At 33.7% G+C, this 104,354-nt stretch overlaps 3 protein-coding genes and 1 long non-coding RNA gene across 9 annotated transcripts; 2 read left to right on the top strand and 2 right to left on the bottom strand.

Annotated features, from left to right (window-relative positions):
- Nucleotides 1-3,781: 3,781 nt before the first annotated feature.
- On the bottom strand, nt 3,782-10,500 carry LOC148629770 (uncharacterized). The gene is made up of 2 exons (XR_015917423.1): nt 9,937-10,500; nt 3,782-5,294 (listed from the first exon to the last, which is right to left on the bottom strand). It is a non-coding gene; the product is annotated as an uncharacterized LOC148629770 (long non-coding RNA).
- A 6,134-nt stretch (nt 10,501-16,634) lies between these two features.
- On the top strand, nt 16,635-40,104 carry LOC148629771 (uncharacterized). Of its 2 annotated transcripts, XM_088556943.1 has the most exons (9): nt 16,635-16,772; nt 22,150-22,374; nt 31,269-31,521; nt 32,079-32,368; nt 33,296-33,442; nt 34,422-34,759; nt 35,258-36,538; nt 38,357-38,588; nt 39,040-40,104. In XM_088556943.1, exons 2-9 carry the CDS (start codon nt 22,156-22,158, stop codon nt 39,949-39,951), a joined length of 3,672 nt encoding a protein of 1,223 aa, XP_088413069.1. In that variant the 5' UTR covers nt 16,635-16,772; nt 22,150-22,155; the 3' UTR covers nt 39,952-40,104. The 2 variants fall into 2 exon arrangements, with proteins under 2 accessions (XP_088413069.1, XP_088413059.1); XM_088556933.1 differs by lacking the exon at nt 16,635-16,772 and having other exon boundaries at nt 22,021-22,374.
- Nucleotides 40,105-42,462: 2,358 nt separating this feature from the next.
- LOC148629772 (DNA replication licensing factor mcm2-like) lies at nt 42,463-86,254 on the bottom strand. The gene is made up of 18 exons (XM_088556958.1): nt 86,186-86,254; nt 71,502-71,689; nt 66,334-66,506; nt 59,936-60,018; nt 58,914-59,088; nt 57,831-57,940; nt 55,735-55,844; nt 54,777-54,984; nt 53,180-53,314; nt 50,983-51,174; nt 49,733-50,077; nt 49,256-49,420; nt 47,836-47,910; nt 46,452-46,535; nt 45,966-46,121; nt 45,065-45,247; nt 44,379-44,534; nt 42,463-43,955 (listed from the first exon to the last, which is right to left on the bottom strand). Exons 1-18 carry the CDS (start codon nt 86,189-86,191, stop codon nt 43,845-43,847), a joined length of 2,655 nt encoding a protein of 884 aa, XP_088413084.1. The 5' UTR covers nt 86,192-86,254; the 3' UTR covers nt 42,463-43,844.
- Nucleotides 66,500-75,401, top strand: LOC148629773 (uncharacterized). Of its 5 annotated transcripts, none has more exons than XM_088556960.1 (4): nt 66,500-66,872; nt 67,982-68,050; nt 69,886-69,999; nt 72,799-75,401. In XM_088556960.1, exons 1-3 carry the CDS (start codon nt 66,676-66,678, stop codon nt 69,965-69,967), a joined length of 348 nt encoding a protein of 115 aa, XP_088413086.1. In that variant the 5' UTR covers nt 66,500-66,675; the 3' UTR covers nt 69,968-69,999; nt 72,799-75,401. The 5 variants fall into 5 exon arrangements, 4 of the variants coding, with proteins under 4 accessions (XP_088413086.1, XP_088413085.1, XP_088413088.1 ...); XR_015917478.1 differs by lacking the exon at nt 69,886-69,999 and adding an exon at nt 69,555-69,743 and having other exon boundaries at nt 66,538-66,872; XM_088556959.1 differs by lacking the exon at nt 72,799-75,401 and having other exon boundaries at nt 69,886-71,507.
- Nucleotides 86,255-104,354: the final 18,100 nt, after the last annotated feature.

Raw genomic sequence — 104,354 nt, forward strand, 5'->3', positions numbered from 1 at the left:
AAAATATGTCTATTATACTACTTATGACTTTCTATGTTGTATTCATTTCGCAAACCTATCTATTAACTTATTGAATTCACATGGTAACATTTGTATACACCACCCCTAGTAGCGAGTTGTTATGTAATACTTTCTATTTAAATCGACTTTCTGTGTGTCTACCCTTCCTACTAATGTTTCAAGATAATAAATGGAGTACATGCCAATGATTTCTTTATGATAATATTTAATTGTATAATAAGGTACAAAAAGATTAGGTGCAAGTTATACCAACTTAATAGGAGTTCGTCTTCTTACAAAATATATACATAAAGAGATGACAGACACAATACATATACAATACAAAAGAATAAATATAAAAAAGGAGAAAACAAAAATTAAAACAAAAACTTTATAAAGAAATAGCATTCAAACGTCTATTAGAACTAGTTCTTTACACTGAACAGAACACAAGGCCTTCACTCTCTCTGTCAGCAACCATATTTTGAATTCGACCCCATATCCAAAAGCACTCTTTCGTTTTTTTAAATAGAGATCGCCGCCATGTTTTTTTTTATGTCGACTTCTATTTTTTTTCCTGCTGGTATCCATCTCATGGCGAAACTGCCATTTTTTTCAATCGTACAGCTAGCCTAGCTGGCCGAGTGGTCTAGAGCGCTAGACTTTGTGCCAGCGGTGTTGCCATAGATGTCACAGCCTACCTGGCCGAGTGGTCTAGGGCGCTGGACTTTGTGCAAGCGGTGTTGCCATAGATGTCACAGCCTACCTGGCCGAGTGGTCTAGGGCGCTAGACTTTGTGCAGGCAGTGAAGCCATATATGTCATAGATGGTACGAGTCCCGCAGAGAGAACGATAAAAAGTTGCATGGCAAATTTGACAGTTCTAACATCGTTGGGAATTTTTCAGACCCCTTTATGCTTACGTTATGTACCCTGTATCAATTTCATCCAACAGAGTCGTCACATTCTGAGACGTTCATAATATAGATTTTAAAAAATGTATGTTCGAAACCTGCAAATATATATGTAATATATATATACAACGTCTCAGAATGTGACGACTCCATACGCTACACTGCTCCATCGGACCAAATCGATACAGGGAAGATAACGTAAACTTATAGAAGTGACTGAAAAATTCCCAACGATGTTAGAACTGTCAAATTTGCGATGCAAATTTTTGGTCGTTCCCTCCGCGGGACTCGAACTCGTACTGCTGTGACATCTATGGCAATACCGCCTGCACAAAGTCCAGCGCCCTAGACCACTCGGCCAGCTAGGCTATAAAATATAGCTTTCGCTGGCCGGGTCATTCCTCCTCGTAGGATTAATCTAGGGCTGTAACTTAGTACACGATGTATGGTAATACGGGACAGTTCATTTAGATGTTAATATGTAGGATACAGGATCAAATTAATGATGCATGTCACAACAAATCAATATTATACAAACGTCTCAGAATGTGACGACTCTATTTGCTACACTGCTCCATCGGATCAAATTGATACAGGGAAGATATATAAACGTATAGAAAGGTCTGAAAAAAAAAATTCCTAACGATGTTAGAACTGTCAAATTTGCTATGCAAATTTTTGGTCGTTCCCTCCACGGGACTCGAACTCGTACTGCTGTGACATCTATGGCAACACCGCCTGCACAAAGTCCATCGCAAATTTGAAAGAATTTTTAAATTGAATATTGAAACATTTAACGTTCCATACTCCCGGGATCAATAACTTGTAGATTAGAATATTCAAAGTTGGCAAATATTGTGTTTTTTAACAGTACCAAGTGCCCTTAGTATAAAGACCAACAACAGCTAAAAATTCCGTCAATGATTGCTTAGCCTAGATTGCTATAGTAGGTACCAATACACTACAGGGGTCATACAAGATTCAAATTGCAACACACAAGGACTTTTTTTAAAATGAGTCTGACGTCAATACCATCAATATTTTTCATTCAATTATTGAATTTAGAAAAGAGAGAATCGATTATTCTTTTACATTACCAAAATCTAAGGACCTTCAGTTATTTTCTCTAATAGACATTATATGATTTTGAATTAATTCGTTTTTATCGTTTGCATAAAAGATCAATGCTAACGTCGCCATTCACATTTTGTTATTTAATTTTTTTTTTTTTTTTTTTTTTTTTTTTAAAGATTCGTCCAATACAAAGAAGCCTTTAACAAGGAATATTATGTATCACTAACGGTGCCAAATGTACTTTGTTCGATTAATCTTCAAGATTTAAATGCTTACAGGTAAATGAAACTAGAGGCCCTAAAGAGCCTTAATCGCCCATCTGGAGAGTTGTATTATTTGGAAAAAAAGTTCATCAAATAGTTTCTGCTACCCGCTGAGTCATTTGAGCAACACAAAAATGTAAATCATTTGTAATGAGCATTGCATGAGGCCAACATTCCTAAAAACGGTAACAAAAAACATTGGCACTTGAGATTTCAGAGAGACTGATCTTTCAAAAAAAAACACCAAAAAAACAAAAAGAAACATAAAAAGAAACAATAACTCCTACAAGAGATAACCAATGTTTTACAAAAATATTTCCATAGTTAGATTACATCATGCGGAATACTTTAACACAAATCAGAATTTGTCTAAACCAAATGGTTTTTGAAAAATTTCCAAAAAAGATGATGTTTCCCCCTTACTGCCTCTTTTAGTAATGACAGCCGTGTTTGTAAATGGATCAAAATCTCTGCACAATACCATTATAAACATAAAAGTTTGGTCACAAATAGTCGCAAGTTATGACGCCATAATGTTTTAAAGTATTATGAGACCACAACTTACGATTACTCTAGCAATGCTACAGGTGGTCTGACAAGCTATTTTCTTACTTATTGCCATCCTAACAATATGGAGGAACGGAATACCAACCTCTTACATTGTAGGAGTAACTTAGTTACCCATAGATACCCCAAAGAATATTCATATTTACTTTTGTTCCAATCGGTCTGGTAGTTTCTGAGGAGATTTTTTTTTAAATAATTTTAAAAAAATAGCCACAAAAAAAACGAAAGAAATCTATTTCAGGGGGCATAACTCCATATAACCCGTTTGTTTTTTTCCCCTAAAATCTGACTGATGATAGGTCATATCCATTTTATCTTTTGATAATTAACTTCTTTAAACTAACTGCTATACTTTTTAAGTTAATAAACGAAAAATGCACAAGAATGGTATGAAAGTCCTAAACAGGTTGTAAGATTTACTTGAAATTAGCAGAAAGATCAAACTTAAGAGCTTAAGAAGTCTTAGCTTTCTTCTATATGTTACAGTTTTTTTTTTAAATAAAGGCAAAAACCGGCGAGAGACCCTTATTGTCTATTTTAGTAACAGCAGCTATGCGTGATAACAGATTTAAAGTTCCAAGAAGAATTTCCTGAGGAACATCCTAATAACTTTTGTTGTAATTGGTCCAGTAATGTCAGAGGAGAAAATTACTTTTTGAAAAAAAAATAATGACGACGACTGACACCAGGTGATGGTAATAGCTTGCATGACCCTTCGGACCACTTAGAAATGAAGAAAGGACATTCAATGGTATTAGGAAAGAAACAAACTTTTTTGTTGAAATTCTTTTAGAAAACATCGATCGTAGTTTTCTCAAATTAACCTATACAAGTCATTACCGTTGGCTCTGTGATATTAATCGATACAATAAGATAATACAGGCATTTTTCTTATTTATTGAATTATCGTGGGGTTTCTTCTTGGAAGTATAGTGCATACAAAGAAATAAGTAATACAAAAGAAGAAATTATGTATGATGTAATTAACACAGATATGGCTTGCCATTAAAATCAAAATTCACATTGATAACTTTAAGACACGTTTTATCAAAGTTATGAACAATAGTCTGCATCTGCATCATCCGACGACTACTGTCAACTACCCGTCGGCGAAGCGCAAACATATAATACATTAAAATTACAATTCTCGTTGAATAAAAAGTTATAATAAAAAAGTGTAAAAAATGAACTCATGTTCAAACATTTACAAAATAACAAGAACAGCTTTTACGACACACAAGTGTTACTACAGTGGATTGAAATGAAAACTTCAATTTCTAAGACAAACAAATGTCCGTTGCTATGCATAGGATATAATTGAACACGGATATGTATGTATCAACCTCAAAATTGACCTATAAAAATGTACAGTCTATTGTAAAATTTGTATTAATATATTGTATGTTAAAGAAATACTGATTTAGAACCTGACACATGAGTCCATGCAAGCACGGTCAATGAGACTTGGTACACCAGTAAAATTATAGACATATGGTTTAAAGACATATGAAAGTTCATGTCCCATACCAATATGACTGTATTGTCACACAAAGCACGTTTGAAATCAGACAAAACCTTTACTGCTTCTATATATGAAATCTCAATTAATTTTAATGAATGATTTTATCAATAACCTTGTTAGCCTTAAACTTTATAAAGTTTTTCATAAATGATAAACTTGTGCATAGTATATAAATGTCATGTGTATATGAATTTTAAAGATAACCATTACGGTATCCAGACCCTAATTCTTTCCTGTTTCTTAAGCCGAATGTAGAGTAGCATTTATAAATATTTCTTTCATCATTAATTTACCATGTATCTGCTCTAAAATGACTTAAGTCTTAATATGAATTACACATTTATCCAGACTAAGATTCCCCCAAAATGATTCAAAAAATTGGCGTTCCCTGAAATGATAATCGTTTAGTTATGTTTATTACATCCTTCATGGAATGTAGCCATGATACACTAACACAGAACATAGTCCCCCCGTTACAGTGTAGCCATGATACACTAACACAGAACATAGTCCCCCCGTTACAATGTAGCCATGATATACTAACACAGAGCATAGTCCCCCCGTTACAAGCGAGAGATATGACCATGAACAATTTCATAACTAATGTCTTGGTAAATTTGTGAATGTATAATAAAAGCTGTTACAACTTTACAAAACATGTTTTATACAGCAAATACTTAAAAAAATAGGTATATTTGAAACTGTAGTTGAATTAGAAACAATTCATAAATGATAAGACTAATATGTCCAAACAATAGTTGGTAGGCTAGCAAATACAATCAACAAAAATGTGTTGTTTACTAGTGAGGTCAATGAACTAATATCTGGTAATGATACAGTCTTAACACCAACTGGAAAATGACCCGACAACATCGTCTGAATTGATTCTCAATCAATAAGGAAGACACAGATATAATGTTAACATTGTTGCAAAGATGGTGGTCCTCTGTAAGACCTAAAAACAAGCAAACAAAGTGTAAGCAACTTCTTTAGAACGTTAGCAAAGAACTGTCGAAGATTCATGTTGATTTTTTTATTGAAGTTGTGAGAGAGTTTTGAGACCACATCAGTATTGAAATCGCGAGGTCTCTCATCAAACTAGTCCGTGGACTTAATTTATGTTGATAAACCAGCCGTGGTCCATCATGACTACGAGAAGATAGCACATAACTTTGAAGTATATTAGAATACATTCTCAGATTATGTGTGTTAAACTTATGCATTTAACAATATTAATTGAACTGACTCAAAACAGTTCAGTTATGTTCATGAATGGTTGATAATATATCATTGGTGTGTTCCCGTTCTGCCCACTTTTGAAATTTACAGGTAAAAATATTGTGGGCAGAATGGGAATGCAGATGTAATGACACTAATTAGAGAACAATAGATAATTACCTATAGTCTGTTTTACTGTTTGTTGGCAATTCAGTGTGATTTTTTCTAGTCTTTTTAATGGCTATGTTTAGTATAACTGTTTTGTTTTTTTGGAATAAGTTCATTGAAATAAGTATACACTCTGTATTGTGGTCTAAGTGCAATTCAATGTGTTTTTTCTTGTCTTTCTTAATGGCTATGTTTGGTATAACTGTTTTGTTTTTGGAAATGTCAGCTCATTAAAATAAGTATACACTCTGTATTGTGGTCTCATGTGCAACTCAATGTGTTTTTCTTGTCATTTTAAATGGCTATGTTTGGTATAACTGTTTTGTTTTTTTTTTTGGAAATGTCGGTTAAAATAACTATATACTCTGTATTGTGGTCTCATGTGCTTTTACTCCATAATTTTGTATTAAGTATCTGCTTCCTGTTGTCCACTGATCAATTTAATTCAAGTCAAAAGAGAAAAAGAAACTTTGTGGAAATATATATAATTTATTCAACAACATTAAACTTGAAATAAGCACTGATAAAGCACATACATTTATGATTAATTAAATTAGGCTCTGGTAGTTGGTAATCTTGGTGTGACTTTACGTCTAGCCCTGTATAGTGTAGATTTGCAAGAATTTAAAGTTTGTAGATATATCTGCTTGAATAAAGACGGGCATGTATAGAAAGTTCCGTCACAGTATAAGGTGTTGGCATTTGCCAAGTTAATCAAATTTTCTGATGTTGCAAACGGTACATCTCCAATATGTCCTATCTCCACGGTTGTTTTTTACACTGTATATGTAGCCATTATAATTATGCTAAATTCTGAGACCCATACTTATTTCTGATAAATTGTACTTGTATTTGTGCGTGTGCCATCCTACTGCATTGGTTTACTAATACTGCTCGGGAAGGGTGCTACATAATATATAGAGGTGCTTAGCTTGGAGTGTTTATATGAAAGCTAGCTTTGACATCAAGTCAGTGTCATGATGGTCTTTGATCTTGCTGCATTTGGTGATAAGTGCTTAGCCTATGTAGGAATTATAATTCCAAGCTTGCGTATTAATTTCGTCATTAATTTACTTTTAAAACTGAATATGAATAAATAGATAAATTTATTTTTTAATCACATAAATAATAAAATTAATGTTTAACTTAATTGGGTAGTGTAAATTTTTTATAAAATTAAATAGCTATTTACAAGATTACTGCACAAAAAAAAAAATAGCATTTCATTTTTGTAATAAACATAAAATATCTTATTATAAAAGAGGAAAATATTTATGCATCTTTTGAAATTATAAAAAGAAAATTACAACTGCATGTAAAACAAAAAAAGATATTTTGTTATAAAAGAAAAAAATATTTATGCATCTATGTACAAATTTGAAATTATAAAAAAGATAATTAGAACTGCATGTAATATTAAAAACAGACTATAATTACTAAAACAACAACTTGTACCTGATTGTTTATTTATGACAAGTGGGCAGAATGAGAATATAATTTTTAAAAAGTGGGCAGAACGGGAACAAACCATATGATTATACTGTCAAGAAATATCTTGACTTGTTGTCCGAATCGCACCTGGTTTACAAAAAAAAACTTTTACTAACATATTTCTTTACCAGAATTATTTCTAAAAACTAATTAGACTTGACATTGCAATCAGAGTAAAACACTTCATGCATGGGTCTGTCTATCGTGTGCAAACACACAAACATTTCATTTTTTTTCTTCAAAATATATCAGTTGATTGGAAAAGGATACCTCCGTCGATTTCTTGTCACAATGAACAACGAGGATACTAGGCGTATTGTTTTTAATTTGTATCTGGAATATTTTAAAAATATTCTGCAAACGAGTTTCTATTATCTTGCATGTTTTCTTCTTATTCAAGTAAAAGAGCGAGCCATTATCCATTACATTATCCTTGCACGAGAACAGGGTTATAGATTCAAATCAAGGACTGTAGTCTTCAAAGTCGCTAATCGTCATATATCCTCGGTCACCGATTTTGGCTTACTTTCAACATCCGAAATGGCACGAATGCGATATGCTCAAAATTCAGGTGACTTCCGATAAAATCTGGGATCCCTTGATATGATTACTCTTTCGTAACCGTAACCCAAATTGTTTCAATTACTCGGAACCAGATTAAACAACTGGCAATGGTTATTTATAGATATTGGGGTCCTGAAAATTTGTATAATTATCACACACACACACACACACACACACACACACAAAAACAAATGCTAACAGATCATTTCATGTAAACTTTCCGTTCTCATAAAAGCAAAAAAGAAAAAAAAACACACACACACATACACAAACATAGACATGTATTTGATTTTTTGAAGAGGTACGTTGTAGCGATATCTTTGGGTCGCTTATAATGTTGACCAGGGAACCAGACTAGTATACAGATTAAACAACTGTCAATGAATATTCATAGATATTGGGGGCGTGCTATTGTATATAACCTATATAGTCTTGTAACGAGCCCCTGTGCCTGAATCGGAAACTGGGTAATGTTCAATGCTCACCGATCAATTCATGTGAACTTCCTGTTCAAGAAACACACGTAAAACACACGTGTATGATATTTAAGAGGTACATTTTTATCTCGTATGAAGCTAGAACTATGACGCCGTGGCGGTAAACACGGCGAAGATCTGCAGCATTATGTGGCGTATAACTATATGTTTTTGCAAATCATATGCGAATATTAAGAACTGAAATTACGATTGCAAGAAGTCGCTATCAATATTAGCGTATTAAAAAGATTGATTGAATAACTGTTTTAATTGAATAAAAAAAAAGAATTGCATTTATTTTTGGCAGAGTGTTTTAATCTGTTCATAATGATCAGTGAATACAATAAGTGTACTTAAAATAGCTATTTATTAAAGACGGTACCGAGACTCTTTGCACAGTGGTTCGTTTTATTTGAATTAAATCAAAGTGTCATGTTTTTTTCCAAAGTTGAATATTCAATAACAAAGGTTCGACTCAACAAGGAAGTTCAGAGCGTTCGAAAATAGAAGTGTTTGTATAATTCAATGAATATGCTCAACAAGTACTTATGTATTTGATGTATTGCTATTTGCTAGATGTTCAGGCTTTTCGACGTTAATGCGAAGACTGATTTTAACTATTTAACTAGTCTGGGTTTTTTAATTGACATATGTAGCACCCTACCAATTTATTAGCGAAACGGGGGCGGGAGGGGATTTTTTTTAATTGATTTCAAATTTAAGCAAAATATGTTTTTATTTTTACTTGTCATATTTACAGAAACGCTTCAATGGCACCCCATTACTTAAAAATGATCATTTTAAATAAAAGTTTTAACTTTAGCTTCTGCTGAAAAAGAAAAAATCGTTCATGCACGTTTTTTTTAATGATTAGTAACTCCCCATTTCCCTAGAGGAGAAAATGCTTTGTGCGTAATTTACTAGATTGTATATCTTTATTTCTCAAAAACCGGTTTATCGTTTACTGATTCCGGGCGTAAGTTCAAGTTTTTGTATGTAGGTATTTTTGTATTTGGGTCGATGCGACTGCTTAAGGTCAAATTCAAAATATTTAGAACATGGTGCCTCCAGTCCTTGTATTGCGCATGTTAGAATATTCGGTGCAAGATTTGTTCAATGTCATATCGAAATCTTCCATTTTTTAAAAGGGCAAGTGTCAGCTAAGCTTTGCAATAAATGAAGTGATTTTTTTTCTACCGAATCGTAAATTATGTGCTGACAAATCATCAAAATATTCTTATTTCAATTAATAAGACATTCTATATTTTACAAAAGGAAGACAAGATGATTATAGTCATAAGTTTATAGATTCTACGACCAACCAATATTTCCAAAGTTTTTTTTTTTCATGAAAATCGATTTGTGAACACTCCGTGAAATCTTAGTTGAAACTCATTGGAATAACATGCGTTGTTATGTAAATCAATACTACGCGTGTGACATGATTCAAATAATTTATTTGAGTTTAAATGAACTACAGACCAATTAAACTGACAAAAACCAGGAGGAACCCTTATAATAAAATAATTGTTTTTATAAGATAAAAGCATCATATGACAAACTCAGGTTTGTTTCTCGTATTTTTTCACATCTATTGTTTTGACTAGTCAAAATACGCATTCTTTTGTGTTGAGATTTTCAAAATATGACTTAATAAAGGAAATCACAGAACGACCTTACCTGAAATATTAAAATGTCATGATGACATACAAGTATGTTCTGTTCGTCACGAATACATAAATCAGGAAAACAACTTTTTGAAAGAAGTCATGCACTATTTTTTCCCTTTAAATCTCAATACATCGTTAAAAATTAAGAATGATTGTAAAGTAAAAGATCAATAAACATCAATTAATCCCCCATGCCGTTTCGATTCAACGCCAATGAACATAAAAAAACTTAATACACTGCTTTAACAATTATACATTGAACATGAGAGCCAATGTTGAAAATTATTCACTTTAAAACACAACTGTAAAAACAAAATACATTGTACTGGGATTTAAATTTGATAAAGTGAAAAAAAAACTTTGATTAAAGGTCTAAGGAATCGGCCATTCAACTTTTTTTGTCCACATTCATTACAGTACCAACTTACATAAAAGCATATTTTTGGTATTGAAGAATCTGAAATTGGCATTCAACATGGGAACAATTCAGCATTGTAAAATGAAATATAAATAAAACACAAATTGCTCATGTCGATGCATAAATATTCGACTTACAAACTTCACAGTATATAAAATCAAGTTCAATATTTACCAGAAATAAAAGGTTAATTTCTTTAAGCAGCTTTCGGCGCCAGGGAAAGTCACTATGATTATATAGTCATTTTTATGTCTTGCCCCTTGTGGGAATAAGACACCACCCTTCCTTTCAGGAACTATGTAACGAACAAATGAAAACAAATTAGAACTCCATCCAATGATATTATCAAGTTATCATGGGATGTGTGGTTCAAGAGAAAAAAAACGTTTAAAAAGAAACGTGTTATAATTGGTGATACTAGAGAGATAATATACAAAATATTTTTCCATGTGTTCCAATAATCACAAACAAAAAGGGAAAGAAAAGGTTTGGTCCAATTAAAGAGACATTCGGATCAAATCTTAGTATATAATTAAGACAGCGTGAAAATGTTGATTTGAATTTAAGTATACTATTAGACCAGGAAGGAACACACCTTAAATGGTGCGATAAACTACACTTTCAGAGTCTAGTCAGCAGATTGTTGTGTAGCCATGTGTTATTTGTAGTATGGTTGGTGAAAATTGTGTATAAAGACATACGTTTTTCGTTGTTCAAATATCTAACCTGTTTAAATACACACAATAATTAAAATGTGTAAACAAAGAAATTCCCCGCACCGCTTCGAATTGTTTAAAATGTTCAACCAAAAGTTGGCGGAATCGCGGACAATGGTAACATTCAATCGTTCACATCTACATATGATGCCTAACTTTCCAATAACATTTAAAACAAGTACTATCTTTAAAAAAAAAGAGCCGACGCAGTAACATTTTGTTCTTTTTTACCTCTAAGTTTCTACATTTCTTTCAAGAAAATAACACAATGCATGCAATTTTTAAGGTTCCGATAAAGTTTTTTTTTCGAACGCAATTCCAAATTTTCGATACAGATTTTTCGAACGCCACTAAGTTATCAGTATTTGGCGAATCGGGAAAAAGAACTGCGATCAGGTGACTTGCGTTTCCATAGAAGAGCGTCCTTAAGGTCAAAGGATAAAAAGTGAAGCTATACCGACTACGTCGGAAAAAAATCCTTGAGCTGTGTCTATGAAATCTTAACATGTAAATTACATCATGCACATCTATATAATGATATCCAACCTTCCAATAATAAATTCCATTAAAATCTCATGAGAGGTTTATGGTGAATTTAATACTTTATTTCTCAATACCGCAATTACATATGTAAAGAGGATGAATAATTATTGTTTGTTTGTTTGTTTGTTGGGGTTTAACGTCCGAGCAGCAATATTTCAGCTATATTCAGACGATGAACATGAAATGAAAACAAAGGACGGGACACAAGGATAATAGGGTCGACAAATTTTGATTGCCACTGAAGAAGGGGGATGGTTAAGGTCGGGCAATTTAGCCTCCTGTGGCGGAGCGCAAAGGTTCCTACTCCTATCGAATACCACAGCAGGGTTCTTTAACGTGCGAGGAACGTGGCATCTTTCCCAACACGGTGCACCACTATGGTTTGCGGTCAGGTTTTCCGTATTATAGCCTGACAACCCCAGCATGTAACACGCCAGGGGTACCCCATTCCACCACCTGGGGCACACATCCCAGTTGCTCTGTGGGCAGAGCACCCTAGCCCCCAGCTAGGGTTCTGAGCACTATTAAGTCGCCTTGTACGACAAGCTTAGCCCTGCTGCAGGTCTATTCTTTACAAAATTTATGCAAGAAATATAAAAACATGATTCATATTTTGCATTCTGATTCATTTTCGGAGAGATTATTTTTTCTACAATTGGTCTAATCACCAACTAAACCAGCTCTTTCCAAAGCGGTGCTTATCGCAAATACTACAAATGTAAAAGCTACACATTATCGGCTTTGGTGCTTTGATAAAATCGTTGTTTATCTCTTTTTTTTAAGAACCTGGAACTGATAATGTTTTACAAAGAAGATACAAATTAAAGTCATTTTTGTGTTTAGACTTGCCCGTTTACAATAGAAAAAAAACAGTATTTGTGAAAAGTTCAGATGAAAAAAAAACGAATTTGTTACTTTGAACTAGAAATTCTTTAATTTTACAAGAATTATGTTAATATATGAATCATTTGCTAATGAGAAAACATTTAAAATACAGTAATTAAGAGCTTTTTGTAAATTTTGTAAAGTCGAATTTCAGCTTTGGACAAATTGATCAATTAGACTTTGCTTTACAAAATTGAGTTGTTAAACCAAGCATTACTAACAACCCATATCTATGACAACCCACAACTGTCATGGCTTTTACAAAGTTAGCCATGAAATGTTGATACCACAGTAGAATTTTCTGAACCTTAAGTAGTGTAAAATAGAGGGTAGTTTTACTGGCATTCCAAGTTTTTGCTTTGTCTTTAAATGCTATGATAATTTACAGAATTTCAATGTATCTTTTTGATGACCTCATTATCTACTTATCCCCAGATTTTACCTAATATAGCAAAATAGGTTGTACAAATTCATCAAAGACATTTGATTACCAGTCAATAGATAAATTATGTAGTCTTTTCGTACATTGCGCTAATTCCATTTTTGCTTTAATTTGCTTTGCCTTTGAGAAGCTCCCTTATTTGCAAGATGTTAATCTAAGATGGTTAAATCAATTCAATATCGTCATACTAGTCCTTGAAACAAAGGTTCTTTGGAAGTCTGCCGTCGGAAAATATAAGTACTTTACTTTTATATACATTCACCTTCAGTTTCCATCTACTACAGTATTCTTTAAGTTTCCATCTACTGCAATATTCATACACGGCATCTAAAAGCAAATGAAAGTTTTCTTTTGATTCTGCCGTAAGTACAGTATCATCAGCATATAAAAGAGTAAACATTTTTTTAAAGGGTATCTAATTCTTCTTCAATACCTTCACTATGTGGGCAGGCTAACAGAGACAACAAGACAGACTTAAAGCGTTGTTTGTGATAGATATAATTATCGTCCTTATTTTGTCCTTACTTCCGTTTTGTCTAAAATTGCTTTGTCTCATTGCTCGTTATCCTTTTATTCGATTTTACGTGTTTTATCAGATGTTTCATATGTCATATGGTTTCATGTTTTTTTCATGCACCTATATAAGTTAACTATTACAACACTCGTGTTGCATTCGTGCACTGAATTCATGTATGACACCATTTGTATAACGCTTTGTTGCGATTTTCATTGAACAGTGAGTACTTAAAAATTGCATATACATTACTTAACCAGGGTTTTCCAGTTCGATTAAAATGCATATTAGAAGACGCAGGCATACAATTGCATGAAGATCAGACATTTTAATCTTCATGGGAGACTTAATGTCAAGTTTACATACAGTGACTTTAAAATGATAAAACACGGAGTGTGAATTCTACTTGCGTAGGGTTGATTAAGTGCTTACATGTCACAAAGTAAGTGAAACTGATATGCTTGAAAATAAAACTGAAAGCCACACTTTTATCTGAAAAGTTAAACAATTTGTGCAGGTTTAAAACATATTGTATTTTAGGAACATTGGATATTGCAGATCATTGAGAATATGCAAGTCATCTTTTGATGGGATACTGCTAAATAGATTTTCGAAACGAGGCTAAGTCTACTGTTTTTTTTTAAGTCATTCTAAGTTTGGAATAAATCAACTGAACAGCAATCAGTCATCTAAAATAATCCACTGTAAATACTAGACAGACACTTGCCCCCTTAAGTACTACCACACTGAGTCAGTGTTGTAGAAATTAGGTGGGCAAAGCAATGTCTGAAACGGGTGATTATGCTGGTTATCCACGGTAAAACTACAATGATCCAAAATTCTATCGGCCTGGCAAAAGCATTACATTACCCGTCCTTGGTCGAAACATGTCAACCAATAAAATTTTAAGGGTAAGCTAAATAACAAATATTTTTATTGAAAGATATAATATTTCCTTTAGTTTCAACAGTTATATTCAGAGTTTAAATGGTGTAATTGTTCAATGCTTGGTCATCTAAATTCGGTACAATTTAAATAGACGAAGTCCTTAGATAGTTAAGTTATTTGTTATGACCAGAGGGAATTGACCTTGTCACGGAAAAGTAGTTCTTTTTTGCGTTTTAGAAACAAAATAAAACACATTATATTTACACTTGTAATTTGATCGAACATTTGTACATACCTTAATGTATTTTTTGTGTTATATTTTTTTAATTTTGTGCAACTAGTAAGACAATACACTCCTGCAGTTGAAATTATGGTGTTTTCCTTCAAACAAATACTCGATTTTACTTGAATTAAATATTGTTTTGGTTTAATTGAAATCCATTAAATAAAAAGAATGAAAGAAATAGAGCTGCAGTAAAATGCATCTAAAAGGGGACGTTGAACTACTGCACAGTTAAGCAGTTATATAAATAATGCATATGCCATTCACAGGGTATACTTAATGTTTGTGAAGTCGTACATTTGTAATATTTCAACTCATTTTCGGTGTATTTAACTAATACATGAAAAGAAGTGTCCAAAGAAGCTGTTTCTTTTAATGGTTTGTAACAGTATTTAATATTTTATGAACATATCGTATATGAATCAGGTTATATTTAATCCTTTTAGTTTATTTCATTTCGCCGAAATATTCATGCCATTTAAAATGCAAATTCACGATCGAACTAGGAAGTGTAACCTATTACATCCTAGGGTATTGAAGCTTAACATCTTTTGTTCTTGGTATATGATCGGATCACTACGCGTTAATATTAATATGTTGGTGATACGGCCTGGTAGGCTTATAGTCTATTGAAATCAAATGTTCCTGCGTGGAGTATACAGACGAATTAGTGTGTTTTAGATTTAAGACGGAAGATGGTGCCGGTTGATTTGTCATTGATCAAAATGACCTTCATGTAGTGTTTGTCTATGATAACATCGTCATTTGACATGCATGGTGACTTAAAACGTTGTTCGTGATGGATATAATTATCAATTTTGTCCTTACTTCCGTTTTGTGTAAAATCGACAAAAAAGACAAAAAAAAAACAACTACAAAAAAAAAACAAACAAAAAACAAAATCAAAAACAAAAACAAAACAAAACAAAAAAAACAATACTAAGAAGAAGAATATTATAAAGTTTGTAAGAGAATAAGTTTTTTTTCTTTACTAATTTTCTTAACCCTAGTGTTTGTTTCAAAACCATTACCTAAGTCAACAAATACACCCGACTTAGACCAGGACATACATCATACCATTGCGAAACTCTAGAATTGAACATTAGTTAGCTGTCTGCAATGACCTACAATTTTCGATGTTTGAGTTTTACTGTATTTAGAACAGTTATATTACTGGATGTTAACTTAAAGGGGAAACGTATTATAAAGCTACCCTAGTACCGAGTCCCTTTTTTAAAAAATGACAAATTGCCCTCTGATTGTGTTTTGTTTTGTTGTCTGTGTTGTTTATGTGTATGTGGACCGTCTTCGTTCCCCGTTTTCAAGTTTTGGTCATGTTTTTGGGATTATGATGTGTATGAATTTTTCTTTTGTTTTGATACTTGTTTTTTTTTTAATATTTTGAGATAAGATCACAGGAACTCATTTCTCGATCAACATTTCAAACGTAATAAATCAGGGAACAAAGATCACGCAACGAAAACAACTCGCAGCACACGGTAACCGATAAAAACCACCCAGAAAACAAACGTAAATGATAAAACTTGAATGCACTCATTTTTTTTTGTAGTATTGATAAGATACCAGTACTAAAAGAATCCTCTAGAAATACCCGCCGTGTTTTTCATGAAAATTGTTCATTTTACCGCGGTACGCTATCTATCAGGAAACGGTAATATGGTTGGCATAGAAGGTTGAAGAAAAATATTTAAAAAAAATAAAAAATAAACAATTCTGTTTAAATGGTAGAAAATGACTCCCAGATTTGATCGAATGACAAGCTCGTGGTGACGGTCGTAGAATTTTGGGAAGTGATGAAGAAGCATTATATACTGCTACAAGACGTTTTTACACGATACATGAAATAATAAAATAGAAAGAAACAATATTTAAGTCCAGTGTTCAACGCGCTCTTTGTCAAGCGGCTAAAAACCACTATAGTTGGTTTTTTTTTTATTCCCTTTCGTTTACAATTACGAAAATAAATATTCTGAACAAAAAATCTATTGGACAAAGGATATAATTACAGCGTTCTATAGGCCGATTTGCAATTGATAATGCATTTGATTAAATTCAAATAAAATTCGATTACAGGAGTTTCATTGACGTGGACCATTAATTGAGTTTCACACGTAACTGCTTTCCTAGCCATTGAAGGTAAATCATTTTGTGGTACATTTTTAAATTATTTTGTATATCTGCTTTGCTTTAAATTTCACGCAGTTTATTATCACAATTCAAGGGACCGTGGTACATGCAGTCAATTTGTTTAAGTCATGTATTTATGATAAAACAGAACTAATTAAATACAGAAAAAGTTCAACTTGTATGAGTTGAAAAACTATACATTTGGTTCAATTGAATTGTGACCTTGGCACCAACCATTTTTATACTCTTTATAAGACACAAGATTTGATATTATAGAAAAAAGTCTGAATTTCAACATTCCAAATTTAAATAAAACATTTGTTAGTTTTGATTTGTTATATTCTTATAGTAGTAAGGCACTACACTATTACACTTTGTTGTCTGCAAATGTGAGAACTTAACTAAAGCATAAGCAGGAGAAGCTCTAATTAAAATATTACTTCATAAATTGTATGGATTGAGGTAAATATGACTGACTTTCAAAATCAAGACGTACGAAAATCAGAACGGAGTCCCGAACCGATAAGAATTTAAGAAATATCGAACTTTGTAACATCTCACGCAACATCTCATAAGTCTGACACATAGTAGCCTAGGATAGACATGTAACGTGGCTTAAAATAACATATTTTTTCCTGCCAAACATTTCAGAAATTGATAAGCTTCATTCTTATGCAGAAATATATCGGTCTTTCCCCTCCCTCACAGTGTATGGATCAATAAATGGATAAGCAGAAATATTTGACCTCGCACGTCAGTAAGATGAGACGGTTCTTCAAAGAAATCGTGACTTCCTGGTTTTAAATAAGTATACACAGTTTTAATGGATATGATTATTTTGTATACCATTTCAACAGCACAGCTTCAACAAATGGTGACATTTGTACCGTGTATCACATTATCGTACCATTGAGAAACAGTTAAATATACCCTTGAATTAAATACTCCAAACCAGCCAGGACTATCTAATAAACCACTTCGTTTGAAATTTACATAATGTTCAATCTTGATGACTTCTCTTTTTATACTTTCCTGATGAAACATTTGTTATTTTCAGATATTATGCAATCTTCTTTGCATCTGATGTGATGCACAACACGAAAGACTTCAGTTTATTTATGCATATATGTATAGATATGGATAGGGGGACAACTGTTTCTATATTGGGTAAATAGTCTATAATTCAAGCTCGTGATGAGTGAACAAGCTTCTAGTTGTTGATTGGTTTGTTCAAGTACTAGTCTAGTACACCTGGGTTGGCGTGCGTTTTTCGCTTCCTCGGCCTGTAGTACTTAATTATACCATTTTTCCAATATTTCATTCTAAATAACATATTGTCAGAGGCCCCGAAAAAACGCTGAATTAAACAAATGCTGCACACTCTTTGCAGATAGAAAATAACAACACCTCCTGTACAGAAACTAAGCATAGATAGCAGATTAATTTCTTTTGCTAAATCAGAACCAATACCAGAACATTCCTTTAGTACACAAGGTAAAGGTGGCATTGCTATCATGGATTTCTTATAAAGTTTTTATTTGAAAATATTATATTAACACATACAGTACTAGTGTATTAAAGATCTTATAAATGAGGTATTGATATACAGCTATTTCTATTTTAATACATATAGTTAAATAATTGTATTTTCTACTGCATTTATATGTTGTAGACTATTTTTGTTATAAAAAGTTATATAAAGTTAGTAAAAAATTTAGTTCAAAGTATTTGTTCGTAAAAAAAACGTGTCCTAAGGATATTACCAGTAAAAAAGTGGTGTCTCGTCAAAAGCATTACACCAAAAAAAGTATTTGTCCTACTGCTATTTGCACTGGTCGTATGTAGTCCCTACCTGAGGAAGAAATTGAAAAGTTCATCAAGGGGCTCAAGATGAAAAAAGCCTACGGTCCAGACAAGATACAAAATGAACATTTAATTCATGTAGACAAAATTGTTATAAAAACAGTGGCTTTCTGTTTAGATTCATAGTGAACAAATCCAACGTCCCCAAGCAATGGAAGAAAAGCTTGATAGTGTCCATCTACAAAGGCGGAAACAAAGTTAAATCGTCTCCTGATAGCTACAGACTAGTTTGTCTACAATCGTGCCTATTGAAAGTCTCTGATAGCTACAGACCAGTTTGTCTACAATCGCGCCTGTTGAAAGTCTTTGAGAGATTGTTGTCTCGCCTACAATCCCATATCCTTACACCCGATATTTTTTAATTTCCTAATCCTCTTCAGCAGAGATTTCAGAGCGGCTTTGGATGCCTGACAGCTTCCTTTATATTTCATGAAAACATATTTCATAATATTGAATTACGCAGTAGTGTTTATTGTGCATTCTTAGATAATCAGAAAGCATTTGATACAGTCTGGCGCAAAGCATGTATAATTAAGTTGTTTAAACTGAAGGTAAGAGGCAAAGCCTGGTTTATTATTGATGACTTACACTCCAATACTATAAGTGCTGTAATTAATCAATGTGAATCTAGATATATTAATGTTCGCGAAGGGGTGCGACAAGGTGGAGTGATATCTAGTTTACTTTATTTAGTATTCATTAATGATTTGCTTATTCAGCTTGAAAACTGCAATCTGAAAACGGGGGTCGAGGATGTACCCTTGTGTGCCCCATGTCTTGTAGGTGATAATGTTTGCTTGGCTACTTCACCAGCGAAACTTCAGCAAATGCTTGACATATGTGCAAACTACACGAGCAAATGGCGATTCCAGTTTAGTGCATCTAAATCTTACATCATGTGTTTCTGCAAAAGAAGTTTTAAGCCAAACTTCCAATGGTCAATAAACGAGCAATATATCCGATAACTGACCAACATACCTATCTCGGCATTAATGTAAACGATAATTTGAAATTCTCTATCAGAATAAATACTGCAGTTAGGAAAGGCCGAAATGCATTCTTTGCAATTGCCAGTATTCGAACGGAAAGTGTTAACCCCGAGCGATATTAAATTTTATAATTCAGTAGTTATACCAACTTGTCGTATGGTTGTGAATTATGGACTGATTTAAAGAATCAAGAAGTTTGTTTTTGTTTGTGTTGGGGTTTAACGTCCGAGCAGCAATATCTCAGCTATATTCAGACGATGAACATGAAATGGATGATAAAATGAACATGAAATGATGATGAAATGAAAAGGGATGGGACACAAGGACAAAGGGGTCGACACACTTTGATTGCAAAGTGGAAATAGGGAGAGGTGGGTAGGGTCGGGCAATTTAGCCCCCTGTGGCTGAGCCTATGGTTCCTACTCCGGGGGAATACCACAGTAGGGTTCTTTAACGTGCGAGGAATGTGGCATCTTTCCCAACACGGTGCACCACTATGGTTTGCGGTCAGGTTTTCCGTATTATAGCCAGATAACCCCAGCATGTAACACGCCAGGGATACCTCATTCCACCACCTGGGTCACACATCCCAGTTGCTCTGTGGGCAGAGCGCCCTAGCCCCCGGCTAGGGTTCTGAGCACTCTTTAGTCGTCTTTTACGACAAGCTTAGCGCTGCTGCAGGCCTATTTTTTTTAACACCCGGACCTGCACGGGGCTAAAGAATCAAGAAACTTTACAGCTCAACCATCTCTAACACTTTATTGTGAAGGACATTCAAAGGTTTCACCCTTGGACAAGATCTGACATGTGTGAGAGTATGTTAGGCCTCAACACTATAATAAGTGAAGTCGAAAAGCGTAAACTTTATTTATTTGGAAAATTGTGCAGAATGCTACCAGACCGTCTCCCGCAGAAAATTTTCTTAATTCGTCTCTTTATTTGCCTTCAAAATGTTTCAAGTAAGAAGTGGTTTTATCCTAGATGTTCTCCATATTATGTAAAAATAATATCTATCAGTACTTGGTGAATTATTTAAAATCTATTGGCTTCTTATGAAAACTGCAGTGAAAGAAAATTGTAATTTCATCTGCAAACTAGGTTCAAAGTGAATCATGGCATACCCGTGTAACCGATGAAACTGACTTTTTAAGGTTTTATCAATAACACAGAACCTGACTTTACAAGGTTTATCAATAACACACTTGCATAACTGTTGCTGATATATGGAATTGGCCTTCTACCGTCTCTGAACTTTGGACTTCGTTCTTGATTGCTAAGATAATCGTCACAGTTCCCACCATTAACATCAAAGAATGCAAACTATGCCACCAATTATTTTCGGACGTAATGATGGTCCTGTGTGTGCTATCTTATAACTTATTTATGTTTTCTTTGACCTAATTATAGAAAACTTTCCACCTCATTTATATGTTAAACTAAGTTATAACGACTAAAACTTTCTGTACTTGATTCTTCTCAGGAAAAGACCTTCTACAAGTCTTGATGATTTTGTCTACCACGGACTTGACTTTTTATGAGCCACTCGGTGGGTGTTTCTAGAAAAGCAGAGGACGCTTATCCTACCGGTGCACCTGCTCCATGCTCCCTGTCTTTAGTGGAGTCCGAGTTGGTCATTTACTTTTGTTACTTTGTATGTATTATTTTCCATGTCTGGTCTTTGTCCCTGAATTTCATTCTTTTGAATTCCGCTAGAATCTTGGTTCCCTTGATTACTCTTTGACTCGTAATTATTCTTACATAATGCATTTTTTATACTGTTCTTTCACTGGGTTATATATTTTTGTACTGTTCTTTCACTGGGTTATATATTTTTGTGTGTTTTTGTAATCTCTACCTAGAGGAAATAAAGTATAGAGGATGATGGTCATGATGAGTACACCAAGTATAGAGGATGATGGTCATGATGAGTACACCAAGTATAGAGGATGATGGTCATGATGAGTACACCAAGTTTGGCTTGTGTTTTTCTCTTCCCCTGCCTGTACTACTGAAATATACCATTTTTTTCTCTCAAATATTTCATTCTAAATAACAAATCGTCACACTTTGTAAACAGAAAATAACAACCTCCTGTACATTAAAGAAAGTTAGCCATCAATCAAAAGCATGAAAGCGTGTATTTTAAAAGGAGATATATCTGATATATCTATGTGGATTTACCTTATACAATAGAAATAAACCGATTCAAAAGCTATTACGTTTAGCGAGCTTTGTTCCATGTAGGAAGCGATTTCAATACCAAGTTACCTGCAGAAGTGTGTATTCTTTTGTTTAAATTCTAAAGAAATGTTCCACCAGTCCCGTTAAATAAATGCCTGAATAATAAAATATTTGCAGTAGTCAATTGTAAACAATTATGTTTGAAACTTGATCTTGAACTCCTATAGCGATCCACTATGCATAAAGATTTAAACAGTCTAACCGGAACTTTTAAAACTCCACCATTATGAGATAGAAGATGGACGAGTTTTTAGTAATATAAACTTATATGATAGCTTCCTATTATAACACAGGGAATAATGGACGAAAGAAAGACGTACAGACCCAATCCTGATCAAAAGTCATTCACAAAATTTGGCAAGGAGGATATTGAAAATGCCGATGATTTTGGAGACATATTTGATATTGCAGAGGAAATGGGTGTTGACTTGACTGGTCTTGATGAACTTGAAGACATGAAAACTCGACTTCTGCTCTTTTACAGAAAAGCTGAAGGTGAACCAAACTACAAGGACGTGGTAAGTTTAATTTTGTTTCCAGCTTTGATTATCATATTTAACTGAATTACGAAAGTTTTCAACATACTTTAAGTACGTAATCGGATATACCTTTGAAATGAATGTCCACTTAAATATCTCTTTATACGCTACTGCTGAACCCTGAGGACATAACGTAGATACAACACTCTGTTTTTGCGTTGCGCTATGGTTCCTTGAAAAATGTGTAATTTGTTGAGTACTTGACCTATCGTGTTGTATTCCAAGTATTTTAAATATGATTCAATTAAAACATGACAGTATTGTGACCTTGATATTAAGGTAATAACATAAGTGTGCATCCACATTTCCATTATGTGTGCTTATGTGATTCAGAAATTAATGTGATCGCCTGGTACACAGATCATTTATGAAGCTCCCAGAATACCCTTATTTACTCCATTCAGAAAAAAAGAAATAAGTTGGTGATGCACCGAGTACTCTAAACTAAGACTGATATGTCTGAAATATATAAAGTACCATGAGAATGTGGTACACTAAGAATATTTAAGAGCTTAACGTGACATTATGAAGTGCTTAAAGTATCCTGACACTATTGTTCACTCAGAATAAGATAAGTGAGTGTTGCACTCAATACTTCCTAACATTGATGTGCATTTACAGTACATACATGTATTATCATATTATGAGAGGATGTTCATTCTTTTAACCATCTGAATAAAGTATGCAGTCATGCACGTAGATGTCTCTTAACTCATTGATATTGTGAAGTTACGACTTATTTGGTCTATATTCAGCACACCAGATTGCTGTTAGTATTCAGAGTATCCTGACATTGTTTTGGACATGGAGTACATTTGGCTTGTTATATGCTTACTATGCAAAGTCCTGATATATTGTGTATTAAAAATACTCTGATATTGGTATGCATTCAGACTTTAAGAGGTCGACGGGCATTCGGAGTACAACGAGATAGTGGTGCACTCGGCGTACCTTTGGTATTTGAGTGGTCATGCATATAACAATCTCTTCCGCAGACCAAAAGCCACTTCCGATTTACAATGTATCACTCCGCTACTTTTTAAGTAGTAATCTTTGAAAAAAGCGAATTTACCCTCTACGCAGGGCATTGATACATATATTAAGATTCTGATGGTCAAGTTAAGTTCGATTACCTTTTTTGATTTCTTGTCATGGTTCGCGACAAATCAGCTGTAGTCAAGGGGTAACACAGCTAATCACAGGAAAATCAACTTAAGAATCCAAGGCGCAATTAAGTAGTTCAAAGTTGAATACCATAACATACAAATATCAAGAAATTTGAATGTTTAGAGTAATTGTACAAATGGTAATATATAGGTAGTTATGCAGTTTATGAGTTATGGATTCGTTCGGATTGGATTTCAGCGTAGACAGCTGTTGAAATTACACCTATGGCAGTACAAATGTACAACAATATAACTAACAAGCCAGCAATTAAATTGGCAGTTACTCAAAAAGTTCACATGAGGTGCAGCCAGATATTTATATCTTCTGTGACTTTGTCAAGTATTTTCCTTACTGTTTCTCCGTCTCAGTCTAAGAAGTATTCCTTCACGTCTATGAGGTTGACTTTATAACTGATTTGATCCAAAACTTTCGAATTAAAAAAAACTTCGTTGACAGTGACCGATGCGTGAACAACATCTTGTGAAGAGCTCCAAAAAACATAGAATTTTGTAGATCACAGATATTCCCTATCCCCCAAATTGATTCTACAACACTAAAAACGATGTAGCTTATACCTGATTACATAATAATAGAAATATCGAGGTATAATCCAGCTTTTTTCCTATCAAAACATAACATCCATTATCCTCGATCGGCGCCATTTCCGAATTTGTAACCAATGTAAACAATATGAAACTGATTGATTTTCAACACGTATTGCTGTCAGTTCTGCTGATGGCAACACTCATCGTAGATCTCAATCACCAACACATCAAATCAGAGTACCTCAATGGGAAATATGACAATATACAAGGAAATACTTACCTGAAGTTAATACACTGTAGCGTTACAATGACAGTCAAATCCAGAAAATTACAAACACTATCCAGTGTCAGACCTCTTCAACACTCACTTGTATACCTCAGCATGTTACTCATAATAAGATCAGCAGATGTGGAATGCAATCCAGGCCCACGAACACCAAAGTACCCATGTCAAGTCTGTTCAAAAGCTGTCACTTGGAAGCAAAGGGGAGTAGCCTGTGATGACTGTTCTAAATGGTACCATGCCGAATGCATGGGCATAACAACTCCAATATATGAAGCCCTTGCCTGTTCCAATATATCATGGCAATGTGTAAATTGTGGAATGCCCAACTTTGCCTCACAGTATTTGTTAAACTGACATGCCAGGGGAATAGAACTACCATTATAGGATGCCTATATAGACCACCAAATAGAGACATTGACTATATTGATAATATGTGTTCTGCAATCTAATCAACGTATCAACATCACAAAAACTCAGTTATGTGGCTAGGAGGAGATCTGAACCTACCAGACATAGAATGGAACACATCAACTATCAATGGACACCAAAACTCATCCCAGATAAACACCAGATTTACAGATATGACAAACGAATGCTGCTTGGAACGGATTGTAGATTTTCCAACTAGAGGAACATCAATATTGGATTTATTCTTAACAAATAGACCAACCCTGTTAAACCGATGTGAACCATTACCTGGGATAAGGGACCATGATACAGTCTTTATCAACTCCAAAATAGCAACAAGAAATCCAAAACCGACAAAACGAAAGATCTATTTATGGAAACAAGCAGATATAGATGGGCTAAGAACAGCAACAATTGAAATAGTAAAGCAATTCAAAGAACAGTTTAATGTCAGAAGCCAGGTAGCAGATATGTGGAACTTCACACAGACAGAACTACTTAGGATACAAGAGGAACACGTACCATCAAAAATGACATCATCAAGGTTCCACCAATCATGGATCAACAGAGACGTTAAAAGAGTAACATCGCAAAAGAAAAAGGCATTTAAAAAAGCCAGAAGAACAAAATCAGAGAAAGACTTCAAAAGATATAAGAAGCTGAAGAAAACATCACAGAAAGAATGCAAGAACGCCTATGCCAATTATGTCCATGATATCATAAGCCCTGACATCAAAGGAAATCCAAAGAAGTTTTACAGTTTCATCAAAAGCAAAAAATGTGACAACATAGGAGTATCACCACTGAGAAACAAAGATGGTCTAACTTACTCTGACAACAGTACCAAGGCAAATATACTCAATAATCAATTTTCCTCTGTTTTCAACTCCAATGAAGATAAATCCATCATTAAGACAATGAAAAGTGATCCATATCCATCAATGACCAACATTACAGTCACAGAAAAAGGAGTACTTAAACTACTATCAGACCTCAATATTTACAAAGCAACTGGATCAGACAATATCTCAACCCGATTATTAAAGACACTAGCACCAGAGCTGACACCACTATTCACCATCTTCTTCCAAGCCTCACACTTGACCAGGGCAAGATACCAACTGACTGGAAGAATGCCAATGTAGTTCCAATATTCAAGAAGGGGGACCGTAGCCAAGCATCCAACTACAGACCGGTTTCACTAACAGCAATACTCTGTAAAACACCCTGTACCATCTGGGATCCTCACACGCAGGAAAACATCAGCAAACTAGAAGCAGTAGAGCGAAGAACAGCACGATTTGTTATGAATGACTACAACAGGACCAGCAGTGTAATATCAATGCTGCAGAATCTTAAATGGGAGCCCCTACAACAACGGAGAGCGAGATGTAAAGCCATCATGATGTACCGTATAGTACATGGTCTGGTTGCCATACCACCAGGTGCACATCTAACATCACGCACAACCAACACCAGACGGAACCACCAGTTCAGCTATCTCGTCCCATTCGCAAGAACAGACGTATTTAGATACTCATTCTTTCCGGACACTATAAGATTGTGGAACGGGCTACCAGACACATTGATATCCAGCAGCTCTCTTGATACTTTCAAGTCAGGAGTGCAGTCCGTCCAAGTCAGATAAACAGCTATCATCGTTTTTAATCGCACTGTATATATGGATCACACACAGCACTGTACAAATTTGCACACAGATGTTTTTCTCGCATCGACCACTGTATATAGAAGTACGACGATACTCCAGTGGAGGACTGTACTTAAACGGAAAAGAAAGAAAGAACATCGTTTAGCTAGATCTTCGCAATATGTATGGCGTATCGTCTTTTAACCAATCCTAGTTTCGGGGATTTTATACATCTTGTGTTTCTTTGTACGTGTAATTTTGGTTATTTTGTGTTCTTTGTTGTGTGCGTGTCTATTTTCCCTGTCTAGTCATTATCGATAGAATATATTCTTTTTATTTCCGCTCGAATCTTGGTCCCCTTGATTGCTCTTTCGAATTAAAAAAACGCATGTATTTAGATAGTTCTTCATACCAAATAGGCATGTAAAATTGTATCTAAATGGTCTATCGGGGAATCATTTTTTCCTCGGATATCAACTATATTTTCAGAAACGCCAAACCTCTCTCAGCTACACTGTGTGTATGTGTGTGTTGTTTCATTTTTTGTCCAGTATATATGTATGTATGTATGTATGTATGTATGTACTAAAGAATGACTGAAATTTGATGATGACAAAGCGGATTTTCCTACTCATGTTAGGTGAAATATTCACCATTAAATGCATGTATGTAGATCTCATGCGGGTTATTATAGAAGTTTATAGGGTAGTATGGTTTTAAAATTTGAAGAGAATTATTGATAATATTGTTTTTATTCGATTTGAATGCAACTAGCTGATCCATTTTGAATATAACTTTGGTGAGGAAAAAAAATCATTAAAATAGTAATGAATACGAAGAACAAGAAAGTGTTAATTTTTTTTTTCATTATCTGTTAAACAATATTTGAAATAAGAAAATCTTTTATTTCTGGTCTATGATATTTTTTTTACAAATTTTATGTTTTGTAATATTACATTGACTATAAACAACTAATCACAATTGATTCTTCCATGTAGTTTTATCTGTATCTTAATAATCTTAATATATGTTATAATTATTTGTATGTATACTTGTAATTTGTAAAGTGCAACATACACGGGTCTTAACCAATCATTGTAATTGTATTTGCACCAATGAAATATTTTGTATTTAACTAGTTTATATGATCCGCATTCAATATCTACCTCCGAATGTGTAAAGTTTCAATACTGAAATACTGAAATACATTAAAATCTTTGTTTTTTTCACGTCCAATACCTATGTGCATGCATCCAATTCAAAATATTGATAACTATATATAACTATTTGTGTACGTTTGTCATGGGAAATCAAAGATCTCCGGTCAGTCTATTTAAAGTAACTGACCATATCCTTGGGTTGACATTGAAACCAGTCATTGTGCTTGGATGTGGTCATCTAAAATTAATAAGACGTATTTTATTTGATAAAACATGTGTTAAAATGTTGTTTCAATGTATTAGGACCGTTCCATGTTTGTCCAGCCTTCTCGGTGTGATTTAGTTCACGCATGGGATTTGTTTGCACATACTGCATAAAATGTAAAAAAAAAAGTTTTGAAGTCGGAATTTCCAAATTGGTATTTTTGACGGGATGTTAAGAAATGTATTACCTTATCGGCTTATAACAAATTAAGATTTTTTACTACACTGGTTAAGCAAGGACAAGAGTTCTGAAAGCGAGGTCATCTGGAAAAAATTAATAAGAAGTTATATTTATAGCATAGTATTCCGAGTTAGACAAATAAACTTTCGAACGTGCAGCGTGAGAAGTTTATTTGGCTAACGAGGAAGGCGTTGCTATAAATGATTTGTAACATGAATGACACGCCCATGACAGTCCGTGCAGAAAAAAATAACGTTTGGCGGGAAAACCTAATAACCCGCACAGTAGGCAGTATGGCAGACGCATTCTCTCTACCAGATTGAAACAATTCAGAAAAAGGTTTCAAATGTCCTTAATCCGCCTCAAGATTCCACCGAAACTGCAGTGGCGCCCATTTTCGAGGAAAATGCTAGCGTTGAAGCGACTAGTGAAAATTCGAGCGTGTTGGCCATCTCACCGATAAAACGTCAACGGACCACACCAGAAATCCTTAAAGACGTTACAAATACTAAAGGGGTAGTTCAATTTTCAAATTGCAACTTCAACTTTCACTAACTTTTAGCTCTGTATTTGAGCAAAATTTCATTTCGATACATTATGTTCAACTTGGGGGTTGTTTTTTTTGCTAATATGTTTCAAAAGTAAAGAAATGTGTATTTTTTTCGGTTCTATCTTTAAATTAATGAGTAGACATTATATTTTTTGTTCTCTGTCTGGCAAAGAAAACCTGCAGAGATTTAAAGATTTGTATTTTATTATATGAAACCTAATAAAATTGACATTTGTATGTGTGCTTTTTTGTAGGCGTAATCTTTTCCCAAAGAGGCGGAGCTTACCCATGCAATATTGGTTTTAGTGTTTTGGTTATTTCATGGCTGTTTCCTCATTGCATTATATAGGCCCATGTGACCTTTCATGCAATATTATTTGGTTGCTTCAATTTAGAGCATACATTTTGGTACATGCTTGTCGTCTCTATGTTATTCCATAAAAAGATCAAAGGAAAAAAGAAGATTCATGTTACAAATATGTATAGACGGGGGGATTTTTAATATATATATATATATATATTTCTTGAATATTGTTTTGCATGCTATTGTTCCGGTGACATTTAAAGTTGATACAGTCAATAATCAAATGAGAGTAACTAATATGTCATACGCTTTTGATCTTGGGAAAAAATATCGTCTGACTATGCGTATATTTTTTTAAATACCGATATCTTAAAAACCACTGATTTAAAATTTGAAATTATTAATCTGGCAAGTTTACTTTTTGAAAAATTATCTCATAAACTGCAAAATCCATGAAGAATTTGATTTATTACTTACTTGACTATCGTTAAAAGTTCGTTAAACTTTTTGCATGTATTCGACGGGGTCGATTTGCCACTGTCGCCTTATGTTTATGCAAAAAAAATCTACACAACTTTTTATATTGTGCTTTATATTCCAAATGTAAAGATCGTGACAAGTTTTATGACAATGGGTCACACTAACTCTGGATTTGTGTGCCTTCATCGTTAATTTGTTTTACAGTTTTATCAAATTGACTGGCCTACCAATAGAAATAAATTAAAATTGCTGCATTTCTGAAGAAAACAAGTACATTCCACCACAGTGTGGATTCTAATACTCCATATGATACCCAGAATTTACTATGATAATAGTTTCTTATATCGGTATGTGTAGATATTGCATACATGAGATATCTCACACGTGATGGTTAGTGAAGATATTGAATACCTGGGGTATCTTTTGTCAGAGACACCATCTGACACGAGTCAACGAAAGGCGAAATACAAGGAAGAGAAAACATAAAAAAAAACACGCACACAAAACAGAAAGACAATGGTATATGATAATGAAAGACTTAAAATCAAAGCTGTTATCACTATATTCTGCATGTGACAAAGATGCTTTGTTAATCCACCATTTCTGCATATGTCCCCAACGTACAGAGTTGAAATTGCTGTTTTCGTATCATGCTGCGCTCGGCGAAGCTCTTATATTTACTTACTATCTTGATTTTTTAACTTATTATCTTGAATCTTAAATATTCAAGTTATTATCTCGAATTTTCAACTGATTATCTTGAATATTCAAATTATTCTGTTTTATTCAAGTTGAATTCTTTTTTTTTAATAAAAAAAAAGAGTGACAGCTATAGGCTTCCGTACAGAAGTAATGCACAATTTTAAAGTATTCTTTTTGTGTTGTTCTCCTTGAATATTCAAGTTTTTATTCTGTTTTATTCAAGTTGAATTCTTTTTTTTTTTCAATAAAAAAGAGTGACAGCTATAGGCTTCCGTACAGAAGTAATGCACAATTTTGAAGTATTCTTTTTGTGTTGTTTTCCTTATTTTGAGAATTTACACAATTTTAAGACGCCACATTACGATTTTATATGTACATGTAATAAACTAATATAATTACTTTTCTTTTTATGATAAGTGTAAGTAATGTTTTAAGCATATCAAAATTTTTCTTCAGCTATTATGGTACTCCAGAAAAATGTTTTGGTGAATAATGATTGTATGGATGGGGACACAAAATTACAAATTTTTGTTCGCATGAAAGAAGGACATTAATTGTATTTTTTTTACTGTTCCAAATAAGAGGCGGACAGAGGAATTTTTCAAAATTATTGGATCAAACAATAGTATTAGGATAAAGTCAGTGACAAAAAAAATGGTCTAATAAATGATAAGAATATTCTTGAATTTTGTCCATTAAAAAGATCATTTACCTTATTTTCAACCATGTGTTAACACTGTAACTAGAATATATGAGAGCAAAATACCTCTGCTCCCAACGACAGTACAATCAAAGGTCAGTCTGAAATTGAATCTCACGACATTGCAAACTTTATAAAGATTTTCTAGTGCCTCTGTTAAGTAGTTAGTTGCTGGGGGAAATGTAACGAAAAAAAGGTGCGTACGGGCAAATAGACGATACCATGATTCCTATATACAATGCATACTTCCCGCGGTCAAAAAGGAAAATCTTATTCTTGGTCCCTTATATTTATATTAGTTTGTTTCGGTATTTTTAATTACATTGTATTTGAAATCACCCCTGTAAAAGAAACCTATTGGAACAAAATAATGTCACAGTGGTATTAAATATTGAGCTGTTGGTTTTTTTCATTAATTTTAGTAATCCTTAACCGGCATAGAACAATTTTCCTTTATATTGGATTAACATCTTTGTAGATTGGTAACACCTTGAACACCTTGAGAGTTGAAAGCAGAAAGAAAAGAGAGAAATTAACAAAGCTTCTAACAGAAACAAAAGAAAAACTAGGGCCAGTGGGGATCAATAACTCTGGACAGAAGATACAACGACGAGGAAGTGCCGTTATCAAAGGTTTTCTGAAATCTGAAGGAACCATACAGAATTTAGACGTGGATATTGACAAGAAATTAGACTCTCTTAGAAACGACACATGTACAGTTGTCGTTTCTGGTAGGTTCTTTAAGGCATTCTTAACCCGGTCGGGTTATTGTCTCCTTGACACATACACCATTCCTATTCTTGTTATATTTTTATCATTTCACTTGAATAGATGTATTTAAATTGTAACTTTAATCATCTATAACATTTAGATGTGAGGCTTGATATAGGGAGAGGCGTTGAATTACATTTGATGATGTCGTAATGATTTATTATCATGTCTTTAAAAGTTTAATATGGATCAACATGTATCAACCAACTCGGATGTAAGCGTTTTGAGTTTGTCAAAATTATAAAGAATCATACGTTCAAGTAATGACAGTCCAGATACTCAATTGTCTATTCCCGTGATTTCCATTTTTCCTTTAAATTTAAACAGGTTTTTTTCGGGAAAAGGGGTTGGGGCTGTCCGTCCGACCCCCCTTTTTGGTCTGCCTATATTAATATTTTGTCTGTACAGGACGCACGAACAATGTAAAATTTACCATTTTTAGCTGCAGTTTTACTATAAAATGCACAAATGTACTCTCACATTCGTAGTAGATATATTATGCTTCGCTTGTTTGTAGGTGAAACATCAGCTGGAAAGTCTAGCATTTTGAATTTAATGTTTGGAGAAGAGGTGGTGCCTACGTTTTTTGGAAGTTGCACCTCTGTCATTACAAGAATAAAATACTGTAAAGAAAGACGTGCAAAAATTTATTACAGGGATGGCACAAAGAAACAATTCAGGCACATTCCACCAAACGAAATTTGTAAAGTATTGAAACCGTACTTGTTTGTGGAAGACGAAAGAGACCGAGACAAAAACACGAATATAAAAGAAGTTAAAATCGAATGTCCTGCAAAACTCTTGGAGGTAATATTACTAAGAAACCCCAAACGTTTATCGGGATACACAAGTAGTTTAACTTATCATGATAAAAATAAATCGTGATGATAATTATTATAACTACGTAATTTTTATGAACTCAGTAGCTGTTGCAGAACTTTGTTACAAAATTCTATTGTCATTTATTAAATGTCTTTATCTTCACCCTAAGCCACCATACCATGTAATACCTAAAACTGTACTTGAAAGCCAGCTATATTCGTTGACACCCCGTGCAGGTCCGGGTGTTAAAAGAATAGGCCTGCAACAGCGCTAAGCTTGTCGTAAAAGGCGACTAAATAGTGCTCAGAACCCTAGCCGGGGGCTAGGGCGCTCTGCCCACAGAGCAACTGGGATGTGTGCCCCAGGTGGTGGAATGGGGTACCCCTGGCGTGTGACATGCTGGGGTTGTCAGGCTATATTACGGAAAACCTGACTGCAAACCATAGTGGTGCACCGTGTTGGGAAAGATGCCACGTTCCTCGCACGTTAAAGAACCCTACTGTGGTATTCTCCCGGAGTAGGAACCATAGCGCTCCGCCACAGGAGGCCAAATTGCCCGACCCTACCCACCTCTCCCTATTTTCAGTGGCAATCAAAATTTGACCTCATTGTCCTTGTGTCCCGTCCCTTTTTTCATTTCATCATCATTTCATGTTCATTTTATCATCCACTTCATGTTCATCGTCTGAATATAGCTGAAGTATTGCTGATCGGACGTTAAACCCCAACAAACAAACAAACAAACAAATATTCGTTGACAATCTAACCGTGCAAAGGCCGTACACACGTACTGTATGCGTGCATACAAAAATGATCTTGAACTGAAGTTCAAATATCGAAAATATAAATGAAAAACACACATGATAAATTGTGTTCTTTTTTTTAATATATAAAGTGCTCTTTATATTTCAGTGTGGTCTTGTAATGGTTGATTCTCCTGGAATAGGGGAAAATGATGCTATGGATAAAGTTATCGTCCAATTTGTAGCAGAAAATCAAATAAATGCTTTCTTGTATATCATAAAAACAGATAATGGTGGAGGAGTAGACGAAGACAGGGTATTCTTTCTATATTAGAAATACAGTGTATTTTTTGAAGTATTTTTTTTCTTTAGAATTGTATGTTATATTTTCAAATCATAATTGAAATTCAATGTTTTTAATGCAAGTTTTATATAGACGAAATATTTTAAGTACTTCTCTGTCTGGTAGAGATCTTATTGCTATCCAGCTATTTAAACCTGATAACCTTCAAGAACATATCCATCAAAATGTTTATAAAATTTATCTTTTTAAAAAATTGATAGGTCAATTTAGTTGAAAAGCACTATGGAAAAATGGCGGGAAATTTTCCCGCACTTTTTCCTCGTGTATGCAGTCCAAAAAATATCAACGTCCCTGATGCTTAAGTTGTTTCCTAGATGTATTATATATATTCGATACAAAAAATGCAAAATTGAGAATTATGAATTGAATTATGATGTGACACGTATTGTCTGAATCTTAGACAGAATGGTACTTTAATGCAAATAGCACAGAAGAACTAGCGGATGCTTATTTTGCTACCTTCGGTCACAGAGCCATTAGTATGCTGCACATTTTGATTCATTTTGGTCACATAGCCCTTAGTATGCTGCACATTTTGATTTTTTGGGTCAAACGTCCCTTAGTATGCTGCACATTTTGATTTTTTTGGTCAAACGTCCCTTAGTATGCTGCACATTTTGATTCCTTGGATCACATAGCCCTTAGTATGCTGCACATTTTGATTCCTTGGGTCACAAAGCCCTTAATATGCTGCACATTTTGATTCCTTGGGTCACATAGCCCTTAGTGTTCTGCACATTTTGATTCCTTGGGTCACATATATAGCCCTTAGTATGCTGCACATTTTTAGGCACAGGTAGTTTTTCTGTGGTGTTTCCTGGGAAATCACTAGAAAATATAAGTTCTCAAATACATCTTGAATTTATTGTTTACAACATGCATACAGTATAACATACTGGAATAAGCTGCTTTACTAAATGTTGTTTTTCAGCTCCTAGGGCTTCTCAAGGTTATACTTGAACAAGAAAAGATGAAGGCAGAAAGAGGGCTTCTTCCCTTTGATTCTCAATGTGCTATGTTCGTGTGCAATTTTTGGGACTTGATTGATGAAGACCAGCAAGAAACGGTCTTCAACCATGTTCACAACCGTCTTGTGTCTATTTGGCCTGACATGACCAGATCACAGCAGTCAACATTTTCTGCATATAAAGCACAGTTGAATTGCGACATTGACCCTGATTTTATAATTGATAATTACAAAGAGTTGCTGAACAACTTGAAAGAACTATATACGAAAGCCATGCACAAACGTGTCATTTCAACATACAAGTAGGTACACCTCATATCATGGGGCGGATCCAGGGGTTCAGGATAGGGGAAGGGTGTAAATAGAATTTTAAAAAATGAGGTGGTAGAATTTGTGAAAAAAAAATCAAGCTTTCATTCTAAAAAAAAAGCCCATTGAATCGCCCCCTCTGGGTCTGCTGTCCAAATGATAATTTGGTAGTGTGTACTGACCTTTTATGCCTACATTGACTCCGGTCTGGTCCTGAAGGACCTAGTTAACCTACACGGGACTGAAACGTCATATGTACACAATGACACATTGCTAAAATAAATAAAATTTGTTGCATCGAGTCATTCATGAAAGTAATTGTTGAATTGACTTTTTAAATTCATATACATTTCACATTGCATACCCCCCCCCCTTGCAACATACATAATGAGAGAAATAGTGATATCATGACTGAAATTATATAAACAGTAAAATATGTTTTGTAATTGCTCCTCTTGGATACAAAAAAATCAGATTTTTTCTGTTTCTAGGTGGTTAGAGACCCTTCTGAAGAGAAGTGTTCACCATTTGAAAACTATAGTCTACAGGATTGACAATTCAGAAAAAGATCTGGAAACAAAAATGAAAAGCGTATGGGAAAAGTTACAAACCTTAAAACTTAGGTCAGAGGTAGTTATTAACGATTTGAGGAGGGAAATTGAAGAAGAATCGGAAACAATTTGCGAGGAGTTTAGAAAATACTTACAGGAACCTAAAACAAGAATTGCAATTACCATGTGGATTGATAGTGAATTACCGGAAGTAAACTCGGCAAAATGGGAGGATATTAAAGAATTCCTAGAATCAAGGACTCTAGAGAGAATCTCAAAAGAACTTGAGAATTGGGAAGGTGACAATGGCAAAATTTCTGCTGTAAAAAAGATCGTTGAAACATCTATTCAAATTCAGCTCAATGTTCTACAGAACGAATTGAATGATATTGAGGGTGATATGCAATCGGATACGACAAGTGTTGCGTCGGATGACTCGTTCGAAACGAAAACAGCACGACGATTTTCATTGCCAATTAATAACGTTCAAGTATTAATAGGAAGACAGGCACTTCCGGTAAAATTAATGAATCGTGTGTTATCACCATTTGGGAAGCACGGGAAAAGGGCAATAAACGTCATAGGAGATGCCATCGGAAGAGCAAAGATAAATACATATGCACAAAATCCAATTGCATATGCAAAGAGAAGGTCTGAAAAGACCCTTGATCGATTTCTTGAAACAAAGAATGAAGACCTATTATTGAATGTCATTAGCGAGTTTATGAATGAACCTAGAGAATTTCTCGCTGAGGTAGAGAGGAGAATTCCTGCAATGGTCAAAACAAACCAAGACAACATGGATCATATTGGAAAATGTAGACAAGAGGGAGATACTCATAGAGAGATGTATGAACAACTGATGGAAGGCATGGAAAAACTAAAACGCGTCGTAACCGATTATGGAGAAGGTTTTATTTTTGTCAATGATTTTGGTGTCGATGATATACAAATAGTGTCTGACAACGACGATACTGGTATTCCAGAAGGAGACAACATAGATCGTCGTCGGTCCAAGGTTTTTGATGTGTCCACCATGTTGGAAAGTATGGAATTATCAGTTAAACATCGGACGACGAAAGCCATACATAGAGGGTTATGGTCAGCTCAACAGAACGGAATAATGAAAAGAAAGGACAGAGCAGAGGAAACAGTTACAATTCGTATTTACTTACAAACTGCACGGATCGAGAATACAGACTCAGAGGTTGCAAAACTGAGGTAAGAAGAAATGTCCTGGTTTTAACCCTTGAATAAATCATTATATAATACATCCAAACAATCATGTTCTGGGTCGTTTTACCCTATTTTCATTTATTTACCTGTATGAATGAATATTCAACAAAAAGTTCTAGTGAACATTGTTCTAAACATAGGTTATATGTAAAAGAAACCATTAAAATGTGTATCACTATCCGCACGCTGCCAACTAATTTGTAACATGTAATGCCGTCCGCGAGAGACTGGAATGGTATTCAAGCTAAAGAAATCTCAGTCAATTTATTATTATACTTTCTAAAATGCCCAATTGAAGGGCGAGGACTTCATGGATATACAAAGTACATGTGTTACGAACTGACCGAAATATCTTCTATCGGAATTCTGTGTAACATGAGAAAGATATAGTAGTTTACTTTGATATACATGCAATTATAATAAAACATTGGGACAATTTTTTCAATGAACATTATTTAACAATATAGAATATGCTTCTAGTCACTGTATCTTTTAGTTTAAACCGCATTGAATACATGTATATACATTTAATTACATGCGCGCCACAAATATTTAGGATATAAAACATTCCAATTAGGACTCACAAACATTATATAAATACGTCAATGAAAATAAATAAATAATATAAATTCTGTGATGTTGGTGATAAGATGAAATGAACACATGGTCATACTTAGTATGAAGGCAGATCAACCAAAATCGCTTACATCGTGTGCCTCATGTTTATAACGCCACATACTAAATTTGAAGTCAATCCTTTCATTGAGAGCTGAAAATTTTATGATGAAAATTGTCTCCATCATACTTTATTGTAAAAATGGGTAAGTGCCAAGAAACAGTTGATTTCGGACATTAACCCGTTACCGTAATTGCTAACAATGCATGTCCCATCTATATAGAGCCACATACAAAATTATAAATCAATATGTCCTGTGGGAGCCAAAATTTTTGTAACGAACATTAGACCAACGGACGGACAAGGTAATTTCAATATAAATGTATCACGCACTCGTTGAGTGGGGGTATAACAGTTCCGCGTTTGATTATAAGTCAGTAGTTTGCTTATGTTAGTCGACTTGTTTGAACAAAGAAACGAATGCAGCAGGGCATGACCATTTTCTCCAGTACAAGAAGAGACAAATATTCATTTGTTACAAAAAGGCCCCAAAAGGTCAAAAGGTTCCATACGATGAAAAAGGGAGATTTGGATTGATTAATTGGATTATGACCGGCCCTAAGAGTTTTGGAAAAAAGGGGAAATTGTTCTCTTGAGTAGAAATGTCTGGGTCTCTACGAAATTTTTCCATATCACTATAAAAAGATTTGATTTGATATGGATAAACACGTCTGTATTTGGGCCATCCTTCAGACTGGATTAAACCCAAGTTAAAAGACGAAACAAAAATCAAACAGTTTTTTACTAGATCCACGACGGATTTATTATAAAAAATATTCTTATATATCTCCTGTAGTTAAATATTTTAATTTTATTATATTTAGGTTTTATAAGACAAATGTCTAATAATGAAATTATAATTTTTTTACCATTTTCATTGTGGTCAGAATTTTATGTAATGTCATTTAATCACAATTCAAAATCAGGTCTTTATCAAAGTCGAATGCAGTACCAATGCTTATCCCACTTGTTTACAAGGTTCGACCTCTGTGGTCGTATTAAGATATTCCCCATGAAACGTTTTATTTCAATCTGATTGCATTTTATTTCTTGCTGGTATATATGAATCTTATAAATTGTGTATGAGACGTATGGTACAACGCTAAATATATTATTGTCCATTACAGATTACTGAAAAATGAAAATGTAGCTGAATTATTGGGAATACAAAATACGTCTCATACAACACCAGCTTTTGTGTTTGAAGGATGCCTTAAACCCCTCAAAGGATATTTGGGCAACAGACTTTTAAATCTCAGAGAGGAAGTTCCTAGAATTCTACAAGAAATTATCTTGGGTCTGGAGTATATTCACCGTAAAAAGATGGTTCATATGGAACTTAGTCAAAACACAATTACGGTTGGTAGGATTTTTTACTTAATCTATATCCGGTCCATAAAAATAATGTTAAAATAAAACTTTGGTACATGTAACTATTAGTAACTGCTTTTCTGAATTATTCATATAAAAGGATAAATGCGTGTTCCATAATACTGACACTGATTTCAATAATGAATAAAAAGCGAATTTTATGTAACAAGATAATCTTCACATTTATAAGTGTTACTATGTTTTCAGCTTTGACATTTTTTGATTACTAATATCATCTGTATATCATTTTTTTTTAAATCTGGTAATTCAAACCTTTTTTTCTATAATAACCAGACTGAAGCTAATAAAACTTATGAAACAAGTAGCTTGACACTTGTATCAGTCTGACTGCAATTTTTGATTCAGCTCAAAAGAACTGTAATGCAATGTACCTTAAACATGTAATACCATTTATCTTTAAACATTTTTAAATTTAAAGGTTGATGATTCTGGTACTGTTAAACTATGTGGTGCCTGTCAGCCAAAACCAGCGCCTTTCCCAGACGATCCAAGGGCCGTTCTGACGGGCGATTTTGTTTATTTGAGTCCAGAAGTACTGCAAGGAGGGTCGTATATATCAGTAGCTGACATATATGCGTTTGGACTACTTGTGTACGAGATTTTTGTTGGTATTCCAGCCTTCAAAGAACAGCGGAACTGGCCTTTAGCGAAGTTTTCGTCTGAATGTCACCCTTACGAATTTAATGGTTGTCCATATTCAGTTGAAAACTTGATGGACGTAACAAAACACGTGATACGAGATTGTCTTGATGTGGTAGTGGAAAAGAGACCTTCAATAGAACAATTGCTTCAATCAGTGACGGAAATTAACAAAGAGCCGCGATTAAGTGAAATGAACTCGGTTAAAAGAAATTATCGGCGACAATCCACCGAGGCAAGTTTAGGTTATGACCATTTGCTATATTCAACGGAAACAGGTTCACTTACTGATGCAACTGATGGTGGTAGACAAAGCAGCTCCCCACGAACAACGAGAGAGTTGTTCGATAAAACTAAGAACCCGCATATTGGAAAAATTCCTAAACAAAACCCTCAGTACAAGTCTTTACAAGTCGAAAACACAAGAAGACAATTATCGCAGAAGCCAAAAACAAATATACCGCCAGCTTTAACTGAAAGCTCTAAACCCTCAGAACCCATCTATGTTGAAAAGACTTCAGTAAGAATGACCAAGTCTTTAGAAGGGACAAGAAGCTCACCAAAAATGAATAGACCTGGTTTAAAGGGAAATGTGATGTTTCGATTGCAACAGTCTTTAGATATAGCAGATGAGGCAGATGACAAAGTCTCTGATGGTAGACAATCACCAAGCAAGCTTAGACAATCATGATGTTCATCTGTAAAACATTTATTGCTTTGATTTCTGTTCAGTAAGAATAACTTACTAAGGTCTATCTCTTCAGAAGTAAATAGAAAGAACAACATTATTTTTTAATGTAATTTATGCTCGTTTAACATTCGTAAATAAAACATTCAGTAACAACGCAGTCTTTGAAAAATAGAACCTTTATAATATGAACGAATGGTATTCAACTGATCCATTTGTGGACTCTAAACAATTGATTGGTATTACTTCCCCACTGTCTAGTGTAAAACATTTCGCCAATGTAATTAAAATTGGACCTATCAATTGGTCTATTCAGCCACAGCATGTAATCTCGGCAAAATGTTTTACACTAGAATGACATTTTGCTTTATTAATTTTTGCAAGATCCAATAGTGTGCTATTTTTAGCCACTCAACAAATGCCCTTCACAGCAACTGGTTCTTCAATATTAAAGTGTATGGAAGGAAACATTTTAAAAACATGTATTACTCAAGGCTAGCTCAAAAGCGCTTTAGTGGTTTCATATGAAAGGCCCTGAAAATTTCACTTGGTTGTAACCAGGGTGTCAGAGATTTTGAAAGATATTACAAGTAGCAGAAACGTTGAAAAAGGCAACAACTCCTACATGGCTTAACGGATCGAAACGAAAATTTGACTGCAGATGGATCTCATCATGCTGAACACTTACCTGATAACATAATTTAGCTAAATCCAACGGTTTTGGAGATATACGCGAAAAACTACTGGCCCTTATGTTCTATTTTTAGTAACAGCGGCCATGTTTTTCGACGAATCCAAAATCCCCACACGTTCCATGCAGGATACTCCAAGGAACATTCGTCCCCAGTTTGGTTGTAATTGGTAAAGTAGTTTCTGTGAAGAAGTTTTGTATCATTTTTAAAGACAACGGACGCCAAGTGATGGCATTTGGACAGGTGAGCTAAAAAGTGAATGCAGAAGTAAATCGTTGATGACATCAATAAAGTAAAGCTGACAACACTATGACCAAACGTCGATTAATCGTGAATTTCTTCATAGTGTATTGTCTCTTAGGAAAACGGGAGAAATAGTTCATTAATATTTTTGGTTTAACTCATATTAGAACTTGTCATTCTTTAGCAGTTCACTGTGGTTGACTCATCAATCTTCACTGACAGATTCCTCAATTTCCGCAAAATATTCTTGTTTTTACCTGAATAATGTGGAGTTCAGTAGAAAAAAAAACTTCCCATGGTAAGAAACAGTAAGGCAATGTCGATTATATATTACTTCACCAAGAAGATAAGGGCCACTTTGAGAGAGGTTTAAACATTGAACTTTAATAAAATATCAGATTCTCCCATTTAATTTGGTCTACCATGTAATAAAAATCATACCTGATTGGGATTAGGATTTAAACTATGCAAACATAGAAAACAATGTTATTTTTTGTTCACTTTAGTTCCAAGTCTCCCATCAGATATATTTATTTCTGCAAGTAACATTTGATACAAGTGTAAATACCAAGATATCAGGTTCACTATGGTTATTGGATGTTTAATGGTTCAACCTTGTCTATGGGACCAGGTTACCCATCTATACATCTAACTACATACTACTAGTATAATATTAAGGTTCAACCTTGTCTATGGGACCAGGTTACCCATCTATACATCTAACTACATACTACTAGTATAATATTAAGGTTCAACCTTGTCTATGGGACCAGGTTACCCATCTATACATCTAACTACATACTACTAGTATAATATTAAGGTTCAACCCTGTCTATGGGACCAGGTTACCCATCTACACATCTAACTATATACTACTAGTATAATATTAAGGTTCAACCCTGTCTATGGAACCAGGTTACCCATCTAACTACATACTACTAGTATAATATTAAGGTTCAACCCTGTCTATGGGACCAGGTTACCCATCTAACTACATACTACTAGTATATTAATGTTCAACCCTGTGTATGGAACCAGGTTACCCATCTAACTACATACTACTAGTATAATATTAAGGTTCAACCCTGTCTATGGGACCAGGTTACCCATCTAACTACATACTACTAGTATATTAATGTTCAACCCTGTCTATGGAACCAGGTTACCCATCTATACATCTAACTACATACTAGTAGTGTAATATTAATGTATCATATTCCCAAAATCAATCTAAGGAATCCCCAATCCAATATCCATATACTTGTACAATATACCAATATGTCTGACTACTTCAAGAACATAAACCCCATTTAAAGCAGAAAAAGAAAAATGAGCGGGAAAACTCTAGGACAGTAACAATGAAAAAAATGCTCAGACCTCTAAACCAATCAGAACTCCAAAACCAAACACACCTCCAATAACTCATCTACAATTAAATTGCCACACCTGAATGCTTCCAAAATTACCTGTCCACTACTGCAATATAATTGATCAGCAGATCATTCCCTGAGGATGAAAGTCAAATATCAATACACTAACAGGGTAAAAGGTATTAACCTGCTCTAAGAATAATGAAATATTATTCTTAAATTTATTTTATTGTCTAAATGAAATGCTTATAAATACAAATGTATGTTCATATAACAAAGTGAAATATAAAGTTGAAAATGCAAGAAATGCACCCTGGCACACAAGTTCTATCAAAATCCCTTGGGAAAACATCCAATATTTTGCCTACATAACAAATTTTGAAAAAAATTCCAAATTCCAAGGGAGATTACTCTCATAAAATTAACAAGTCATCATTGATTCATGTCAATAACCCCCTGTACATGGTCATGATAGCTTCTAAAAAAACTTCTAATTCAAAAGCAAATAACTGTCATAATAATAGTTGGTTGATTCATGGTAGAGACCTTGGATATCAATTAAATATGTATAGACCTGTAAACATGAGAGTGTAAAACAATGTGATGGATGGATAACCAGCATTTCTTACTCACAAAAATACCTTGAAATAGGGGACAAAAATATCAGCAGTAATTTACATCTAAAATATGACAAGAGACACTACAACTCAAATACAAGGCAATAAAACAAACTACAGATATATATATTTTATTACTAGACAGTTACATCACCTTAAAAATTTAACAAGTCATTAATTGGTTGTCAGAAGTAACAGAAAATGGTCCCCATTCATAAAAAAATTCTAATCCCAGAAGACAGAACCATGTTGCATAGTTCCTGCTTAGTATAAAAATTCCATTCTCTTAGAAATATTGAAACAACATTGTAAGTTTGTAACAATAATGTATGTTACAAGTTTGTAAAAATTCAATATTATGATACACTAGAAAATACACAACTTCATATCATAATGTTTGATCATTTTGTATGATTGTTACATTCACTTTTCACCAATAACTTGACCCTAAACAATGATAATCATAGCACTGGCATCAAATCAAATTTACAAAAAGTGTACTTCAAAACCATACACAGTAACCATTCTGTCATAAGAAATTATTTATCATCCTATATAGTGTTATATTTTTATGAAACAGAATATCCCTTTCACAATACTATTGTCAATAACAAAATTGAAGACATAAATACAGCTGCACTTCATAAGCTGAAGAAAACAGAACTTTACTCATATAGAACACATCAGTGGTAACAACTTTCAAAGATAACGTGACTAAACAAAAGATGGCTAACTACAGAAAATCTATTATCATGGCTTCAGACGACTAAATCATTTTTTGAACACAGCAATTGTAAGAACACATAAAGATGTAGCACTTCAGATGATAAATCATGCAAGTTAACTGTCTTTCAGCATGTTCAGACCAGCACCACTTGAGGAGGCAGAATATAAAACTTGAAAATTTGTTTTCTTTCCACTGAATTCTCCTAACATCTCAACTTCTAGACTATCAGATCAAATTCTCCCTAAGTTCATACTGTTTGGATGATCACCTTCCTTTTCCTGTCCAAATTGAATCTATTTGCCCTGAATATGTCACTTTCATAGAATGAAGTCAAATTGCTGATATTTATCTGTCTAGCCTGTAAAAGAAAAGGAAACATTGATGACTAGCTAAATAGCACCCAAATTTTGATATTGCACCATAATTTTATAATTTCCATCCATCCAGAATAGATAAAATTTAAGTTAAAACATGAAGTTGCACACTTCATTTTTCCAGGTAAACCCTCACTAGTAAAGTTGACATCCGAAAGCAATCAAAATCACTTATAATGTATGCCCCATCTACATAAAGTCACAGATTCTAAATAATGTTGGTGGATGGACTGACAGACAAAGTGATTCCAGTCTACCACACGAACATTGCGTGGGGACTGCGGGTATATTATTTCAAATACCAATCAAAATAGAAGACTCAAGATTACTTATGAAAAATTTCTAAGAAATATAAAAAATAAATCAAGGCTGCAAGTAAATGAATTTGACAAATGCACATTTCTAACCTTATCAGCCAGGTCTTTTTCCGAGATTTCAATGGTTTCCTGGTCCAGACCAAATCTATTTCTCTGGAAGGACATCTGGTCCATTGCAAGCTGTTTCAGAATGAACAGTAACAATTCATTGTTGTCTTTCTTATATGTCAAATATCTGCTGAAAGTCTGAAAAAAAAAAAGAAAAAAAAAAGATTTCAACATCTTTAAACGACACAGTCAAGGGGAAATAACTTTGAATTAAAATGCCACTTGACAATATAAGCTAAATAAATAAATTAAATATCCTATACTTTCTTTCTTTTATATTTTTATCTTTAGGGGATAGCCCATGCTTTTCTTCATTTACAATAACCATTCAAGAATGACACAGATCAACCTCTCATTTCTTGGTTTATTGACATGGGATAACATAGCTGACTATAATAACATACCTAGATACTAAAAATGAGTATAACAGTGAACTTCTGGAAACAGATCTTCCCTTGATTAAATGACCAGGAAGTGAATTGGACTAATGACATGGTTTAAACTTTTCCACAGGTATTTGAATCTATGTTGGATAGAAAATTTTAATCATCATACCAAATGTCCACTTAACTCTCTAAGACATTTCATCAGAAAATGTTAATTTAATAAAAGGAAGACAAACTTTATCCCCTTATTATTGTACTATTTATAAAAGCAATACTACAAACCTTTCTCATTGTCCTAGTAATGCTGAATTTCTGTGTACTGATAAAGCTTTCTAACATAATCCTCATGGCCATGTTGACATCATCTTCATTCACATAATCTCTAACATGCATCTTGGCATGACCTTCAGCTAATCTGATCATTGATTCTATATGTCTAACTGTAATTGGTATACTTCCTGTTGCCTAGAATAAGAATAACAGGGTCATATGAACTTTTCCTTACAAATGTTATATAGAATTAGTACCATGTGTGATGCCTTGGACTGTAACCTAATCTTTCTGATAATACATTCATTTCAATACAATTTAATACTGCTTAAAGTTTCATGAAATCATGTAAGTAATGAAGCAAGTAGGAGTCATTATATGGAGCAGACTGAGACTTTGTTAACAGGGGTAAAATTAGTAAATAACTAAGTTTGATCTATGTGAATTAGGAACTGGTTCTTATAAATAGTGATTAAAGTCACAAAATAAAAAGTCCATCAACCATTTAGAAAATGCAGGAATGGTTCACTTCAAATTTTGAGGACTGCCACTAGTACTGATACAGTGGATATTGGTTATGTGCATACCCTATTAGTCAGAAAATTTTGTGAAACTTAGGACTACACGATAAAATAAGAGACTATCAATCACCTGATTCTAACTGGTTCATGAACCTGAACTGGATTTGGTTCAGAGATTGTACAAAAAATAACCATATGATTTAAGTGGAAATATCATACAACATGAAGTAGAATGAAGATGTTGTATATGTTGTTGTACTAAGCAAACTTACACTTGTAATCTGTAAACCCAAGGTTATTCATTTAACAGGAAGAAAACCTACCAGGGAGAGGTGGACTTAGGAACTTGGAAACCTGGATTTACTCACACTTATACATGTATTTAAACATACCATAGATTCTCTTCTCAGTTCAGAGTACATCTTAGCCACTTTGTCCTGGTCCATTTGATGTAATTTTGGATGAACTTTGTCTTTACAGTAAATTATGTACTTTTTTAACAAATCCTGTGGTATTGGTTCAACAGAGGAGCTGGTATTTAATGCATTCTGAAATGAGATAAGCAAGTAATGCTGGAAAGTAACATTTACAAAATGCCCATCCACGGCTATATCTTATCATCACTTCCTTTCACATGCTTAAAGCAGAAAATAACATTATTTGTTACTTATTGTACAAAAGTCAATATTTGTTGATATTTGCCTTTGATCTGTACATTCATATCTACATGTACTTACCAAAAACTTGACCAAAAAAAAGAAATAATTTGTTCACCTTTCATCTGATCTCCTTGCATATATACAGGTGAATCAATTTAAAACATAGATTAATAAGGCAGAAAAACTCATCCCCTTTGTAAAAAATACAACAAAACTAACCAAATTTTCTTCTGCTTGAGCATCTGTTGCATTAGGGTGGTGCTTTATGTGGCTTCCTGTTACAAATCTGGCCAGTCTCTCATCCTGACAAAAAAAAATCAATGCTATATAGGCTTCTGCCAAAGTATCAAGTGGCTGTGGTAAGTAACTTACATGTGTCTATATACTTCGCAAGTGCTACTGAACTTGTTACTTATATCAAAGACCGAAGTCGAAGTCTCCGAAGTAGCTTATCGTCAAATATTCGCTGCCATTGATTTTGGCTTACTTTCAACACCCCAAATGGCACAAATGCAATACGCTCTAAAATTGGATGACTTCCACTAGAATCTTGGTTCCCTTGATATGATTGCATACTCTTTCGTAACCATGAAGACCCAAATGTTTCCCATCAAAACAACTGGTTACACAGAACCAGCAAATGGCAATGGCTATAAATAAATATGAGGTTTTGATAATGTATATGACCTATATAGTCAATTGTAACAAGCCCCTGTGCTTAAATCGGAAACTGGAAAGTTTTACTGTAAAAGTACTATTGTTCGGGGGGTACAAATTTTCATCGTTTTCGTGGGTAGACTTAAACCATCAAAACCACGAATTTGTGTTTCTTCCCTAATCCACAAAAATTGGTATCAATGAATTAAGGAACTTTTACACTACATAAATTCAAAGCTAACCGATCATTTCATCTTTTAATGTAAACTTCCCGTTCTCATACAAGCAAAAAAACACAGACGTGTATGATATTTTTTTTTTAAAGTACATTTTAGCAATCTTTGGGTGGCTTATTAACAGAACCATATTGAACAACTGTCAATGAATATTCATAGATATCGGGGCACTGCTTATGTATATGACCTATATAGTCTTGTAAAGAGCCCCTGTGCCTGAATTGGAAACTGTGTAATGTTCAATGCTAACCGATCATTTCATGTAAACTTCTTGTTCTCATACAAGCAAGAAACACATATAGAACACATGTACAACACGTGTAGATATTTCAAAGGTACATTTTTATCTCGTATGAAGCTATGGCGGTAAACAAGGCACATATCTGCAGCATAACGTGGAGTATAAATATATAATTGTGCAAATAATATGCGAATATAAAGTACTGAAATTGCAAGTGCAAGAAGTTGCTAACAATAATAGCGATTAGATCCAATTCTTCAACGAATTCCACAGAGTTCATATTCAAGCTTTTAATTTATCAATATTAAATCCAACCTTCCTTTTGAACACTATAGTAAAAGTTCATAGAGATCTGAACACCTTTATTGGTTGTGTGGACACCAGAAAATTAGGGTTTTAGCCACTTTCTGGTTTTATTCCCCAATGGCCCAAACATTTCATTTTAACCACCATGTTGCAATTTTCATACCTGAATTGGATCAACAGTATCTCTTACAACACATAAAACATCAAATCTGGACAAGATAGGTTCTGTCAAGTCAACCTGTAGAAGAAGAATGATACATGTAATTGCTTATCCTTTGATAACAACAATAAGGAACTTTGTGTCCTGCAGCATGTTGAACTTGCGTCACTAGGGGCAAGTGCAGACACAATATTAGATTTTGACACACTCAAGCCTCCGGACTTAAAAATCATCATGGACACAACATTGCACAAAAATTTAAATTCAATTAAAATAAAAAAAAAAGTTCTGCTTTAAGGGTGCCAATCAAGGACATTTGCCTTCCACTCCCGAACAAAAACAACAATAGAGATATCTGAAATGTGATTGAAAAATACAAGAGAAATCTTTTTAAAATAAAAAAAAATTAAATAATAACAACAATGGCAGTGCCATAACATTTTTAAATGACCCCAATCTTTTGTGGTTGTATAGAGATTGTCTTCAAAGTGTATCAATTTCTTGTCACCCAACCATAAAGGTGTTGGTGCAGAAACAGCTGTTGTTAAATATTTTTGATGGCTTTTACATAAACTCGTCAGACAGGTCTAACTATTTTCATTTATAGTTCCGCTGTTATTATATTAATTTTTTTTTAATATCAATACAATTTAGGGAATAGGTATTCTATTGTAAGTTTGATAGTAAGTTCATTCGTTGATTGTCATTAATCAAAGGAAGACCAACTTTATTCATTGAAGTTCACTATATAACCTCAGGGATAATTCTTGGCAGCCCAATGGTTAATTTATGCATAAGAAGTCAATATTGTGCATTAGAAATAACTAAATAAGTCAAAAAAGCAAATCAAATGTTAACAAATGTTTCTAACATTATTGTTTATTGTGAAACTATACACACACTAAATATTGTTCAATACTTGTGCAATAATAAAGTTGTTGATCAGGAACCAGTTGATACTGAAATACATGAGGACTTACCATTCAAGAAAAAAATAGAGCAGCATTTTATACAGAATATGTTTGACCTAAATCTTAAACAACTCTATGAGCATTGCTTTTTATGTATAATTGATAATAAGAGAAAAGTTAAAAGTTAAAAATTTTCTGTGTAATATTTATCACAATTTGAATATTTTATAACTTTAAAAATACAAATCAAGTTAAAAATAAAATGTGTACAGAACAAAACAAAACAAAAAAAAATAAAAATAAAAATAAAATGCATTTTTGTGATAAATTTCCCCTGTCAAATGCTTGAATATTTTTCTTCCAGGAGGCAACCTACTAGGTGCAGCCCTGAACCTACTGGGCACCTATGGTGGCCCTAGCTCCTTCTTTTTGGTTTGGATGGCCAATACAGCCCTTTTTCACAAAATCCCTGTTAATAATAATTCTCTATTGTTTACTTAAATATTACTAACATTTTCAGCAAATGTAAGTGAGGGATCATATCTTCCACCAATGGGATTAGCTGCAGCTATAACACAGCATCGTGCCTGAAGGGAGGTAACTATTCCAGCCTTAGAAATAGATATACTCTGTTGTTCCATGGCTTCGTGTATACTGGTTCTGTCAGCATCATTCATCTAGAAATATGTGCGATTCAATTAAATTAGGTTAGTTTTCAGTATATTGATATAATGTGCTGATATCGTAGAAGTGGTCATTAACGGACACATACCAAAAGCTAAAACTAAAACTTAAACCTTTTTCTTCACCTTTCAGTTTCAAGTACAGATTCAAATATGTTTCTTCTTCACTTTACAGATATGGTTAATCTGACTCGTACTTATTGTAAATCATTAGGTTTTCTCCTGTAGACACATTTGAAATTTTACCACAACTGATAAATCTAAGCACTACTTGGTATCAAACTCAAGGTTTGAAGATGTCTTTACCTTATCAAACTCATCAATAAGACAGAGACCTCTGTCAGCCAAAACCAAAGCACCAGCTTCTAATGTCCATTCCTTTGACACAGGATTTCTCTGAACATATGCTGTCAAACCCACAGCTGAAGCTCCCTGACCTGTTGTGAATACTACTCTAGGAGCTGTCTTTTCTACATATTTGAGGAATTGGGATTTGGCTGTACCTGGGTCTCCACATACCAAAATGTTGACATCTCCTCTAACTTTGTGTTTTCCTCCAGGATTTTTAGGTTCACCACCAAATATAGCAAGGGCAATTGCTCTTTTTATATCTTCATGACCATAAATAGATGGGGCAATACTAGCAAATATCTACAAAATACAGTCATCTCATTAAGGAGTCAAAGCTTTATAAATATGTTAACAACATCTCAGATAATTTGAACATGAGGTTGCACGCCTTGTTGCGCTATGCATACCCCAACTTGCACAGGAAGTTGGTACCATAGAGCAACCAAAAATGCTTACAACATATATCCCATCTACGAGAAGCCCCGCACCAAATTTTAAATCAATCCATCCATTGGGAGCAGAGATAATTGCAACTTAAATTCAGTCAGATGGGCAGACAAGGTGATTCCAATATTCTACTCACTCCTTAAGTGTGGGTATAATATGCAATAATAAAAAAAAAACAGGACATGCCCTTAAATGGGAAATTAAACAATTCAGAATCAATGAGTCTATCTGGTGAAATTTCTGGAAAAAATTTACGGAGACATCACTAGTCTAGAAGTAGAATTTTTACACCAACATTTAACCAGCCTTGGGCTTCAGACTACTGGTTTATCATGAAGGCTGATTCGATGAAAATCCTGTAACTCCTAAAAGAAGTAACTGGAAATTGTTAACACGTTAAAAACAGCTTATGTCAGTCAATATATACAACTTACAAAATTTTATGAAAACATGTGAAAGCATATTTGAGTTATCATCCCCAACCCCATTCTTTAATGAATTAAGTCCCGTAACTACCAAAAGTTAAATCATAAAATTACAAAATCAAAATATCACATAATGGCAATTCCAATAAAGTTTATCTTAAAAGGGCAGGAAACCAAAGATTTTGAATTGCTTTTCTACGACTGGCAATAGATAGTTGACTGAATTTAAATTTGAAGGTTGTGTATGATAAATTTGTATGATAAATTGGAATGACTTTTGATTGTATATTTATTTCTTTAAATAAATATACATCTCAGTAAAATGTTGCTCACCCTTTCCCCAATTCTTTCATCCTTTGACAGCTGAATAACAGCTTTAATATCTTCATCTGTCAGATTAGCAGCAGCCAGCTTGTCATCTTTCTTCGTAATAAAGTTAGCCTGTATAACTGTAGCAAATACAGGGAAACCATTTTGTGTGTTCAGTGATCCATCATAATTATTGTGGTATACACCAGTCAGTTCCTGAAATAATCAAAGTGCTGTTAGTACTAAAGTTTTTTGATTCTTGAGAAATTGTAGCATGAACAAAATTTCAAGGACTACCTGATGTAAAATAAAACTGTGATCATACATTTGCATTGTTACAAATTACCAAGAACAGCTTTTTTCCCCTAATAGGAAAAAACTGACTGTCAATCCATACTACAGCTCCAACCTCGCACACATTTGCAAATTTTGTTCCATTTCACCTTTTTCCTATTTTTTTTTAACTTTCCAATGTTAATGTACATTTACATTTAAAAACTGTATTAATACAGTATTTATCCTACAATGTAATTATACTCAAAACCAATTTCAGCTGAAGAAAATAATTTCCTTGATGAACACAACATTTCCAAAAACTTGACACATTTATCAATTTGAATTTTCCTGCCAAATCTACTTGGTTAAAATCACTGCTTTTCACTTCATGTTTATCAATCACAAACTATTAATGAAAGGATGGAGAATTTGACTGATAAGTGTGTTTAATGGAACATGCTTTCCACATTATATGCTTCTTGACACATAACTGCAAGAACTAAATATCTATCAAAGCTAAAAAGGAGTCCTTCATATCTTCAGGTGATATGAATACTAGATCTCAATTCTATTAGCAGAAATAATAGAATATTATTCAGCTGAATAATCGCAACATATATGTTTACTGGTTATAAAAGAAGTATTGAATGATATAAAAGAAATTACATTTGGACTATATTTTTGTGTAATAATCAAAAATAGTAAGGAAGTTCAAGTGATAGACCGACGGACATAGGTATTCCTGAAGGATCAAAAACCCCAAAACTCAATGACAGTTCATTAACAAAACCCTGGGTAAAATTGCCAATACAGAACAATCTTATGCATTTCAGATATTGCATTGTGTGAATTTCTATACTATGCTTTAAGATTGTGCTTCCATCTTATAGAAAATGCATAAGACACAAATATGCCAAACATGTGCCTTTTTTTAAGGTTATATTATCACCATATTATGGTGATAATATAACCTCAATTAAAAGTTTGTTTTGACAAATTGAATCATGCATGTCACTTTTATAATTCATGATTGGGAAAGCCCTTCTAATTGAAGTACTTGAAAATCCATACAGATGTATTTAACCTGAGGATTTAAAATGTGTGACTCTAACTATGTGTACTAGTATTTACCAGACTACAAGTTAAATTGCCTAATTTTGACCAAAATCAGCGAAAAAAAAAACATCAGTTGAATTTCCAACATAAGTCAAGGGTCAGATGTGTGCATTTATATCGTAGTTGTCAGCAGAGATCTGAGTTGAGCGGTTTGTTTTTTAACAGCATATTATTCCAGTGATGTTGCTTTGCATAGTATTTCCGAGTTAAATTAATAATTTGTATTCTTGTTAAAGTGTACTTTGCAAGTTCAACAATTTTTATTGAATTGTGTGTCAATTGCTCTAAAGCCTTAGATCATCAGGTTTTACGAAATCATAAACATGACAAGCGTGGGCACCCATGTGTGAAATTATTGAGAAATTAGTTTGATGTTAAAGGACTGATAACTCCAGAACACTCGATAATGTCTTTCCAATATAAAAAAGAGTTTTGTTAACGTATCTTCTAGAGTTTGTTTATATATTTTAAAGGTTTCAAAGTTTTTATTAACATTGTTGTATTCATTCATAAAGGATAACGGCACTGAACAATAATCTTTGAGTTTGATCGCCAGCTTTTGTTGATTGCAGTTTACCCAAAATTTTGAATGAAAGCAATCAAAAGTGCACTTAACAAATCTAATGAAATGCATTGTAGATGAACATTTTTCTTGACAAGTCCTTATATAAGACGAAGTGGATGATAAGTCATGGCTGACACTTTGCTGAAAAAAAAAAAATATTGACTTAGAGTCAGGAAAATAGGGTAGTTCAATACAAATTACTTCATCCTCCCTCATAACAAAGCATAAATCATATCAATGTTTGAACTGGCTGCAAATACTCACAAGTTCATCTCCTGGTTTACACATATCGACTAAATCATCAAGAAGAATAGCATCTTTAGATCGAGGCAATCTTCCAGCAGGTACTTTACCAGGGCTCTCTTGTATTGTTATTCTCTGGTAGTTTTTATACAGTGTCTGTAAAACACCAGATGAGCAATTAGGACATACATGTACGTAAAGTTCTATATTCAAACCACACAGACAATTACATATTTCTCTGCATTCAAAAACTTTGGATAGAGAAGAGCCTTACTCGTGAAACGTGAAAGCAATAAACTCAACAGATTAAGAAGAGCTGCATGTCTTGGCCCATAACATAGCATTACAGTTCGATTTTTTTTTTTTTTTTCGAATACCATCCTGAAGATAAAATTGTTATGCTCTTTTAAATGTCATAATCACTGCATGTACATACCAACAAGAGGCTCCAAGAAGCCTGAATTGCTCACCTGGTTAAATTTTGCCTTTCAAGTGCAATAAATTTAACAAGAAGTTGTCCAACAATTTTGACTCAAGAAGACTTTTGTTGGACTTATCATAAGGATCATTTAGCAATTGAAAGTTTCTATCTATCATAGTTTTCAAGATACTGGCTGAGAACTATTTGGAAAAAAAAAACAAAACAAAACAAAATAATTTTTAACCTTTCAAGGGCAATAACTCTTACAAGGAGTCGTCTGACAACTTTGGTCCCTCCATGACTTTTGTAGGCCTTATAATAAGGATCATTTCAGTCATTGAAAGAATTTGGCTAAACCGAACGGTTTTGGAGATATAATATTCTAAAACCTATGTTCTATTGTTAGTAACTGCAGCCATATTTTTCAATGAAACAAAATTCCCCACATCAGTTCTATGCAGGATACCCTAAAGATCATTTACACTTAATTTGGTTCCAATTGGTCGAATAGACCCAGAAGAGATTTTTTTTAAAAAGAAATATCATTAAAATTAGCAAAAACAAAAAAAAAATTCCAAAAAAGGGCAATATCTCCTACATGGCTTTAGAGATTAAAACAAAAATTTTATTATCATGCTGAACAATTTAACCCATGCCAAAATTTAGCTAACCCTAACGGCTTTGGAGATATATGTGAAAAACTACTGCCGGACCCGTTCTATTTTCAGAAACGGCAACCATGTATTTCGACAGATCATGTATCCTTATATCAGTTCTATGCAGAATGCCACAACAAACACTCATACCAAGTTCGGTTCCAATTAGTCAAGTGTCAGAGGAGAGTTGAAAAATTGTTAACGATGACAACAGGCACCAACGATGGCAATTGCTCACATGACCTTTGGTCAGGTGAGCTAACTAGTCCAGTGGAATAACAATTTACAAACCAATGAACATTATTCAGTCAATATAATACCACATTTCAAAAAAAAAAACAAAAAAAAAAAAAACACTTTTCATATATTGTTCAAAGCAAAGAATTTTTCCAACATAACTGATTTCAAAATTTGTCAAATAAACCAAAAAGTCATGTTGTAAAGGTTGTTATAAAATGTAGGTAGTGTAAGTGAATGTAAATCATGTCTAAAGTACAGTATATTCTCATCTGAGTACCATATCTTAACACAACCAACATACTTGTTCCATGTTAATTTCAAAAGGACCAGTTGACTGACATTCAGGGCAGGAACCAGGTTTAATTTCCTGACTCTGTGATTGGTAGAATGGTCCGAGAACAAAGTTACATTTATTACAGTCATATTTGATAACATTGAGCTGAGGCATCACACCAGTAGAACTTGTCACTACTCCACTTGTACGGATAAGTTGGTTTAAATGTAATTGTCTGAAATAAGTCATAATTCAAAATTAAATAATTAACATTCATATAAGCGAGCAAAACAACAACTTTGTCATGGTACTTATGTAATATTTACTGTACTAAAAGTACATGTAGCCTTCAAACCCTCCCCTAATTTTTTTTCCTGTTACAGCACGTACCCAGTATTAACTGCTAAAATTAAATCTTCTGATCATAAAAAGGTTTTTTTCTAATATACAAAGTTCCATAGTTTCAATAGGTTTTTCACCTCAACTAAACTGTAAACCCAAGCTATGTCATTCCAACTAGTCAAGTTTAATATCATAATCATCTGTTAAAGAATATTTATAAAACCAACTGTTGCCTTATCAAAGAAAGTCGTGACAAAATTTTAATAATTTCTTACAAGTAATACATTGAGAATTAGTCAGATGTACATATTTGCAACAAGTTGAGAAAACTTTCATCAACTAATTTCAGGATTATATTATTTATCTCCCCAATTAAATCAGAACTACACATCAGTTTTGATTACAATAATTTTTTTAAAAATTAAAAAAAAAGAGAGAGAGATAAAAAAAAATTCTTCTAACATTGTTACTTGGAAATTAAAATATCTACAGGAAGAGAACTTCCTTTCTCTTGGTGGTGCAAAAGGCTTTTGCAAGAATTATTACAAATGAAGAACAGACACTTTAATTCCTTTCCTGTTGTTTTACTGCTCCATGTTACAGAGTAAGGCATAACAAAAAATGTCAGAAAAGGAGTTCTTACCTGAGAGATCTAAGTTCTTCTATGAGAGGGAGTTCAGCTATTCTGACATGAATAGATTTCACAATCTTATCATAATTTGGGTACATACTCAGCACTACTTCTGTTCCAGCCTGTTGGAAAAAAATGCAAGAAAAAAAGACATATAAAATTGGAATACAACATGCTTTGGTGTGCAATGAACATCAAACAAGGATGAGATACAAGGTACAAGTAAGAAGACCAGAATTAAATACACAGTATAATAAAGAATCAGAACTGTAAGAAAAAAGATCTGCAAATCATGGAAAAAAAATGTATCTCTGATTAAATTATAAGCCACTACCTTGTTGACAATAAATCTAAACATTGAAAAAAAGAAGAGTACTACATTCATACATGTAAGTGTAAAATGCAATCTTGGATGTAACATGTTTACCTTTATTTTGAGATAGAACTTGTGCAAAGTTGAAAAAAATAAATAAATCTATCAACCCATTATGAAGTTATCAATCAAAAGCCTTTAAAAAAGACTCTAGACAAATTAGAAGTGGATGTGTGTAAGTTTTTTCTTCTCATCATTTTTGCATTTTTTTTTTAATACTGATGGTGTATTAGAAGAGAAATGGATGTAACCCCAAATGTTTTTACATGAATGTCAACAACTGAGTGGCCTCAGCTGTTTGCCAAGCCATCCGAGCAGCACAACAAGGTGGATGATTGGTAGATCAGCAACACTATCAAGTCCAAAATATTAATCTCTGTAGTTTCAGACAGGTTGAATATCAGCTAATCAGAGGTTAGATAACCTTATTCAATCGAGCACAACCAAAAATGGATTGTTTGTAGAAACCTTCCATTGATCTTTCCTATCAAGTTTAACAAGAAATCTTTGAGTGATAGCTAAATAGTGATACCCCCGCTATCAATCACAATATCAGGAACATGAAGTCCTAAGTAAACAGGAAGTTGTAGTTAAATTTTTCTGAAAATTGATCCCACCATAAGGCATTACTACAGGAAGAATGTATAAAATGTTCAAGCCGTTGTGATGAGTAGTTGCTGAGAAAAGTGTGAGAAAAATTTCAACTTGCAAAAATATCAAGTAAAAAAATAAACCATGTCCTCTGTAAACAGGAAGTTATTTTCAATTTTTTCCGAAATGAATCCCACTATATGCCAACAGGAAGAATCTGTTAAAATTTCAAGTGGCTGTGATAAGTAGTAGCAGAGAAAACTGCAACTAATATTTTAACTTTCAAAATATGTCAAAAATATCAAAGACCTCGGTAAACACGAAGTTGTTGTCTAATTTTACCAAAAATGTATCAGATTATATTGTATACCTATAGGAGGAATGTGTTAAAATTTCAAGCCACTATGATGAGTAGTTGCCAAGAAAACTGTGATGGAAATATATGTTACAGAAGCACAGAGAAGGGTAAAACAGTATAATCCTAGTCCTCTGGAGTGGAGTGTAATTAAGAAATATAAAGTAATTTCTGAATGAATTTAATTTTTTAAAGAAATTGACAACAAAAGCTCACACAAAGCTTTAATCTGGGTGAGCAAAAATGATGGCAAAAGTTGAAAGCTGTCAGAGATCTTGTTTGCAAACAAACCAAATAAGATAAACTCTTTCCACAATTCAGAATAACAGGGTTGGTATTCAAAGGCGTTAATAATTAAGACTGATTTCATGTTATAACTTATCTTTTTCTTGACATCCTCCATAAAATTACTCATTCAAAATACTCTAATATTACTAATCTAAAAAATGACACATATGTTCCAAATAAAGAACAATATCCCTGAACAGTAAATTGGATTGTAATGAAATCAAAGGTTGATCAAGATTTTACAGTACATCCATTTGTCTGTAACAAAATGTTATTCCTCTGACAATTCTTGGCTAATAGCTTCCATATTTTGAAGAATATATGTTTTGTAGCTGCATATAATACACCAATTTCAATTCAACACAACTCGAAGGAGTTAAAGGACTTGTTCATTTGACATTTCACCAGCAGCAAGGGACATATAGCTTTGTATATTCATCTTGTTCAGTTTATATCAAAATTCTTTCCTGTCATTAAGCAGATTTCAAATTCCCCACTTACTTCATCAAAATTCTGCAGCATTTCAGTAGGTGCCTCAGGAAGGAAATATGCCAACACTTGTTCCACAGACGCTAACATGTTGTAGTCAATTATTAGACTTTCCTTGTTTGCTAAGAATAAAGCATGAAAAGTTAGTCACTGTTGTGAAGAATCTTTTCGAAAAGGTATGTGAAACTTATCCCATTATTCTAGAATTATATATACTAGAAACTTCAATATGTCAGCTGAATCAAAATATATACATTGCTAATTTCACCTTCCATCTTAATACATACAGTTTAATTTTTTAAAGAGAGACAAATGAAAGAAAGAGTACAAAATATGATGAACTTCTTGTAGAGTGTAGAGACAAAGGTTAGCTAACATGAAACTTTCCAGTGGAAATTGGATGCAAAAGATTTCCTGCTCAGTCATTGTGGTGACTATTTTCTGCACTAGGAATGACAGGGCAATGTAGGAAAACAACAGTACAATTATTGGGTCAAGCAGCAGAAAAGTCGTCTTGCTGGATTTATTTGACGAGGGACATCAGTAGCTGGAAACCTATCAATGACGGACAGTGATTGATAACCCCTGTGGACCCCCATTCTATGATGGATGGACTAGGCTGAGGACATCAGAAGCCTTGCAGTAATATCACCATTGCCGTATTTAAGTAACTTAAGTGAGTTAAGAAATCACAAGTCTAATTTTTTGCATTTTAAGAATGGAATTAAGTTTTTTCAAAAGAACTAGTTTCCACACTTATATAATTGTGCCTACTAACAGTCAAATCTAGAGCATATACTTTTACGGTGAATCTATAAGTATATTAGGTGTTCTTTTTTAGAGTTACTCATTTCCTGTTATTGTATGTTGAGGTTTCAGTATTTTTTTCTTTATAATCAACTTAGGTAACTTATCTCTTTTACTCATTGACTCCACATTGATAGTTCACCATACACCATTTAATTCCATTTTAAAACAAAAATCAGCTGTTTTTCAGAATATTACAGAGTAATAAGACATATATGGTTTCCTATTATTTTCTATGTGATTTGAGTTACCATTCTTTCCCCAATTCAAATTAAAATTAATCATTACCTTCAACCATGTTTTTGATTTTCTCTCTGTAAACATTGTGTCCCTTCTGATCGACAAACGTCCGTAGAAAGTTTTTAAATCTGTTCTTAATTTCTGTCTTTGGACCAAGCATGGCAACCCATTCTCTTACAGTATGACCTTTCATATCTTCTAAATTTTCTATACTCTCTATCATCTGGAAAGAAAAGTGATTTCAATGTCAATTTACATTTCTCGATAAAGGACATTGGAATTACCATTCTTTCACACAAAGGATTCATGTTTGTGTTGACTGAACTGAGATGGTGATTCAACTTGAAGGCATAAATTATCAAGGAAGATCACTAGTATAGTTTCATAGAGATATCTAAGTAAGACACCAGGGTTTAAAATAATCAAGAAAAGAAGGGAAATAACACAATGCTTTATTTAACTTGTGTTGTGGATGTTGACATTGGAAATGATGTCAGCAAGGATGCAAGTTACATATCATTATCAAAATAAAAGAATGCCAGAATGATGAATAGGTTGTGTTTAAAAAAAGGTATGTCCCACAAGCTGGCAAACAGCACACCTTCCAGCCCTACAAGTTATATTCACTTTTACACTGAGAACAGCTATTAGATTACAGTATTGAAGAGCACTTCATAAAAAAATAACCAACCAATCTTTCTATCTATCTCTTTTGATTACTCCTATTTTTAGATAATAAAGTTTTAACAATGGCAACTCAAAACAATTCTGTAAAGCACGGCTCACTAAATATTCCACATTCCCCACATGATCAATATATACATGTATAAAAACTAAACTATTAAAACTGACAGGTGAATCAGATTACTTGCAAAAATATCATTTTCCATTTAAGCTCACCAAATTGGGCAACAGAATTATAAGAAAGGACTAAAACTGAAAATTACTTGCCTCTGGCAAGTTGGTGACCACAAATTTTAAACCCCAGAACAACCTTTAATAATAGATTTCAAGTTACTTTTCTACCATCTTCCAAATCTATTGAGCAATATAATAATAAAAAATCTTGCCTCTTCATCTTCAACATCTCCCTCAGCTGCACGTTCTGCACGTCTTCTTTTACGTGGTGCATCATCTTCCTCATCTGACTCTTCTATTTAATATATAGCAGAAAACTTAATAAATTCTTCAATATGTGATGCATCATCTTCCTCTTCTATTTAATATATAGCAGAAAATTTAATAAATTCTTCAATACGTGATTAACATATATTCTAAAGCGTTCTTAACTGGTAAAGTCACACATCATTTCCACGAGCAAACATTCCTTAAAATGATTCAAAAACATTTCATTTTTTAATAATATAAAAGAAATCTTGACCATGGTTTAATTAGGTTTATTCTAAAACAGGAAGAAAATTTACCTGAAAGTTTTTTCAGTGCTTTGTCAGTACGTTTTAAAGCTGCCTTAGCTGTCAATTTCTTTAATTTTTGCTTCTTATGAAATTTGAATTATTTCTACTAAATTGAACTTTTCTTGTACAATTTCATTTGATATCCACAAATAAAATGCATTACATACATGAAATAGGTGTCTATATATTTATTGTCTTGCAAGACGAAAAATCGAGCTAGATAAGTTTGTATGCATGTGGCTTCTGGTGACCTTAATCCGTGCATGTGCTGTAAAGGTCGCTTCTTTAATAACAAATCTAATTGCAAAGTGAAAGTGGTTATTCAACACCAAGGAAGACCGACAGACTCAAGCCATAAAAGAAAAAAGTTCGAATACAACGCAAGGATCCTTTTAGAATTTACGTATTGTGATGTAATGCGACTCAAATCTGGTCATTATTTATTTGAAATCTAATTAAGATATAGATGAAATGAAATGAAAACAAGACACGTGCTGACCTGTGTATCCGTTGTTTTTTTTTACCAAGATTTAAAGTATTTTTAACCCAGGTGAATGTCCTTTCGGCAATTTTCGGAAGTAATGGTGAAAAATAATTTGATCAGACCTATCGATCTTCTTTGATTAAAAAAAAAAACGTTGTTTTCACTATATTCTGTGTGTATTATCAACATTCATTGCTTCAATTGCATTACTATAAACTTATTTCATTGAATCAGCCAAATTCAATAGAATCAAAAACTGAACAAATTTGGCAACTAATGCAGCTTTAAATATAAATTTGCACAAAAATATACTATGTTCCACACTCACCCAGGAATATACCACCCTCTTCTACAGGTAGTTGGAATAGACCAGTTCCAATTTCAATACAAATTATGTAGGCTATGTAATGTTGCTTTATATGGCACAATTTTAGTTATTCATTGCCTTCTAACTAATATTAAAGGGTAAGATCACCTTTAATTAAGTTCAGCTTTTATAATAAATCATACCTACCTTAACAAAATTAAATAAACTTTAATGCAAAATGTGTGAAAATAAATGCTCACGGCTATGCAAAGTTCGAAATCTTTGAAATATATGTGGATAGCCATCTTGCAGAACTCTCCTATCTAAAGGAAGATCATAAGCAGACTTATTTGATTTTTATCAGTTTAGATCGAAGATCAGAAATGATATAAGTTGCAACAGCCTTAGATTTGTAAAGCCAGTTAGCATTTGGAATTATCTTACACTACTACAGTAAAAATAGTCCCACTATCATACACCATTAAAGTTCAAATGCAGATAGTTAGGTCCACTTTACAGGTATTTGTAATATATCATATTTAATTCTATGCTATTTACGCCAATAAGCAAACCCAATTAACGTATAAACAACGATCCAATAAATATAGTTGACCTCTAACCTCACCAGCAACTATTTATTTCTATGTTATTACCCAAATAAACCAATCGTCCATTTATTTAGATTCAATAAGTCGATTTATATAAGTTGCCTACAAATGTAATACTCTAAGACGCATAATAAACCATTTGATGTTTAGCAAGAAATGAAAACCATACAAGACTATAAATAGCCATTGTTCATAAAAAAGAAAAAGCAATGCTGAGTGCAAACTGAAAAAGCCGTCTTCAGATCTTGCATGCAGGGCCCTACAGATCCATATATTTACAAAAAGAGGGCAGTGGTTCCGATCAAGAAACTTATATAAAGAGGTTCCAGGCAGTGACTACACTCCCTGTTCCAGGCTAATATTTGTCGCTCATTTTTTGCTAAACTTTTAACAAAAGGGTAATATAACCCACGAAACCATCCTGATCTATCACCCACTGTATCGCATAGATTTATGGTTACCTTCATGACATCGGAAGCCCAGAGGTGACAAATAAAAATGAAACTTTGCTTATGGACAATGGCATAGGAATTTTGATAATACCTTTCTCAGGAATGGTGCCAGTATATAATCTGGTGATACTGCTTTTTATAATAATAATTCTATTTGGCTATTTGACCATGTGTTATAAGATAAAGCTGTGGGTGCTTCAGGGCTTTAAAAATGCATGGCGAGAGTTGCCTGCACAAGACATAAATGTTGAAATTTTATTCTAAGCAGAGTTACAAATAGTACCCTGCCCGCCAGCCCAAGACTGGCTATTTTTTGGCAGGACTGGCTAATTTTAGCAAAAATCTATAAAGCTATATAGTAAACATATTGAAAAATTGTATTTAGGACTGGCTAGAATTTGAATGAGTTTCCTACCCTGTTCTAAGACATTGGCGTTTATGTTAATGTACATGCCTCTGGAACTAGGTGTCCTGATACTAAGCGTTTTACATGACATGCAGGTACCTATGCGATAACTTGTATGTTACTTGAGCTATATAGCTTATCAACTGAGAAATGTAGCTAGTTGAGAAAGACATGTATCAAAAGGCATGCTTTATTTCAATGATGATAGCAGGAATTGAATTTTACTGCAAATACTCGCTAAATGCGAGTGGAATTTCAATTTAGCAAGTTGAAGATACATCATGACAGGAAATTTTAGCGAGTATTTTTTTATTATTGTAAAGTTTCACTTTCCAGCGTCTGGATCATTAGAACACTTGATACGAGGGTAATTTCTTCTGCCTTAAAGCGTCTTACTGACCGGGCTAATATACAAGAAAATTAAACAGCCTTGAAAGGTCAATATTTATAATGTGCTTTCTAGTCATCTGGGCCATAGAATGTTTCGGCCACAGTACTTTTCGGCCATGGTTTTCAGTATGTATTCAAATAATATATCATTAGTTAATTAACATTCAATTAGTTTCATTATGTAATACATTTATGATTGTCATCTTTTTTTGGGTGGTAAAGTAGTTCTATTGCAGTTAAAAAGTGTCCTGTGTTTTATGCAATCGACGATATACAAATGGTACATCTTTGTAAAGAATGATATGCGGAGTAAAATAATATACCTCTTGCACATATTTAAGAGGACGCTGAATGTTAATTTTTAAAGTTTTTTTTTATTTGATTTTTTATGAGCAACTCGGGGGGTGTTCCTTACCCTACCAGTGCACCTGGTCCATGTTCCCAGTTTTTAGTGGAGTCCAAGTTGCTCATTTGCTTTTGTTACTTTGTATGTATGATTTTAGTTACTATATAATCTTTGATGTGTATGTCTGTTTTCCATGTCTGGTCTTTGCCCCTGGATTACATTCTTTTGATTACCGCTATAACTTTGGTTCCCTTGATTACTCTTTTAAAGACTGTTAGGAAATGGAGGAAGGAATTTCAAATCATTTAATGAGAACTGACATGAGTGGGAAGGCACTGGACAGTTTCAAGTCAAGGCAATTTGTTACACACTGAAGGTATAATGAACAGAAAACAGAGGCCAAATATTGTCCATTATGGCCCTACCCAATAGTTGTTTGTTGTATTTTGATTGTATTTTAGCTGTTTGAATTGTTTTATATTACTACATATTAAAAAAAATTAGCAAGTGACAATTTATTTTACCAAGTAGAAAAACATAGCAAGTGGTAAAAAATGGGAAAATCAATCCCTGGATGGCTTAAGTTTGAATGATTGACAGATAGTTTTGACCTGGAGATTCTTAAATTGAATTTCGACTTTTAATTATGTTTAGAAACTGGGAAAGTTCCAACTAGTAGTTTATAGTTCAGTTGTGCAGTATGTTGAATGTTTTGTGTTAATTCATCTAAAAACCCAACCAACCCTAAATACTCTTAGTATTTCGCAAACTGGCGCACTTCATGCTACGATGCATTGCAAATTTTCTTGTGTGTTTATTAAATGTCATTCACAATAAGAATGGTGAATTAAATCTAAGAGTTCAATATTAACCATTTACAACAAGACGCTTGTGTTTAGTTACATTTGAATTCGATCCCTGTACTTTGCTTTTTTCCCTGCATTTATCTCATATTTTGCAATTTGATGAATATTTGTGGCATAAAAATTCAAATGATCAATATAAATTGATTCAGTACATGAGTACTTTTGATTACCGATAGCTTCCAATTGGATGTGATGTCACAAAGAAGGTTTGGTACTGATACAAGTACTGCAAGTAATATGTAAACGAAGAATAACACGTAAAAATGTCTACGATCCTGTTTATCTAATCACCGGAACATTTTGTCTTGTCAGGCTTACGATTGCACAAATGACAAAAAGAAATATTCAATTTTTTTTTACCAGAAACACAAACATTCTTTTGAAGTAGCCATTAGATTTTCCTCAGACATACTAGTCTTCTGGCTGCAAATCCAATTGTTCGTCAATATTGTCTGACATTTGCTTACATGTTCAGTGTTCTAGAATTCCTATTTCCCGTTACCCGGGGGCAAATGAAATTTGGGTCAGGGAAAGTTAAGTACTTAATTACACTTTCCCATGGCAAGTTGAAAACTTCATATGATGTAAGGATTTGTTTTGTTAGGAAAGCAGTCATTGACTGTGGGAAAGTTTATTTTATATGGATTTTTTTCCGAGGAATCCTCAATTTCTGAAAAATCCTAGAACACTGATGTTGTGCTTCAATCTCTAGTTCTGTTTATTTTGGGTTAAATTATGGGAAAAGTCCAAAATCTACGATTTCTTTGGACATCATAATCAATTACCTATTTACTTTCACTTTACAAACCGACTTCCTGACATCACAGCTCAACCGATCATGGTGGTGCCTATAGGTGCGGGAAATTAAAATTCCCTAATTATAAATCCTGATTAATTAGTTAAGAAAAGGAAATTATTTTGTTTCAATTTAATTTTCATGAACAATTAACAGATTATTTTTCTTTATTTACAACTTGCACAATACCATAGTCTTCTCCTTTAACAACACACCAATGTGTCCTATTTAACTAGCACAGAGCAACTGTGTCTTTTAAGTATGAATAGCAGTCAATTATGATGTGGTATGGCAAATTTAAACATCAAGGTCATCATAATATACAGCTATTCAAAATTAAAAGACAGCGTCCAAAAGATCACACAGGTACTCTGAGGTAGTTAAGTAGGACACATTGATATAATGTAGGGCAGATTTATAGCTAGAGAGTTACAGTTGAACTTCACTCGCTTGAACTCTGATGGCTCGAACACCCGGAATTTCTCAAACACAATTCAAAGTACCAAAATTTTCTTCTATATAATCAATTTAAATAACCTTGAATTTCTTTAACTTTGATTTCTTGAACACTCGAACTGACTAGTCGGACCGTTCGGTAATAAATCTTACAGAATAACCCTCACTAACGTGAACTCGTCAGCAATTTTGTCAGCTTGGGTAATAAAAGGTGTGAAAAACTGAAACCCTATCATTAATCAGTGTCATTTTAGTTAATTACAGGTAATAAAGATCCACGAACTAACACAACTTCGTAGGAAGTAAGCAATTTCTAACAATAAAGTCAAACTCAGACCGGCACCAAAAAAAAACCCGGAAATATACGAACTTCAATTTCTTGAACTCCTGATAACTCGAACACATTTCAATGGTCCCTTGGAGTTTGAGCTACAGAGGTTTGACTGTATTTAAATTACTCACTAGCCTTCCTTAACTTGTATTGAAATTGGGACTGAAATTGAAATTTCAACTAGCTGTAAGTATAATTTATTGTTCCCGTCCACATGAACTGATTTTCATACTCACATTGTGAATATGCAATTTATAACGAAGACAAAACAGGCAACTTGATTAGTTTTATTTACTTGCAAAGGGCATTAGAGGGAAAGAAGACTGGGCTTCTAATAACCAGTAAGAATACTGGTTACTAGAAATGCATTATTCTTTATAACAGCATGTTTGACCACATCTTTCCACATGCCCAAATGTTATTTTGAAAATTTTAAATTGTTATCTTTCCCTGATGTATTTGAGAATTGCACTTGAATGGAGAACACTTTAATGCATTCGAAGATTTGTTATTGTCAAATCCAAAACTGACAATCCAAATCTTCAAATTTATAATACAGTTACCACATAAATGTATATAATTTCCCAATTAGTAAACCTTTCTGAACATACCATACATTAATCCTCTTCTCATACGACCATAAAGAATGCCTTGTTCTTTTTCCCTCTGTCGTATCTCTCTTTCTGCAGCTGCTCGCTGAGATTCTGATATGTCTGAAAAGTCTTCTTCATCATCTAATCCTTCTTGATCATATACATCTAATGCAGGAATGGGACGATAATCCCTTGAAAAGAGTTGCAAATACTTGTAATAATAGTAAATACAGGGCATAATCTAGGCAGCAAAATAGAGATTCAAGTCGCCAGCTCATGTTCTTTTAAGAGAAATGAAGTCACTGTGAAATTTGATCAAAGAGAGATAACTCTAGCCCTTCCAAGTAATAAACAACAAAAATGGTGGCAATTTTTGTAACGAAGAGAAAACTTGAATTGGGAGAAGTTCACATAATTTTCATCAGTTCCAAGCAATCCAGGGAATATTTCACCCCTCCAGCAATTTGGCTAATGAATAAAACCAGCAGAACTTGTTTGAATGAAACATATTCAACTTGTATATTGAGTTCAAAATCAAACGAAAACAATCACAAAAGGTAAAGTACAATGTTCATGTATATTTAAATTTTGTGTTTCTTGATTAAATATTAATTTGAAGACAACAATTAATTTATTTACTCAATGAGAGACTCTTACAGTGATTTCAATGGTTTTAAAAGAAAATTTCTGGTTTAGGAAATTGGTGGGTTCAGCTTGGATCACAGATATGTGTATGAGTACATGTGGGTCTGAAGTGACACTTTGTTTTAATAAGGCCAAAATAAAGAGAATTAAGCTAATTATTATCACTTATAAACAAAAACAAGTGAAAATTATTGGATAATAGGCTACCATATAAAGATGCAGTCATTCATTTATCAATTCAAACCAAAAGTATCAATTATTTGAAAATTATCCTACTAAACAATGTGCAAATGTACATGCATGTCTGCGCAGGTTGATTTGTGCTTTGTATCAAATACCGTACAAGTGTACTCATCATAATGTCAGAACAGAGATGATTTACATAAATTATTTTTTTTCTTTTTCACAAAGAGACCACATGACAGTGCAGACAATTCTATGACTTTAACAACTTGTTATTATAAGAAACAAGTTCTCAGGGACAATCTGATCACTTACTATATTCAATTAAAGTTAATTATTATACATGTACTTATTCATTTGCAACTACAAAAAATTACAGTATTAAACTTATCCTATTTGTTCATTATTTATTAAAATACATATCCTTGAGATACAACTTAATTCATGTCAATGCAATAAAATATTCTAGCAATGAAGTATGATTTCTCCCCATTCTCAACTCACTTCTCCCTATCACTCCAGGAAGGGAAAAGTCACTTCTCCTATTCACTGAATCCTAGATCATGCCCTGTAGTATCAAAAAAATTACATCATCTAACATCTAACCTAATGTTGGGGGCAGGGTGGTACAGTGGTTGAGGCACTGGACTAGTAATCACGAAGTTGAAACCCCTGTGGGTTTGATCCCCACGCATGCCCATGTTTTCAGGCACTTACACTAGCCTGAGGGTTTTACTGATTCCAGCCTGACCAACATGTAAGAACAGGGTAGGAAACTCACTCAAATTTTGGCCAGTCCTGAATACAATTTTTCAATCATTTACTACCATATTTTCAGGAGTATGAGTCGATGTGGAGGACAAATCGAATTGCCTAATTTTGACCAATATAGACGAAAAAAACAGAGGTAAGTCGAGGGTCAGTCGTGTGCGTGTCAGCAGAGATCAGAGTCAAGCGGTTTCTATTCGAAAACAGCATATTATTCCAGTGATATTACTAAGTATAAGATTTCTGAATTAAATAAATATCTGCGAGTTCAATTATTTTATTGAATGGCCTGTCAATGGCTCGGAGGACATAGATCATCAGGAGTACGAAATCGTAAACATGTCGAACGTGGGCAGCCATGTGTGAAATAAGCGAGAAATTCTTTTGATCAATTGGACATAATTACAAGCAGTAATTAGTAAACAATATAACCTGGTATACGAAATACAATAAAAAAAACAATTGTTACCTGCAAATTTGGTTGCAATCAGCTATTTAGACAATATCTTAATTGAATTATAATTTGAGCCACATGCGAATGTGTTACGACATAGCGTAAATGGTATAAATTTGCAAATTAAAAGGACCAATAACTTTAAAACACTCAATAATGTTTTCCGAGTTAAAAAAAAGAGTTTTGTTAACATATCTTCTAGAGTTTATTCATATATTTTAACGGTTTCAAAGTCTTTGACTTTTTATCAACATCATCGTATTCATTCCTGAAGGACAGCAGCAATGATCAATAAGATTTGAATTCAGTCGTCGGTTTGACTGTTTGAGAGACTGCTTTCGTTAATTGCAGTTTACCATAAATTTTGAATTAAAGCAATTGAAAGTGAACAAAACAAATCTAACGAAAAGCATTGTTCATGAACATTTTTCTTATAGTTTGGAAAATACGGTATATGGCTTCACAGGTTTTTGCTAAAATTAGCCAGCCCTGCCCAAAAATAGCCAGTCTTGGACTTGCAGGCAGGCTACTGTTTCTAACTCTGGCAAGAAGTTCATGATAGCCAAACAGTCCTAATCTCCCTATAATCATCACAGTTTAGCCCAACTATTGAAGTATTACAGTTTAACTTAACTATTAAAGTCTTCATATTAATGTGTACCTATTACTGAACATCCAAAGATACTTACTACCTGCACTTCAATATAGATAATCATTTTTTATCACAACTTTATTGATCATCACTGTCCTGGTTGAAGATCTATGTTGTATCTCTAACTTTCAAGTTAAAGAAGAAAAACAGGGCCCAACTCTTAACAAATGTGAGGACAGTGATTCTGACTAATCTGTAACCAAAAATCTCAATTGACTACATCTAGAAGGTAAACCTACCTATTTGAGACTTTAATCAATCATCAGTACACCACTACCTGACATTTTCAGTTTCTAAGATTCAAACCCAGATCAGTGGAAAATTGTTGAACCCACAGTCAGTCAAACTAATAAATGATACCAGGTCCTTACAACAACATATTTTCATGCAGTACATAATGTCTAGATGATTTAATTGGCCAACAAAATTGGAGTACAGAAAAAGACATATGACTAATCACAGTGGTAAAGGTAAACACTGACGGAATGGACACTGAATAACTTTTCTTCTATTGTCATATTTTCAAATTTTTTTCAGCAATCAGAGTGGTGAAGCATTTTGCTTTAAATAGGAAACGATTAATGCAGTGAGCATTCCAGAAAATTGCACAAGGGACCCACTGACAGTAAAGCAGGGTGTCATTTTCAAATGACTTTAACTTTCATATGATAGGTGTTCATTTTTAGACAAGAGGAGAGATTCAACCAACAAATAAATTAGCCCCAGGTTCGTATACACTTGATAGTTTCATTTTCAGGTGAGAGGAATGCACCAAATATGAAAAAAAAAAAAAAAAAAAAAAAATTAGTAGATGTTGTTTATAATGGTGTTCTGCTGATTCAAATTGCCATTCATTTTGATGTTGTAGCTCCTGTCAGAATCTTTCTGTTCTTATCAGGATTATATCCCATCCTTTTATTGAGTGCTGCCAGCAGGGTCAGAGGAAATGATCATGTTCCCTTGCAGCCCACCTGCATTTTCCGTAAGTTGTTTTGACCAGAAAAAGTTTCCTTTTGTTTCTCCTGTTATGGCTAACGCTTTTGGTGCTTTAAATAATAGAAATATGTCAGGACGCAGAACAGAAAAAAATCTGGAAATTCTGAGATTGACCTACGAAATACTGTGCACCTGCAGGGCCCATGTGCCACCCTATTTATGTGCCCTACAAAATAAAATATCTGCGCCAATGGTGCAAGGGCGCAGTCAGGAATGAATACACAATTTATGAATAAAAATGTTGTTCTGTTTCCAAATTGGTAGTATTTTCCACTATTAGAATGATTAGTCATGGTATGTCTCTCTCTGTACTGTACGTGTTGTAAACCAAAAAGCAAATTTAGCCATGACTGGCTAAGAAAAGTGCTGAACACTAGAATACACTGACTGCATGTAAATAATGTAGTATCAGACCCATCGAAATTTTTTTAAGCACATCTGACATTCGGTCAGACACAAGGTGATGACTTGTCTGACCGAAAAAACTCTGAACAATTTATCGACACGCTAACATTTTTGATGGGGGGTGGGAATCTCCAAGTACATTTTATTATCAAGCTGATTTTAAAACTACTGGGTATGGGCTCTTGAATTTGTTAATTTGTCACCACTATTCATTTTGGCTAGAGTGTATCTGATGAGTCTTCATAAACGAAACATGTGTACTTTGTTTTGAGTTCTTTGTATTATATATTGTTGATTTTTTAAATTTGAAATAAAGTATTGTTATTAAATTATAAAATCTATTCTCAATCTCTGGCATAAAACTGCCATGTTTCACATGTAAACGAGTAGCGAGACAACGGAAGGGACGATATATCAAAGGACGAAATGACGTGTAGCGAATGAACCGGAAGTTACATATTATTGTTTACAATCAAATTGATTGACTATCTCGCTAGACTGTAGACTAATTCACGTAATTATTAAAACGTTCTAGTTTTGTTATTCACAAAAACCACTTCACTTTTGAGAAAATCTTCTTTAACGTAAGAAAAAAACATCGGACACCCGGGCCGACAAGCAACGTGTATTTACCGGACCCGGGACAATTATACCGGACAGGTCCGACGGCCCGGCAGGTTTCGATGGGTCTGTAGTATTTTGTCCCTTAAAAAGTGGTTCATGTTCTCCCTATTTATTTGTTCTTTTTAATACTGGATACAATGATTACAAAAAAAATACAACTATCTAAAATTTTAACAGTTTAAATAATTTTTTTTCCAGCATAACAATTCAGCAGAGAATGATATAAAAATGATCAATTTTTTTTTACTCTGTAACCATTCTTGTAATATTTATCATTATTATGCTGGTTAATTATGATATACATGTACCTTGTTTAACATAGTGGATCTGGCAAATGTTTGATAAGTGATGTCTGACACCTGCTAGATCTATTGCTCCACAGACATGAACAAGTTTGCAACAGCTCTGCTATCCTATCATCATTATATACACATCAAAATTAGACAATAAATATCTTACTGTTCCAAATTATCTCCAAAGAGTTCTTCCCCATCTTCTTCTTCCTCAGCAAGATTGTTATCCACTTCACTCTCATCTTCAAATGGTGGCAAATCTCTACCAGGACTGGAAGTAAGAGGATCTCTTCCTCTCCTGGAGGATCTAGATGGACTTGTTGCAGTAGAAAATGGATCTGAAGAGGTTTCTTCCTGAAAGTAACATGTGCCATTGATATTTTACATGAAAGTTAAGGTTGTACTGCAACCATGACAACTCCCTGGGCGATTTGGCTAACTAAATTTTACTTAAATTCTGAAAATGTGTGTGTGTGTGTGTGTGTGTGGCGGGGGTAATGTTTACGGCAATATGTTGGTCAGTAGTAATGTCACATATGCATTGCTTTCCACCAAGCTCAGGACCAAACATCATAAAGAGTTTAATTATTTGTTGTTTCAAGTTGTATGAATATTATATTCATATAAAATTTCTTCATCCGTTAGGCAAAGGATATTTATTATTATAGAAGGTGGCTGAATTATGGACACATGAAGCATCCTGATTTAACATGGCATATATGCAAAAAAAAATATAATAATAAAATAATAGTTAATAGGATTTATTAACAGAAGCCTGTAATCCTTTCCAATGTGGTAGCAGTTTATAGTGTCCAAAAATAGAAAAATAATTTGCACCATTTACCTCCCCAGCAGCTGTTCTACCTCCACTGTCCATGAATTTTGGAGAATAACTAAAGGCAATTCAAATTTAATTTGTATATAATGCTTTGTGTGTGTGATGTGCATGAACATGCTGCAAGTTGGGGAACTACTTCTTGTTTGCAAAAACAATGCATGTTTTTTTTTTATCTTGCTATTTTTCTATTGCGCAACAAAACTTTTTATGGCAATAAAAAAATTCAACTATATACTATACCTGAATTTCTCAATAACAGGCACATAGCTGCCGTTAGGCAAAAAAGCTTTTTTCCAGCACTTAATTTTGCCTTTTTTTTTTTGAAGATAACATAAATCCAGGAGAGGCATAAATGATGCTCTAAAACACTATCTCCGCCGAGCTTCGCCCCCCTGGACCCCTACCAGGGCTCTGCCCTGGACCTGCTGGGGGCCTTAACTGGCCTCCAGACTCCCTGCCGTAATTTTGCCTACACTTCAATTTGGCCTCAGCTACGCGCCTGAATAAACAAAAAGGACAACTCAAATATGTATGTCGTTTATTTTAAAATTGAAAAAGTCGCCATTTTAATGAATCATACCATAATAACATATACATGTATGTTATTTTTTTTTTCTATTTTCAGATGGACGGAATATTTATCGATTTGATAGCTGGCTACTTTTACCTACTTTATTGAAAATAATGTTTTAATATTGGAATAAAAAATACAAATGCTAGGATTTTTTAGTTCGAAGGAGCTCATGTTTGTCTTTTTAGTGTATCTAGATATTACTTCCATGGTCTGTACATATATACTCTATGCCAACTTTCAATTTACTTAATAAAGCTGGGATATTTAGCATGGAAAATAATTCAACAGCTGAGTTTTGATTACCATGAAACATGCGGGTCTTTAATAACAAAATTGTGACAGATATCTAAAAGATCACATACCCCAGGGGTCGCGCTGGGCTTCGCCAATGTCGCAATTTGCGATTTTTTATTTCGTCTGCCTAGGTTTTGTATATTAAAATTGACAGCTAGTTTATCAGCAACGGACATTCTCTCTAATTTTGTGTTGACACCTGGTCAGAGTTAATTGACTATGATTTAGGACTGAATGCAATTAAAGATAATTAGACCAGGCGACAACCGTGACTGACAATATATTCATGGGAGGTGTCAATCAAATGTAAATATATTATTGAGCCAATCAAAACTATCATCATCTGGTCAAAGGTAAACAAAATTAAGGCCATGTGCACGTGGCTATACGCAAGTTTCACAGCCCTGTTTAACCATGTAATACATTCAGAAACAGACTTACCTCATAACAGAATAAATTAAATCCAATTAACAATGATTATCCCATCAGGAAAAGTCTAAATACTTCGAAATGAAAGAATTGGTAAAAGAAAATGGATGACATTTGCTTACACTTTTACCATGCGACTTTTTTGGCAGGTAAATTGGTAAACAAATAGAATGGGGATTCTAAAAATCTAATTAAAGAAATGCTATTCGGATATCAAGATAATTAAACAGGGACACAGTTAATGGTCCATGGTACAAAATGTAGTTTGATAGAAATTTTATCACTTGAGAAAAAGAATCAAGAATCATATGAAAGTGACAGACTAGAGCAAAAGACCTGCTTTATACATGCATCAAGAGTGAATCTTGGGCACATGTTTACATGTCATGAATGGAGAGGTTATTTTGATGAATTGACAAAGATAATTCATCTGTGGACTTATAATTTTCTTTTTTTTTTTTTAAAAAGTGTAATTTTTTTTTGCACCCTTTGGCTCTAATTTCTGAAAACTGGTGACAAAAAATGGCAGCTGGCGATTTTTCTGGCGACAGAATTTTGGAAGCCAGAGCAGCTCCTGCATACCCATACATATTCATGTTTTAATATGTTTTGTATGAACACTCAAGTATAACAGAGTTAATGGTGGTAACAGGGGTACTTCAATGAGAAAATATCTGATGATGAGAAAAGCTTAAAACAACCGGTTTGAAAAACCAATTTCTGTGAAGTTTTCATTTAAGCTTGCAGAAATACCACCTAGAAATCACGGACCTGTTGACATAATTCGCTGAAAAAATACGAATTTTAATACATTAAAGGGTTGGAAAGTTCTATAGATTGAATGTAGAAGCTATGTTGATCCATTCCAGCTGCATGTCTGTATGTACCTTGATATTGGCCCAATTAGAATTGAATCTACCATTTCTATAGATTGAATGTAGAAGCCTAACTTATCTATCACTGTAGTTACATGGTCTATTTAAATATGCATTTCCCATCCTGTCTTTCCTTAGCTAAATACAACTCGGATCTCACTGACCTAACTAACTGGTAAAGCTATAAGATTCCCGCTTTAGTATGTAGTTTTAATGTTCTTACACATCAAGTTCAAGATCAACAATTTGGTAATACTAGTCTTTTGGCAGTAACATTAAACTATTGCACAAAATCTTCTACCAATACTTACACTATAATGAGCTTGTTAATATTCGACATTGAGTTAATAGCTACCACTCCTGCTCTATAAAGATTGAAGAACTTCTGCCAATGCAGAATATGTATGTCATAGATTTTATACATTATTGTACTCGGCAACAGATATATTAACTTGGATTTCTTGCTTAATTCTTTTATTGTATAAGTTTTTTTTTTTTTTTTAATATAGTCAGGGTTTTACAACATCCCCCTACATCACTGCCTCACTAGAGTGTAATGGGGTTTTGTAAACATGTATATAATCCTCACTATATTATATTAATTTGAAAGGACGCACTAATCATACTTATTCACTCTCACTCTCACACACTGTCATGCTTTAAAGACAATCATTCTAATGATACATACATTTCAATTTACAATTTGAAATAAAAAAAAGACGAAATATACTGTCTTGTATTTTGAAGTCTAATAAGCACATTTTTGGTTATCAAATACCTGAAATATTTCCATACCTTCTCAAATTTATGCAAACATTATTTTTCTTGGCAATAAAAAGTTCAATGTGATAGTAATGTCGAATTCTTTGCTTTAAACCAACAATGTTAGGCAGTTTTTCTACCAATTTACATTTGAATATGTACTGTTTTCCAATAAATAACAAAAAATTCAATTTGACATCTGCCTCAGGAACACCAAAAAAGAAAGTGCTTTTTTTTCATAATAAAATCAGAATAATATAATCATATAAGACATTTGAAGTGACTAAGCAGTCAAAAAACAGATGTTCTATAGTCTCTATACTCTGGTTACAAAAAGAACACAAATTTGAATCTTTTATATGAATCTGGTACAAAAACATATTTGTAGGTACAGCTCGATGTAAAAACTTGTATTGGAAACTGGCAAGATAAGCATTACTACAACACTTCTTATTCAGAACAAAATATTTTTTCTAATCTGGAATTTCAGTATATAGTTCACTTTCCCATTTCAAAAAGCTTTCATGGAAAAGATAGCATTGTAATTTCACTAAATGACGATAAATAAATCTAATACATTTATTATTAACAACCATTTTCAAAAATGAATCCTCAACAGTGTGTACCACTGTGTTGTCTACATTTTTTTTTAATCAATTGTCTTAAATCAGTAGGAATACTTGATATTAAGGAAAAATATTTCACAAAATTTTGTGAATGTATCTTGCATTTCAGTTCTGTCAAGGTTAGGTATTTTTCCCCCAATATATCACATACATCACTTACATCGTAGATATTTGACGTTTGAGTCTTCCCACTTAATAAAGTAAGAAAAATGCACAAAATTTAAAACATCTAAGCTTAAGCACTCATTAATATCTGTAAGTTTTTGTAATGGTTTAGATAACGATAAGGCATAAAACACATCTCTCCAAAACGGATTGTTAATATTTTTTGATACTTCTAATAACTTCCCCTATTGTAAAGAAAAGGCTCTCACCTCCCCCCCCCCAAAGTCTTTTAATTCATTATAAAGCAAACTTTGCCACTCTCCTTCTTTTTGTAAAAAGAGCCTTCTCACCCACCCAATTTTCAAATACATAATAAATGAATGTAGATGGACCATCTTTAATCCCCCATCTTCTGTCAGCTATGAGTGTTTTACCCTTTATCTTTTCTGTTTTTTTCATCCCATATAAAACTGAAAAACATTCTATCTTAGTCATTAATCAAAGATTGATTTATATTAGGCAATGCTGTAAATAAATGTATAAGCTTTGGAATTGCTTGATTTTTTATTCCAGTGATTTTACCCTGAAGTGTCGGCTTGCCAGCTTTTCAGTAAACCTTTCAATTCTCTTACTTTCCTTTAAAAATTCAATAATACCATTGAGCTTAAATCTAATGAAAAATCTATGCCAAGATACCTAAAATTTGAAAATGACCAATCAAGTTGAATGTCAGGCCATAAGATCAAATTTGAAAACTTTTTACTACCTACCAATAGCAATTTTGTCTTTGAAGTGTTCATTCTTAGCCCAGATGTTAAAACATTTTAGTGATTCTCTTAAAGATGAATCTCTACCATCTAGTAATAAAAATGTATCATCTGCTTATTGGCTTACTGTGGGTTTACAGTCAGCCATGTGTACTCCTTTTATACCAGATGTTAATTTACGCTTCATAGCTAACAGTTGGACTCCAATTATAAACAAGTAAGGTGAGAGAGGGTCACCTTGACGACAACCTCTTTCTAATTCAAAGAAATTTTATAAGTGTCCATTATTTATCACACAACTTTTTGCCCCTCTATATAAAATATCAACCCAATTACAAAGAAATTCACCAAAATTAAAACTTAGAAGTGCTTTTTTAATGAAATCCCATTCAATTGAATCAAAAGCCTTCTCAAAATCAATAAGCAACAATAGCCCTCATTATTTTCTTCTAAATAATGCACCACGTCGTAAAGTAATCTGGTATTCTCACCAATGAATCTATTTTCCATAAACCCTATTCGAGAATCACTAATAATGGAAGAAAGAACCTGTTTAATCCAAAAGGAAATGACAACTGATGCTATTTTCATATCCGTGTTCATCAGACTAATTGGTCTCCAATTTTTTATGAATCTTCTATCTTTCCCTTCCTTAGGAATGCAGGTAATAATACTTTGGTATTGAAAATTTGAAAAAGCTCCTGAATTGTTGCCATATCGTAAGTATACATGTCAATTTGATCTTCATTAAACTCCATACCTGACGGTCATGTATAATACTGTCCATCTTGCAAGATTTATTCTACAGTAAATCCCAATGAAACGAGAAGTCCCAAAAGTTGAAAGTTACTATAATAACTCTCAAATTATGTAAGGCTGTGCTACGGCGAGTGAACAATTATCCAAGACAACGTCTACTTCCAAAATTTTAAGCCTCTTTTATTAACACAATTATGTAAAGACCTCTCTGCTACATTCTGGGCTCTCGGTTTTTTAGAAGCACTTCAGAAAGCTAAATCCTGATCATTCATTGCCTGCTTAACGTAAAACTTGTAAGCAAGCTTTTCTAAGGTAATCTTTTGAAGAAATTGATAGCAAAATGTGTTCCACTTTTTGTTTTATTACTCAATTAATTTTCAAATCTAATCCGAAAATATACGACAAAGTTTCAAATTTATATCTATAAATAACTGTATGCATTGATATACAATGTACATGTATCTACACAATATTGTAAATGCGGTATTATCCGACTCTTAATTTACAATTAATTCTTAAAATCTGCGTGCATAATTCTTTATACAATATATATTTAAAAATTTGTTTTAATTTTAGTTTGATACCTTAAATTAAGAAGACATGTACATAACTGTAAAATCCTAACAGTGTAGATTAATAAAACGAAGTATACATTTTTGTAACTACATGAAGAAAGTGACAAACGACACATCCAGTACAATTAATTTTGTGTCTGTATTTGCTTATATTCAAATTGAAAACATTGAAATTCAAAGTTGAGATTTGAATAGGAGTAAATAAAGAAAAAAAAATTATTTAAAACATAAAAAAAAATGAAGTTGTTCTTTCTACATTCTATTACGCTTTTCAAAACTTGTAAAAAGGCGGCACATGTATAATAGCGGTAAATCAATTAAGGGTACAAATGTTTGAATGAGATGTTAATTGACATGTTAATTTCGAATTTGGAAATAATTATCACTTAATTAGAACACCTGCAGGGTAAAATTTTACAGGTAAGGATTACCTGTAAACAATTAAGAAACATTGTGATGATGCTTAATGGGTAGAAATTAACTTCAGTTAAGTATGAAGAAAAAAAGTACTACAATCTAATTTAATAAGTTAATTGAGGTGAAATGTAAGTTCAATTAAACTACATTAAAAAACGAACAGTTTTAATTGGTGATTGCCGTGGAGGCCCAATTCTCAACGCAACTCCGCCTCAACCGTGTTTAGGTGAAAAATTAAAATCCATGTTGCGCCCACTGTAACTCCAAAATGGCTTAATTGATTAAAATGAAAATTTGACTGCAGATATATCTCACCATGCTGAACACTTTTACCCCTATGTCAGAATTTGGCTAAACCTAACGGTTTTGAAGATATAAGCAAAAAACTACTGTTTGACCCCTACCTTCTATTTTTAGTAATGGCGGCCATGTTTTTCGACGGATCAAAAATCCCCATACCAGTTCTATGCAAGATACCCTAAGAAACATTCATACCAAGTTTGGTTCAAATTGGTCAAATAGTTTCAGAGGAGAAGAGTTTTGAAAAATTGTTAATGACAACGACGGATGCCAAGTGATGGCAATAGCTCACATGGCCTTCATTTCGTGCGTTATAAAGCTAGGATATTGAGGCTTCAAGCAGATAATTTGACTGTATTTTTAGATATAAACCACTAAAATCCCTTTAAATATTTCGTAACACAGTGTTAGCCAATCAATTGCACGATATGAGTGACGCAGACCATCAGCTGACTGTTCCTATACATGGTTTAACTGTTGTTTTCGTGCTAACATATGTACTCAATGCTGTTAGACCCAGTCTGCACTTATATGTGGCATTTGTAATACATGACGAACTGAGGGGTTTCTTGAAGTCATTGGCTATCATTTAGGGTCCCTAGCAGACAGTATAAAGCATCAAAGCTTTACAGAATCCCCAGGCATAATCATACGCGTGAATGTGGGTCACGGTGTATTCAGGGAAATTGGTTGTCATGTGACCATGTTCATTCATTAAATTCATTAAAAGCATCACACACGATTTAATGTCAATCTGTGACCTAGTGATCCAATTTGTAATCTGCACGATGTACAGCCTACAGCATTTGCTTAATCTTGAACCCAGCGAAATACTATTTGGGATAAAATCAACTTTCCAGTGCAAAAAATAAGGTTCTATTTATGATCTCCATTCTAAAATTTTGTAGTTGGAAGGAAGGGGTTTATTTTCATTTTTATTCAAATTTTGAAACGAAATAAGTTATAGTGACACCAAATCTGAATAAAAAATGAAAACCAAATTTGCAAAGACTAAACATGTAATAGACTTAGTCCACGGCCTAATGATCCTTTTTGGGATTCGGTGCTGGAGATATTTTTTGTTTTGATGGTGTTGATCAAAACAAAACAATATCTCAAGCACCAAATGCTAAAAAGGGATTATCCACGGCCAAGAGCACACTCACAGCATGTGTGTTTTAACTCTGTTTCCATCTAGGATAGAAAAAAAATCTTTGGCTTTATTTTCTTCTTCAAAATTGCATTTTTTTAAGTTGAATATGGTCCATATTTCTTCACATTTTGCTGGAGGAAAAACTTGTGTCCAAGATTAAATAGGACCTTCTTTTTACATATCTTTTATGAGTTAACATTCCATACACATACGTGTATAGCATGCATATGAACTTTTTGACGTATTGTTGCAAAACATATGGCATTGAGAAATCTGTTAAGTTGGGGTAGTTCCATTAGCTGCCCATTGCTGTAACGTGAAGTTTCGGGGACTCTACATTATACATACAGAGGTTATGTACACGTAAAAGTACAGTGTACAAGCAAGTACATTCCCAAGGAGCTCCAACCATTTTAAGTTTTGCTATATATGTCAGGCTGCATGTACTGACAACTCTTTACATGATTTTTATTTTAACCACTTCATGCCAATAAAGTAAAGTTTGTACATGTACATAAAAATATAATTTAGTCTCCTTCATACTTAAATATTGTACACATAAAAATAACTAAGTTTTGATAAATTGTGAAGAAGATTTATGGGATTTAATGAAATAGAGATTCTAAAGAAAAGTTAATGACAGTGTGAACTGCTGAATGTAAATACAGGTTATGTTGGTTCTGAAACCAAATAATACTGGCAGTGCTAGCTCTGGATATATTGTACACAGTTGCAAAACAAGTACTGTAGCCTACAGTTTTTGTCCAAGGAAACATTTTTCAGGCTACAAATGTATATAAATATTTAGAAGTTGATGAAATTGTTTTATACAAGATTTAGTTGAAATATTGTTTTTGAAGCGTTAGCAGTGAGCAAGTATCGATGGATTAAGCCTAAAGACATTCGTACACCGGTATTGTAATTTTGTTTCTTAAGAATTTCGAATGTTTTCTGTTGAGTACATGACTGCAACTGAGAATTTTTTCCATTAAGCAGTTTCATTCTCTTTAGCTAGAAAACTGTTTTAACTAGGACAAATGTAAAAACAAAAACCTTATAGATGCAAATTCTTAGCACATCACACACTACTAAACAGTGTTCTAGGATTTTTTGGTCAACTTGACTTGCCACAGGTAAGTGGCCTCCAAAAAATGACTTACCCAGACTTTAAATGAACTTACCTACATTGAAAGTATCATTTCAAAGACAAATTATGTGTAATATGATTTGGTAACAAGTGCAACACAGTTCTTGTGTGGCAGACTATCATTATGGGACCAAAGTTTGTTTCTATGCCATGTTGTTGACCTAGTAACAAATTTGCTATGATTAGCTATGATAGGATATTCTTTACAACATATGCAGAGCATATGGTGCTTGAATTTAATATACTCTACACAGGGAAACTCTTCCTTCCATGTTGATTTCATTTTCTTAATCATAAATTTTATTCCTTACCTTTTTATCAAGTTTCGGTTTCTTAGAGGGGGAGGACTCTGCCTCTTTTGAGGATGTGAACCCAAAACTATGGAGATCCATTTTTATTTTGAATTTCCCACATTCAAACATTTAGTATTGTATTTAAAAATACATTACTGGGCATATCTATGATAAAAACTTGTACACTCCTTGAGACAATTAGGTTTCCCACACGCACGATACCAAAACACATGCTAAACGCTCAACAAATGCACAATAAACTAACGCTTCTATCGTGCGTTCAAACAAAGACTCCCAGCGTGCGTTTAAAAGCACAAAAAACACTCCTAGCATGGGTTCAAATGCACGATAGACGAACAACTAAAAATAATAATATTGACATATAATGAAGACAAAAAAAAAAAAAGAAAATAAAACTAATGAATTATATAAATTAATTATAGCAAAAAATATAAAAATAACTGTTAAATCAAGGAAATAATCATAGTACAAAAATAAACGAATGCTTCTATCGTGCATTTAACCTAATGTAAAACAATGCACGAATGTTAAATGGGAAACATGAACGCCTCAATATGTGTATGGGAACTTTCACATTTTTATGGCTTTTAACAATTTAGTCACCTTTCTCAGGCACAGGTGCCCCATTTCCCCTCAATACATTTCATATTTATTTGCAAACAAATATATAATGTTGAAAGAAACTAACCATCTGTTCAAAATTACGATTTTTTAAAATCTATATTTTCTTATTTTACCATTTTTGCATCGAAAATTATTGTTTTCACATCACGATTGTGTTGGACTTCAATGGAAGAAAAAAGATCTAATTACAAGCGCCGATAGGACTGTGATGACTAAAAAAGCAAAACAAAACAATCATGTTTTCTAAAGAATAAAACTTAAATTCTGCAGAAATAAAGTCAGAAATAATTGTCACAGGTCAGGAAAGTAAGGACTTGTTTTCAACATGCCCAAACTTTAAAACTGACTTCCCCATGGGTAACCAAGGGCTCCCAAAGGACTTTGCCGACCTGAAAATTTAGTTACCACGGGTAACGGGTAATGAGAATCCTAGAACACTGTACTAATTTGGTCCTAAGGAAGAGTAGTTGACAGGCTTTTAGGGAATTGGAAATGAAGCATGTCCATACCCGGAATCTGTCGATATATATATTTAATATAATAGTGCCACCGTAAAAAATTGTGATCATACATGTACATGTATAATCACAATGGTATGGTGCTGACAGCAATATCTGTGTCATCTTCATCCATATTCACTTCGTTTTCGTGCAATGACTTTAGTTATGGTTGATCAATTGTTATGAAATTTTTTATGAAATTTTATATTATAACTACTTAAGTAGGCTCATATTTAATTTGGAGTCATGGCCCCAACCATTTTAAAAACAAGCATTCTGACAGTATTGCTGATGCAATACAGTGTCCCCTTTCAGCCTTTGAACTCATTGCCTTTATGAGATTTTCTTTAATATATGTGAATTAACAATGGATGGTGTTATTTTTTAACAATCAAGAGAAAATAACTCTTGAACAGCAAAAGCAAATTCCATCAAAATCAAACCTGAGCTTCATTTTACAATAGATAATAACATTTTTGAATTACAGAAAGCTGCATAAAGACATTCTCTTTCTATCACCTGGAAAGTTGAAAAAAAAACTTTGTTATTATGAATTAAAGGGCAACTAACTCTAGAATGACAGCAGCAATTTGCATCAAAATGATGAAACATAAAATTTTATGTAATTTTCTATGTCAAAGGGCCATAAGTTCCATATAAACCATTTAGCTGCAATAATATTTAAATTTAATTTGCAACTTGTCATGATAAGACTAGCTAACAAATATGAAATCAATTGGATGAGGCATTACAAAGAAATGTCTGGAAAACATGAAATTTTATGAAATTTTCTATGTCCAAGGGACACAACTTCTGTAAAAATCATTCAAACTTAACTTGTAACTTGTCATGATAAGACTATATACCAAATACGAAATCAAGTGGACGAGGCATTACAAAAAAAAAGTCCAGAAAACATAACATTTCATGAAATTTTTGCCGAAAGGGAACAGTAAGGCCATTCATGTAACTGACAGATACCACACTGTTGGTTTGTTAATCTAAAAAAAAACCTGATAGTCCAGAATTAGAACAACAAATTTTACCAAGCTAACATACATAAAGTGAAATGGGCAAGTTCAACACATGCAAGTACACCTTCAAGAAAGGAGCATTGTAATATGTACATGACTTGTCTTATGGTTATGGTAAGCCATTGTGGAGTTTATTCCCCATTTATTGATATCAGTAGATATTTATCAACATGTGTATAATTCAATTATTGATAACAATAAATGAGTTTTCTAGACAATGCAAACACGTTCAAGACAAAACGTGTATGTTCAAATCTGCTCATTGGACAATACCAGTCTGTATTCACACTTGTTTTGGTAGAAAAAAAATGTGGTATGTACATTGAAGCTAAGATATTGTTGAATGGGAAACTGAAGGTTTTATTTCAATATTCGCAATACTCTTTTCGTTATGATCATATAAAGTCAAGTTGTTATTGTTGATTACGTAAGCATTATATCTCGTTCCCTGCCTTGTGTTAAAACAGGTAAGAAATTTAAGTTTCCTGTAAAAATGCTTACTGTGAAAGTATTATTGTTTGCGGGGTACCAATTTCTGTGGTTTTCACTAACTAACCAATTTGACAGGCAATTGGCTGCCAGTCCAGGCATTCGAAGACAGGGAACCTCTACAGGCTAATCGTCCACACATCTGGTTTGAGTCAATAACACATGGAATTGTGACAGAAACGCTTCATTTACATTAGTAATGTGGAAGTTGTGAGAAATTCAATTTAATATACAAATATACACAAAATGATACAAATACAAGAAAAGTCATTAAATCGGAATCTAACAAAATTCAAAATTTCGCTGAAAAGTAACGTGTCCGCTACCCTTCCGATTTTGATCACTTATTCTCGATTCAAATATTCCCATTTTTTGCAGCTCATTTAGCTCAAATTCGAAAATTGATGTAATTATTTATTTTTTGAGTGAGGCAAAAGAGTTCGGCCTGATCGCACCTAAAAGATAACGTAAAGTCATTGAAAGATGTTGATATTTGTTTATACACACCATCTATCGCTTTTTTAGTAAAATAAGATGATATTTTTCTTTCTGTACTTGCACTACGACATGCTTTGGTCAATGATGGGCGGAAATGATGAATTGATTCGAAAACTTCCCATGTAAGGAATAAGTGTTATGGAATCAGTACTGCGTTTGAAAAAAAGTAACATGTCCATTAGAAAAGCGCCAAATTAACCACGATTAAAGTTTGTTAATTCAGTTTATTTGTACTGCCGATCATGACCAAAAAAAATGAATTTGTCAAGGAAACTAATCTGCATTACAATAAACACCACGATCGAAGGTTTCTGATGCAATTTTTTAGGAATGAAATGTGAAATAACCAAACACTTTTTTTAAATTTAACTTTTTTTAGCAACAAAATAGCCAGCGCTAATGTCAAAGTAGACGGCAAAATCGCCGGTCGCGGCACTTATTGAGAACCCTGGGTTAACGATCAAAACTTCAATAAAAAATGCATTTTTTGTAGCAATTATGGTATCAGCATACAGGGAAAAGATCCCGGAATCAAACTAGGTAGGTGTGACATGCACAATTAAATTTCAACTCAAAGTTGTTAAAAATGGTTGAAGGGCGGTACTTAGCGGTACTGCAGGATCTTTTTGCATGGCACATCATTCTCGCCCCCAACTCAACAATAATATCCAAATAAAAAAGAAGAGGGTTACAGGGTCAAGACAATACATCAACTTTGACAACAGACATCTTTAACGTCTGTTACTTGTCCTGTGTCTGACCAACATAAAATCTGTCCATTTCCAGGCACAAGACTAATATATAACACTAATAGAAAACTGATGTCAACAAAACAGGGTCTCTCATGGAATTGACCAATACTTCAATACAAATGTTTTTTTTTGCAGCAAATTTGGTATCTGCATACAAGAAAATGATCCCGGAATCGAACAAGGTAGGTGTGACAAGCACATACCAAATTTGCTACAAAAAAAGGTAACAAGCTCTGCCTACTATCTGTTACTGTTCAAAATGTCAACAAAACTGGGTCTCTAGTGGAAAATTATCGAAACTTCAATAATAAATGTAATTTTTGTAGCAAATTTGGTATCAGCATACTGGAAAATGATTCCGGAATCCAACTAGGTAGGTGTGACATGCACAATTTCAACTTGAAAGTCGTTACAAGCGGCTGAAGGGCGATACTATGCGGTACTGCTTAATCTCCAACTTTTTGTATGGCACATCGTTCTGACCCCAACCCAACATATCAATATCCAAATAAAAAAGCGGTGGGTTGCAGGGTCAGAGGAAATTCGGACTACGCTGAATCTAGAACTTTTTGTATGGCACATCATTCTGACCCCAACCCGACATATCAATATCCAAATAAAAAAGAGGAGGGTTGCAAGGTCAAAGGAATTCGGACTATCCTTGAATGTGATTGTGAAGAGGAGCCACTGCCTTCGATTTTATATTTATGATTATCCTTAAGCGACGTCAATTAACTGGCTATTAAAATTTCAATACCTACTACCACGCAGGTAGAACGTCCTGCCACACATTTATGTCTACTTTCCACAAACGCTTGTTATTATTTCCGTGGGGCAAAAAAATTTTGAAAAGGAGTTATTGCATGTAAACACGAAAATCAGTAAACATGACCGATTGTAGGGAGTGCAAAAATTCCTGACACCTTAAATCATGGATCGGAACTTTTGAAACTTTCGAAAAATTTAATTAACATGCATTAAACTTGCAAAACTTTCAGATAATAATGTTACAACTTACTGCCATTGTTGTTTTCCAACGTGATGTGAAAGCGCGGGAAAGGGTCAAGGGTTAACTTAACAGGAAGTACATCCCAATACCACACTTAAATTTATTGCGACAGTGTACAGACACGTGGATAATAAATTGATCAAATCGTACTCGAAGGTGTAACATCTGCCTATGTTGACGTTCAGTCAGGGGTAACCCAAGGTTCTGTAATGGAACCGAGACTGTTTTTATTTTATATTAATGATATGCCAGTAGGCCTAAATTCCACAATACGTCTATTTAAGAAATAATTCGTGGAAGGGGTAGCTTTGTACTCATTTTAACTTGGGTACGGCATTTATATTCGATTATTTAACACCGAGCGACAGCGAGGTCTTAAATGAGAATACAAAAGCCATAACCCATGTTCAAATTAGTACAAATCTACCCCGGAAGGAATTATTTCTTTTCTAATATGACAAATACGGTAATTTTGAGACAAAAATTTCCATAGGCGAAGCCAAAATAACGGCTGTCCCTAATGGAAGTTGGATTAAATTTGTATATTTATGTAATCGTATGTGTTAAATGTGTGTATTTATATAACTGACTTTCAATTAGATAACCTCTCAGATGTTTAATCATCGCGTAAACGTTTTTAAATGAGTGTTTTGTCTCAAGGCGACAGCGAAAGAAAAAAGACAATGCGCAGGTGTTAAAGATGGGGTTGTACCGACATATATTGTTTGACGATATGAAGACGTCATATTAGATCGCTGATGACACCACAGCCTATCTAGCAGTTAAATCTAACGGTGACTGCAAATCACTACTAACTGATTCAGATAAACCAAGAGAATGGAAACAAAAATGGCACATGGCATTCCACCCCGATAAATGTAATGTTCTCTCGATCTCCAGTAACAAAAACCCTATCAAATATACCTACACATTACATGGCCATACACTAGAACATGTCGATAAAGCTAAATACCTTGGCATTACCATCCAATCTGACCTTAAATGGCACAGTCACGTGAACAAGATATGAAATAAAGCCACCAATACATTAAGCTTCCTAAAAAGAAATCTAAACATCAGTTCCAAGGTAAAGGGGCAGGCATATAAATCACTAGTCAGGCCATCACTGGAATATGCCTGCTCTATTTGGGATCCATACACTCTACTATAGATGACATAAACAAAATAGAAATGATTCAAAGGCGTGCAGCTATGTTTTAGACAAACAGGTACCACAATACATCTAGTCTCTCCAACATGATATAACATTTAAATTGGAGAAGCCTAACTCATAGAAGATCAGACACAAGATTAATAATGTTATACAGAATCAATTATTCCCTAGTTGCCATCACTAAAACAGACCGGTTAATTCCACCTCTCAGACAGTCCCGAAACATACACTCATTCAGGGGCGTAGCTGCCTAGCTGCCTATACGCAAATACGCAGTTGCGTACTTTCGGAAAAAGTAACAAAAATAAAAACACACTTTTTAACGATGAAATAAAGGTTATTTATCACATATGCATACCATGAACGTAGTATAGGCTCTGAAAAACTGGCTCCAAAATCGTTAAAATTCAGGAGTTTCCCTCAGGGCTTTGCCTTGCCGGACTCACTGGGGGCCTTAAGCGACACCCCCCCCCCCACCCTCCCAAGACCCCTCGCCCTAATTTTGCGTACAATTGAAACAGGCCTAGCTACGCCCCTGTCATTATCCTTCCAAATTCCCCAGTGTCGGTTACAAGTCAGACAACAATCTTTCTTTCCAAGAACCAGCAAATTATGGAACAGTATACCAATGAGCATTGTTATGAGTGACTCAGTCGAGTCATTCAAAACAGCCATTTCAATTTATACCTACATTCATTAAACATCTACAAATGTATATAGTTTTAAACTCGCTCTCATTGTTTATTGTTAAACTCACTCCTATTTGTTAATGTTTAAATTCACTAGTTTAAAATTTTGTTTGGAATTTGTAAATAACATGCGCGTTGAAATGAAGTTGGTCAGGAGATTGTAGAAGTAGAAGTAGACACGTTCTAATTTACCTTTTCGAAATAATAAGACACATCATGATTGTTTATAAAAATAATCTTCCACTTTAATTTGACATTTATTTTTCCACCCTAGATTGAAGTAGCACTCCAGCTAAGAATCATGCAAAATGTGATTCATGGGTGAAAAGCCTACATATTTGTATTTTTTAAATTTTGTTTGAATTGCCATAGTAAAGAAATTTACATCTGGTTTTTCATATAATCTGTGTTCTGAGGAGATAAAAATTATATAGAACGCACTGTAGATTTCAAAATTAAGGGAGATAACTCTGTAAATGACACTCGAATACAATAGACCCTTTTGTGCTAAAGGAGGACTAGTCGATGAGCATACGTAGAGCATGCCCCTTAAACACTTCCGCGAGGAAAATTCTGCTGTTCTACCCAAGCCCTACTTCGCGGAAGTGTATATTGAGCATGCTCACCAACTTATCACAAAAGGGTCTATAGAATCTATCGGATTTTTAATGTTGATTATCTCCTACGAGCAGACAGACTGGAATGAATAATTATACATTTTATAATATAGACCCATAAAATAACTTAATTATAAAAATAAAAATATGTAGCCTTTTTGGGGTGTATCATATTTTTCAGATTTTGCATGATTATTACAAAGACAGCCACTTAACCAGTTGTGACCAAGGGAATTCTGCAATGAGTCATAACTTTAGACATGGATTGTCTTTCTTGTATTGATAAAACATAGGAGCGATACAATCTTGAATTGAATGATTCATTTGCTAGTTCGAAAAACAAACAACAATATTTTTGTGTATAATAACATTTATAGCAGTGGTAGTGTTGTTAAGTATACATGTATGTATAAATTACACATGTTCTAATAACTTGACATAATTGTTATTTATTGCATAAATGGTCATTTCGAGGCTTGTTCGTAAATAGTCATACAACGCATATTTAGATATAACAAAAACTAATTGACAGTTTATATACATACTTCTTTATTAACAGTTTATTATATTAAACAGCGACAATCACTCGGAATATACAAAAGAGAACAACTACTTTTTATTTAACTACATTGCTTTGAGGATTATTGAGGACTATATTGTATATAGCTTGCCGAAACTACGCAGACTTTTTATATCGCGCTAGAACTCTAACAAATAGGCTTCTGGAACAGGGTTATGTTGCTACAAGATTGAAGTAATCACTACAGAAGTTTTATGGTCGTCATCATGAACTCGTGGATCGTTATGGTGTATCCATCAGCACCATGAAAATTGATTTATTCAACGGGTCATAGTTTTCCTTTCCTCGTTTGTCTACCCCGGACTTGACTTTTTATGAGCAACTCGGCGGGTGTTTCTACAAAAGCAGAGAACGCTTACCCTACTGGTGCACCTGGTTCATGCTCCCAGTTTTTAGTGGAGTCCGAGTTGCCTATTTACTTTTGTTACTTTGCATGTATGATTTTAGTTACTTAATGTTCTTTGTTGTGTATGTCTGTTTTCCATGTCTGGTCTTTGTCCCTGGATTACATTCTTTTGATTACCGCTATAACCTTGGTTCCCTTGATTACTCTTGCACATTTTTCTAACATCATTTTAATCATTGTATCATTTTTTTTTTCGACCCGAGAGGGTCCGTGATTGGTGAATAAAACTATCCTATCTTATATTATTTTATCTTATCTGATCTTATTGTAAATCGAAAAGGCTAAATGGACTTCGTGAAAAAAAGTTATCATACCGATTAATGAAATTGGAAATCTCAAATCGAATTCGTATTCATACATTTATGAATGTTACAGTAACCACAAACCGGTATCTAATTACAGGTCTTTGCAATAACTGTATCTAAGAAGAATCTGTTTTCTTGGTGTTTACATTTTGAAAGATTTTAAGACTAATTTAAAACTGCTCTTTCCCATAACTGCGACTCCTCGTTGGTGTAATCCTTACCATTGAAAATGTCAACAGATCTTATTATCATTAATGTTTTTAAAACGACAATATCTAATTAATACCTTCCGCAAAATTGATATTGCTGATTGACTGGTCAATATGAGCACGAAAACTAATTCTCTAATTATTTGTAAATGGAGCATATATGATAGTTTATATTTAAATTATAATTCAAGAAAGACAACAGAAATGCCATTAACAATGCCGGTAATTCAGGGGGTTGGTAAAAAAAAAAAAATACTCAACGTATTATAACGAAGAGGGTAAATTCAAATAACAACAAATAAAACCTGCCTTCAGTCCAAGTGTGTTTGGTAAACGTCTGACACTAAGCAACCAATTCTGAACTTCGATAAAAATAGTAAGTTTCTCTGTTTTAACGTATCACTGTGGTACAAAATAGAGATACATGTAATATATAGATCAAGGAATTCGTATGATTTACCAAAATATGCACTGAAGCATGCATAAGCAAAAGAAAAGGTTAGACACGTAGACATTATATGCACAATATGAAATGGCCCTGAAGAGTTTAACCCATCATTAGTAATACAAGTGAACTTGTATAATTAAATATAATATATGAGTGACGTGTTTGTCATGTAGGTATGAGTAAAAGCCATTTCTTCAATTCAATAGTAATACATTTTAGCAACATTCAACGCGTTTACGGCGTAATATTTGTGAATATAGATTCACATACAAACATAATCCTTGAAACAGGCCGTTCATTATATCATGGCCTATATGATACTAATAATAAATAGTAATATAAAGTCTCCGATTATATATTTCAACAAAGGCTTTCTTTACCCTTTGTACATAGCTAATTAATTTAACGTACTTGTTTGTATATCGTGCAACCTATGTATATTGTGCATTTGCTGGACTTTTTTATTCGCCTGAGCGTTATTCAGGGACAATGAACGCTTCTGGTAGACAGATTCTGTCGATGTCGTGTGACAAGAGATATATTGATGTAATTAGAAAGTATATGGAGTATACACCAGTATTTCATGTATTTAGTAATAAGAGAATATGGATTACGAACGTATAATCGCTCCGTTAACTTTTCATTTAGCAACCGTTTCTGGGGGATACGTCTAATTTACTTTGAACTCATCCCATTGCAACATAATCCTTTGATTCCACGCAGTGTGAATTCTTTTGCTTTTTAGTGGTAACAATGATCTCTTTGTAATGTAATAAATGGATTTTTGGTGGCCTTTTGGTGTCTCTTCAGAAAAAAATGACCAGGAAAACTAGATAGTAGATGTGGTGTACACATGCAGATACTCCTCGTATTCCATTTATTTTAAGTCTGAGAAGTGATTCACAATTAAATATTATATTAAACACACCATAATGGAGATCAGCTTGTCATCGTCTAAACCGTTGTCTTCAACATACCATAATCAGCTTGTCATCGTCTAAACCGTTGTCTTCTAATTATAACTTCCTAAACAAAAAGTGGGGCTGGACGGTAGACTGACATGAGGGTCACAATAAAGCGGAGGTTCGAGAAAAAAAATGAAAACTGAAATAATGAACGCGGAGAGATGTAACAAAGTATTTGTAATTATCTTTCTTTAGATGATTTCAACAGAATGTTCGAAATTATTGATGTGATGATACTGAAATAATAAACGTTAGGAGATAACATATATGTATATAGAATATTGTTCAAGAATTTTGGGGATTTTCTTTTCGTGTATATGAATACAACCGAGGTATATAGCAATCATTTTGTTAGAGCTCTATGTGCAAGCAGCGTTTTTTTTTTGGCACAGCTAATCAGTTTGAGCAAATGGGTGAGTGATTGGCTACATCCACCAAAATGAGAAAAAAAAACTACAATGGCCCTTATAAGTTATTTTGCTGCGGATTAGAAAGTTTTGTAGTAATGGATGGTAAATCTAGCATTAACATTGTTGTGAAAGCATCTTTTGTACTTGGTGAAAGTCATTGCGGTATAAGAAAAACTGGTAGGACACAGCCCCTGGTAAAAAAAACACTATTAAGAACATTTATAATACTCTTAACTTATAACATTAGACAATATACATTTGTAAACCAACACCACAGAGAAGAGAGACCAAAGACAATATGAAATATTTACATTTCATTTAGAGTTCACAGAGAAAAAAAAAACTTTTCGGATAGCCACACCTTGTCATGCTATTTCAGTTGTTTTGATGCTTAAGTCACTAAATATTGCGCAGGGTGAAACAAACCCTTGTGTTATGAGAAAGTCCTATTCCAGGCAATTTAAGAAGCAAAAATAAGTCCCTACAATGGTACTCAAGTAGTGCTAGAGGTTGACTGGTTAGCTATTTGGTACCATGCATCTTGCAGTATTGATGAACGCAATTCCAGTCTCTTACGTTAAAGGAGCACCAGTAATGGGTGAGAGGATCGCTGCTATTTCTAACAAATCCATGCGGTTAGAACAAGCAATTCAAGCGGAGAAGGCAAACTTTCTATGGTTTATAGCTAGTCACTGTAATACTAGACAGCACTATATAATTCCTTTTTAAAAAACATTATAGAGAGAGATTTGATCTACATTTCGATATATCGTGTAGCGAATAATGGCTAAAGTGCGTTGAGAATTTTTTTTTATAGTATTCACAAATATAATAGTAACACTCTAATATAGTTGCACTATAACACATATTGCTATGATAGTGAACAAATCAGTCACCATAAAGGCGAATAGTTCGTTAGTACCGTCTCTTGTAACTGCACTCAGTATGTAATTAACCGCATACTAACAACATTTCTCTAATGACAAGCGAACGTGCTCCACCGTCTGCATGGCTGATGTGTTCATGTAATGTTTTTTTTTTTGTAAGACTTCATATTATATCAATGAATAAGAAAGCACTTGAAACCCAATTTTGAAGGTTAAGCTAATGTTAATACTAAAACAATAACTAGATGCATAAACAACATAGCTATATGGACACGAAAATGATATGATGTGTACAGAATATATGTTAGCGTCTTAAAACAACATCTTACAAATATGGTCCAAAACTAGTCTGTATATCTGTATATATAAAAAGACATCCACTTGAAAAAAAAATCCGTTAAACGTAGATATGAAATATGCAACTTTACACAATTAGTTCATGGGCTGGGATGTTCCACCGTGCATCCCACTTATAAACTTTAAGGTTCCTTTAGACATACCTTTACCTAATCAATTTGTCGACAAAGAATATTCTCTGATTCTTTTTCAGTAAAAGCCTATATTTGTACCACACTGGGTCAAAAAGTCCTGATTTTTGTAAATCAATTGTTTGAGAGTCTAAGTCTTCCTGGGACAACATGTGGGAAGAAACTAAAAACGTATCATCATGTTACCTAAAGTCCCAGCTTAACAATGGTACCAAGAAAGTTGTGGTTTTAGAGTAAAATGAAAAATATTCATCCCTTCTCCACCGAAAAATCGATTAAATTGATATTTTGTTTAATGTCAAAACTCCTGGAGCATTTATGCTTCCGAAAAAAAGTTTTATTTTCTGTTTAGTAATATCACAACTAATACTTATGAGGTTCTTTTTATGACTTGTAGTCAGAATTAATCAGAAAATGATAAAAATGGGATTTTCGATTTTTCCGTTTCGAAGTTATTGCTCAACTAAAACGTCTAAAATTTTATGTCAGTCGCTAATTGAATTAATTTTCTACTGAAATAAACAACGAAAAAACTAATTTGGAAGAAAGAATTTACCAAAAAAATTATAAAAATGTTACCCCTTACCTCTAGAAAACTGGTCTCAGTATCAAACAGAATTCTCATTCACAGCATACCGACACTGTAAAACTCATATTGAGGCATTCATAATTGGATAACGGTGTACCCCGCATATCCTGATCAATTCAGGCACTTAGATTTTTTTTGTTTTGTTTTGTTTTGTTTTGTTTTGTTTTGTTTTTGTTTTTGTTTTGTTTTGTTTTGTTTTGTTTTGTTTTGTTTTGTTTTTTTTTTTTGGGGGGGGGGGTTACAATTACTATAAATTTGTATAAATGGAAATTTTCAGAATTCAAAAAAATTCTTCTACATACCATCCGTTATTGTCAATGTATTCCCTCAAAATACCGTAGTTTAAACAAGCCTTTGTGTGATATGTGACATTTATATCAAGGACGTAGCTGCCTATACGCAAATACGCAGTTGCGTACTTTCAGAAAAAGTAACAAAAATAAAAACACACATTTTAAAGATGAAATAAAGGTTTTATGCAATGACTCACTGGGGGCCTTGAGCGACCCCCCCCCCAGACCCCTCGCCGCAATTTTGCGTACAAATAATACAAGCCTAGCTACGCCCCTGTATATAAGTGTTGTAGCTTTCAAATGAGCCCAGGTAACGAATATTTGAATTTTGTCAAGTCAAGTCAGGTAAAAAATCGTTACCTTTTTCCATGAAAAAAATACCTCAACGTGAACCCAAATTTCAATTTTTACATATAATCGGTGTATAAAGACATATTGAGTACTAGTGTTTTCATTACCTATGTATGCAACATATCTCCTCATTTTATACGCGTTTTTTTTTAGTTTTAAGATGACAATAATGAGTTTTTCATAAAAGAAGGAATTTTCGGAATTTCATATTTTTCAAGTTTCAAACAAGCTTTTGAATGCATAAATACAGTTAAAAAGTGTAGTAACTTTCTAATGAGCCAAAGTTCTATACATTTAAACTTTTCCAAGTCAAACTATTTGAAAAATTATTACCCCTACCAATGCAAAAAGTACCTCAACATGAACCCAATATTATTTTTAAGCATATAATCGATGTAAAAATACATATTGGCTACTAATGTTTTAATTATCCATGTATTCAACATATCTGCTCATTTCAGTCGCGTTCTTTTCAGTTTTAAGGTGACACTAATTAGTTTTTCATAAAAAGGGAATTTTTTTGGAATTTCATATTTCCTTCCATTTAATCAGTTACGTGCATTTTTTTCAAGTGCTGTACTTCAAACAATATTCCCCTTTTTACAATTTTATAGTAATTGTAACCCCCAACCCCAAAAAAAAATCTAAGCGCCTGAATTGATCAGATACAGCATGTTGGGTCTGCATCACTATTTTAATGCCTAAGAGTAATCAAGGGAACCAAGGTTATAGCGGTAATCAAAAGAATGTAATCCAGGGACAACGAACATACACAACAAGGAACATAAAGCAACTAAAATCATACATACAAAGTAACAAAAGCAAATGAGCAACTCGGACTCCACTAAAAACTGGGAGCGTGAACCAGGTGCAACGGTAGGGTAAGCGTCCTCTGCTTTTCTAGAAACACCCGCCGAGTTGCTCATAAAAAGTCAAGTCCGAGGTAGACAAACGAGGAAAGGATAACCATGACCCGTTGAATAAATCAGTTTTCATGGTGCAAATGGATACACCATAACGATCCACGAGTTCATGATGACGATCATAAAACTTCTGTAGTGATTACTTCAATCTTGTAGCAACATAACCCTGTCCCAGAAGCCTATTTGTTAGAGTCTGCGTAGTTTCGGCAAGCTCTGGCATAACGTATGAGTTGTGATATAAACACTCCATACGTAGTTGCCGAAGGGATGTTGCCACAGATGAAAGGAAAATTGACAATTCTGAATGGAAAGTCATCACGTTTGTCGTAAAGTTTGGTCAATAGTTTTCCTTCATCATCGATTTCTAAGTGTAGGTCAAGGTATGAGGCTGACTTCACAGTGTCTGTAGTATCCTTTATCTCAAGTTCTTTTGGGTAGATGCGATGTATCAAATCCCCGAAATTAGGATTGTTTAAAGGTAATACGTCGTCTATATAGCGGAAACTGAGATTAAAGGATCTAGCCAAACGATATTCTTTCTTTCGGATCAGATCAGCTATAAAGTAAGTCTCATAAGAGTGAAGGAATAGGTCAGCAAGTAAAGGAGCACAATTTGTTCCCATTCGAATGCCGACCGTTTGTTGAAAAACACGACCACCACACTATACAAATATGTTGTCGATTGAAAATTCCAGCATTTTGTAAACATCTTCCTCTGTATATTTGGAAGATGATTGGGAATTAAAATATGAGTTTAACAGGGTCGGTATGCTGTGAGTAAGAATTCTGTTTGATACTGAGGCAAGTTTACAAGAGTAATCAAGGGAACCAAGGTTATAGCGGTAATTAAAAGAATGCAACCCAGGGACAAAGACCAGACATGGATAACAGGGTTGGGGGTAATATTTTGAACATAAATAAAAATCTTCAAAATAAATATTACGTGGTTTATTTATATAGAAAATTAAGTTATCTAGAAACTGATACGAAATTCCAGACCTTTCAGTCGAGCCATAACTTGTCAAGTCGGATTTATGCGATTTTTTACGGGAAAACCGAAAATCCCATTTTTTTTCATTTTTTTGATAAATTCTGACTACGAAAATCGTCACAAGTCATCAAAAGAACCCGAGAATATATAATTGGCGCTAAAGGAGTCTCCCCGTCCTATGACACTTGCGGATTTATCCGAGGGTGCAGATATATTTTCTTTCAGAACGACTATGTACTTGCGAAATAAATCCGACTGCGATAAAATCTGGTGTATAAATTGTCCATATGTTCTCTTACCCTGCAGCCCTCCTATTTTACCCCACTTGGAATATATAGTAATAGAGGGGTCCATCCGTCCTTCTGTTGCATATGCAGGGAGATCCGTCTCTTATTCGATTGTCCCTCCTGTAAAGTGGGGTATATAGTGATAGGGGTGTCCGAACTTCCGTTCTTTTGTTCTTTCTTCCGTTACGCAGGGGAGACCCATATCATATCCTCCAACACCACTGAACGGAATTAAATGAAACTTTTAAAGAATCTTTCACTTAGCAAAACATGGACTTTAATTATAATGGGGATACTGGGGGGGGGGGGGCATCTCTAATATGTTACTTCTACAAAACCGCTGAATGGAATTGAATGAAACTGTCAAGAACCTTTACTACATGTTCCCATTGTGCACCTCCTATTTTAGATTTTGATCCGAATTAATTTTGGGGCTTCACTTAGCAAAACGTGGACTTTTTCATTTACATTTATGGGGACATGAGGGGCTTACGTCTTATTCGTTACTCCTCCTCCACCACTGAATGGAAACGAAACTTTCATAGAATCGTTATTACATGTTTCCATAGTGCGCCTCCTATTTAGGATTTTGATTCGAATGACTTTGGGGGTTTCACATTGCAAAATATGGACTTTGTCATTTATGATTATGGGGACATGGGGAACCCATTTCTTTTCCGATATTCCTCCTAAACACCTGAATGGAAATGAATGAAACTTTCACAGAACCTTTATCAAATGGTCCCACTGTGCACATTTTAATTCAAATCAATATTGAGGTCAGAAGGTGTATGTTATCAAATGGGGGAATGGGAGTATCGAGTTAGTGAGTATTGCACATAGTGTTTTTTTGGGGAAATATAAATGTATGTATAGTGAATCCCTCTGAATATTATCTTTCTGCAATATTATAAATTTTAAAAAACCACAAATATAATTTGGTTTACTGATAATTATTATTACTGTAATGCTAGATCTCGTTTAAAATGGCTAATACAGTCGAATTTTGAGGAATACACAGCTGAAACAATTGAAACTACATGCACATAAAAGGAAATTTCAAGTCTCATTAAGAGGAAGTTTATTCCGAAATACAACATTACAGGTTATGATGAAATTTGAACTAGACCCACATTGTCAAGTGGAATGAAAATTACTCAATAATTGTTAGTTGCTGCATTTTATATTGCCCTTGAACCTAACTTGTAAATTCACACGTTGTTATGAGTCACTCAGTTTGTATGTATCTACACTGTATTTAATTCGGTAGAATGACACAAGTTTTATCGATATGATAATGACTACAGATGAAAATATGTTATCTTTTTCTAGCGAATTGCACATAAAGCATGTTGGGTTCAAATTCCAATACAATTTACAAATGCAAGTGAAAAAAAGTTGGATATCACCCCCAAAAATATAATTACTGTCAACACTCTAAGGGGGCAAACATTTTAGGGGCCCGCGGCTAGGACGAATTCTTAAATACCTTGGCTCCGACTTGTTGGAAATTTACTATTCTTATCTTGCATGAATACTTTCATGCTTATCCGAACACCATGCTTTTTACAAATATGAAAATAAATAATTTGATTCAATGTATGTGAAAATAAAAATATTTTGATCCGAAGTAATATTCCAACACCCACCCAATTATAAGTAAAGTAAATCTGGGAGTTTAAGGACTCTTTTCACATGTACATATTCATTGATATTGGCTATTGGCGCTGTTGTATTATGAGCAGATACAAAGTTATCCGCTAACGAAACTCGCTACTTATTTAAATGATGTCTTTGCATATATCATTTCATTAAAATATGTTTCACAAGTTACTTTCATGACAAAAGCACAATAATAATAATAATAATAATAATAAATCTGTATCCGTTTACCGACAATCAATATTAATAACAGAAATAATATGTAGTATAATGAAATATGAATAATTAGGTATGTTTGCCAAGCTAAGTGATCATGCCAACAAAAATTGTCCTCTAGTATTCGTATGCCTAGTTTTTTTTTCAGGTTCGGTGTTTCTAGAGACATACTCTAAAATATGGCCTGGCCTCATTAGCCTGACTTGGCCTGTACTGGTCTTGATTTGACCTGGCCACAATTTCGGCTTGGCCAGGCCAGACAAAAATTTAATAGCTTAAAGTGGCCTGAACATTTTCAGTCCGATTTTTGTAATGTTAAAATTTTGACTGAATCTAACCTACATCATTTCTTAAAAAATGAAATCCTTGTTCAGTCAGTGAGCAAAAAATATTTGTTATGAGTTATAAAGGGGTGGGGGCAGTTGTGCATCGTGGTGTACATAGGGGTTGAAATAGACAGACCAATATGATGAGTTTTGCTGAAAAAAGCAATACCAGTAGAGTTAGTTTGACCTAGTTGTCATAAGGAAGAAAAAATGTCGAAGAAAATTTCTGTTTTTACTTGAATTTTACTGCTTTAAATTTGAATGTCAACATTATATGCATGTCATTTGTACAGTCATCAATGTTTCGTTTCCGGGATGGGTGACACTCTGGTCAGCTCATTTAATTCTGGGTGTATCTAAATAGTTTAAAATAACAAAATGTAGTTATCCCCATGATATAATAATACTTTTATTTTAAGATATCCGATAAGTTTATTAGATGGACTAAACCAAAAGTATTTACACAAACATGTAAAAGGTTGTAACTATTTAGTTGTACAAAAACATAGACAGGGTCTACAAAAACGAAAAGCTAATCTGTTGTGAGGCTCTTCGTTTACCTTTTAACATAATATAAAATGCTGGTGAAAAATAGGCAATATTTTGTCGGATATTATGTGAGAAAGTATATAAAAATATCCCCTTTCCATCAGGAATGCTTTATGTTCTGACAAATTTGCATTGAATACAGCTATAACTGGAAATACTGTGAGCAAGCTCACATGGAGAATACCCCGCTTCAAATGCAGATGAATGTTTAACCAGTACGTTTAATTTTCTCCCTTTGCAGTCCCCGATAGTAACAATATAGTCCTTATTGCACACCTACATATAATGCCCAGCCTTCCAATAAAAATTCATCACACCTGGAGTTGTATTGCGAGGTTTTAACGTGTAAAACTTTTAAGCTGGATTATCTCCCTTTGGAATCCTCCGACAATGACTATATTACAATGACTATATTTCGTCATGCACATCTACATATGAGGCCCAACCTTCATATAAAATTTCATCATAATACCTTGAGCGGTTCAGGAGTAGTTGCGCTTACAAAAAAAAAAATGTGGACGGACACACAGACATATGGTGCGATTCCTATATATCCCAAACTTTGTGGGGGTAAAAAATGTATTGTAGTTTTCGTGAAATATTGTAATGGGTAAAAAGGACATTTTGTGGGTTTATGTAACTCATTAGTTTGATTTAGTCCGAAGAATGGTTCAAGGAAGACATATGATTGAAACTTAAGTTGTAGTGCTGATAGATTTCTGTAGGACAAGTTTAATTGCAAACACTTTCTTTGAAAGGAAATTATGATTAAAATATATCAAAATTCTATTTTTTCTTTTCAAACTGATACATATAAGCCAAAATCGTATAATTACCGTTTAGAACAGAAGACAAAAAAATATATATAAGGCAAAAAAGGTTCAGGCAAGCCATGCTATTAAATTTTGCAGGCTTGTCCAATCCTATGTTATCGGGGCCAGACCAGGCTAATTAGGTCAGCCTATGTTTTAGAGTATGCCGAAGTTGACTTGAATTTTTGACACTTCTATTAACTATGCACCTTTACACCCATAGTAAGTAAACTCTCTGAACGATTTTATTTGGTATTGTTGGAAAAAAATTGCCTGCATACAACAATGATCATGTATAGATATTCCAAATATGCAGGGCCATATATGAACAAGGTTTGTCAACGAATTTACAAATTTCCCCACAAAAATGTTTGTTAACCAGTCTATGTATTTAATATTTCCGAATTAACGTTCTTTCACATTGAATTACACGCTATTGATTTTTAACATGTAATGGGTCAATTGCTTCGAATGGCAATGTACTTTAAAAATTAGTTTAAAGTATTTTTAAACAAATAATAGTCTGGAAGTGGTATAATTATAGATAAATATTGAATTTCCCTATTTGAGAGGCTTGTCCTAATTTCGATTATGCTTGAAATGAATGTAGAAGATAATTTCGACAGATAGATACGGTTTTGTACCTCTGACTCATCGATCAGACTCGAAGCTTTAGAAATTTATCTTGCAGCACGTTGAGGAACATTCCTCATTGATCGTCGCTGTCACAAGGAAACATCTGTTCGGTTGTGAGTTGAATGCACTGAAGTTAAATATGCGAGGCGTGCAAGTGCATGACGAATAGCAGCATTGTAGCTGAACTGGTCTGCCAAAACAAAACTCAACCTAGACAAAATCTGACACGCCATCATAAAACAATGGATCTTCTTAATTGCATCATAAAACTATGTATGATTTGATCATCCAGGTAATCTACTCATATGACACCCATAATCAAACCTCATTTATATGCTTGAATGGTGTCACAACTGAATAAAGTGTACCTCGCCTTGACCGCGGCTTCATTTAAAAACAGAGATTTCTTTTCAACACGGCGAACACTATTATGTTTGTCTGTCTGCGTGTAAGTGTTATGGAGTGTGCTCTCCAAACTCAATGTGATATTAAACCATCCAACTATCTGCCCTTCCTATGTGAAAAGGACCTCGGATCGTACACTAACCATAAACTTTCCCAACTGGATGGTTGCCAAGATAAAGTTCATTCATGATTTCATACAACCTGTCATTGATACGGTTTTAAACTCAACACAATATCTATCAAACTAGGCTTTTAAGTACGTGTTGGGCCTCCTTCAAAGTTCATATCAAGTCTGAACCACGATCTTTACCACAAGTTTTATTAATGTTTTCGAAAATTAACTTATGTCGGTGACAACCAAAATGTCTGGCTTATTTGGTCGCTAAGAAGGTCCTTTCTTTTGTAGTCTAAAATGATATATATTTTATTGCGTTTTTATTGTGGTAAATCCAAAAACAAATTTTAATCTCCTCATTAGTTGCTATAAATATTGCATAATATATGACAATTCATGTTTAAATTTGACAGCAGTGTCATATTAAAAAACTTGCATAACATCCAATAATGTATGAACAGTAATATATAAAACTTTGGAAAATACACGTTACAAACACTGCCTAGTGTAAATACTCTTTTTAAACGCGAGAGCAAAAGTATAATCAGCAATACACATGTATTTGTCTAATTCCGCACGGACTTCATATTCATATCTTCGGTTAAGCTTCAGTGTGTTCTGCGACTGATATATGTGCTAATTAGTATTGTGTAAATTTGTTATTTTTGTGTAACTATTTATATTAACTATTTAAACTAAATCTCCTATCTTGGAGGAAATAAAAAGGACAACCCCGTGAAATTAATTCCAAGTACATAGCCAAAACGTGAAAACAGCAACACCGAAGATCTACGTACAATGTATGCGTAGCTAACAGAATAAAATACAATTACACACATAAAAACTGCGGATAAGGAAAACTAGACAAAGAACAAAAACTATAACTTGCAATATGAATTCCAATAACAAAAAAAAAACTGCATGTGGTGACATCAGCAAGTCCTGTTCTGTCAGTAGCATCAGTCGCATTGCAAGTGAGTAAAACCTGGTAAGTGTCCAGTTCTACGGGTTGTCAATCGTATATGTCCGATCTTGCCTTCTCTGTGAGATAAAAACTCTATATCGGTCAATTAAATCGTAATGACGATGGTGAGACTTCTGTAATGATTATATCAACAAGGCTGAACATTTCCTAACTTTAAAGCTTATTTGACAGTATCCTTGCTCTACAAAAGTTTTAAAACATTACAGGTACGACAGTAACGAATCAACTGTGAAATGTATGTTCAATAAGCTAGAGATATTGGTACAAATTGGCACTATAAGAAAAGGGGAAGTTTACAAACGGAATTTAAAGTCAAAATCATCACGTTTGTCATTAAGTTTCGATTTCAAACGTTCTGTGTCATATATATATATATATATTAGGTTAGGTCTATGTATGAAGCTGAAGAAATTGGACCAGTTGTCTCTTTTTATATATAGGATCGGATTGTGTATGTCAAGTTGTGTTAACAAAGGAAATATAATTGTTCTTGGATCTTTGTATGATTGTGTAATAGACGATTAGAATGCAGTTCCCCTTGTTCTCTTTCTATATAGATGTATATATTTTCCAAAACGTATAAATGTCCGATTTATTGCAGCCGTGGCTGATGGTTCGTGTCGAAAAGTGCAATAAAATGTGAAGCTATACAAAATGATACGTATATGCTCGAAACAACAAGTGACAGTAAAACATGAAATTCCATAGCAAGTTTGTGTGTAAATGTATGATTAAAAATTTCTTTGTGCGATAAAAACCAACAAGACAATTTCATGGATAAATTAGCCATGACCAACTATTACGTGTAATAAACTATCGTATTTATGGCTGGTGTCGACTCAAATTTATACATCACATTTAATACAAGTATATATAACCTTGTCAACATGCAAATATCACAGAACTGAATCAGACTGGCCTAGATATTGCCTTTCTCAACCTGGTCGTTAAGAGGCTTTAAGGAATGATACCTTTACTTGTCTTATTTTCCCTAGCTCCGCTCTTCAACACCTGTCACAACATCATGATGTTCTCTGTTAATAGTGAGGTGTCATATATTTTACTCTAAGTCATCCTTATCCGAACAGAATTAACGTTAGGTTTAATACACAAAAAATGTATTGATTAAACTATATATGATCAGGCGCGGATCCAGATGGCTTTGGCAATTTTCTCCCAAATGGTTAGACATATTAACAAATATTTCCAACTAAAGGGGGTATAACCACCCTTTGGCAGAACATCCCGTCCCCACTGATGGCAAATGAGATTAAGTTCGACCGACCGTCATGACGATCATCTTATTCATGATATAGACTTGTAATTATAACTTGGTTCATTATATGGTATATCACGACGTAGATTTTGTTCATGTCCGTATTATGCCCATATAAATATATTTACAATACTTCCTTTAACAAGCCTCATACATGGCAGTCAAGAAATACGATATGTATCTTTTTATTCAAATAAACGCCTGGTTTTTGAATCTAAATATCTACCTACGGAATGGAATAGAAAATTCCTCATACTGAATGGTTGTTACACAGCTTACGACTTATTTCGAACAAGGTTATCTCACCACGAATACTTTATACAAATAGACTATCCTTTCTTACACAATCAAATATCCATGAATGGGTTTATCGACAGGTTTTACTTATGTTAACCCGTGCTTAAGGCTTTCATAAAAAATATTACCACACTTCAACGGTTTTTCTAAAAAGTAGTTAAACCTTACGTGTCTACTTTTATTGTAATGATGAATGAAAATGCCGTCACACTAAAATTCAATAAAGACGACAAACCTTGTCTAAGAAACTAATTCTTTCAACTCACTGACCAACAGGTATGACGTTA

This window comes from Perna viridis, chromosome 1, assembly GCF_037379345.1.
Source record: "Perna viridis isolate PV_CMFRI_1.1 ecotype Kerala chromosome 1, ASM3737934v1, whole genome shotgun sequence".
NCBI lineage: Eukaryota > Metazoa > Mollusca > Bivalvia > Mytilida > Mytilidae > Perna > Perna viridis.

Coding starts and splice junctions, on each gene's coding strand:
- LOC148629771 (XM_088556943.1), top strand. CDS start 22,156: ATGGACGAAAGAAAGACGTACAGACCCAATCCTGATCAAAAGTCATTC. Junction 33,443..34,421: donor GAGGAGTAGACGAAGACAGG/GTATTCTTTCTA, acceptor GTTGTTTTTCAG/CTCCTAGGGCTTCTCAAGGT. Junction 38,589..39,039: donor TTAGTCAAAACACAATTACG/GTTGGTAGGATT, acceptor TTAAATTTAAAG/GTTGATGATTCTGGTACTGT.
- LOC148629773 (XM_088556960.1), top strand. CDS start 66,676: ATGGTGGCAATTTTTGTAACGAAGAGAAAACTTGAATTGGGAGAAGTT. Junction 66,873..67,981: donor AACGAAAACAATCACAAAAG/GTAAAGTACAAT, acceptor CCATATTTTCAG/GAGTATGAGTCGATGTGGAG. Junction 68,051..69,885: donor TATAGACGAAAAAAACAGAG/GTAAGTCGAGGG, acceptor TTGATGTTGTAG/CTCCTGTCAGAATCTTTCTG.
- LOC148629772 (XM_088556958.1), bottom strand. Junction 51,175..53,179: donor GTAAACCAGGAGATGAACTT/GTGAGTATTTGC, acceptor TGATTATTTCAG/GAACTGACTGGTGTATACCA. Junction 44,535..45,064: donor TTACTAGGACAATGAGAAAG/GTTTGTAGTATT, acceptor TTTTTTTTTCAG/ACTTTCAGCAGATATTTGAC.